Genomic DNA, 103,161 nt, shown 5'->3' with positions numbered 1-103,161 from the left:
CCCAAAGGAAGTCCATGCCATTACCTCGCTTTCCATCTCTGTCCCTTTTTTCAGCTCTTAAAATACAACATCCAGATGCAGTTTTGTATTGTAGAATGAACTGTGCTGTGGAAGGCACTGGTTTGTTCACTGAGTTTCTTCTGGATTTTGACTTTTGTTGCCTTTGGTGATGTTTTGTGGTGTTACAGTGATCACATGTGAAATTATGACTTTCGAGTGATCGTATTTAGATCCTACTAAAACTAAAAATACACCCTTGGCAGTAGACTTGGCTGTTGCTTGCAGGTTTTGGTTTTGGACTGAACTGTGGCTGGGGTGCAGGTTTGGTGCAGTCAGGCTGGGCAGAGGTTTGTTCCCTGGCTCTTACTGACAGTCCCCAAGCAAGCACAGCTCAGTGTGTTCCCAGCTCCTGCCAGAGCTGTTCAGCTTGGGTGTCACTGGTTTCTGTTACCTAATTACCCCATAAAGGGATTTAAAACTGTCTTTAAAAGCCTGATATCCTCTATTACCTAAACTTGCACAGGCTTCGGAAGTAAGCGCTGTCCTGAGGTTTGGAAGGGAAATGAGGAATTTTTAGCTAGAAAAATGCAAGTTGAGAGTAGGAGAAAAAAATTCCTAGTTTCCAGGATATAAAAGAAGTGTGAGTTCGCTTGCTAGTCCGGCAGCATTCCCTTCAGGAGGCTGGCTTAGGGTGTTATCACAGCCACTGTGTGGGAATTCCTCATTCCCCACAGTCAGAAGTGGTCTCCAGTAAGCAAACCCCTGTCCTTGGACTATGGAGTGGTGGACAGGGCTCCACAGGAGTTACTGGGTGATACTTTGCTGATGAAATAATGTTCAACAGGGTTGTTGGGGGCATTTTTCAGTGGCAGCCATCTGTTGTTGATGCTAGAAGGTTAACTTTGGTGTCTTTGTGGAGGAGGCACAGTGATGTCTGTAAAAGTAGTTGGTATCAAAAGACTTACTTGGTCCAGCACAATTTTTAATTCAAAGCTTCTGTCTGCTTGCAGCAGATTATTTTCAAGTGAACCCTTGAAATAGCCTTAAAATAGTATCTTTGTCTTCACGTGGGTCATGAGCAGCGATTGCTGGAGTTGTCCTTGTTCTGCTTTTATGGTGTTTTTAACATGAGCCTCAGAGTTTGAGTCTGTGTATATTTGACAGCCTCAGCTCTCCCCTAAATTTGGCACAGCTCTGACTGGAACCTGGTAATAACTCTGGATCTCAGTGCAGAGCCACTTTGTGGAGCTTTGATTTGACACAGCTGTGAATTATGTAGTTACTTTTACTGTGTGATAAGAGTAGATTTAATATCTCTGTTCAAATATTGCCTGTGTGCCTTTACAATTAGCGGCCCATTTTTTCCCCATTTGGAAAGTGTTTTCCTTTAGCTGCTGCCAGCTGATACGGAGGCTGTTCTGGGAGGATTTGGGTAGCTCTGTTTCTAGCACCACTTTTCTGGTGCTGATGGAAATCGAGCCCACATTTGTGCCACTTCAGCTGTGTTTGTGGAGTAATCCCGTTCTCACGTTAATCATTTAAATCTTATCCCTGAAAGTTTTTTCTGTAATGCACAAAGATTGTTTTGGTTGGTGTTTTTTGTAAACATCAGTTTAATAGATGGAGAAGGTTAATGCAGCCGAACACTGTGAAGTTATTCTCACCTCAGAAACCTGAGCACTTCTCTTACATCAGGCTGTTTGCCCTGATTTGCAGGTTATTTGAGTCGATGGTTTTCCTAAGCCCCACAGAGGCTTTTCTCCATTGGTATTTTGCTCAAGCAATAAATAAATCTGCTGACGTGTGTGTTCTGCCATGTTTGCTTATTCTTGACCTTTGCTTTTTAGCCAGGCGAGGGACAGTTTCAGTCATGACGTTGTGTAACTGGGTGTTTACGCATCGACAAGCGTGTTTGATTTGTATCCTTCAAATCTGTGCCTGTTGCAGCTGATGAGTTGTTCAGAGCAATGTAGACATGGGTAAAGGTTTCAGGGTTAGTGGTGGCGAAACCAAGGCACCTGGTGCTTCGTCATCTGAACAGATTTTGTTCCAGTGCAAGCAAATGTCATTTAAATATTCTCTCCTCCTCTTTCCTTGTTATCTTTGTGTGATGTACCTGTTGTTGCATAGCAGAGAAACTCTTGGTTGTCACAAGTGTGATTGCTATGGTAGGTGCCTGGGTTTTGGTCTGGTTCAGAGCCGTGTTTTGACTCCTGTGTGCTGTGCTCCAGGCTCAGAGCTGCCCTGAAGTCACCTTGGGATGCCCCAAGGCACCCCTGCAGCTTCCAAAGGAGTGTGGCAGGAGCCTGGAGCAGCTGTGCTCAGCAGTGCAGTCCAGTTTCTGCAGGGCACCCAGACTCCAATGTCCACAGGGGTCATGCATTCCAGCAGGAATTAGCTGCCTAAATGCTTCTAAGGATGTTGCCCTTTAGTCTTTCAGAAGGTTTTCACACTAGGTGCTGGTTCACTGTGTCGAACCGGTGCTTTCAGTGTGATTTAGAGCACAAGTCTGATGAGGAGCAGCTGGGGGGGCTCAGCCTGGAGAAAAGGGGGTTCAAGGGGGACCTTCTCTCTCTCCACAACTCCCTGACAGGAGGGGGGAGCCGAGTGGGGTTGGGCTCTGCTTGCAGGTAACAAGGGACAGGATGAGAGGAAACAGCCTCAAGTTGTGCCAGGGAAGGTTCAGGTTAGATACCAGGAAAAATTTCTTTATTGAAAGGGTGGTCAGGCACTGGCACAGGCTGCCCAGGGCAGTGGTGGAATTGCCATCCCTGGAAGTGCTCAAAAGGTTTGTGGGTGTGGCCCCTGGGGACATGGTTTAAGTGTTGAACACCATGGTAGTGGGCTGAGGGTTGGACCCGATGATCTTAGAGGTTTTTTTCAACCTTAGTGACTGATTATCCTCACTTCAGATCATGAGGAAATTTGGATGAAAGCTAGGAAATTAATTGTTTGTGGCTACACAGTGAACCCAGTGATGGCTCTCAGCTCAGCCTTCTGTTCTTGAATCTAAGCTGAAGGAACTCAGTGTGAAACATAGTGTTCTGATGGGGTTTTTTAAAACATAAGTTCTGCATGTAAGATTTAAATTGTGGCAGCCTGTGCAGGACAGTAGAGGAGGTCACCATCTTTGAATGGCAATTCCAGAGCTTTGTGCTAGGTAGTTGTTTCCCATGACAAGCCAAACAGACAGGTTCTGTGTGGACAGCAGGGATTTATTTGGCATCAAACTTCTCTAGATTCAAATCCACAAAACTTCTTCACCTCTTATTGCCTCTGCTTTGAACTCTAGCAGCTCCCAGGGGTGGCTGGAGCACTGACCCTGCACTGATATCCCTCCAGTGCCCTCTCCAAAGTGCTGCTTTTTACCAGTTGAAAACTATGTGTCAAGATCCTGTTTGAAATCTTCAATGGATCATCACACATCTCCTCCAAATCATACTGAGGATAAAGTTATTTTTACTTCTTTCAAAGACTTCGTCCACATAGTGTTTCCCTGAGGGAGGAGAGAGTCTTTGATGTTGAATCACAAGGTCTGGATTCTGTTTTCTATTTCTACACTAATTTTTACTGTGTTATGGGGTCACTTAATTGGTCCATGATACAGTTTACCAAAACTAAATTGGCTTTTATTTTTAACCCAGGGTTTTGGATTACTTTTGTTACCTATAAATTTTACAATGATTAATGTGCTGTTCTGACAGATCTTAAATGCATTTATATTTTCTGTTTATTTCAGACTGTAAGATTCAGATATGTTCCTATTTGATTGGATTTACAGTGGTTTCAGTAGCGTATTACAGTTTTTAGGTAAGTCTTTATCGTTTGGGACTTTTCCTTTCTGCCATTCTTGTATAAAATGTCTGTTCACCTCTGTTATCTTCAAACAAGGCCATTGGTTAAATAATAATATTTGGTTTGGTGTATGTTCAGTAACACTCAAACAAAAGTTTCACTTATCAATAGTGAGCATTTCCAGAGTGTGCTCTCCACTCAATCTCACATTAAGCCTTAACTTCTTGAAAGAAATTACGTTTTCCTTCACAATCGTATTATGTTGGACTTTTCTAATCATAGTACATTTAAGCTGGTGTAGTTTAGTTGGCTTTTGTGGACCTTTTCCTGATTTTTCTCTGCTGTAAAGAACTGAACTCAGTTATTTTAGTTGAGTTCTTTTGCACATGAGGATGTTACTTCAGAATCCAAATAGGAGGAACTGTCTACAAAAATTAGTGCCAGCTATTGAAGCCCTTTCTCATGTTCAGCAGTGTGTTGTTCTGTGACTGGTGTCACAGAAATCACCATGAAACTTCACTGGTATCTGCTCAAGAGCCTCAGAAAATTATTCCCTGGCCAAAAGAGTCTGCAATCCAGATCAGTCCAAGGTGAAATATTAGTTTGTGCTTAACAGGGAGGGGAAAAAAACCCACAACCAGGAGGAGAATGTGTTAGGACACTAAAAAAGGAACAGAAGTTGCAGATCTCATAGGTAAAAGGCACAGTTTCCAAGTTCAAGGGATTTTATCAAAGTGGTCAAAAAGCATTTGAGGCTAAGGAATCATGGCAGGCTGTGCCACCTGCCTTTTATCAGTTGAAAGTTTAAAGTTTTTTGCTGAATGTTGGACCCTTGGCCTGCTGTCGAAAAGCCAGCCAGTGAAATTTTAACTAAAGTTGACTAATCCTTCTTATCTCCTCTTCCTTAGCTGTGCAGTGATTGCTGCATGCTGCCCTGCTCTTCCATTCCTGGGCAAGCAAAGGCTAATTCTGGTGTAAGATACAGGAGCTTGAAGCAGGAAGGAGAATTACTTCCAATATGTCCCTCTTGTTCTAAAAGAAACACTTTCTCTTTTCATTCTCAGTTATGTTCACAGCTGAAGAAGGGTGATCAGAACACTTGGGAGGCTCCCCACAGTTCCCTGTCCTGTCAGCAGGCTGATGGAAGCACATCATTGCACACATACTTTTGGAATGCACAAAGAATACTTTTTTATTTATATGTATACATAAAAACTCCAGTCTTGGTGTAGCCAATAGGTGAAGTATTGCTGCTTGTTATTCTTGTGTTTCTGTGACAGACACTTGGGAAGTGTGAAATGTTTTGGAGAAAGCAGCAACATGTTACTGGGGAGCAAAGACTCCTTTATGTGCAGGCTGAGAGTGGCAAAAATGTTATTGTTTTACTGTATATTAATAGACTTCTGTTTAACTCACAGGGTGAGTTTCTCCTGTGATGTAAGTAAATATATGAAAATGTTTGTCACTTTTTCTTTCTCTGTAAACATTAATATTTTCTCCTCCACTCTGTAGTTCAGTAGTTAATATACATATGGACATGTGAGAAGGTGAGTTTGGGAAGTAAGAATTATTTGTATTTGAAAGAACTGTGAAGACATTCAACAGGACCTGGAGTAATAAAGATCATTGATGACATAAGATGAGGAATATGAGAGAATATCCATTTATGCAAGTTACAAAATATGTCCCTCTGGAACATGATCCCAGAGATTAGCTGAAAGGCAGAGGGAGAGGTGAACAAACAGCAGCAGTGTAAAGGTCTGGGCAGAGGCACCTGTGCCCCTGGAATGCTGTGGCATCAGCAGGGCTGGCTTAAAATCCCACCACAGAAAACACACATGAGGATGACACTTTAGATGAGACTTTTTTTTTTTTTCAATATGGAACAGAATCGACATTTTGTTTTTAAATTTAATTTATCTTAATGTTTTACTTTGAATATCAATCAGTTTGAGGCAGTGAAAACTAATTCTGGCAAAGGATGTAGTGTTGACAAGTTATTAGAGAATTGCCCTTTGATAATCTCCAACATTAAGAAAATATGGTGTTCGTGTTTTAAATGTCTTTCCACTCCTTCACAGCAACTGTTGCATTTCTGGGGTTTCAAATAGAGGGGAGAAGAAGGGGAAAAGTCATTCTTATAAAGATGACAATCAATGAAAATAGGATTTCTTATTCCTTTTATGAAAGCATTGTCACATGGCAGCAGATGTGTCAGAAGTGCCCTGGCAATGCCATTCAGGATGTAGCCACCAGTTTTCCTGGGGGTATGGGTGGAAGTTACTTTTTGTCCAAATGAACCAACACTGAAGAATTCATACATACACTAATTATAAGCATTGACATTGAAACCAATTTCTCTGTAATATTCTGATTGAAGTCTGAATTCTCTTTTTGCCTCAGACAAGTTTTTTGCTGTAATTGGAGGCAGCTGAACGAAACTCTGTGCAGGCTCAGGTCCATGCTCCAGAGCCTGCTGGTGGTGCTGGACCTGCACACTCACCTCTCACCTCCTGTGAGCAAAGTGGCCTTTTGCTGGGGCAGAGTAAGCTCCACTGGCAGTGTTTAGTCCTGTTCTGCAGTGCTTTTCCTGAGCTAATGTAACTGCATTTCCAGGAGTGACACATTCACACCAGTTTTGTGCCTCTCCCACTGCTGCCAAGCTGCACATGGTACCACGTGGCAAGTGGGAATGTAATTTGTACAGGAGGAGAGCATGGATAAAGGGCAGTGGTGATAAAGTGACACTGATAAAGTGTGTGGTGGGGCTTGACTGACCTGTATTTTGTACTGGGACTGTAACACTTTGTTCCTGGGAGCAAAATCATCTCTAGGGCTGGAAATGAACTCCCACCACTTGAACTGATTATTCACTGGGTCCTTCTTTGTTCTAGGACTGTACAAGAAATCAGGCAAACTAGTGTTTCTTGGACTGGACAATGCTGGGAAAACTACACTGCTGCACATGCTCAAAGATGACAGACTGGGGCAACACGTCCCCACGTTACACCCCAGTAAGTGAATATTGCTGGTCCCATAACTAGAAAGTGTTGGAAGGATTGCAGGAAAAGCAGGATTTGATTATATGTCATGAGACCAACAGTGTAATCGGGAGAAACAAAGTAATAGTTCAAGTAATATTAAAAAAAAACATGTAGGGTTGTTCAGTGTGTTGCATTAAATTTAAGAGGTGAGTAACAAGCAGAACAACGAAGCTGAGAGTTTATATTATAGAAACTGGGGGGAAGAGGGGCCTGCAATTTTAGGGAACAGTTTCTCTGTGTAGCTGGAAAGTTAGAGTTTGTGTCTCAAAAGTTGCTGTGTAATTGTTATCCTGGTAACCTTACAGGAGTAAAAGTTCAACACAGGTTGAAAATGTGGATTGATGAAGTCCAGTAAGGAGGTGAGAAATTGGGAATGGATGTGAAGAGGAGAAACCTTGAACAGTACTGGACACAAAATGCCATCTTTTTGGCAAACCAGATGCCAGAACCAACTGTTGTTTGTGTATTATTATGTAGGGATACATAATGTATGAATACTGTCTGCTGTTCTTAGTGTTGCAGATATTTCATGCTTTAATGGTTAATAACATTTTGGTGTTACACGAACGTGTCATTGATTTTGAGAGAATGTTTTGCTCTCATTTGCTTCTTGAATAACAAAATACTGAAAAGAACCAAGAGGAAAAAGTAAAATGTATGTGCTGGAAGGTTAGACTGTTCCAATGCACTGCACAATCTTCACAGGAACATAATTCTGTGTATTTTCAGCTTCAGAAGAGCTGACAATTGCTGGCATGACTTTCACTACCTTTGATCTGGGTGGACATGCTCAAGGTAAGGGTGTCCATTGACTCACTTAAGCTCAGTGAATTGGGTTGGAATTTGTTTCCAGTCAGAAATGCAAAGACTGACCTCCCACACTCTTCTTTGAGAGCATAAAAGACATTGGCTGGTTTTTTTGTCTGTCTCCACCACTTACCACAAATCCCAAATACAATTTTCCAAGAGCTGCAGTAGAGCAGAAACTTTTGTCTAATACTGTGAAGGGGATTATGTACTTTGAATTGCTTGTATTTACCTTTAAGCTTTATGCTTCAAGCTTACCTTTGTTGACATAATTCTTGGGGAAACAAAAAAAAGTTCTGTACATCAGCATCCAGGTGGGATAGAGGGGTGATAACAGTAAAGGAATGATATTTTTGCTCTGTCATTTCAAGTAAAACAGGGGATTGCATTCTGAACACTGGCAACATAAGCTAAGACTTAAAAAAAATCAAATAAAAAACCTCTACCTGTTGCTCCTTAATGACCAATATACATCACTCTGAATTTGGGGATAATTTCCTTTTATTTTTAATTCTCATTTTCCCTGTAGCTCGCAGAGTGTGGAAAAACTACCTGCCTGCAATTAATGGCATTGTGTTCTTGGTGGACTGTGCAGATCATGAAAGGTTGCTTGAATCAAAAGAAGAACTTGATGTAAGTTTAAAGGAGCTTTTCAAAGCATGACCTTTCACTTGTAAGAGCTCAGCTCAAATACCCAGTGTCCAACAGAGCCCTGCTGTCACCTCACATGAGGAGGAGCGATTTGACCTGTATTCTAAATTCATCACTCCTTCTTTCTCCTTTCCTTTGTAGTCACTAATGACAGATGAAACTATTGCTAATGTGCCTATCCTAATTCTTGGTAACAAGATTGACAGACCAGAAGCCATCAGTGAAGAAAGGCTACGAGAGACATTTGGTCTGTATGGCCAGACAACAGGAAAGGTATTGCTCCTTTTTTCTTTTTCTTTTTTTTTTGGCAGGTTTTTGCTTTAGTGAGATTTTTTTGTTAGGGAGTTTGTTTGCTTTATTTATGTGTTGGCTCTGGTTCCTTCTAGCTACACAAAACAAATGTTTTTTAATTTGTAAAGTACTTAGTACCTGATAACAATATATGAAATGAGTTCTGGGGTCTGCTTTTGTGTGTGTTAAATGCATCTTTACTACAACTTTTTAGCATCATATTTAATGCTACATTTTTCAGAGAAAAAAGAGAATAACTTTTAATACTTCAAGTTTCTTATGCAGTATTTTTAAACTGAGTTTTCAGAGGCTATAGTTCTGGAGAGAATTATAAGAAAAAAACTGGATAAAGTCTTTCAGTAAGTGACTTTTCTCGTGTGAAGTACAGGCTTTAATAATTTTCTACTTAAAATGTTTACCTGAAGCTTGAACCTAAATTTACACCTAAGTCTGTAGGTTGTGGGAAGGAAAAAGTTCCTACTGGTACCTGTAGCAACAAGGCAGATTTCTCATGTGGGTCTTCATGATACTTCAACTCTTCTTAATGTAAAGTTAATACAGTGCAGTGCTTGTAGGAGACACTGGGACACAGGGTACTGGGAAGGAGTTGCTCCCTTGTCCTTGGCCCTTGGAGAGACACCTCTGTGCAGCTGATGGAGTCATTCCAGCGTGGCTTCCATCCCGGCTCCCATGAGCTGACCAGCACCGCGGTTCTGCTGAGAGCCCCTGGTCTCGCAATTCCTCTTTGCTTATTCACCCTTAGGGGCCTCCCCTAAAGTTCAGTGCCAGTCAGAGTTTAGGCTGAGCAGGAACAAAATCTTTAACTTCTTTTTTTCGGGTTCTTACACCCCCACACGTAGTTGAGGAGGTCTGAACACTGTTGTGAAGCTCCAGTTGAGCAACAGCTTTATTGCACTCTGCTGATCTTGGCAAGCACCTTGCACTCCTGCTTTGGTCAGTCCTAAAATTAGTATAAAATACTCCTTTTATCTGGCTGGAAAACTATTGTAAACGCAGCAGGGAACTGTGATTGAAAACCAGAGCTCTAAAGTTCTCTGTGGACATGTTGCTGTTCCATTCTGGCTTCAGGTACTTCACCCTCTCCAGTGTGGATGAAAACATGAAAATATGCCTTCAGCACACGAAAATATGCTTTGTGTATTCCTAGTGTCCATGTTACTGAGATTAGGATGGCAGGGTTAGTTTAGAGGTTAGGAGGAAATCCTTCCCTGTGAGGGTGGGGAGGCCCTGGCACAGGTTGCCCAGAGAAGCTGTGACTGCCCCACCCCTGGAAGTGTCCAAGGCCAGGTTGGACAGGATTTGGAACAACCTGGGCTAGGGGGAGGTATCCCTGCCCATGGCAGGGGGTTGGAACAAGATGAGCTTTAAAGTCCCTTCCAACCCAACCCATTCTACGGTTTGAGATGAATTTATGTTCTAAAATTCCAGTATCCAACACAAGTTAAGTACTGGCATTCCATAGAAACAGCTGTCCATGTAAAGTAGGAGTTGTTTTATAAGGAGACCGTAACTGGGGGTATTTCTGTGTCTCTGCAGGGCAACACACCACTGAAGGACCTGAATGCCAGGCCCCTGGAGGTGTTCATGTGCAGTGTGCTAAAGAGACAAGGCTATGGGGAGGGGTTCCGCTGGATGGCCCAGTACATCAACTGATGGATGCCAGAATCCCAGCAGCACACCCTGCCCCTGGCTGAACCTTGTCTGCTCCTCCTCTGATCACTCAGTGTGCGTAACTTGAATCCATTTGACTGTTCAAGTCAGAAAAATACACCTTTTTAGCTGATTATATCATTGATGCTAAATTATAAGTGTTGAGGATTGAAAAATTATTTCACGTTTGTAAGTTGAAATACCACAACCTGTGAGCTTTCTAATCCCATGCAACCTCCTTTTGCAGCTTTTAATTTAATGAGTCTCCAGCACCATTTTTGGTCAGAGCAACTTTCCAGTACAGTATGTTTGAATGCACTTTTTAACAGCTAAAAACGATGAACATGTGAAAAAAAAAATATTTAATGCTTATGTTAAATTTTTTTATGTACTTTTTTGAAACTGGTTTTATAACTTTAGAGTATATAACCATCTTTCAAGGAATAATAAATAATTAGCTGATGGATAATTGCATGATGCCTTACAGTTTTCAATAACACACTTTCTTATGCAACGTCATGCAATAAATTTAAATCCAGTTTTTGGCAACTTTAATGGGAAATGTTTCGTTTTAATGTGTCTTAACTAGTGAGGCTGCCTGGTGATCTGAATATGTGGGATATTTTCCTGAAACACAGCAGGCCACAAAGTAGTTCCATTGTAGGTTAGAGTAAAGGTGGGGTTTTTCAGACTACCAAATTGCATTTGTTTTAAGGATTTTGCATAGTAAAGGAAAAATCTAAGGTGATGCCCTTCAAGTACAAATAATGTAAATTAGCTGTGCCAAAGTAAATCTTAAACTAATATCAAAAGTGGTCTTAATCTCCTGGTCTCTGGAATTAAACCCCTGATGTGGCATAAGAAATACAGTTTCTTTCTGAAGAAAAATTAAGAATATCACTGCACTAAATATCTTGTTTCCAATTTCATTAGTTTTGGGGTCTGCCAGCAGATTTGCCTGTGAAATTGCCAGGAAAAAAAAGTGTTGCCATTGCTGCTTGTGAAAATTTATCAGCTCACACCCAATTGACCAGTTTTAGTTTTGGTACTTTAGACTGGGACAAGAGGGATTCTTTTGTGTGGTTTTTGCCCTGACACCTGGCCAGTGGGGCAGCTGCTGGCTGCCCAGGGGACTTATTTCTGGGGTAAAATTCAGTTATCTGCAGTCCCTGTTTCCAGTCTTCTGGTTTTCCCTGGCTCCCCAAGGAAAAAGCAGGTTATCTTTGAAGAAAGGGTGTTGTCTGTCAGCATTTTGTTGGTGCTGCCTGGGAGCTGTGGTTGGTGCTTCCATGTGCTGGGGATGTTTTATTTTACTGTGAAATGAAGGTGGGGTTTCATCCCTGAAGTCACTGTTTCACCTTGATGGGTTTGGGTTTCACTCTGTAGTTTGTTTTCCCCTTGTACAAATACAAACTGCTGCAAGTTTTACTGGATCCCTTTTACCTCCTGCTGTAGGTCTTCTCCAAAATACTTTAGGCCTTATGTTTCTAATATCCATGGCAGCAAATGTATTTCTGACTGGTTTGATTTCATAAATAACTTTCTCTGGGATGGAATCTCAGATTTAAAGCCTGTAGGCTCATAGCAAATAAATGAGACTTATTCCTTGCCCAAATCTGAACTGGTATGATTGAATATTGATGATCAGTTCCCCACAGTCCTAGACTGTGCATCTGAATAAGATGAATAATTCAGAACATAGCTAATATAAATTGTAAATGAAGTTTATTGCTGCAGAATAGTGTGCAGAGCATTAAGCCCAGTTTGTGCACAGTGAAGTTCAGTGTGATGGTATCAGATGGCTTTTCCAAATGACCAGCACAAGAGAATTCTGCATGTAAACCAGTGCTCAGCTGTAGAGTAGTGTCTCTGCTGCAGAAATCCAAACTGGAGGTAAGAAGTGGCCTCTCACCAGCGTGTGGACAGTGTGTTGTGAGTCTTTACTCCCTACAGCCATTGTGTAGGGGATGTGCCTCTTGGGTTTTTTTTCTCTAACTTTTTCTGATGGTGGCTGTAATGCAGAGAACAGCTAAATCACTAGATGGTGTAAATATTAAAGGTACTACTTGCAGAGTCACATTGTAGTGTTGATGTGAGAGACTCGGGACTGTGCTGCCTGTGCTGATGGAAATGAAGCTGGAGGTGGAGATGTTCTGCTGCACTTCCACAGGCTGAGCCATTGCATGGGCACAGAGGGTCCTCTTCACCTGCTCTTCCAACCAACCATGAGCAGCAGCAGCAAAGAAAGGGATAATCCTATGAAAAATTGAAAAAGAAGGGAGGTGATAGTGCTTGAAAAGTGTGTGTTAAGAACAATTCTCACTGTTATGGAAACACTCAGATTTCCTGGTTCCTGCTGTGGGATGCTGCCTGAAATGTGGTTGCTGTAAGGGCATGAAGAAATCTGGACCTTGTGTTTATCCACCTGGGTGCTGGAATGGTTCCTGCTGTGGGAACAGCTGATCAACACTCAGTGAAGTACACAAACAATCTTGCTCTGTTCATTCAGCAGAGGAAGGATCTTCCTTCTGTAGTTTACCTTCTGTTGTGCACTTGAATGTGAATGAGTGTTGTGTGTCTTTGTGTGAAGACTTCATTAATAGACAAATAACTTGATGAGAGTTTTCCTGGTGGTTCTCATTCCTACTCCCCCCCACATCTCCCTGGCCATTTATTTCTATCTTATTCCTAAGACTGTGACCAGTCTTGCTTAAACAAAAGCAACATTCACATCTGGGTCTGACTTCTATGAATTGATTTTTTTTTTGCACTCTTGACTATGCAGATTTCAATTAAACATCACTTTAAAGAATGTGAAAAAGAAAACTCATTAATAAAGATGTTATTTATGAAGTGTCTCATTTTGTTTTTACATTACAACAGTTCCTTAAGAGAAATGAATGCAGATTTCTAAGATCCTAATAACTACTTGTGACAGTGGCCTGTATTTCACTGCAGTGACCCCAGTTGCTGGCATCTCTGGGTTAAGATTTATTTTGCTTGTATTTAGTTAAAATTGGGGTTTAGTATGTACTGTATAACTGAGAGGTGATTGCTGTATTTCAGTCTTGGTTTAATAAATTTTTCAGCAATTATTGGCATTGGAGAGGGGAAGGATCTCCAAGTTTTCTCATTTGTCCTCTTGCCAGATCAAGATAATTTCATTATTATTTCTGTGTTCGGGTCCTGTCTTTGATGTGCCAGAGGTGACCTGTGGCATTCACTGGAGTACATACAATACCAGAATGTATGGGAGCTTTATTGGATTTTGATGATTGCAACTGAACACCAAATAGAACATTTGGCACCTATTTATTTATAATAATGTCAGTTCAGAAAATGATGGAGGTGGTCTCCAACCCCAGTGAATTCACAGGTCTGCTTGAGGTCGAATTGTTCTTCTCTTGTTTGTACTGTCCAAATATTTGATTGTTACCAACCAAAGTCCAGTATTTCTATTGACTGCACCGTGCTCAGATTTAGGTCACATAAATGTTAGTTTTGGGCCGAGGAGTTACATTAAAACAGCCTCATCCAGTGGCTGTCACTGGGGTCTTGTAGCTTCCTCACACTGAGATAAAACCACTCTTTGCACCAGTATCTGTGTGGAACTGGATTCTGTTTGGAAATGTGAGTGCTCTAAATGTTTAAAAGCATAATTTATATAATAAACTGCGGAAGAGAAGCTTAAGACCAGAGTGTCTGTTGACATGTTCTCGGTGTGTTTGTTGTTGTGTTATCCCATCCCATGCTGGAAATACAAGTATGAGAAATAGAAAATAAAACGTTGCTTGGAATGTGAAGAAAAGGAGTTTTAAGCAGGGAGTTCTTGTAAAATTATCAAAACCAGGAAAAAAGTGTGCTCAGCACATGGTCTAGTAATGAGCTGGGTTCTAAGATGGGTACAGTAATAATTCAGTCTGGAGAAAATGACATTTCCTTTTCTGCAATTCTAAAATGAGGTGGAAGGATCTGATCTTACAGGCAAATGATGCTGCCTGAGAATCCAGCTGCCCTCTAGGATTGGCACTGTTGGTGGAGTGGGGATTGCCACGGAGTATTATCAAACTGATAAACTCAGCCCTGACACAACCCATGGGGAAGTGTCTTAACCTACTGTGATAGACAACTATTTTCCAATCCTAAGCATATGTTCTCCTTAGTTTACATTTTTCAAGTTATTTCTTACTTGTCTGCTTTTGAATTAGAATTAGAAATTCAGTGAGCAGGTACAGTAAAATAAAAAAAAAATACATCCCTTGTCTTCCTTATGACCCTGGTTCTTATTGCACATGTCCTGTCATGGTAAGAAATTTCCTAGTAATATTTTGGAGCCTTTGATGCCTTTCATTCCAGGATCTCAAAGCTTTCAACCTGCTGATGCTGCCTCATCATCCTTGTGGAGGCAGAGGGCACTCATCCTGTTTGCCCTGTGGCGAAGGTGATGGCTGGAGGGATCAGGTCCTGCTTGGTCCCTGCCTGGACAAGAAGAGCTCTCACAGCAGCCTCGGAGGAAGCAGTGCCTCCCTAACTTGGGCACTGTCTGCCCATGTCCCAGTGGGATGACAGAAGCCTCCCTCACCTGCAAACTACTGGAGCTCCTGCACAAACCGTGTGTAAATCAAGGGCATTTTGGGTCCCCTCTTCGGTGTTCGTGGCACCACAGCCACTCTGAGCATGAGCCATTCACTGTGTTGCTCCCAAATGTGACAAGATTTAGTAGATAACAAAAACTTGCAATTTGAGGGCTGGGTGCAAAGCTTGCTTGGATCCACTTGTAGTCCTGGGTTCTCCTTCCTAAATGTGTGATAATAAACGCTCTCCTCATTGAAGGAGAATGTAAAGGCATACTTTCAATATTGGGTCCAAATGCCTGGTTTTGGCACAGGCAAATAAGAATTTATGTTGCTTGGATAGATTTTCCCCCACAAGGGTGGTACTTCACTGTCAGAGTGGTTTGATTAACTCCCAGGAGCAGCACTAGCTGGAGCAAACCCTTGGCAGTAGCTCAGGGCAGGGATGAGCTGTTGGAGACCTGATCTTGGCCACTTGGTGATATTTGAGTGCCCGACCCCAGGGGTGGGAACAGCAGCTCTGTTGACAGGGAGTGTAGTGTGACAGGCTGCTGCTCTGGGCAGGGGCTGAGGGGGGAGCTGAGCTGAGGAGAACCTGAGCTTACCCTGGCAAGAGGCTGGGGGACAGTTCAGGTTTTGTAGCACATGGGGGTTCTGAGAAAAGGGATTTGCATTTCCATCAGAATGTGGCTCCTGAGAGGAAGGGCAGAATTTGAGTTGGAGTTTGTTCAAATCTTTGTTAAAGGGCAGCCCCAGGTCCTATGAGCATCTCTAGGAAATACCTGAGCAAGTTCCCACTGTGCAATGGAGGAAGGGAAAAATCAGTTGGGTTGACAGATGTCCCCTTGCCAGCGAGGTAAAGAGGGAAAGCAATTCAGAACAGGGCTCCTGATGCTGCTGTGCCACAGCTCGTGTGTGGGGCTGACCCCAGGGTTTGGAAACACTGGTGCTTGTGAAGGGAGGGAGAGCACCCAGATAGTGTTTCAGTCAGCCTGTGCACACTGTGGTGGTGCCAGTGTTTGTCAGGATATTTTGAAATCTATCCAGTGTCCTACAACTAAACTGGGCTTTGCTAAGTCACTGACAACTGCTGGTTCTTGGTGGACTGTTCCCCAAGGACAAAGCTGAGCTCACTGGTTTAACACACTTGACTTCTGACCAGATCATAAGCACAAGCTGCAGAACTTAAACCATACTTTAAGCTCTCTCATGCCCGTTGGCACTCAGAGATGGATTTTGAGTTCAGCCCAAGCTCTTGGTCCCAGCCCCAGTGCCCAAATGTTGTTTCCTCTCTGCATTCTTAGAGCAGGTTTTGGTTTAGGTTCAAATAAATTGAAACTGTAAAAGGAAGACTCCTTTATGTGCCACTTAACTCTTCTATTCCTTGCTCTGTGTGTTTGTAATATAGCTACAGGATGTAAGTATATGTATATACATATATACACACACACAAGAGGTTTAATATGAACCTGTGCAAAATATTGTTACTGAGATGCATTAGCATGAAGTTGCAGAGGACATTTAGTGAAATTCTCTGCTCATAGTAGGTTTTAAGGGGTAAAAAAATCAGGAGTTTGCAGTACAGAAAATTAAAAACTTTTGCTTTACTGGGAAATAATTAATTACGGGAGATGGTGTGAGAGAAATTCAGATGTGCAGCTTCAGGAGAGCAGCTGGAGCTCGGTGCTGCCTGGACAAACAGCAGTTAAGCAGAACAGGAGGCAGAGCTGGGAATGTAGTTTTCCCTTTTTTAGAGCTTCTGTTTTGTTTCTGGCGTCAGAGACACTTCTACATTGGTGTAAAGAAGTTTGGGTGTTCCTACAAAATGAGAGGTTTACTTGAGCATGTTTTTAGGGAGTGTGTCCCATCCACTTGCTCTGACTCACTGCTCTGTGACAGCTGGCTCTGAGGAGCTCCAGTGAACATCCACAAAAGAAAGTGATGATGATTTGACATTTGTGCCTGAAAATCAGTCTGTAAAGAGAACTGCTTTTTGATTTATAGTATTATTTTATTTTTTCACTCCCCCTCTAGCCCTCCTATGTGCTATTACCACTTCTGTAATAGCCTTTTGTTTCCTAACCTGTATTTTGAATTGCCTCCCAAGTTTAAAAAACAGTATGGTTCTGTTTCTCCCGGGCTGGTTTGGAGGGAGCTTTTTTCCAACACTCTGATGCTTAAAATTCTGGGGAAGAAATTTTTAAAGAGGCCTCTGTCAAAGAAGAAATTCTGCTGGTGTTTTCAGAGCTGTTGTCAGGCAGAATGCAAGAGAGAATTAGTACAAGGTTTACATGTGTTCTTTGCCGTTATTATTTTGGGAGAAACGAGGAAAGCCCAAAAAGTTACAGTCTCTGTGGTTAGTTGAAGTTAACAGAGCTGCTGCAAGTCTGACTGCAGAGAAGAATGTGTAACAGATCCTCACTCATGTGACTGTGGATGAGTCTATTTCTGTCTCAGTAAACATGAAATTATGAAATCCATGCCATGGAGATGGGGCTGGTGAAGTCCTTGGCTGACCTGGTCAACTGTCATTGGACTTGCACCTCTCTGAGAGTACAAAGTGAATTTGAACTTACTGCAGAACATTATGCTGCTGGAAGATGTGTAGTGAAAGGAAAGCAGGTTCAAGCAATATTGCAAAGAAACCATCCAGTATGTTACCAGGTAAGAGGGAAAGTGTTGAGAGTTTCTGTAATAATGTCTTACACACCTCGTGGGCATAAGAGCACTTTACAAAGACAACATCTGGGAAAAAAAAAATCACCAAGAAACACGTTTTCTTTTGTACATTCCAGATTTGAAATACATTCTTTGTAAAACTGATGTGTGGCTGAGACTTGGATCCTTTCTGCAAAATTTAAAAAAGTGTGTGTCTCAAGGCTGCAAAACAAGGAGAAAAAGATGTGAGGGAAACGGGTCATACTTTGCCTTTGCACTCCTTAGATGGCTCCAGTGATCCCCTGCACAGTGCAAGGCTGTGGTGGGGAAGGAGCTGGTCCTACCCCGAGCCCTTTGCTGGATCCTGCTTCATCAGTGCCCTTCCCTGCTGCTCCTCCAGGAGGTGTGTCCCACCTGCACTGGGACCATCCCCAGCGCCTCTACTCTGCACCAGCTCCAGCTCTGAGCATCCCAGGTGCAAAGGTCGGTGATATTGCCCACCCCAAATGCTTCATTCCTCCCCCAGTATTCAGTTCTGCCCTGCCGTGGCATCTCCTCTCCAGCATCCCCCTTCAGTGAGCTCAGTGCAGGAGGGAGGCTCAGGCAGCTCTTGGGATCCAGCCCATTGCCAGAGGGGGAGGAGTGGGCAGGTTGCACTGGGCAGGAGCTTGCTGGGACAAGCACAGCCTGCCTGTGCAGGCAGGGGAGTCCTGGCAGGTGGGAGGAAAACCAGAGCCTGTCCTGGGAACTGGGTGAAAAAGTCATGCAAGGAGGGAGGGCAAAACCAAGGGGCAAAAAAGACCAGTGGGATCCCGGATTTCATAGAATCCCAGAGTGATTTGGGTTGGAAGGGAACTTAAAACTCATCTCATTCTAACCCACCTGCAAGGGGCAGATACACCTCCACTAGCCCAGGTTGCTCCAAGCCCCATCCAACCTGACCTGGAACACAGCTTCTCTGGGCAACCTGTGCCAGGGCCTCCCCACCCTCAGGGAAGAATTTATCCCTAATATCCAATATATCCCTGCCCTCTGTCACTGGGAAGCCATTCCCCCTTGTCCTGTCCCTCCATCCCTTGTCCCAAGTCCCTCCCCAGCTCTCCTGGAGCCCCTTTAGGCACTGAAAGGAGCTCTAAGGTCTGCTGGATCCTTCTCCAGATAAACACCCCCAGCTCTCCCAGCCTGGCTCCAGAGCAGAGGGACTCCAGCCTTCAGAGCACCTTTGTGGCCTCCTCTGGACTTGCTCCAACAGATCTGTGTCCTTTTTATTTACTTAATTCCTGATTTTCTCATTTTGCAGAGGAGGCAATCGAACTCCCACCTCATTTGCAGCAAGTGCCTGAGCACAGTCCTTTCAGAAGCAGATGGTGACCTTCCATTCACACACAACATCCCCCAAGCTCCTGGAGCAGCACGTGCCTTCACCTCCCTGCTGTGTAATGCAGCCTATAGGGCATGTGTTGCAACCCTGCACCTGATCCCTTTAGCCCGTATTTCTCTATCTCCCTAGGGAATAATCTGTTCCCAGTCCTGACCTTTTAGAAAGTTTGTGGGGTTTTTATGCTAAGAGTAAAAAAATTAGGTGAAGTGGAAAGAGCAGCTTTCCCCCACAAGCCTTCTACAGCCCTGGGAAGGTCCTCAGTAGAAATCTGTGCCTGATGGGCAGGATGAGGAGCCCAGGCTGGCGTGTTACTGCTGCACAAGAGCCAGAGAAAGCCCTCAAGCCCCAAATCCAGCTCATTCCCCCAGGTCCTGGTGTGTAAGAAAAGCAGGATCAAGCCTTTCATTTTGCACCTTTTACACTCTCAAGGCCCAGTTTTGCTCATGCAAAATTTGTCCATCCCTCATACTCTGCTGGCACTGCATTCCCTGGGCAGGAATGATGTACCTCTGAGTGACAGAGGGGATTCCAGCTCCAAAAGAGCTCCTTTGACTCAGATTTCAAACAGACATAGTTAGGATCTGTGTGAGAGCTTCAGTAAAGTGGATAATTTGGATGGTGGCCTCCTTTCCCCTGTGGATCCTCATAAATGAAAGGTGTCTCAGGAACCAACAGTTGTTTTTTTCTGCCTCGTGGCAGTTTCTGGAAACTTGATATTGCCAGGTATTTGAGTTCTATCATTTGGATACTTGTCTCTCCTTCCAAGTGTTTGTATTTAAACAGCAGACAGACTGTCAGTAAGACAGGGGTCATGTGAGTGCTCTTCATGAAAGATGATTAAAAAAGCAAATGGAATGATCACTCCAGGTTCACCCTTGGAAGTAGGAACAAACCCAGGCTTAACCAGTGATGAGTCAATGCAGAAATGAAGTGCCTGTTTATTGGTAAATTAAGGTTGGCTGCCATTCCCTGCTTCGAAGCCCATGTGCCCCCTGGGGTTTGGAAAGTGGTGATGCAGACTGATGAGTCACAGTTTAGAACAATAGTTTCTTCATGCGAAATGACTCAGGATAAAAGAAAAACAGGTTTTTCAAGAAGCTGATGAAATTACAAAAAAAAAAAAAAAAAAAAGAATAAAACAATAGGACATCTTTAACCCCGTGCTGAAAGTATTATACCTTTTTCTGAAGAGTAAGGTGGTGGATGCCTGAGATCAGGGGATTAAGTTGTGCCTGTTTTCAGCTCACTTTCCACTTCCAGAGAGTGCAGGTGGATAACCAGAGCAAAAAACAGTAACAACATCTCATATAACACTGAATTGTGGTAATTTGTTGGCATTGTGCTCCCTGCCCTCTCCTCTTTGCCCAGTTTAAGGTAAAGGTTGGTGCTGTTGGGCAGAGGGCAGCCTGGCCCCCCTGAGGTCTGGCAGGATGCTCTGGGAATGGAGGTGTCCCCTGCCATGGACCAAAGAGCCTCTTCACGAGCCAAGAGCTCTGCTAGGTATGATGCTATAAAAATAACACCCATATTATAGACCTGTTATTGTCTATAACATTATCTATAGTATAGGTATCTCTGTTTCCTCTAGTGAGGGTGGAATATGCTGCCCTGTAGCTCCCATGGCCCCACAAATATCCATTTCAGGTGTTCTGTAGAGTTTTCCTGCAGAAATTATCACCTTAGCAAGCTGAATGCAAACATGCACAATTTCTTTTTTTTTTTTGAAGGATTTAATTACATCAGAATAATTAGGTAAAGGGAGGGCACGCCACAGTCTGTCAATGAAAACACCATAATCGGATTGATCCAGCTAGCCAAAAACCAGGCTTATTTCCTCTCTTGTACTACGTGTACTCACATGATGCATAGCAAATTTCCTGCACTTTTTTGGGTTTGTCTGAAGTAGGAGAAGGCTCGGGTCTTTGCCCAGGGCTGCTGGCACATCCCCACTGCCAAGGGCTTTCTCCAGAGTTCGAGTCTCCCTCCAGTCAGGCATGCTCCTGGGAGGATTCCTGCTCTCACTGCTTTCCTTCCATCCATAGGTGGCAGCAGGCTTTAAAATCTTTAACCTCTCAACATCGACGTTTCTTAAGAGCTCAGGGAATTGTGCAACGATCTCCAGAACTTTGGTGCACAGAGCCGGTGCAAGGGGAATGGATTGTTTTCCAGGAATGAACCACCCTTTGCAGCTGTTCCCTGAATTGCTCCGTGAAGTCAAAGAGTAGAAAGTCAAACCCAGGGGAAAGAAAGGGCAAATGGGCACCTCTTTGGGGCCAGCACAGCCTTGCAAAGAGCAGCATTTTTGTCAGATAAGTAACTCAGGAGGAATAATGTGGTTTACAGCTTTCCCTCACAAAAGCATGTGAGTGCAAATTTAAGCAGCTTTGCTCCAGTTTGCTTTTGGATGCCTCTGCCTGCAGTTGGGGATCTCTCCTCTCTGTGCCATGGTGGTGCCTGGCTCTGTCTGGGTCAGCTGCAGGTGGGATTACCCAGAGACCCAGCTCAGGACATGGGGACACAGGGATGGCTTGGACAGGTTGGCTGCTCGTGCTCCAGCAGCACATGGAGCATGATCTGCTCCATGGTGATGACAACACCAGCTCCACGGGGTGCTCAGGATCTCCAGGCCTTGGGATCTCCACCCTGATACCTCCACCTGCAGCAGGATCGTTCTGGCTGCCCTGGGCTCAGCTGTGAGCCAGCCCTTCTGCAGCCTCCCCATCCCAACCCACTCCTGAGGATGGAGCAGATGGAGGAAGGTCAGCACCATGGTGTTTCTACTCACATTAATTTTAGGTTGTGGGTCCCTGCTAGAACTGCTGGGCACATCCTGGGCAGTCTGGTGCCACGTGCCCAGCACACTCCAGTGACTCTCTCTTTGGTTTGCCTTTTATTTTCCTGTGTTTCATGCCAGGCTCACACAAACAGTTCAGCTGTGTTGACAAGGACCAGCCAAAAGCCACACTGGCTGCAGGAAGAGCTGAGAGGTCAGAGGGCTCCTCGGGGGGCAGGATGAGGCAGGACTTGCTTGGAGGAGGCAATGAGTCACAGCCACCTCCCAGGGTGATTAATTGGGAATTTGTTAAAGCATGGAGAAAGAAAAGCTAAGTGGCAGGTGCACCAGCCAAGAGTAAGGGAAACTCTCCATACAAGTCATTATACTTCTCCTGCAAAAATTAATCACTGCTTTAATTGAACAAGATATTCTTCTCCCCTTGCCCAGTAGCTGGTGGAGTGTTGCTGGAGCAATGGTAATGACTCACTTGGAAACCACAAAGGTGACAAGAATTCTGACAGGCAGCAGAGCAATCCTAAATAAAACCTTGCAAGCTGAACATGGTGTTGTAAGATTAAATAATAATCAAATGGTAGTTACAGTAGTGCCTGTATGCACAGGGTTGGTGCATGGCCCGGAGGGGAGGCATCATCCAAGGGGGAAGGACAAAGCCTGGGTTTGTGAATGTCCTGGGGCTATGAGGGAGCAGGATCAGTGAGCAGAGGAGCTGAGAGAGGACATGATCCCCTCCTTGTCTCCTCCAGGACAGACAGAGCCCATCCAGCTCTCTGCATGTGCAGGAGTAGACGCTGTGCTCAGCTGTGCCTCAGGGAAAGGCATCTGCCCTGCATTTCCATCCTCAGCCTCGCTGCCTGATCCTGTGAGGAAGAGTACATGCTGACTTACACTTAACTGTCCTAATAACATGATTAAAACCACATGTTTTACACAGCTGACCTGCCCGAGGCAGGGAGGTGACTCCCCGCGGGGCTGCAGTGTGGGGACCCAGGCTGCTGTGCCTGGGGCTGCTGTGCCCCCCGGGCGTTATCCCACAGCCCTGGGGAGTGAGAGCCCTCCATCTCCACAGCCCCTGCTCTGAAGTGAAGCACGACCACTTGTTTACAGCCAGGAGCTGGCTCTGCAGGCAAAATTACCCCTATTTTGACACCTCTCAGAAGCACTGAGTGACGGCTCTTGGAGAGGAGCAGCAGCTCAGCTCAGGCTGCCGTTGACAGTTCCAGATGACAGGAATATGAGGGGTAATTATGATATAATTAAGTTGAAGTGATCATCTCATGTCTGTTTAGTGTCTAACATAAAATGAGCTGGTGATCTCGGTCTCCTTTGCAGTGGCCTTTGGTTAGAAAGCAGTAATGTGGGATGGGAGGGGGTGCTGGCATTCCAGGGGGAAAAGGGGGTCGGGGAGAAGGGTTCTGCCCAGGCAGTGGAGGCCATGCAGGGAACGGGGCTTCTGCAGTGTTCTGCCTGTGTTTGGGTGGCTTTTTACCTTCCCTGCTCTGGGAAATTCCCAAAGAATGATTTCCATGTCAGACAGCTGTGAGAACAGTGGTTCTTCATCTGCTGTAGCATAAAATGCCAATTTGTGCATGACCCAGGCAGTGGCTGTGCTCGCTGGGCTCCTGCCTGGCCCGAGGGGGAAGGAGGGAGCCCTCAACTTCCATCACCCTCACTGGTCCTGAGCACCCAGCTGGAGTGCTCCCAGTACCCAGGAACACCAGCAAAAGGCAACAATATTTGCAAAAACCACTATTCAAACCACGGATGTGTAACCTCCTTTCTTGGTAGCTGCCGATATCACATTTCCCTGGAAGCAGAGTTCAGAGGATGGTCCCTGTCCAGGGTGAGCACCTGCCACAGGAGTGCAGGGACCCCCTGCACTGTGAGGAGCCCAAGGCTGAGCCTTGGTGGTGGCTGGTGCCCCACAGAATCACAGAATATTCCAAGTTGGAAGGTACCCACAGGGATCACGGAGTCCAACTCAGGAGACAAGTCAACGCCTCTCTCTCTTCCCACATGGAACTGGATTTTTCAACCTTAAATTCTGGGAATACATTTTTTCAAGATCTTGAATATCTATAGACAGAAAACTATATTTATATAGCTAGCTATCTATAGATATCTATTTATATAGATGTTCATATATAGATATTTCAAGCTATTCAATACAGACATGCCTGTAAGATACTTTTATAGGACTAAAAACCTTTTTAATTCCAGGTAAATGTGGGTGCTGGCATTGATGGCATGCTCAGCTGTAATGCCTGAGCAGTTTCTGTGCCCGCAGGTGGGAGCTGCGTAAGGAGATGCTCTTTAACCCAACAGCTTCACCACAGGTTTGCTTTTTGGTTGTGGTTGGTGCCATCAGGCCTGGCTTGGTTGCTTTCCTCTCAGCAGGAGCAGGGTAGGAAACGTTAGAACAGGTGTTGGGACATGTTTGTGTTTTAAAGGCATTTCCCATCGGGGTTCACATCTGTGTTGGGAAAGCCAGAGAGGGGAATTGCAGGTGGGTGGGGGACATTTACAGTTTAAGCATCACATGCAGTGGAACCCCCTCCTGCTCAGGCTGGGCTCTTTTATTCTGGCTGGATTATTCCCAGCCTCCATCTGTGCCTGCTGCTCCGACACCGAGTGCCTGCAATTACTTCCAGAAGAAGTTCAAACTCTGTTTGAAAACACCTATTTCCCTCATGCCTGTATCCAAAAAAGATCTCCAAATGATCTTTTTCTCTGAGCCAGGGATGCAGCAGCTCCTGGGTAGCTGAAACAGGGGGCTCTGTGTCCCCTGGGTGAATTCTGCTCCATCTCTACAGCAAATGCTGTTTTTTATTTATTTTCACCATTTCCCTGCATTAACCACCTGGGAAGTAGCTGCTGTGCAGCCAGGCAGGGTTTGTACCTGACGAGAGGCCACGAATTTCAGCATCTCCCCACCCTTCCCCTGTGCTCTGCTGGATTGTTTGCTGAAATAGTGGTTCTTGTGGAGCTCACTGAACATGCCAAAGCTGGGAGCTGTGACAGAGCTGCCCTTCTACAAGCACAGCAAGCACCACCACGGGCAGTGGGACAATTTCCTCAGCTGCTCCCAGACCATCCCAGGAGATGAAATTGCTTTGCAGGCACTCAGTGTGATCCACGTGGCAGCTCAAACCAGCCCAGTGGCACTGCGCTTCCCAAAAATGCTTTCCTGGCACTGGGATGCCTGCCTGGAGGCAGCAGTGCCCAGGCTGGAACATGCACAAGTGGGGTGTTCATCATCAGGACCTTTGCCAGTGACCTTGCTGGGGCCTCATATTCCTGCAGGAAAGAGCAATTCCCACGTGCTGCTACCACAAAACTGCTCCTCCATGCACAGCCGAGCGTCCCCCTGGGTCACCTCTGCTGTCCCTCCCAGTGGTGGCAGGTCTGGGAGAGCTGGAGTGGGCTGGGGCAAATGCCACACACAGCAGGCTGAGTGTTGCTTTTTCATGAAGGTTTTATTCATTTATGAGTTTATTTTGCCAGGTCCAGCCTGTCTCCCACCCAGCAGCTTGCTGGGTGGTGAGTCACCAGGACGGGCACATGTCATTTGGAGGAGCAGGGATGGGTCCAGTGTGTTCTGCAGTGTAATCACCTGCCTGTGGGCCTGGAGTGACACTTTGCCATCAAATTAGACTCAAGAAGTCATAAAATTATTGTGGTAACATCTTCACAGTGTTTCCATCATTAAGCACAGAGCACTGCTCACACAGAGCACAGGGGAGCTGCTGGTCCCCGTGCTGTAACAGTGCTGGGCATCCTGGCATGCCTTCGGGTCCATGTCCTCATCCCTGCCCCCATCCCTGTGGCTGCCCTCGCTGCTGGGGTGGGAAGGTGCTCAGCAGCCAGCGCAGGGGGTGCGTGCAGCAGGGAGGGGAGCAAAGCCCCTCTGCAGGGCATCAGCCCCAGCACGGGCTGCCTGGAGAGCTGCGGCAGCGAGGGCGAGATCAGCCCCGCTTTGTGTCCCTGCAGCCAGCTGGCCCAGATCGACCGCAAAAAAAACCCCCCAGCCTTGAGAAAGGCAGCATCCTCTGGAGCAGAGCCGGGGGCTGCCGAGGTGGCGGCGGGGGAAGGAAGGAAGAAGGGGCCGGGCGCTGCCGGGAAGTCAAAGGCGCTCGGCTGGGGCTCGTTTTGGAGGCTCCCCCCGGCAGCGGGTGCGATCCTGCGGCTCGGGCTGACACCGGCTGTGTGCTGCGGAGATGACTCATGTGTTTCGCTGGGAAGATGATGCTCTCGCTGCCGCCAAGTGATGCCTCTGCTTTCCTCTCCTTCCCCAGGTGAAGGTGCCAAAACCCTTCCAGTACCTAAAGGGGCTGCAAGAGGGCTGGAGAGGGACTTCTGACAAGGGCATGGAGTGAAGGGGCAAGGGGGAATGGCTTTAAGCTGAAGGAGGGTAGATTTATATTAGATATTAGACATTAGAAAGAAATTCTTCCCTGTGAGGGTGGGGAGGCCCTGGCACAGGTTGCCCAGGGAAGCTGTGGATGTCCCATCCCTGGAAGTGTTCCAGGCCAGGTTGGACAGGACTTGGAGCAACCTGGGCTAGTGGAAGGTGTCCCTGCCCACGGCAGGGGAGTTGGATGAGATACATGAGCTTTAAGGTCCCTTCTAACCCAAACCATTCTGGGATTCTATGAAAACTGTGCTGAGAGCAGATGATGGCCCTGGGGAGTAGAAAGGCAGGGATTGAGCCCTCCCTGAAACAGGCAGCACCATGGCTCCTTGTCTCAGTTAGGAGGGAGTTATTACGTTCCCTGCCTTGATAATTTGGGTCATAACTGTGCACTGAACTGTAGCAGGACTCAGCTGTGTGGGGCACTTGGGGAGGGGGGAGCAAAACCAGCATGTGGGCTGGGGGACTTGGGCCAGTGATGAGAGGAGCGGGGCTGGGCTGGGCTGGGGACAGCAGTGTTTCAGTCCCAGCTTTTCTTTAGGTTTATGTTCGATGGTGTCACAGGATGAAAAACTAATTCCTCTGTGGACAATCTGAGCCTGTCAATCCTCTTGCTCAGATTGGAGCTAAGAGCATCCTAAAAGGGGCTGCAGCACCTGTGGGAAGCCAGGCTTGGGAGCAGAGGTGTGCCTGTCAGAGGTCCCAGGCAGTCACCCAGAGTCAGCCTCTCCACAGCCTCCCCACTGCCCCCAGCTCCTGGTGTGGGTTCAAACCTCCCCTGGGTTTCATTGTTTCAGGTGTCACCCGTCCTCCTGCCGAGGGTTTAGTTCTCACTTTCAGATTGGGATGAGTCAAACTCTCAGAGCAAAATGTAAATGAAGCTGCTGCCTGTGGCTGGGGTTCCACTTGTACCAGCTCCTGAGGGAGCATCTTCGGGGGGGACAGCCCTATGGGGGGACACAGTCATGGCCCCACACGTCCCCCTGGGAAAGGCAAAGAGGCAGAAAGTGAAGAGAAGGGATGGGGATGTTTTGCCAGCAAGACCCCTGCTCCTGCTGCTTCCCTTCTGAGGGCTGTGGATGCTCATTCCATCTGGATTTAGCTGAGGGCTGAGTCTGGGAGATGTTTCATTTGCTGCTGCAAATTGACTCCTGTTTCTTTCCAGCCATTCAGCAACGAACCAATTCCCCTATTATTTACCCCATCAGAACAGCCCTTCAGGCCCACGCAGCCCCAACCAGCAAACCTTTCCCCTGGTTCCCTCATTTCCCACAAACTCCTCTCATTGATACATACAGAAACCAAAAAGGCAAAATGAGTTTGTGAATGCATGACAAGTTCACTGCTGCCAGCCCCTGGCATCTCAGCTCTCCAGCAGCCAGCAACCACCCTCAGACTGAAAAATCAGCTGAAATGTGATTTCTGTGAGGGTCCCAGCACGTTTCCTCTGGCTGTCAGGCAGTGCTGCCCTTGGCCCATTCCTCAGTGTAAGGTAATTCTGTTTGCTCAAGCAGGTGTTGTCCACTTAATTGTCAGGAGGTGGGAATCCTCAGGTAAGCCAAAGACTTTATGAAAGTATATAAAAAAGGCAGTGAGCAGTCATATTATAGGGGCATCCTGTGTTCTCCCATGAGGAAGCAGAGAGTTACACCAAGTTTCAAATCTCAGCTCATGTTTTCCAACAGGCAGCTCTGAGCCAGGGGCAGCAGTGACACCTCAGTCACTGACTCTCTTCTAATGCTTGGGATGGAAAACACTGCAGATGCCTGTCAGGTGGGCTGATGGGATGCAGAGAGGGGGCTGTGGCTGCTGGTGGTGCGGGGGAGGCACAACAACTCTCAGCACCCCCTGGCTCTGGCTGTGCCAGTGCCATGCCATGCCCACGCTGCTCCCAGCCCGTGCTCCTGCAGCTTGGCTATTTATACTCCTTCCTCCTCCTGCTGTATTTGTCTGAGCCAGTTTTAGAGCTGTTGTCTAGCACACACATAGGACTGGGGAGATGCTTGCAGGCTTCAGATCAGAGCAGTGACCTGAGTCCCCATGGCTTGGCACATGTCTGGCTCTTGCCACGCCAATAAATGTGATGCTGCCCTGTGGCTGGACTGTGCCTCAGCATCCTCGTGGCTCAGAAAGCCTAAAAAATCAGCCATGAGTCCTTTTGCTACTGGAGAAGAGCTGGTGCCAAGCAGGTGATGCTCGTGGCACAGGGCATGTGTGTCCCCAGCCTGCCTCTGGCAACACAGTGATGCTGCTTGGCCCTGTGCTGCTCCAGAGCTGCTCTCTGTGTGCTGGATTTAAAATCCTGATTGGAACCACCTCGTTCCCATGGCTCTCCAGAAGCAGCCCTTCAGGGAGCTGGCCCACCCCAGGGCTCTGTGCAGGTCTCTCTGGGTGCCCAGGACTCCTGTGTCCCCCAGCATAGCACCTGGCTAAAGCTGGTTTGGGGAATGCAGGGCACAAGAGCATCCTTGCTTGCTGTGCTTTATCCCCCAGACTTACTAAGTTTAAAGCTGGAGCTGCAAAAATTGCTGATTTCCCTCTTTTAGAAGTGCTTTATTGATCCTGCTTTCTTATTAAGGGCAGGAATTCATCCCCCGCCTGCCGCTCCCTCTGTGCAGTGTGAGTGTTATTTGTGGTATCCCATCCAACAAACACCTATTTTTAGCTGAGCATTCTTGGAAGGGGTTTTGGTACCTTGTTTTCTGGAGGGAATTTTCTCTCTTGCAGGGTGCTGCATTCCAACCTGCACGGGGAGAAGCTTGGATGGAGGCAGAGCACACGGCAGGTCCACTCCCACATGGATGGCTGGTGTCCTGCTCTAACAGCAGCAGGGTCCTGAACAAACACAGCATCTCCCTCCTGAGAATCATCTTCCCGGGAGTTATGGCTGCAGATCTGTTATTTTGTTCTTTGACCTGCCTGTCTCCCAGGAAAAACTCCCTTTCATCGATCCGACCCTCCAGAGCTCATTGCAGGGCTGCTAATGACCCAGTGTACCAGCACTATTGTAACCTCTGCATTTCCTCCTCCTGCTCAGTGTCAGCATTATGAAGCACCACTTAAAATACAAGCACAGGCAGTCAATTATTTTAATCTTTATTACATCTGAATGTACAGCAGCTACTCCTGAGGGAAAACACTGCATCTGATGTGCAGCTGAGTGAGTTTAGCTGGGAAACACCATCCCAAGGCTTAGGGAAATGCCAAAATCCCACCACTTTGGGAAACTCCATGCCACCGCTGCACACACCAGCAGAGCTCACAGACACCCCCAGGGCTCGTTTCTCAGGGCACCCACAGCCCAAACAACACCCCCAGCACCAGAGTCCTGATTTTGGAAGGGAGCTACATTCCTCTTACCTCCTGATTCCCATATAACCTGTTTGCTGTTTGCATGATTTATACCCCATGGCAGGCAAGGTCCAGGATTCATGCCCAAAGAACTCTCTTGTGGATGAGGGATGGATACAGGCAAAGCTGTTGCCCCCCTGTCCCCCCAAAACTTGGCTGGGGGCTGAGCACTTCCCCACCAGGACTCTGTGGTGGATCTGGACATCCATGTGGGGCCATCACAGGAGAAGAAAGAGCTGCCTGCAAGCAATGCCAGTCCCATCCCATCCCCAAGATAAACCCCCGTGAGAAAAGGTAGCTGGATAAATCTTCCATTAAAAAAGTGCCTGGTTAGACCCTCCACGGGTCCATTTTTAACTTGTGCAGTAAATGAACAGGGAATTGAGTTTGTCAAGTGGATTTTGGGACGGGCAAGACATCAAAGCAGAGACAGCACTTGTGAAACCCTCTGGATCAGCCAGGGTGGGCATTGGCTGCAGTGGGATTTTTCCCTTGTTTTGTGGGTTAGTCATAGGTTTGTTTATTTTTTTAGAGGTTGTTTTTTTTTTTTTCCTTATTCATCTGTTGCAATCACAGCAGACACATCATTTCTCAGCCCTACATGGAAATCCAAGGCCAAGGAACTATTTTTAGAGCACAAAATGTCTCCCCTAAATGTATTAACTTCGGAAGAGTAAATATTAAATATGCTCTCATCACATTAGAGGCGTTTATGCAGAAGTACAACACCAGCGGTTTTAATGGTTAGGGGAAATTATGTTATACCACCAGCACTTAATCAAACACAATAAAACAAGGTCTTACTGCAATTCTTTCAGGAGAAGCTGAAGGGAAATTAATTCCTTTCCACATCCGTTGCTGATGATTTACTGACACCGGGGTGTATTTGCTCCATTAGTATTTATGGTGGCACTTCCAATCCTTCTGCAAAACATATAGGGGCTAGCCTAACATTTATTTTGCAATTAAATTGAAATGATTCTTTGGCTGCTCACTCCAGATCGAGGCACTCAGCACCACCTGTGATGAGGATACTACAGGCAAACCCCAAGGGAGCAACACAGGGAAACCCTATGTGCTCCAAGTGCCTATAAATATAGATTATTACTAAGAAAGGCTTTTTCTACCTTTATTGGGGAATCATTTCTCAGGCTGAGCTGTAGGAGAAGGATGATGTGGTGCTGCTGGTGGAGCACTGGTGCCCCAGGTCTGTCCATCCCTGCCCATGATAAATCCATCCAGACTATCCCAGATATCTCTGGTCTAAGGTGCCAGAGGCAGGAATGTACCTTCCCAGGAATTTGGCAACCTCTTCCATTAACCTCAAATATTTTGAAGACAAAATCCTTGCCACTTTGTAAGGGCAAGCATCAGATCTCCAAGGTGTGTCTGGGCTGAGCATCATCCCCTCAGACACTCTGGGAGTTGGGAAGGTTGGAGTTAAGCCATGACAGGCAGGCTGGCCTCGCTCCCTGCTTTATGGAATTGAACTCTATTAATATCTCCCTGCCTAAAACAGGTGAAAAACTTATTACAGAAGACAACTCTGGAACTGGCTTTGTACAGGCAGGTTCATGCACGCTGCTGTGGGCATTGTGCCTGCACTGTGGGGTTTTGGGACCAGCCAGGAGTTTGAGTTCATCACTGGGGTGCCTGGAGAGCTGTGAGCAATAACACAGCCTAGTAATAAAATCCTTCATTTGCAATAAATTGATTCTTTGCCTTTTCCTTTAAGAGCGACATATAAGCCCACGAGAGTTTAAGGTGAATTTCCCCCTCTTCTTCCCCTCAACACCCAGAAAACCCATCTCAGATTGATGAGGTTTGTGCTGTCTTCACCAGGCACTGTGATTTCCCTGATTAATCACTTGGCTAATAAATTGCACCAAGTATGCCTATTGAACAGCTCATTTTTCTTCAGCAGCTTGGACACGTGGTCAATTTTACAGAAGAAAAATGTGCCAGGAAATGCCAAGAAGGCAGAAAAAAAGAGCCATTCTTTGATGACTCCAGCATTTGCTGAAACAGGGCTGCACCCTTGCCTGTGGCCTCCAAGCCAGCCAAGTATTCACAGGAAGATGTGGATCCCATTCAAGTTTTTAAAGCTCTGTGATGAGCCCTGTGGCTCACGCACCACAGGTGGAGGGTCGGGCCCAGCAACCACAGCCCACACCAGCAGACCCACAGAATGGTTTGGGTTGGAAGGGACCCTAGAAAGATTTATTTCCAATCCCCTTCCATGGGCAGGGATGCCACCCACTAGATCAGGTGGCTGGTTGGTATCATCAGGAGAACGAGGAGTGTCTGACAAACAGCAACACATTGCTGGAGTAATTTGGATTTCACAGCTTGCCTTTGCTCCCACGAATAGCAAATCTAGCAGCGTTTTTCCCTGCCTGCTACACCAGCTCCTGGTGCAAGAAGCTGTTCCTCTGAGCATCCCAGCTCACAGCAGAGCTTCCCCTGGGGGTTTTGCTCCAAATCTGCAAAACAAGACTTAAATCTCCGGGAGAAAGGTGGTTACCTTGAATTACAGAAACTTTTGGGCATGGGGGACTCTGTGAACATCCTCTTGCTTGGGCTTGCCCTTCCAGCTGTGACAAATGTCTCCAGCTGCATTTTCCAAGGGCTGGCTGAGGTCTGGCAATGGAAATGTAAATGGAAATGCAACAGAAGTTCAGGAATTTGCTTTTCTCAGGCAGAGTGGCTGCACCAGCAGGGCTGACCCAGCCCTGCATCCCCACAGAGCTGCATCCCTGGGATGCTCCATGGGCTCTCCTGTCCCTGGGTGAGTTTGCTCTGTGTGACTGCTCACTCCAACAACACGAGGTACACAGAAAACACTGCTTTATTGACTGCATTTGCCAACACATTGAGGAATGCAAAGGGGTTTTTCATAAGCAATGGGCCATGGTCCCAATGTGTATTAAAGCATACACTGTATCTAAACAGGATGAAAATAATGGCAGACAGAGCTATTCCAAGGCAACACAAATAGCATGCATAATACAGTCTCACACAGAACGAGTTTGATAACATTATATTGCTTTAAGGATTAACTAACATGGAAAATGTACAAAAAGGAGAAATAGGTTTTTGCATTAATGAAAAATACATTTTTTCTCTACAAAGGAATTTCTAATACAAGAAAATAAATATTGCAACATAAGCCAAAAATAATTTAAAATTGCTCTTTTCAATATATTTTCAATATTTCTCTTTTGTATTAACAAATGGCACATCACGTTCTTTGAAACAAAGAAAACAGAAGGGTTTCTCCTCCTGCGACATTCATATCGTTTCCTGTAACTGATGTGAAGTGGGTTGTTTTGGATGTGGAATGGTGCAAACTGGGGGGGATTTCTTTAAAGAACAACCAAGCCTCACGTCCTGCCCTGCAGCAGCATCCTCCTCCTGCATCCTGCATCCCTCCCAGCTCTGTTCTGCATCCCCCCTCGGGGCGGGCTCCGTGGGACAGCAGGCATCCTAACCCCATCAAAGAGGTGCAAGCAAAAAAAAAAAAAACAGGAAAGAAAAATAACTGAAAGATGGGTGTGGGGAAAATGGGAGCGTGGAATGGGAGCTGCCCTTGGGAAACTTCCACAGCCATCGGGGCTGGGGCTGGTGTGGGGGGCTGTGCTCCATCAGGGCATGATGCCTTGTGCATCCTCACCTCAACAGCTGCTGCTTCTCCAAGGAAACAGGTGCTCTTACAGTGCAAATGTCGATTCCTGCAGTTTATACATCTTAAAAGACAACATTTCTCTACTAAAATAAACCTTTTTTTTTTTTCTTCTTCTTTCTATTCATTTCAAAATACATTTACATTAACATCAAAAATATTTTCCTTGTGCATTTTCTCTCCAGAACACCAGACTCCCCTGCTCCCAGGACGCACCAGGCAGGGGATGCTCTGGGGTGGCCACAGCCCTCCCGCCACGGTCCAGCCCTCACCCAGCCCCATGGCTCACCAGAACCCCTTCCCTCCTCTCCAGTCCCACCATCCCATTCTTCTCCCTGTGCCCCACCAGCCCCCTCAGCTTTCCCCACCTAAATGCCATCTCCTTATGGCAAAACACGATGCCTGATGTTTTGGGAGTCTCTCAAACTGGTTTATTGCCCGGTGCTGGTGGTGCAGGGTTGGTTGTTCTTTAAAGTGTCCCCCTTTTTGCTTTCCTGTACTGAGAAGACAAGTAGTGCAGAAGCTGATGAATGGAGCTGTGTACAGCGAAATTTGTGGATTGCTTTTTTTTTAACCATAATTGAGTGAAGCACACGGAAGCAAGATTCATTAAAAGGCAGCATATTGATTATTGTTATGACTCTTATACTAGGATACTGGAGCTAAAGCTAGCAAGCCTGATAAGATAAACTAAGTCCTATTTACTGTATTTAACATTATCTGAACATACTGAGCCTTAATTAATGAGCAGATTTTCATTTCCAACCTCAGTGGATTATGCTAATTTATAACAAAGGTGGTTCCCGTTTTGTTGGTTTTTTGATGTGGTTTTTTTTTTTTTTGTTTTCCTTCCCCCCCACCCCCCCACTAATAACCTGTGTCACATTTTTCCCATCTGAGGAAGATTCCTCCCCAGGCACGGTCAGTCTCAGCCGGGTGAGTGTTGGGCTCAGGCAGGGCTGGGCATCCCACCCGGAGCCGCCGCCGCCGCTCGCCGCGCCCGGGATCAGCTGGGCTGTCAGCGCTGATCTGTGCTGCAAATTTTACCAATAATAAGGACTTTTGGAAGGCTGATAAAGATGATCTACTCTAAAACATCAATCGAAAAGAGTCTCAGAGTTTCAAAAAGAAAGCTCACAGTGAAATGAGCAAAAAGCATCGGAAACCAAAACGGCAGGATGCAGTCTCGGAGCAGCAGCATCCCTCGGAGCAAGCTTGGAACCTAACGCCGCAGCAGTGTGGTATGAGTGTGTCTTTAGTCCTTGGTTGCTAAATAACTTCCAATTTTTTTTTTTCATAGTGACAAGTTTCCGGTTTCTGGCTGTGCTGCTTGACTGTCAAAATATTTCTTTGGCATCCACAAAATTCTTTGACTGATTGGTTTGACAATTGCAAGGTTTTTTTTGTTTAGTGATGGGTTTAACCGGTTGCAGAAGTGTCCCAGGTTTGGGTTGGTTTTATTTGTGATTTTTTTTTTTTATTATTTTTTAACATTTTTTATTTTTAAAAAACAACAACAACAAAAGTTTCAGTGAATTCCTTTTTTTTTTTTTTTTTGTTCCCTGAGCTCACACTGGGGTCACTCCAATAAAACACGTAGCATGACTTAACTGTGACCTTTGAAGCCAAAACCGAAGTAATGGTGCAATTAAGTGCAAACATGGAAATTCGCCTGACTTATAGGTAACATGGGCTTTTAAACAACATTTAAGGCTTATTGGGGACATTTTATGCATTAAATTATTGTAATATTTATAATGTCAGCTTCTGTGAATCACCCCTCCACAACAAGTCAACAGCTTGTAACCAGGATTTAAGGAATAAAAAAAAAAAACAAACCCCAAAGGATGGAGAGGAATAAATTCACCATTTCCACTGTAGCGTTTTGTAGGAAAACACAATGGTGATGCCAAGGGTTGCCATTTCCCCTCGGTGATGGCACGTTTGGCCTCGGGGCCATTGTTTTGGTGTGCAAAGGGGATTTCAAACGTGCCAGCCCGGCATGGTGGGACCAAGGCAGCATCACAGAGAAGCACGGGCAGAAAAAATCGCTCAACTTCCCAGGTTACACCAACCCTGACTCCCCACGGTGGTTTTAAAGGATGCTTTTCTCCTCCACCCTGCCCCACATTTCCATTTTCCAGCTTGCTGCCAGCTGATCCATTCACCTGAGTAAATCCCTTCAGTTTTCCTGACCTCAATGGGGGCAGGGATGGGGGGGAAATTTTGCATCCTGGCCCCTGGACGGATCCCGACCAGATGGAAAGGTGAGGGGAAAAACAATGACCGAGGGGTTTTTTTTCCTAAAAATAGAAATGTAACATTGCTCTCTTCCACCCCAAGCGTTTTCCTCCAACAAGCTTTTTGTGCTTTAGTCATTAATTATTTTAGTATCGCTTATTTTGCTTCCTCGTCTCCGCACACACGGGCGGGAATTTCCCCTCCCACAGCTGGTCACTGCCGGACCCTCTGCTCGCTCCCTGCTCTGAGGGCAACCGTCCCGGGCAGGAGCCTGCCCCTCATTAAATAATGCCCGTTAATTGAACTGTCATCCCTGCAGAAAGCACGGGTACCGGCACCCTCCACCCTCCGGGCACCCTCGGCATCGGTCCTGCCGGGCGCCGGCTCGCGTTCCTGGGGAGTGGGGTCTGGCAGGGAGCCGGGGAGGGACCGCTGCTGTCACAGTCATCGATGTCGGTGAAGCTGAAGCTGTATCTCAGGCGTATCGAGAAGAGAAAGACAACAGTGCCGAACTTCCAACTATATACACATATTAAAAACCCCCCTCGCCGTGATACCAGGCAGAAATCGGACATGGCAGTTGGAACTGGGTTGAGGCCTCGTGGAGCCGGCGTGGCGGGAGGAGTTAGGACGCCAGGTGCTCATCCTAGATGTTCCTGCGGCCGCGTCCAGCTGGCCCCGCTGTGCCCGGCCGCCGCGGGACTCCCCGTCCGAGTCGCTCATCTCGGCGTCGGAGAAGTATCCGTCCGTGTCGGCGTCGAAGCGACGCAGGGGAGCTCCGCCGGCGCCCTCGGGCTTGGGGGGCTGCGAGCGCCGCGCCCCCCGGCTCTCCTTTGGTAATTTGAACCGCACGATGGTTTTGGGGCTACCTACGGAGTCAGGCACTTTGGCCGCGGGGCTGGGCTCGGGCTGAGCGCAGCGCGGCGTCTCCTCCTCCTCCTCCTCCTCCTCCTCCTTGCTGACGCAGCCCCGTGTCCCGGCAGGGGCGTGAGGCTCGCTGGCTTTCTGGAGAGAGCCCTTCTTGGCCGCCCTTTTGGCCTCGCCCGTCCCTTTGCGGTCGGTGGGAAGCTTCGCCGCCCCTTTCTCCGACTTGCTCGGTCTGGAATCCAGAGCGAAGGGCTTGGCGGGATCATCCAACAAGTTGCTGGCGTTGGTAGTCCAGGGCTCCGAGCCCTCCGGGTGGCCCCCGCCCACAGCGGGGGGGCTGCTCCGCGGCAGCTTTTTCTTAATGTTCGTTCTCGTTCTGCTTTTCACTTTCTTTGTGGCCTCGCTCTGCCGGAACGGGGACCTGAGGGAATGGTCCATCATGAAGCTCAGCAAGGTCTCCTCGTCCTGGAGGAGCTCCTCGGAGAGGCCGGGGGTGCTGTCCTCGTGGTGGGCGTTGTTGAGGGACCACTCGCTCATGGCCATGTTCTCCGCCGTGATCTGCACCGACTGCGCCAACCAGCTGTTGAAGAAGGTCCCGTCGATGGGGAAGGAGGTTGACAAGCCTGGAAAAAACAAGAATGGAAGATTTGCCTCAGAAGCCAGGAACATGCACATTGTCCTCCACCACCGCCGCCAACTTCACCAAAACTCCCCGGCACCGGAGAAACACTCAAAAGGTCAACTCTAACACACCACACCAGGACAGAGGAGGATTTACTCCAGCACTGATGCTGAATTTGGGGTTCACTGAGATCACAGCATGACAACCTGAATTGTCCTTCACATGCCACACTCCATGAACCTCCCTGAATCCAAATCAAGCATCTTTCTTCAGCAAAGACGTCAAGCAATGACCCATCCCAGCAAGGGGGCAAATACATTCCCGTGCAAAGGTGGCAGACAAACAATCCAAGCATACGCTGAAAAATTTGGTGACAGAGCAGGATTTGTGCCCAGGTAAGGGGTGACAGGTTCCCCAGGGAGCAGCTGCCACTAGGCCACCATGTGGGCCAGCACCAGAGCCAGGCAGCCAGTGTGGTGATGGGACTGGTGCTATATCTGCATGGGAGGCAGGTCTGAGAACAACTTGAGAGGTGAGGAGGCTGAAGAAGAGGAGCAGAGATTAAGACTGGAATGGAAAAAGCTGAAAAACTTCCTAATAATGATCTCTGAGAGCAAGAGTGAGCGTTGTGGGCTGGGCTGGGTCTAATCAGCAAAGGCACACACCTGCACAGGCACAAGCATTGTAATCCCAGAAACAGAAACCCACGGATTCAACATCAGAGCTGGTTTTATGGATGCAGGAAAAATGAGGTTTGATTTTGGATTTCCTTTGAAGCAGTCACTCTGGCAACAGAGAGGGAAAGAGCAGTGGCACGGGCAGGGTGAGTCACGTCCACAATGTCTGCTGCTTGTGGTGACAGCTTTGCATCACCTTCACCTGTGAGCAACGATGGGATGTGACCCTGCACCCCCTGCACCTTACCGTGGTCCTTTTGGAGGAGACAACACCCCACCCTGGCACCTGACCAGGGGCAGTACATGCCATGAGAACTCCCAGCCCACGTGCTGTGCTCACCATCGCTGCACAGCACAGAGGACACGGGGGAACAGCCCTACCACGGGCTGGGTAAGTCTGATTTTATCCCCCAAAAGCGAAATCACACTCCAGCAGCACATCACAGGTTTTGTAACACGTTCTCCCAATCCTGGGGCTACGGGGGTGGATTTTACACCCCCTGCCCCACCAGGGACTGCATTTCAGTCCCAGTCTCTCTCACAGGACCTGGATAATTCAGGTTGAGTTCTACAAAGGAGAGATGGAAGGTGTAACTCCACCGTGTACGTGCAGGAGGGATCAGGGGCTGGGACTCTTAAACCCTGCTCCCCAAAACAGGGAGTCTCCAGTGGCACGAGTCAGCTCCACACTCATAAAATCAGACTTACCCAGTTGTCCCAATACAGTTTCGTTGACTGATTTCCTTTTCTCTGTCTTCTCAGGACTATTTTTTCTACCATCTCTTCCTTTCCTTCTTGGGTCACTTTTCTTACCCTTTGTCCTCTTCCCAGTTTGTTCTGGCATTTTTTAGGAAAAAAAGGAAAACGCCGTGTGAGACGAGGCACCAGGGACGCTGCAGTGAACAAGTTCCCCTGGGGACACCCCACAGTGGAGACCTGGAGCAGACCTGCAAGCAACTCCAACACAAAGGGGGAACAACAGCCACTTTTTGGAGAGCTGTTAGGCTATGGTCTCTGTATTTCAAGAAAATCTGAATCCCGTAGGTTATATAAAAAAGAGGTTTGGGCCTTGGAGAGGCCACAGGAGCAGCCTCACTGAAGGCAGGGGCCCGCTGGAGACCCTGCAGCCACCAAGGTGCCCCCCTGGACCAGGGCTTTGGGGTGAGGACTCACAAAGGAGTAACCCCAAATCCTGCTTGGACATCTGCCAGGAGGCTGATCTTGATTCAATTTGACCTTTCAGCAACAGCAGCTGCTCACACTCAAACTGTGCAGGGGTGATAAAAACCCAAAATTACATAAGTACATGGAGCAGGAAAGATGACCAGGATTGCCCATGGAAAGGCAGGGAGCAAACTCTTAGCTATGCAGACATTCACCTAAAAATTAGCATTTCCTAACTGGCTTTGAAGCCCTACTGGATTTATTCCTCCTGGGTAAACAGGACAAATGCCCTATAAAAGTACAACCTGCATTGCCAAGTAAAATACTTACAACAGTTTTTACTTACTCCATTAGGCCAATGTCCCTCAGAAGTCCATGCTAAAAGTTCTATTAATTTTCAGAGGGGAAAGATATTGCCCTTAAACCAAAATGTGGGTGGCTGATGGAAGTGGATGTGAGACAGGCAGTTTTTCAGAGGCTGGCCCATAGGCTGAGCAATGATTTTAAGGAAGAAATCGGTTTATTGTGTCAGCCAGCAGCAAATCCTCAACAGACCTGGCAGAGAGGCCAAGGAGTGGATGGGTCAGAGGGAGTAACCCCAGCTCTCCCCTTGCTGTGGCAGTGGAAATGTACTGGGTGAGCTGGGGAGGGAATTTGCATTGCACCTGCCTGAGTCTGGATTAACAGAGGATTTACAGTCCTGGGGTTGCCAAGCCAGGAACCCCTCCTGACCCAAGGACTCGCAGGAAGAAAGAAAAGCAAAGGCAAAACTGGTATTTGCCGCGTTCCTGCCAAGTAACGGGAGGAAGGCAGACACATTTTTCAGTTCCCTTACAAAATCAAAATCTTAACTTTGTTTAGACAGCACAACGGGGCTGAAGAGAAACCCGAGCAGCACTTTCTGAAGAGGAACCTGTCAAAATAGTAGCCGTGTTTCAAAGCCAGACAGTGTTTACTTTTCACTCCGTGCAAGAAAAATACAGGGAGGAGAGGAGGGTTCATTTTACACGGGCAGTTCTCACTGATTTTATTAAGAATCTCCTGCTTAAATGATCATTTGACAGCGGGAAAAATAAACCCCTCCTGTTCTGAGTTTTATGTGGGAGCCAGTCCAAAAAAACCTTTGTGCCAAAACCATCTTTGGAACAACCCCAACAGATCTCGGTCGATGGCTACTGTAACAGCAGTTAAAAACTGGCCTCATCTGGCTGGAATAACTGAGACTTCTTCCTTTCTCCAAGGAACCCCAGGTATGGAGAACAGCCCTGTCAGGAGCTGTGGGGGGGGATGGAACCATCCCCTGCTTCCACACCAGTAAGTGCTTTGTAATGCTGGAAAATTCAGCAGTGAGTTATCCAAAGCTTTGGTCCCACTGGGTGCTGAGTATCTGCAGCTCTAGGTACCATCACCTGGCAAGGGAACTCCTCCCAAGCTCAGGAGACTCCATGGACTGATGATAAAAGGTGCTCAGGTCCTTGATGTCCCCCTGGTACAGGAAGGACCCAGATGCCCAAACCACCTGGAGATTCCAGGACTAAATCCCAGCAGCTGGGCCCTTTCTCTGGCAGCAGTGACTCCTGGGACCTGGGTGCCAGAGGGAGCAGTCAGTCCCTGCTCAGGCTCAACCAAAAAGTCCATCCCAGGAGAGACAAGCAGCTCATCCCAGTGGGTTCAGAGTGGAAAACAAATGGGCAAACACCAGCCAGGTGGGGCAGGAGAGAAGAGCATCTGCATCCCAGAGTCTGAAATGATCCCTGAACACCAATTCCCAGTTGGGCCGCCCTCTCAACTGGGGGTTTGTCTCTGATCACTCACCTTTGGGCAGAACAAACATCATGGGAACAGCAGCCATGCTTTTCCTCAAGTACACATAACATTTTGGGGAAAGACAATTGCACAGCACTGGCACTGGGCAGTGCAGACAATCTCAAAACACCATCAGAAGAGCCCCAACACAGCTCCCCATCATTGGTTGGCATCTACACCCCACTGGCAAGGCCCTGGTTCAGCTCTCCCGGGGAGGATTTGCCAGCTCCTACCCCATCACTGCATCAGAGACAGGGTCAGCATGCACTGGTGGTCAGACTGCCCAAGGCATTTTGGGCAACACAGGTCTCCAGGGGCATTTCCAGCTATCTAACACCTTGTCTGCAAGGGAGGTGAGCTCAAAAACCCTTCCTGGCACACTACCCTGCACCTGTCTCCTTCTGAGAGCTGCAAATGATGAACTGGGTTCACCCAGCTGAACTGAAGAGCATCCCAACGTCCCCTGAGATCCCCCTGAAGGCCAGAGAACCCAGGAGCACAGTGCATGGCACCTGCCTTCAGGATCTGACTTGTTCCTCTTGTCTTCTATCTGTATTCCTGAGTTGGATCTCCCACCTCACCACCCCAGTCAGCACATCACTGCTGGGAGCACCACCCAGCACAAACATCCTGGGTGACAGAGAATGGATGTGCAGTGCAGGGTCTCCAGTTGGTGGGAACAGCTGGGAACAGCACTTTGTGTGTGTTCAGGCTGGCTCAATGAGGACGTAGAGCAACACACAGTGTCACAGGGACCAGGATTTACAGGTCCCACAGCTCCTTGGAGAAACCCTGGGGTCCAGCCACCCCTGTCCCCATCACTGCCTGGCTTTGGCCATCCAGAGGAATTCACACGGGCCTGAGTCACAGGCACCTCAATATACACATCCCTCAGCCTCCAAAACTTCAGTGAAAGGAGACTTTTGTCAAGGAAAGCTCAGCCCAGACAGTTCCTGAAGCAACCCCAACCATGTGATGGTTTCAAACACAACTCCAAAGCCACAAACACAACAACCGTCGGAAGCGGCTGCCAAAGCGCCAGATGCTGCTGCTGGAAAAACTGTTCTGCAGCCATGGGGTCTGCTCTGCCCTGCCACCAAAGGGAAAGGAGGAGAAGGAGGAGGGAGCAGGAGCTGTGGGCTCCGGCACTGCTTGTGCAAAAGGAAAAAGAAGTAGGACAAAAGGAAATCAACTTTATTTCAGTTGCTCAATAAAAGTTGCCAGAGGCTTTGCATGCAGCAGCATGATCTCCACTAATGGGGACGTGGAGCAGAGAGCTGCAGCCCTCCAGAGCTGAAGGAGCTGGTCTCCTGGAGCAACAGACCCCCCACCAGCAGCTTAACCCTTGATTCCTGACAGAGCCAAAGGAAAATGAGAAGAGCCCAAAGCGGGGCTGCCACCAGGCCAGGGAACCAGCTGCCAGGGATCAGCCCCGTGCCCAGGATTTACCATCTCCCCCCAAACAGCTCCAGCTCCACGAAAGGCACCAAGCACTGCCTCAGCATCCCCATCCAAGCAAATGCTTGGTCCTTCTGACTGATTCCCAGGGAGAGGAGGATCAAGAGGGGTCTGTGAAAATAGGAGATCCAGCTCACTGGTCATCCAGGGTCTGGCCTTATTTTTGTATTTCAGAGTCAACACAGGAACCATGTGTTCCAAAATAACACATCAGGGGAGGGGGCAGCTCTGGCTTCCTTGGGGTGGGGGGCTTGGGCACCCAACTTTGGCTTCAGAGGATGGCAGGGACAGTGGCTGCAAACCAAGCTCTGGGAAGCAGTACTGACCTGGGTAAAGATCCTTCTCAATAAGCTTCATCTGGAGATGGAAGATCTGCTCTTGCAGTTTACAAATGGTGTGTTTCATTTTCTCCCGTCTTGTCACCATGTAACAGAGATTTCTTACCTACAGAAACACAAGAAACAGTGTCTGGTTTAGGCAGGGTCAAAACAGGTCCCCTCAAGTGGTATTGCTGCTTCTGCTGCCCAGGGAAATCCCCACTGCCTGGGATTGGGTCCTCTTCACCTCACCATCATCTGTGTTCCACCAGAACTCCTACCAGGGCCCTTTGGGTGAGCCAGGACTAGCAGTGAGGGCTCCTGATCCAAACTGTGGAATACATATGGGAAAAAGCATGTGGTGTATGATTCCCAGCCTAAACCTCTCTGTTCTGGCTCCAACAAACAAGACCTCAATGGGGGCAAGGAAGGCTGGCTGGCTTCTCCAGCACGGGCACTGGGAAGTCTCAGAAGGAAGATGCTGTAGAAGGACCATTATAACAGAGTTCTGGAGGTCCAGCTCCAAGCCCCTGAGCACTGTGCTGAGCCCACCCAGCAGCTGCATCATGCACATCCCTGTCACAGAGACCTGCACCAAAAAATGCCAAATGCTGAGAAGTACCTTGGTACCCTGAGTCAATACACCAGTTCTCACCCACAAATTGATCCTTCTGCAGGGAGGGAGAGACCCTCTTCCCACAGCCAGTGCAGGGAAGGGGCAGAGCTGGGATGGAGGTGTCCATATCAGGCTAAGGACACTGAAAGCCTTACAGAACTGTCTGATGCCCTAAAGCAGGTACCAGGGCAAAGCATAGAAAACACAGCAAAATACCCCAGTGATGCTGGCCCAGGTCAGCAGCCAGTGCAGCTCCCAACCTCAAATCTGGCCCCTCTATTTGGTTACTCACCCTTGCTCCACATCTACCTGCAAATCCCTGCTGCATTTTGTCCCAGCCCAAGGAATTTCATTTTCATTAACCACGGGGTTGGAACCAGGTGATCTTTAAGGTCCCTTCCAACCCAAACCAACCCATTCCACGATTACCTGAAGCTCTAAACACAAACAGCAAAGCACAAGATGCAACTGCTCACACGCAGCAGTGGCTAAACCTTGCTTATCACACGGGGCTGCTGATAAAAACACCCCAGCAGCATAAGATGACAGAGCTGCTGCTGATACCTGCTGGCACCTGCCTCCTGACGAGTCTCAGTGCCACGCTTTTGCCAGCCCTGAGCATGGGTGGCTGCAGAGCCAGGCTCTGGCACCACGGCTGCGGCGGGCACTGAGGCTCCGGGAGGAAGTGGAGGCGTTTGGCTGCGGGACAGAAATGCTAATGGCAGCTAACAGGATTTGACAGCATTTACTCAGCTTTCTGATGCTCTGAGAGAGCAAAGCTGCCTGTAATAAGGTAAGGAGGAGGTGGCCTGAATGGGGGCGTGGGATTCACAGCAGGAACGTGTGTGGACACGTCCACACCCATGTGTGATGCTGATGTCTTCGATTCCTCCCCCCTCTAGTCTCCAAACCCCTCTCTGCAGAGTATTGTCAGGCTTGGGGGACTGTCCCTACGTGGTAAGGAGGCTTTGTGCCTCTCACAGTGACACTGTCCATGCCTACCTGGTATCTGCCACCCACGGCTGTGAGGGCAAAAGGACGACTGCAGCTGTCCTTTAATGACACTGGTCTTACCTAAGGACAATTTGGGAATGCTTAGGGATATGGGAGAAAAAGCTGTTCTTTTTTTGTTGTTGCTGTTGAATCCCCTAGCTGTAAATACAAGGCAGTGAGCTTTGTAGTGTATTTTACTATGTTATATCTTTTTTTCATTCTGGATTGGAGAAAACATCAAACTAAAATTTCTTTATGAAGAAAACAACTGCCTCTGGCAACCTGAACCTCCAAGTGTTTGGCGGTATCTCTTCTCTATGATTTGATATTCCTGGAAGAAAACATTACTTTAGCTTTGCTTAGAGACTGCTGGTATTTACCCACACTTACACAGCTCACCACCACCCAGTGCTGCTTCCCCAAGCCAAGCTTAGATGCTGGTGTGAAAGCCTGGAAACTACAGCTTTTTGTTAAAGTTAATTTAAACACTCAGCCCTTGGGAAAAAGCTTTAAAAAAGGCAAAGAGTGTTAAAAAAAGGCCAAAAAGAAAACAAGGGGAATGTATTAGGATTCCCAGGCAATAGGTTAAATTTGCTGACACTGTGAAGTGCAGAAACGACAGGGGTTAAAAAATGGCAGATGGAAACATCATCACCCTGGATGTCCCCATGTCATCTGTTCTGCTGCTTCTGCCTCCCCAACAACTGTCCTGGATCCAGAGACCACTATCAGCCCTGAAATCACACCCAATTCCAGATTAATTGCTGAAAACATTAAAATCCAACTTGATGCCCCACGGACACCCTCTGAAAGTCCTCCCTCCATGCTGCTTGTCTCCAATCCCAATCTGATGTGAAGCAGGGTGGCTGTGACTGGCACTGCCAGGCAGGATCAGACACCTGGGATGCACTGGAAACAATTGGATTTAAACCTGTATCACCCATATGAGCACTGGACTTTGATCCAGCTGGTGTTTACTGTTCCACTCTTGGAAGTAGAACAAACAAACAGCTCTTCCACGGCCAGGCAGTGAAACCTGGCAGGGAGTTGCTAAGCAGAGGCTGAATGCCGAGAGGCACACCCCACAAAGCCTGGAGGCAACTCTGGAAAACGGGAAATCTGGTAAAACACTGAGTTTTGACACAAAGAAATCAAAGAGAAGCCGCTGTGAGCAAAGTGTGGTACCCAGGGGTGCACAGTGGTTCAGTGCAGCTGGGAAAGCCAAGCTGGGAACAAGGGGAAGCAGTGGGAGGCAGAGCAGCCTGGTTTAGATTTACAATATGGAGCAGATGAAGGGGGAAAAGTGAGTTGAACTTGTCACCCTCGGATGGGCAGCTGCAGCCTGTTGCCATAGCTTGGTGATGGAGACCCACTAACAGTGGCAGCCCCACACAGAGAGGGGAATGTGACGGGGTAAAGGCAGGAACAAAGGAGGGGCAGACTGGCAGAGTGATGGCAGTAATGACCACAGGGATGAAGGCAGACAGGACCACAGAAAAGAGATTAATAGCTTCAAATCCAATTGCTTTTACAAGGGAGAAGGCTCTTGGGCTCCAGGATGCACCTGGGAGGTGGGTGCAGGAAGGAACCAGGGCAGGCTGATCCAGAGCTGAAACCCCACCTGGACATGAATGCAGTGCCCACCCACACCACCTTCCCACCCATAGGTTAAACTCTGCCACAGACCCTCAGCAGCTTGGAGAGAGGGTTCAGCACCATTTGAGCCCTGCTGCTCCACCAGTGCCCTCACCCGAAAACCTGCTCCCTTCCCCTGTGGATGGGAGGATTCAAGGATGCCCTGCACCACGGGGACCTGCAGGTGCCTGCATGCTCTGTCTGCATCCTCTGGCATGGCTCTGCCTCTGCCAGCAGCTCCCGGAGGAGCCGACCCACTTTCGGCTGCGGCAGGGCAGGGAATGCCAGTCCCACTGGCCCTGCTCTCACTCCTGCCTTTCACACGTCTTGGATGTTTAATGGAAGTAAATAATGACATGTTCCTGTGCCTTGCTGCTGGAAAGCATCTGAGAGGCAACACAGGGTAATTTTTAGCTTTCAGTGGACATAAACTGCAGCATCATCTGCCTCCCACCCACCCAGCCCAGCCGAGGCACTCTCCCTGCACACATTTGTTCTTTTGAACCCCCAGCGGAGACCAACACTAACTTACTCCATCAGTGTCAGTGTTTTGGCAGGGGTGATGTACACACACTGAGCACTGTTATGTTTCTGAATGAAGATGGAAGGACACAACTTTTAAGGGGGTCAGACTGAGCTGGGGGGAACAGGGCTTATGCTGTCTACAGTCCCCATCACACACTACAGCAGCCCTGGTGGAGCATGTGGGGTACACGACTGAAGGAAAGGCTGTACTCACCCTCTCCAGGTCTTGCCTGAGGTGCATGAAGAGCTTTAAGCGTCGGTAGAGAACATCCTGCTCTTGCTGAGCCAAGTTGTCCACTTCATCCGTTTTTGGTGTCAGCAGCGGTTTGTTGGAATTTGCTTTCCTCTTTAGCTTCCAGTACTGGTAGACAAAATCCACCAGTGATTCACTTAAGTCGAGGTTCTCTGCCACCTCCGAAGGCTTCACGAGTTCATAGAAGTCCTCCTCCAGCTGCTGGAGCTTCTGCTTCCGCAGCGTCACCTTCTCCAAGTCCAGTTGGGCTTGGTCGGGCTCTGTCCGCGCCTCCTCGGGCAGTTTGGTGGCACCGGTGCTGTGCTCGAGGCAGAAGGACTTGAACTTCACCTCGTCGTTGTCTGCCAGGATGGTCCGCATGTCCAGGTTGTGGTCGAAGGCGCAGGTGACATGGAACGCGGTGACGCAGGCGGGCATGGAGCACTGCGGGACAGGGACAGGGCTCAGGGCCAGGCACCAGGGCAGGGGGACACCGACCAGCACAGCGGGCAGCAAGTGCTTCCCAGGAACCCAGGAGAGCCACCTGAGTGACCCCTGTCCCAGGGACGGGTGCTCCACGACACACACTCCCATGGAGAACACCGCTACTGCCCCAGCCAGGGACACCCGAGAGCCCAACACCAAAAACTCAAGCAGAACCCCAGGGTTCAAAAGGTACCACTGGGCACCTTCCCACCTTACCTTCTTTAATCCTCTGTGACAGGCCCTGCTCATCTCCCACCCACCACAACCAGGAGCTTCCGATGCTTTGTCCAACAAGACATGTCAAAAGCCAAAGAACAGCACCGGCCTACAGGATGCCCCAGGAATGTCAATTTGTTTCTCCTGATGGAGAAATGCTCATCTTTATTTCACCCTTAAGCTACTCCCCTCTCTTACCACATCTAAAGCCAATATGCCATTTTTATTGGAAGCACAGAGAACATGGTAAAGTTTATTTGTGAACATGGGACCTAAGCAGCAGCCAATGCTCCCAAATGCCTTCCTCCTCTGGAAATTATACACTCTAACTAGCTCCATTTAAAAAAGAAAGGAAAAAAAAAAAGGCAACCAGAGCAAAACATGTGGCTAGAATGTCATCAACTTGTATCAGATTAAGTTTTTAACCATTTCCCTAACTTACCTCAGGCTTAAAACACTTTGGATCCCACAGGTAACAAATCTCAGCCTGGTGTCCTACAGAGGAACCCCCACCAGTCAGAACTGAGCCCGTGTCCACCTCAGCACCTTCTCCCCCTCTACTCATTAACTGTTTTTTAATGGCTCAGAGTGTCAGGTAATTATTTCAACCATAACCCATAAGAAATCAGGCTATTCCAGCTGCTAATGACCAGTTAAACTGCAATAATGAGACATTTTAAGTGGGCTATTAACTGTAGGCACCATTTTGGAGTTAACAGAAGAATTGTTCTTGTGGAGGATGAAGATGCACTTGTGGCCTGAAGGACTAGGTGGAGGCAGGTGAAATTTCCTGGATGTCGATGACAAACCACTCAGTTTTACTGCACCTTAATTCTCAAAAAGAAAACTAAATACATTCTGGCAGTAATTGAGGAGCAGAAGTTTTACAGTTTTTAATCTCCACCCCATCCATTAGCCCTGAATCCTGCTCAGGCATCCAGGTGTGAACTTTTGACATTGCTGCTTTTAGATATTTTCCTTTGGCTTTTTTTAATCAATCTGCTGGTGTTCATGCAGCTGCCAGGGCCAAGAAAAGCACAGGTAAGCATTGTCCAAGTCCTCCACTTCCAGGGCTCTCCAGGCCCTGTTCCAAAGCCTCCAAGACCAGTGGGAAGAGCTGGATGCAGCTCTGGCTGTACCAGCACAGCTCCAGGCAGTGATGCTGAGCACTAACTCCTGCAGGCACCACACACAACTAGATTATGAACTCTCACACCCTGTTAAATATGGCCATTTGGTCCTAACTTCAGTTTGAAATTGTTCACAAAAATAGCTGATAACTTGCAAAGCTCAGCTCCCTCTGCTGTGCTGCTGGTGCCTGGCATTGTGAGGGACCCACTGGTGCTCCCCGTGCCAGCCTGGGGCACCCACCACCACAGCAGGCAGCAGGGGCCTGCCCTGCCACCCTGCCCATCCCGTGGGACAAACCCTGTCCCAGTCTCCCACATGGCTGAAGCACTGGCTCCACTCTCCAGTATTTATTTTTGGCATCAAGGGAGGGACAGAGGGAGCCCAGCCTGACTTGCAGCTTCCAGATTTACTCAGGGCAGTCAGTATATCACCTACTGGCTTTTAAAGCACACAGAGTAATGTCCCTTCCCTCCTGTTTCTGCCACCAGTGCTAAAAACAGCATTAACAACACGGTCGTGTCTTCTGCCAGGACAATGTCCTGCTAACAGGAATGGCCATCACTCCACCTTAGGAATAAAGCAAATCCAGTGACATCCGTCCTGGACCTCTCCTGTGACAGATGGCAAGCAGCACTCATCAGAAACCGTGCCCAAAATGCAAACAGAAAATAATTAGGCAGCTCAGCTGACAGGGCAACAAAGAAAGGTACCCGGTCGGCCACAGCTACTGAAGGACCTTGGATAAACTAACAATAAAAACATATTGATCCATCCCAGAACGGCGCTGGAATGAAGCCACTGGTGATGGCAGGGAGGGATCTGCCACCCAGAATAAACCAGGCTCAAAAACTGGCTTCGTTATTGATCGTGCTTCGCTATCTTACAGCACCTCCCATTCAAGGATTTCAGCATATTGCTTATCCAGGCAAATCCATCCCCAAACACAGTTCCCAGAGAGAGAGAGAGAGAGAGAGAGACAGAGAGGGTGAGAACTGCCCCAGAGATTAATGTGGGCTGTCAATTAGCCCGCAAATCACTCTAACTGGGAAGAAACAGAGGGATGATTTCAGTTGCCAAGGAAATTCAAACAGAAGTTCAGCAGCTTGCAGTGGTGCTCTGCTGCAGTTTGGGGCCGGAGGGGAAGGAAGCGGCTCCTCCAACAGACCTGCGAGGGGAGCTCGGGAAGGAAAAATTAATTACCGGTGCTGAACGGCGGCCAAGCCATCAGAGACAACACTTCTGCATCCTTACAGAACTGCCATGTGATTTTCTGTGACCACAGATGGTCTGGATGCTGGCAGAGCCTCTCAGCCGAGACGGGCACTGTCGGCCTCCCAGACACCCTCCCAGGATGTGGGGCAGGGGGTGGCAGGGGGGCACACACGCTGCTCTCCCCCTGTGTCACCCTGTGTGCTTTCAGGCACAGCCAGAGGACAGCTTTGGGAACCACCACACCAGTTACCCCAGTGGATGGGGACCAGTGGCCCAAGCAGCTCAAGGGGAGTGGGCAGCAGAGGGCAGAGAAGCAATGACAGACAAATGAGTGGTGAAGGACATTTCCAAGGGCTTTTTCTCAAAAAAACAACAATAGGTAAGCCTGAAGATGATGACAGCAGAAGACTGTGCCCTTTGGAGAAGCCTGCCAGCAACTAACAGAGCCCTGGCATTCCATTCTGCCTCAGTTACCACTTCCTGTCTCTCTGACAAGTGAGGAGGAGGGAGCTGGGTCCCAAAAAAGCATGGTCAGGACTCGGCTGCACCAGAGCCTGGCTCCTGGCACTCTCTTTTCCACCTCAGCAATGCAAACAAGAAAATTCCTGCTACATACCGAGCTCTCTGGCATCTCCTGATGTCTGACCACAAGAACCACCATGAAATAATGACTTCCCCTTAACAGCAGCTAGGGAAAGGGTGTCTCCAGGACTGCATCCCTGCACAGTGTCCAGGAGCTCTGGCTCAGTTACAGCCACACCAAATTACACTGGGCTCACAGCTCTGTACCAGGAAGCAAGGGATGAGTTACATGCAAGCAGCAAGGGCAGAGGCATCGAGAGCAGTGGGGAGCCCTTCCTCAGGCTTCCCTGGGTTTGTTTCCCTTTCAATGGACAAATTTGGATGGGGAAAAACACCTCCACACACAGAGGTGCCTGTGCAAAGATTTCTCACATTTGTCTCTGCAAATGTGGTTCAGGTGGGTGTTTTCTTAAGCTGTGGTGCTGCCTCTGAGCATCTCATGCCCTGTTGGGATGAGTCTTCCCCTCCTCCAGTCTGCCTCCCAGATTCCACCTTTGCAAAACCCAGATCCCACTGCCCACTTGGAAAACCCCCTCCTGGAAGCAACGTCCTTCCTTCCCCAGACCTGCCCACCTGCAGCACCCGATTCCTGCTCCCAAGAATAAACACCCAGTGCTTTTGCAGAAAACAACCTTCTCCTTTCAGAGCTGGGTCACAAACCCAAAATGCTGACAAAGGTAGATCACACCTGCATAAACAGGCACTAGCACAAAGTATGCTACATAAACACAAGCTTTCAAAACAGACCTCTGTACCACTGAAGAGTACAGAGCATATTTATTTATCTATGGGTGTTCATTTACCCCATAAATCCTTAAATAAAGGTACTGCCTACTTTTTTTTTTCACTTCTCCCCCTTTTCCTTGAAGCAAAACCAGCCTGCACCCGCCAGGGTGGCCTCGGCAAATGCTCCAGTGACAATTTCACAAAGACTTATAAACTGTGAACTGCTGGCACATGAGACAAGAAGGCTCCTGTTCCATCTCAGGTGACCTTTAATGCAAATCCACCCAGCCCCCGGGATCTCGTGGCTCCCGTGTCATGCTGGTGCTAAGAGGATGAAGCCTGAGAGACGCTGAATTCTTTTTGATGCTGCCAAGCCTGTTTGCCTCCTTCCCTGCCCCTCTGTTCTTTGAAAGCAGTTGCCATTCTGACACAGTATCTCCATCTGGCAGGGTGAATAAGCATCCAGAGCCATCAAAAAAGAAGTGAGTCAATGCTACAGATTTAAAGGAGTATTGTGAAATTTCGTTTCAAACTACGGGGATTGCTTTTAAATAGCTCCCTTTAAAGGATTACACCCAAGACGATGGCATAAACACAGTGGAGCCTGCAGACCTCCTATCCCTGATGTCCTTCTGCAAACAGGCAGCTGTTCTGGTCCCCCATCATCACCACTGTGTACACCAACCTCCCTGGTGCAGCTCGTGCTGCTGTACCAGAGCTGATCCCTTGGGACTGCTACACATCCCAAACTTTCTCTCCATTTTTCAAAGCTTAAAGGCTCTTCCATTTCCCCCTGCATGCCAAGGCTGCTCCAGTTCCTGCTCTGCCAATGGAAGCAACTGGCACTGTAGATGCTGATGGGCTGCAGATGCTCCAGCCCATCCCCAGGGATCACCAGGATCACCTGGCCAAGCAGGGGGAAGGAGGGGGAATCAGGGGGTTCAGCAAGGCTCCCCAGATGCTCTCACACCACATGTGCTGCATTTGGGATGGGAGCTTCTACTCTTTGCTCCCCAAGTAGAGGGATCACAGGGTGGGAAGCTCTGTCCCACTTTTGCAACAGGAAGGCCCAGAGCATCCTGCTTTCCATCTGAAAAGAGAATGTCTGCCCTCCTGCTGCAGGGAGGGCAGGCAATCAGATGTCTGCAGTAGTTTGGTAAGGTGTGGCAAAACAGAAAATGTAGAAATGCAGTACATGGTAAATACTTTATTTTCCAAGCCAGCAGGCTAGTGAGGACTCTCCAACCCTGGGGTTCCCTGGGATCCCCCCAACTGAAACCCCAAGTGTTTGCGAAATACTTGGGCTGTGTATCTCACGAGCATCTCACTTTCCTGGCAGCTTCACAAAGCTCTTTCTGCTGGAAATTCCTGATCCAAATCAAGGTCATTTGCAGTCCCAGTCATTAGTGTCACTACAGCAACATCACTGTGTTATGCAAAGAAAGTTAATCTACATTTCTAGCACTCAGTGCATTAAGTGATTGCAAACAACATCTGATGTCGTCAGGTTTACTCGGAGCAGAAATAAGCCTTTGGCCAGACTGTGTCCTCCAGCACCTCCAAAATCTCCAGTGGCTGATACAGGCACAACCCTGGAGGTCTCAGTGTCTTCAGTGCCAAGCTACATACCTGAATACATGTCCCAGTGCACTCCTTGCAGAGGCTGCAGGACAAAGCCCATCTGCTTGCTGGGATATGTGAGATCTTCGTAATGGGTTCCATTTTTTCAGGACATCCAATGCTAACCTGGCCATGAGATAGAAGACAAGTTGTAAATACCGGCTACCATCCCACATCTCCTACAAGGGGGTGTCTGTGGCGGTCTGAATGAGGGATGGATTACATTTATTAATTTTTGGGGTCAGTCGCAATTTTGAAAAAAAAAAACAAACCCAAACCCACATCTGGATGAAACAGAGGAAAAATGTATGTTGGTGTTTCCTCTGAATTAATTCCTCCCGTGGATGTTGCTGTGTATCTCAAATGGGCACATGAAATTAGCTTTACTCCGCTACACAGAGCTATGCCCCCCAGCTCTGTGCCCTTGCACCCCAGCTCTGTGCCCTCCCTCCACAGGGTGCCCCTTGGCTGCTAATTAAACACACAGTCTGATGACTGCCCCGCATCGCTCTGGCACAGCTTGACGAGCCAAACTGGGTTTGCAATTTAGACCATTAATGAATGGTCTGGGCTGAGACCTGAAACCAGGTCTGTGCCCAGCCACGTGCCACGAGGAGGCTGCAGAAGATCTTACTTCAGGAATCCATAAGGCACAGCTAACGTGGACCCATTTCGTCCCGCTCCGCGTGGGCTTCAGCGCTCCCCCTCTCTTGGGGCACAGCAGACACTTGGGCTGAACTCCCAGGGCACAGGTCCGGCACAGCCAGCTCCCGATGGGGACCTTCAGGATGCCATAGCACGCCTGGGCAGACAGCAGGGAGGAGGGTTAGTCCCAGCAGCTAGGATGAGCATCCTCCCAGACCTCCTCCATCACTCCCACCTTTCTTACCGCCGCTGCCTCCCAATAAACAGCAGACAAGGCCACAGACAGTGAGGTTAAGCTCTTCCTTCCTTACTACCTTCCCTGTTTTCACATGGATACTCGTGGCAGACCAATATGTCCTGGGCTTTAATTAAAAATTCCAGGCTGGGAGTGGGCAACCAGGCTGCTCAATCAGAGCACCCACCACCGGCAGCTCTGTGGTTTGGACATCTGCCCACTCATCTCCTGCCTGTTCCCCACCCATGACAACTCAGGGAAGTAAGAAATGCTGTGCAGAGAAATCCTCTGAGGTCACTGAGGGCTGAAAAGCCACAAGCCCATGATTGAGAAAGTTGGTCACACTGGTTACAGACCCAGAGCAGCCCAAAGAGGAAGCAAAAATAACTATGGAAAGGTAAAAAGGGGAAACCAATAGTCATGAATGTAAATTAGATGAGAGGAACCAAAAAGGGTGATAAATCTTAAGGATGACACATCTAAAGGAGGCAAATCTACAAATGGACAAATCTACAGCCAAGAGAGTGAGAACTGAAGGACTTGGGTCGCCCACGGAGCTCCCTGACCTGCTGTGGTAATGCAGGAGGCAGAGAAGCCAAAGTGTTTCATAAACATTTCTCTTCTGTACTTGGGGAAGAGCCAAATGATAAGCTAAGCTGTATCACATAATGACAAACTACTTTCCACTTTGACCATAATTCATGATTATATTAAACAGCTACTACTAAAACTAGACAGTTTTTAACCAGCAGGTCCTGATAACTCGCACTTAAAGGGTTTTCAGAGGGCAACACACACTGCCTTGGGCACTAGCACAGGGCTGTGTCTCTATTTAAAGTGAGGAGATGTAATTAATTCTAGATCTGGCTGCTCTGACATCCCTGCAGAAGGCAAGTGGGCAGGGCTGACAAGGACCCCCAGCGCTGGTGGCTTCACGTTGAGCCCAGGCATTTGTCAGCTCCACTTCTACAAGTTTACCCCCAAAAAGAACAGCTTTTCATCCTGCTGCTGCAGGGCATTGTCACCGTGAGTGACAGTGCTGCAAAAGGGGATGGGGACAGAGGGGGCACAAGGAGATGTGTGAGCGTGAGAAAAACACATCTTCGGTCTTTACAGGCCAAGAACAGACTTTAGAACATGACTTTAGGTTGCCCCAAATCATAAGTTGACTCTGATAGTGATTTCCAAGGGGAAAAAGCCACTTTATGAACAGATTATTGGGATAACAAGGAATTAAGGGAGGTAATATTATTGCTGTGAGTCTACACGGTTCAGAGAGACTTAACTGTGTGTTTCACAGCACCTCCAAATCTGGCAAATAAATCATCTCTGGAACAGAGTTTTATAAAGCACATGATTTAGAACCAGACAAGATTCAGCCTGATATGTACTACCAGGAGAGCAAACTGGCAGACTGATCTCAAAATCCAGGGGAAAGCAGGAATTATGATCAGGTGTCCATCTCTAGCAGATTCTTGGCTCCTGGTTATTTATTTCTAGTGGTTTTAGGGCAGCTGAAGGTGCAACTCTGCTCCTTAGGAGCAAATACTACAGGGCCTCTGTCCTGGACAAGGAGCAGCTCTAGAAACAAGGTGCATTACCAGCTAAACACACTTTCCCAAGTCCAGCACCAGGCAAAAGGTGGAACATGGAGCCAGAGGAATGCTGAACAGGAACAGAGCAGCTATTGCTATCACTGTCTGTCATGGGTGCAACATCACTGAGAAGGGGGTGCCAAAAAACTGGGGAGGATGCCAAGCCACAGACAAGCTTGGTGTGGTCCACAGAACAGAGGGTGGGCTCAGCCATGTGCCCACACCAGGGAATGGGAATTCAGCCATGACAGGACCATGGCAGGGTGGCTGGAAGCTGGAGGTGGATCGTTCCCATGCTGAACAGAAGTGTGACGCTGTCACTGCCAGAGCAGTGATCTGTGATTTAGCAGCAGGGGGTACAATTCCACCTCACTGGCAATTTTAGAACGACTGCATGTGCCTCCTAAAAGCCACGCTTCATAGGAATTAATTAATAGCAAGCCTCGTGGCTTGTTATGCAGATGAGATGATTACAACGATACCTTCTGGCACTGTAACCCAGCACCGTGTGGTCCTGAGCCCCTTCCCGATGGGATGCAGGATGACAAAGCCTGTGGCACCAGCACCCCTATGCCCACAGGGAAGCATGGTTTGGGATGTGGGGCAGGTTAGGTAAGAACCAGGATGCCATGTAACACCCTGCACTGTGGCTCTGGCTTAGTGGCTTAGGGTGTAAATTGGGGCAGAGATTAAATCAGGGGCAGCTTATGGGCTGGCACAGGGCTTAGGGCTGGACTCTGCTCCCTGAAAACAAGGGAAAATCCCTCTTTCAACAGCCTTGAAATCCACCCCACTGTGTCCCCTTCTGCAGCACTGGGGCTGCTGCTGAGAGCGGAGCCCACAGGGTGCCACAGCTCCCCCTGAGCCCCTGCTGTGGCACATGCCAGCCCTCAGCCTGACATTGCCACTTGGGCTGGTTAGAAAAGAACCCAACACAAAAAAAGTACCCCAACCCCAACCCTGAATCATTCCGGTATTTTGTGGGATCTGATTCACTGATGGAAACCATTCAAAACACCCACCTCCCACAACTATAGATATCTCCAGTGCTCTCCCACCTCCAGGAAGAGCTGATGGAAAACCTGCCCAAAAGATGAGCAAATGGCTCTCTTTAGAACTAAAAAAAAAAACCAAAACCCTTCACACAGAGGGTGAAGCCCAGGAGCTGCTGTCCCCCACCAGACAGCTTTGCTTCCCCTCAAAGCACGACCAGTAAAACCTCCCTGGGCCCACGTGGGACCCAGAAGACCCTCACTTGGCTGCCTCCTCCTTGACAAGGCTTCCCCAAAAGCAGGAGCCCACAGGCCCCCCCAGCAAGGGCTCGAAGCATTTGCATTCAATTCTAAAAATAAAATTATTTTCCTCCAGGCAGCAAAATAAAATGAAATCCCACGCTCATGCAGCAGGGAAGCTGGGACAGAAACCCTGCAATGTGAGACAGAGCTGGTGGAGCGGGAAGGTCCTACCACCCCCCAGACAAAGTGGAGGAGGAGGAGGCTGGGGGGTCTGTGCAATCCCACCCCTCTGGTGAGTGCAGGGCTGCAGACCTACATCCCACCAAGCCACCAGCCAGTCCTGTACACAGTGCTGGGGTGCTAAAGGTCCCACTGCAGTTCAAAAAATGGGATAAAAAAAGAAGAATACACATAGTAATGGATGAGGAGACAAAACATCACAGAGACCAGAGAATAAGGAGGAAGGAGAAATTCAGTCTCTGGTTGTGCATTTCTGTGGGCACCTACAAAAGGGTTGGGGGCAAGAAAGTAAGAAAAGCAAGTTTGCTGACTGCCAGCTATCCAAAACCCCACTGCTATGCTCGCTCCACTGCAGCCGCCTGGGAATCCAGCGGGAAAGCTTAACAGGAGTCCAGAGCAGCCCAGGGCAGGGGGACAGTGGGGGTGGGAGGAACCCAGAGGAAGGTACCAGAGCACGAGGGGCTCACCTGGTGCACGCAGACGTTGCACTTGTCACAAAACACCATCTCGTTGCCGTCCTCCCCCTCGGGCGAGCGGCACACGTCGCACACCACGTCCTCGTCGTACTCGATGCCCAAGCCCTCCTCGGTCTCGATGGCGATGTTCATGTTCTCGTAGCACATGGTCTCCAGCTCCTCCAGCACTCGCTCCAGGGTGATCTCGTCCAGCTCGGGCTTTTCTGCAAGGCAGAAGGCAGAGGATGAAGGTGAAGCCACCGATGCAGCTCCGGCGCCTTCGGGGAGCGTCTCCGATCGCGACTCCAGAGGCAAATCCACGGCGACGGGAAAAGCGACGATTCGGAAAACGGCTGCTCCTAACTCGGGATGCAGTTTATATTTCATAGACAGCAACGAAATATTGCTGCTGGCTGAGAGGAAAGAAACCCATTCAGCCAAAGCACTGCGGATAATTGGGGCTGACAGTTTAAATGTTCAAGGAAACAAGTTTTGCAAAGATGCTTTCTGCAGCGAGGGCTCAGACAAGCTCTGGCAACACAAAGTCAATGCTTTAATTCTTAAGACTGAAAACTGACCCTTTTAAAGCCAATTAAATGGAACTGTAAAACTGAAGACAAAGGTGGAAATTGATGGTAAATGAGGGGGGTTTTTTCCTGGTTGGGTTTAGCAGAATCAGAAGGTTGGACTCGGGTGCGTCTTTTATTCCCCCCACACCAGGATCTTTAATGGCAAGAGGTGGGAGAGATGCTTCACCAGAGCTTTCTCCACAGAGACAACCAGGAATACAAGGTCAATAACCAGGAGAGGCTTTTTCAGAGCAGCAGTGGGACACCCAGCTGCCTTTAGAGGGGGGATGCTGCTGCCAGGAGCTCAGCCACACTGAAATGGTGCCACACTGAATGCTGGTCCCAGAGGTGATGCTTCTCACCTGCACACAAAGATCCTGGTGCCATAAACACACTGTGAGGTCACTCCGGGTAAGGAAAAAAAGAAGGAAAAAGATCTGCCAGCAGCAAAAAAATCTCAGCAGCAGCAGGAGTGAGGACCTCTGCAAAGGGCTGGAGGCAGAGTTAAGCCCTCACCACACCCTGTCTCCTCCCACGAGCACTATCCCATCACCCAAGGTGGCAGAGAGATGAGGACAGAAGTATCAGAAGGATGCAATACAAAACAATTAAACGTTGCATTTCATTAGTGTGTATCACCCAGAACGGGGCAGACAGTGAAGGAGCACGACCACCCTCCTTGCTGCAAAGAAATGGGAGAAAACACCTCACTTATGAGCAGAGAGGGAGAAAAAAAAGGCTGGAGGAAGCACTCATAAGGAGCAGTTACTAATTAAATGTTCAGTGAAAAATCTGACTTCCTGGGTATCTCTTGAGCCACAGTGTGATGTCCTGTCCTGGACTGAGCTCTGGAGCCCTGATAAGCCCCCAGGGGTGGGGAGGGCTGGGGCTGAGGGGTTCCCAGACAGTGCTCCCAGCACCTCTGGCTGGATGGGGCTGGCAGAGGCTGCACCATTCCCCCACAGCCACCGACCTGCTAAAAAAACTCTGTCAAGGGGGAAAGCATCCCGTAGGCGAGCTCGGCAAGCAAACACACCATTGTCTGCCTTTTTAAGCTCTTCCCCAATGTTTCGCATTGGCACGGTTTCCCTTGGCTTGACAAGTCTCTGCAAACATCCAGCCTGGCATTTTACACGTCTATGTCGAGTCTGAGATACCATCTAAGACAGACAACACTGTTCCCTATCACAGCCCTTTCAAGAGCTGGAGCTGCTGTGCTGCAACACGCCAAGGAACCTGCCGGTACCTGTCTGATTCCGGAGCAGCCCCGGCGATGGGCGCGGGATCCCTGCAGAGCCCCAGGCTGGCACAGCCTGCTTGGGGCTGCTGGAGCTCAGCAATGTGAAGCATCCTGCTCTAGAACAGCGAGTTCTGAGCACCAGAGCTGGGACAGAGCCACTGTCTTGCTCTTGGCGCAGTGTTGGTTGGATGCAACAGGTCAGGAAGCACAAAATCATGGAATGGGTTCGGTTGGAAGGGACCTGAAAGTGGACCTCTTTCCAACCCTCTTTCACAGGCAGGGACACCTTCCACTAGCCCAGGGTGCTCCAAGCCTGTCAACCGTGGCTTGGACACTTCCAGGATGGGGCAGCCACAGCTTCTCTGGGCAACCTGTGCCAGGGCCTCCCCACCCTCACAGGGAGGAATTTCTTCCCAATATCTAATCTAAATCAACTCTCCTTCAACTTCAAGCCACTCCCGCCTGTCCTATCATTGCATGCATGTTACAGAGAAAGTCAGAGCATTATTTTTGCCTTAATGGAGTCCCTTCATAAACACACCACCCAAGGTGCACTTGCTTAACACTTTATGTGAGCATCAAACCAGTCCAGCAAGAATATCCTCCTCTTGGTCAGGGTTTCAACTCCCTGTCTGTGACTACGAGCCTGGGCACTGGAGTGTCAGCCCGGAGTTATTCCCTTCCTCCCAACGTTTCAGGCTGTGCTTCTCTGGAAAGCAATAAGGTGTTCCCAGTGTTTTTTCCCCACGTGCTTTCCAGAGTTGCCCTGTGCTCAGAGGAGCTGGCAGCTGCAGGCAGCACGAGGAAGCAAAGGGAGGGCGTTTTCCACAGGAATCATGACCCTGACCTGCCCACAGGGTCGGGATCACGCTGGCACTGCCACCGTTCCGCTTCGCCTCAAGTGGAAAGAACCAGCACCCCTCCCTATCTCCTGCACTTTCCAGCATCACCTGCTCAGCCCCGGGAAGGAAGTTCACGCTGATCCCAAAACTGCTGCGCCGGAGCAAGACCAGCCCCTCGGCGGGGTTTCCTTGTCAGCCCACGAGCCGTGTGGCTGCTGCACCATTAGATGGGAGAATACAGACCCGCGCGTCCCGCACGCGCAGGCGCTCTCCCGCTCCGTTTAGATGTAATTACACTGGGAATGCCTTTGCCAGGCGTCACTCCCAGTACCTCCGAGCTCATTGAATCGACAATTGCACTTGATGGGGATGAAGCGATTAATCGTTTATGAAACACTAAACAATGGGGCCTGGGGGTGAAGTGCTTTTTCCATTTGTGCTCCATTTATCTCCTCCTGCATCACACGACGTTCGTGCTGTTAAACTCCATTCACAAAACTGTCATCTTTTTGGCTGCCAAAATGCTCTCTTTGTTGACCGTGGCCAGCCAAAATGGCAAACACAAAAAACCTCTCCACCAAAACACTCCGTGCACATGCACAAGTGACACTATCACTGTCCCCAAGGAAGGAAAAGTAAAGACACAGATACTGATCTTGGCTACAGTTAATAAATCCAGTGACATCCACATTTTTGAGACCATCACCAGGACAGTGGACTCTACAGTGTAGCCACAAACTTCTCAAGAGTTTCTGTCCAGAGGAATGCAGGCAGGAGTGAGGCTTCCATCTCATGCCAACACAATCATCAGCGATTTGGAGCAACGTTCAGAACACTGACACAGGAGGAAAAGGCTCCATGTCCCATCACCCCTTCCAGGAGGCCACCTGCACCCTCTCCTCATTAACACTGAGTGTGTTAATGATGATGGGGTTTGATGTTGCCACCCAGCCTCCCCGAGACACCCTGGCATTACCCTGCAGTGGGAAGGGCTGTTATCCAGGGAGTGCTGCCTCCCATGGCATCCCAGATGGACAAAGGATGTCCCTCCCCTCTCTGCGTGGGGCAGGCTGATGGGGGCTGGCACATCCCCAGCTAAGGGAAGGATCAAAGAGGGGGACTTTGCTTCAGAAACGAAGGAGGAGAAGAGGTGCAGGTGATGATGCACTACAGGAGGTCTCCAGATCTGATTCAGGAAGGGAAAACATGAAGGAACTTTGCTCCAAGCAAGGAACTCTTCACTGTATCTCTGCGTCGGGGTCTGCCACGACCCCTGAAGCTCCACAGACACCCAGCCTTCCACTTATCCCAGGGGGCTTCCAAGGGGCCCAGCCCCAACCCCACATAACTCAGCTCCCCCAGCTGCCTGTACAGCACCTGGAACACAGAACTTAAATGCTTATCCCAAAGGGGCTGGGATGGCTGGGCTGGCACCGGAGCCACAGCGCCACGTCTGGGAGAAGCACCAGGCACATTCCTTCACACAACGCCGCTCTCCCTTATAATTGTGTCTGTAATACCGTAATTTATGTGGCATGAAGGAGCAATATTCTTCTGCTAAATGAATTCTCAGCTACTCCTTGTCGTGGTGTGAGCCAATTCACTGTGCAGGGGAGGAAAAAAATGGCTGGAGAGCCACCTTTCACAACACCGAGACCTATTTCTGACTGAACTGTGCTCCACTAATATCAATTTACTGAAACAATAAATCCTCTCCCCCTGTGGAGAATACATGGAGATGGAAGCAGCTCATGAACAAACAGCTATCAGGACTGCAGGCTGTGCCATTTGCTGATTCACAGCCTATAAACCTGGAAGTCTACATTTCAGTAGAAATATATCTATAAACAAGCAAAATTACTGCCTCTTTATAATAACAATAAAAAAAGGGAAAGCATTTGTGAGATGATGTAGGCTTGTCTCTTACTCTTTGAAAAACTGGGAGTGAAAGAATGACAGGTCCCTGATGGGAATGGGGTGTTCACACATGGCATAGGAATCACAGACTCCAGAGATCTCCTTCCAGCTCACTGTCCCTCCAGCTCGCCCCAGGCAAGACACTTCAAACCTGCCTGCTTTGGTACCTGAGGGGACACCAATCACCCCGGGCTGGGTGATCCCCAGGGCATTCCACATCCTGTCCCAAGATTCCTTCAGGGATGTCAGGGACTGACAGCCAACCACCTGAACACCACACTGGGTCATCCGGGACTCCCCCAGGCACCTCCACTTTCCCATGTGCAGGCCCACAGCGCTTGGGAGATGCAGCAATCATACATTAATCTTTCATCAATGTTATTTATAAACAGACCCTGCACGTAAAGTGTGGCCAACGCACAGAACAGCGAGCTGAGCATCCACAGTAAAACTTCCAGACATTTTGTTACAAACACAGCCTGCTAATGCACTTAAAAGATTTACAGGAACCAATTATCACCCTTTCTGCCACCCACCGACATCAATTATTGCTCAAATTTAAGATGATGACAAAATGTTTCAGGAGCCACTTTATAAGGCGCTGCCTCTCTGCGGCGATGCTCGGCTCTGACAGAGCTGTCCTAGAGCACTCCTGCTGAAAGCCTCCTCGCTCTACCCAGCAGCAAAACCTGGAGTATTGCTGGAAACTACTGCAATTACTGCCAGGAATTTATGGAAACAGCAAAACAACAGCCTGACGTGAAAACTGATTGTGCTGGAAAATGTGGAGGCAAAATGTCTGAAGGGTCTCCCACTGATCTCCAACCCTGCTATTCTGTACATCAATACATCATATACATACAATTAATACATTAACCTACACATGGTATAGATTATCTGTTTCTCTAAGGAGCTAAATAAGCCCAGCTCCCCCTTCCAGAGGTTTGCAGTTTTCATCTCTGCCAACAACTTAAGAAACTGCCACCTGAAAATTTTCCTGAATTTCCTTGCTTAAAGATAAGCTTAAAGGTCAAGGCTATTTTCACACGTGGATTATTTGTGCTTGGGTTCTTCTTTTTCCCTCCCTTCCCTTCAGCCACCCCATGCTGCAGCAGCCCAGTAAATGGTCCCATCTCACCTGTTCTCACCTGGGTACAGTGGCTCCCATTGTTTTGGGAGCACCCCTGGTCAGTGATGGAGGTGTTCGTGGGAGTGATGCTGTTCACAGCAGAGGCAGAAGCCCTACACACCCACCTTTGGCTTTCCAAGGCCCCCACCATACTTTCAGCAGCTCTCCACGGACCTGCCATAGTGTGCTCTCATCTTCATCATTCCTGACTGCCATCAATCCTGTGCCCCTTCACCCCCTGAGCCCACCAACTCTCCTGCTTACAAGGCGAGTTCTGCTCTTGACTTAAATTGGGGGATGGAGTCCTACACGAAGAGCAACAACCCAAAAGCAAAGTGTGAGAGTGGCACCTGCCTCTGGGCAGCTCAGGTGAGTCCTCCTCCCTTTGACAGCAACAGCATTAATCCAGACCAACACAGTGACATTGAGAGCAGCTTCCAGCCCTAAATCTGTTCCCAAAACACTTCTACACTGTACATCAGTACCTCTGTTAAATATCTCCTGCTTGTACAACACCACCAGGTAGTGGAGGGTTTGCTGGTTCCTCTGTCCACACAGCCCACCCTTCTGCTGCTGAAATGGTACCTGTGCCATGAGCTCACCAACCCGGGGGAGAACAAAGATTCCAGGATTCCAGGCTACACACGGATGTTTGTTGTGGGCTGCAGCACAGACACATTATAAAACAGCTCCAAACTGGCAGGATTTCTTCAAAACAACAACAATAACAATATCCAAACAAACAGACCCTGAGTTATTAATGGGCTTTCCCAAGCTCTGAGTGGCAAAGCAGGGTGAGCCTGGGTGTGGGGCCACGGCAGGGAAGGGGTGTAGGGCCACTGCTGGGAGTGGTCCCCTATGGCTGTTAAAGGAAACCCTATGGTTGTGTGACAGACCTCTGCCCCTCCTCCTGCTCCTCCTGGGGAGCACCCTCGTGGTGGGACAGCAGCCCTGGATCCCTGCAGCTGGATGCACCAGTGGATGCTGCAGCCACGGTACAGTGGGGCACTGCTCCTCAAGCTGATAAAATAATGGGAGAGCTGACAAACTTCTGACAAGGGCATGGAGAGAGGACAAGGGGCAATGGCTTCCCAGTGACACAGGGCAGGGTTAGATTGGCTGCTAGGAAGAAATTTTTCCCTGTGTGGCTGGTGAGGCCCTGGAACAGGTTGCCCAGAGAAGCTGTGGCTGCCCTGTCCCTGGAAGTGTCCAAGGTCAGGTTGGACAGGGCTTGGAGCAACCTGGGAGAGTGGAGGGTGTTAGAACTGGATGATCTTTAGGGTCCCTCCCAACCCAAACCATTCTAGGATCCTACCTCAGGGTGGCCCTGCACAGCCCGGACATGGGGAGGGACACCCGTGGGTGGGCAGCAGCTGCCTGGAGACAGGCTCTGCTTGGGGAACGCCAACTTGCTGCCTCAGGGTGGAAAAGGGGCTCCTAGAATCCCAAAGGCATGCAGTGGGATGGGAGCAGCCTCAGCCTGGGACATGCAGCACTGCCAGGGAGGCAGCATCAGTCTGCGGGAGTACGACTAACTGCAGCCTCTGCTCCAGAGAGCACATCTTCCCCAGGGGTCCTCCACTGACTTCAGCTTATTTCACATCTACTTGACCAATCTCACCTCTGCCGAGGGAGGTATCATCTCATTAGTACACAGACATATCTCAAGTATGCAGCGATGAATTCCCCCCAGAGCTTCAAAAGCAATCCATGTGACCTTTGCATGTTCCTGCCATAAAATACCAGGAACACCTCCAAGCTCCCAAGATAGAAGCTGTGGTGGGCATATGTGAGCAGAATACACCATATGGATTAAGTCAAGGGAATACTTAGAAACTTCAACTCTGCCTTCAGCAAAATTGATTCCGACAACAATTTTAGCAATTTCTTCAGGATTTTCCATGTGTTTATGAAGTGCCGATCTCTGCAAAGGGATCTTTCAGCCTTGCTCTTTGAAGTCTCTCTAGCCCTGCTCTTACAATGGCTCTGGATTTAGTGGAGATCACAAAATACAGCATAAAATGTTAATATAAAACCAAAAACTTACGGCACGGCTCCCATCTAAAAGGAAAGGCCTGTGCTGCCTGCAGTGGCATGGACATAAATCTGGCTCAGGGTTTCATTCAGCCCTCTTCAGACCCACTTTTTTTACAATCTCATATTGCAGCAGCAACAAATAAAACACTTAGGCATGCCTAAATACTGACTTCATCTCTAGCACACAGAGGTTCTTTAAACAGCACATTTCCACCAAGTACAGCAATAGCTCCTGAGGCATCTTACTGGGGGGTTTAAAACTATTTAAAGCTCTTTTATGTTTGAAAGTTTTGCTCTTCATGTAGAAGTTTTGCTTTTCACAGCAATTCCACCTAATTGGAAGAGGAATCAGCAGGCAGAACACAGAGAGATGGAGCTATCTGGAGGTTTATCTGATCCCAGTGATAAAATTCCATCCCTGGGGTGACCTAAAAAGGACTGGAAAAGGCATGTGCTACGTGGATCCACGAAAGGAGAGCTGGATGATCTCATAGGTGTTTTCCAGCTCTCCTCCCCGCAGATCCTCAAGAGCCAGTCAGAGATCAGGATCCTTCTCTGTCATTAAATATTTTGGGAATGACATATTGTGTCCCTGGACTGCCCAGTGACAACAACTCAGCCAAACACCCAGGAGGAATTTAAACTTCTGCCTATCTCTTAAGGCTGGGAGATAACTCCTGACTCCTCTGAATGGAAGGGGAGGCTGCAGTTCTCCAGTTAAGTCACGTTAATGATCTCAGAGATTAGCAAAGCGGGTTTGGAAATCTCGGCGTGTCATTAATGTCAAGGGCTTCCGGGAGAAAGCACTATTTATGGACTGCCTTTGGACCAACCCAGGCCACAGCAATCCTCTCTCTTGGGTGGTGAAGGGCACCCAGATCCCACCCTGGCTTCTCCCATATGGGAAGCAGAGGAAGCAAAGCCTCTGCTCTGGCACAGCCCAGGAGGTGAGAAGCAACAGATGTGCTGCAATAACTTTCCTCTCTGAGCACCCAAACCCCACCACTCCCATGGGCAGGAAAATGCACCCCCCAAAGAAGCCCACTGCCCCAAGACTCTGTGCTGGGCCTGGCTGCCATGGGGGGTGTGACTCTGACAAGGAGATGGAGGAAGAAGAACGGATTTTGCTCAGAATTGCAGAGGGTCAGTGGCAAAGCATGACCTGTGTCCTGACATGGATCCACGGGGATGCTGAGGTGAGAGCCCACCCAGAGCACCTGCACAGAGCAGGGCTACCAGGGGGTAGTGCTGTGATGAAGCTTAAGCTCCCTTCTTAAACCCAGCTGCCTCCCAAGGCAGTGCCACTGGAGAAGCTGCCTCTCTCTCCTGGCACACTCGGGTTGGGCCCAAAGGTGACGTGGGGACACCAGCAGCCAGCTCCCATCTGGCCTGGGGCTGAGACCTTCCAGCTATCTCAACCTTCCATCAGCACAGGAGCTCCATATCTGAAAGCCATTTAGGACACTGCACTTGAAACCTAATACTTTGAAGAAATAATAAAGTGAGCCAAATTTAACCAAACTGAGCTGGAGAAGCCAAACCTCTGCCCATGACAGAGCTGAGGCTGCTAAGGCAAGACCAACTAACAAGGGTAAAACTGACTGTGATTTGCAAGTGACGCTACAGGTTCCACAATGCTGAGATTATGGGAATTCCAATATACAGGATACCTATAACAGATAATCAGAGCAACTGTCAAAGCAGCCTCTGTAACTTTCCCAAGGTCATGGTAACAAAATTTACTTGTAAATCATGAGTACATCAGAAGAGAGACATCTTCCAAGATCAGGCAATGTGGTGGCCAACTTCTGAGCTGGTTTATGCTCCAGGCAAGCTCAGTGAAGTGCATCTTCCCTGCCTTCCTCCTGAATCTCACTGCAGCCCTCAGCCAGCTGCCTGTGAGACTGAGCACAACCCTCCTGCTCCACAGTGCACGATCCCATCTGCTAAGCACTTAGTGACATACTCTGCCCCACCCTTGAAAGACCTTTGCCACTGCAAGGAATGCTTCATGCAGGCACACTTCAGCCTTCACTGACCTCACAAGGTGAATGTTTTATTGAGGTGTTATTCTTACCTGCACAGCAGCAGCCACATCACAGCAACCCTTACCTAACAAGGACTGGAAAATCCCTCCACGGTCTGGCAGGACTACACACCCAGGGGTCTGTGCCAACAAATCTGCCCAGCAGACCATGCTAAGCACTTAGTGCCAGTGGTCAAATTCCAAGCTCAGGTACTTGCACTCAACCAAAATGCACTAAAGGATTTGAAGAATGTGCAGTGATATAACAGCAGTGGTGCAGGCAATGTTATGCTGTGGTATTTAGAGATGCCTGGGAAAGGAGGCAATCAGGACCAGTGTTTCTGAGATTTCTTCCTTAGGGCCTTCTGCCCCACATGACTAACCAAAAAGCCCAAATGTCCACTCTGGGACACCCAGGCAAGGAAAAAAAACAACTGCAATACTCACCCATCTCCTTGAGCTCCATATTAACAAGCTCCAACCAGCAGGCATCGAGCTCGTCCAGGTCATAGCGGCTCATTCCTTGCAAGTAAGTCCTTGTGGCTTCTGAAATCTCAGAGCCAGGCAGGCTGCTCGGTGACACCTGTGAAAGGGAGCTCTCCAGCTGGGGGATGATCCTGGAAGGAAAGAAGGAGAGGTTGAAAAAGAGCTACAACTCACAAAAGTTCTGTTTCTTGCCCCGGAGGGTGAGACCACGCCGTGTACAAACCCTACTCCAGGAATGAAAGCACCAAAGTCAAACCACCTGCACTGACAGTGGCCCCAGCACAGGTCCATGGCAACTTTCCTTCTACTACAGCAACAGTTTTCCCATTCACCTGTGGAAATTTAATCTTTTCATGAGAAAAATGAGCTACAATGGATATGATGGCCCAAATACTGAGAGCAACAGTGACCTCCCCAGCCATTACCTCCCCCATGAACACCTCCAGCGTGCTGTGCCACTGCAGTGTCACATCCACACCGTGCTGAGCAGCACTTTGGCAGCCTTGGCACTGGAGGACATCCCACGGTGGCCTGTGACATTTGTTCTGAGTCTAATCACAACCACAGGGGTGGGGAGAGGAGTTTATCTGCTGCAAACTCCCTGCCCAGAGAGCGACCAGGCACTGGCTGTCAGCTCTGCTGCCTTTCCTTGGCAACTCTGCAGCAATATGCCTGGTACTTGCCATGCACATGTCAACAGTGCCATGCCTAATGACATGCAAGCAGAGGGCAAGCTGGAAATGAGAAGCAGCCCGTGGTGCCAGCTGACAGATCTCGGCGAAGTTGGGAGCTGGGGCTCGCTGCAGTATTTGCACAGCTCACATTTCCTCCCACAAAATCCACCTCCTGGCACAGATACCGAGACAGAAAGATGCTGCAAAGAAACAACAACCAAATAGCAACCTGCTGCAGCACATCAACCCCTTCTAAGCAGCTTCTCCCCATGCAGAGCTGGAGGACCCAGCCCTGCTCTTGCACCAGAGCCAGCTGGGAAGGCCACTGATGCCTGCAAGACTTTTATCTGCCTTCTGTCCTGCTGTGTAAGTTAATGTCAGAGCACTGAGTGCCTCGTGCTCTGTGATGTGTCTGGGGCAAAGCCATCGTGCCCATCACATAACCAGATGAATCGTGGTACCAGATGCTCCAAGGTCTCTAAGTGCCAAGGGAAGAAACTTGTGCCCAGCTGTCCTCGGGAATGGGATCCTACTTGCCTTGCCCAAGGTCAGGAAGGAAATCTGTGGCAGGGCAGGAAAAAGAACCTGGAGTTTCTACAGACCCAGGCATGCAGTTTAATTGCTGTCTTCTGCAGTTACAAACACTGGACAAGCTTCAGGAGCCACCAGCAGAAGCAACAATTTGAAACATCAAGACATGGATTATTTTCATCTCTTTTGCTTTACTTTCCCCACCAGTAAACTGAAAATAAAGATGTGACCCAATGCCCTGAGTACATCTCCAAATTTCAGGTCAGGAAATGAAATAATCCCATAAAAGGACAGCTCTCAGTCCCCACATCTTAAAACAAGCTCACTGTAATCTAGAACAGGTCTTAGGGATTCAGTAATGTCTGTATTTAATGCAGATGGAGTAATGACACTGAAACTAAGCATGCTCCAGCCAACGCTTCAGGACTGACATCTAAGGAGCTCCCAAACCCCTAAAATCATAGAATCACGGAATGGTTTGGGTTGGAAGGGACCTTAAAGATCATCCAGTTCCTCCTCCTCCTGCCACAGGCAGGGACACCTTCCACTAGCCCAGGTTGCTCCAAGCCCTGTCCAACCTTGCCCTGAACACTTACAGGGATGGGGCAGCCACGGCTTCTCTGGGTAACCTGTGCCAGGGCCTCCCCACCCTCACAGGGAGGAATTTCTTTCTAATATATAATCTAAACCTGCCCTCTGTCAGTAGGAAGCCATTTCCCCTTGTCTAGCCTTTAGGCACTGGAAGATACTAATAAAAAAAAAGCAGAAGCTGCTGGTGTAAGGTGCATTGGTTCACAGAGGACTGAACCTCTCCTTCCCACGTCCAGCTCACCCCTGAACAGAAACAGGCCCTGGGAGGGTCAGCAGCCAGGCTGGACAACAGGGCTGTCTTACAGGAGAGACCTCAGAGCTGTTGAGAAAAAAACAACCCTCCAACTGCAATGGATGTTCTGGCTGGAAAGAGCTGCCTGAGCAGCACGAGGCTGGCCCTGTAAGCCTCCCCTAAGCCGAGTTACACAAGCTGCTCACCCAACAGGCGGCTGCAACAGGTGATGGTCTGACACCCGGCCAGCCCGGGATGCTCGGGATGGCAGCAGGAAGGAGCTGCTATTTTTACCCTGGCATAAAAGGGCAAAGATTAATGCTCTGTGTACATATCACAGGAGTATCCTGAGCAGGTCATTCACTGTACTGACAGCACTGCAATGCCCTCGGTGTGATAAGGATGCTGACGTGACTGGAGAAACCTCCTGGGGTTCTCACTGACACGGGACACACAACACCACTGAGAGCTGAGCACTGCCAGTGAGGGACACAGCACCTGCCTGAGCCTGGGCATGTCAGCTCCATGTGCAGCCTCCACCTTCTTTCTGCAGGTACCTTGTAAAGAAGGATCTTTGCTGAACCTGGTGCTCAGAGACAGGAGACAAGTGCCCCTCCCCAGTCATGCCTGCCCCATGCTCCCAAACCTCTCCAAACCTGATGTGTGTAGACTCTCAGGTCCTGGCTTTGCACAGCCCCTGATGATGCAGAGACCACAGGGAGCTCAGGGGCTCACTGATGATAACAGCACCACCAGCCCTTGACGTCCAGCTTTTCCTGACACTAATTAAATGGAGTTTGCTTTGGTTTAATGGGAACTGGCACTTACAGAGTGATGCTTTGCTTCTCACCGTGTCACTGATGATGAAGATCAAGGTAATTAAGATAAAAACATCTAACAAGCTCCACGTGCTCGCTGGCACTCTGTTAAAGGTTTGAAATGTGCCAATGCAGAGATGGCAGGTGCCTCCCCCATCTGGGAACACACGGATCAGGGAGGGATGATCAGGTGCTGCAGCACTTGGCAGCCACTTTCCATTACTAGTTATTGGTCCTACAAGGAATAAGTATTAATATGAAATGTATCTTCTTAAGAGAACCACTAAACTTTACTTTTGGAGTTTCCTCTCCCTGGGCACGACCCCACGCCCCCACACTGATCAGGCAGCATGGGCTGGATTCCCAGTTAATTCAGGCTTGGGGATGCTGGGACACATCTGTGCCATATTCTCACCATTTCAAATATCAGCAAATGGAGGAGGTCAGAAATGAACAAACTGAAATAACTGCTAAATTATTTGTCATACAGTGAGCAGCTTGTATAACCCTACGGAGACCCGCTGGAAGCCTGGTCCAGATCAACCTCCTGACTCATCCACAGCACTTAAACAAGAGGTTTTCCTGGCTTGCAAACAATTGAGCAAATCCTATGAGAGGCTGTGCCTGCTCCCATGAGCATCCCCTCCCATCCCCAGGGGAGCTGGAGGCTGCCAGAAGCTGAGGCTCACATGGGACACCCCAAGCCTCTGGGAAGACCGAGCAGGATGTGATGCCCAGAGGTGCACAGCCTCCCATCAATTCCTGGATTTGCTTTAGTGGGTAAAATCATGTTCCTAAAAAGCAGCTCACTCCTTCCTGACACAAGTTAACACACCTGCAAAGAGCTTCTTGGTGTTCAGGTATAAAGATCAATGACTGCAGTGACAGTGCCTTGGGCTAGAAAGGAAGAGATCCTGCAGTTTAATACAAGAGAGCAGTCCTTTGGAAAAGCCTGTGCCCTGCCTTACAGCAATACAGAAAACAGACCAGGCTGTGCAGCCCTCCTAAACTCCAACAGCATCAAGAAACTTAGCCCAAAAAGCTGCCAGCTTTGTGCTGCCCAGACACACTGCAGTGGACTCACAGCGAGAAAAAGGGAACAAACCATGGGGGCTGCCCTCAGCAGGGTCTCCTGCCCATCTCCTGTTGGGTCCTGAGAGATAGGCATGTCATCAGGGCTCCAATTCCATGGAGGAACAAGGTTTAATTCCTTTGGAAATACTCAAGTTTCCAAATAGTTGCTCAGTGGACAAAAAGAAACCCAGGCTGGGTGATGAGGAGTTTGCACACATGCCAGCAACCCACCCAAATTCCCTGCAGCATCAGGGTGAAGAATCATAGAGGCAAAGCCTCCACCAAGAGCCAAACCATTTGCAGGAGCTCCATCACACTGGAGGAGCATTCACTCCTTTATTTATCCAGCCAGAGACATGACATTTTAAAAAAAACCTGTATCAGTCAAAGGCTCATTTAAACGAAGGGCTGAAAATTGGGATCAGCCTGAAAAAGCACAACAAACCTGAGGCCATTAGTCTGAAAGTGGGCCTCAAGGGCACTTGAGGAAAAGGAGTAAGTGGACCCCAACACTCTTGAGGATCACATCCATCCCTGGAGAAGATTACACAGTAATAAAATATACTCAGTAAATTCCCATGGTTAATCATCTCTGTAAACTGAATGCTTCACTTGGCTGAAGGGAGAAGGTATTTTTTTCTATATGCTCTCTTTTAATATACTAGATAGAAATAATTAATCCTGCACAGTGTTTCTCATCTGAAAATACTTAATTTTATTACAGCAAAGGCTTTAGTCTGTCATCTTTTCTTTACCTCCATTCCAGTCTAAATTAGTCTTGCCCAGTGTCCATAAATAAATCAGCTTAGGAAAGTCAGTGGAAAGATAACTGTGCCAGCAACCTTCAGTGGATGCTGATACTGTTCCCACTGCCAGCTCTGCTCCCAGGGGAATTCTCCTGCAGCACACGACAACTTTAAAAGGCCAATTTAAAGGATGATTTTCACTTTCTGTTTATTAAAATAGTATCTAGCAGGCCATTTGGACCAGATGCCCCATCTTCTTATGAACTCAAGCTAACAAATTTTATAGATGGTACTGCTTCTCCATAGCAGAGCAGAATTTAAGATGTTAGGAAAAGAGCCTGGGGGTAATAAGGGTGAAGGATGGGGTTGGAGATAGTGGTGGATGGTCACAATAATGAGCTGCAACCCACACACAAGATTTTGTGACCCTCAGCGTACCCACACCCGGATTTACTGACCATGTTACACCTACTTATTGCATTTTTATGGCTTCTAGTAAAGTCTATAAAACCATGAGCCAAAAACTATACTCCCAAAGCTGGGTTCAAAGAAGAAAGGGAACGCCAAGAAGATATTAAATGGTTAGGTTTTAAATTAACTGGCCTGATGTTCAGACCTGCATGCAAGCTGGCTGGACTGGCTGGACGAGCCTAAAAGCATCTTTAGGATCCAGGTTTTGGTGCTAACAGGTACCTGTGCACTTCACCCCTCCCCTCCTTCACTGAAGATACTCCAGGAAACATCTGGAGCACCCTGGTCACCAGCACAGGGTGCTGGAGAGCTCAGAGCCCTGTGGGCATCCTGCTGTCACCCCTGGCACAAGTCACCCCTAACCAGAGTCCCTGGACCCCATAGGAGGGACCACTGGTACCCAGGGTCTGCCAACACATCCTCCTGCAGATGGAGCAGAGAAAGGGCTGGAGGTGGCTGGTCCCAGGGAGGTGACACAGAGTATGTCGACAGGCCACTGTCACCAAACCCTTCTATTTTAAAACAAACAAGAACCTGAGCAGAATCAGATGGCACTGCTGGGACCACTCTATGTGCAGAAAATAAAGGATTTGCAGCATTTCCTTACTGGCTGCTGGAGCCAAAACCCCCTCAAGATTTGGCAACAGCCTCTGCAAATCCACGAAAATTCCTACATATATTAACAGCAGCCAGGGGGTCCGGGCTGGGCCTGGGAAGAGGAACCTGTGGTGGTTGATGGCCCCGTCTGTCACCCCTCTTTGTGCCATTGTAAGCTGTCCACATGTCAGGGGCTGTAACAAGCACATTCCTTGCAAGAAAAAGCTGACGGAGGGAACATCACACCAACCCTTGCCGTGCACATCCCTGCTCCAGCAAGCAGCCCAGTGCCACCGTGCACATGGTCCCCACTGCTGCTGCTGGGCACAGCACGTGGCTGGGCTGGCACTGCCCTTGGGTATAACCTAAACCTTCTGTAAAGTGCTTGTCCCAAAAACCTGTGCAGGCAGCAAATGCCTGGTTCAGCTCTGAAGCTCCCGCTCGGCTTTTGTGGCAGTTTTGGGGAGAACAAAGCAGCTGGATTTGGCCCTGGGAGGATTCACCAAGCTCTGGCAACAGGAGCAGCCGTCCCCAAAAGGCACTCCCTGACTGCACAGAGGCCAGTGGCCACTGCTCAGCCCCGGGAAGGTCCCTTTGTGCTACCCAAGTGGCACTGAGGACGTTCAGGAAGGGGTTAATGCTGCTTGCAGCAGCGTCCTGCCCTCCGGGTACCAGCAGCCAGTGAGTGCAGCTCCAGGTGACGTAATGCCTGGGTGGCTGCGCAGGCTGCACATCCACCCCATCCCTCCTGCGCTGGGGATGCGTCAGGGACCGGGCAGGGACCACGGGCAGGGACCACGGGATGCGTCAGGGACCCAGCACGTCTCAGGGACCCTGCTGCCCTCTGCCAGGCTCAGGCACACCCACCGTCCCTTCAGCTGACGCCCCGGTCCTTCCCCGCTGAATTCCGACACTCGGCGCTACCCAGTGAATGTCAGAAATTATCATTATCAGCTTTTAAAACATCCCCAGCAATCAGGAGTGTCTGATCCATGACCAGCACCACACAGCACCACAGGGCACAGCATCGGCATGGTCCCAGCTGGGAAACTCCTCTGGGCTCTGGGACCATTCAAGGTCTCTCCCTCCGGGCTTGGAAATCCCCCTGTGACAATCCCATTTCTGTGCAGAATGTTAAGGACAGGGCAGGGTGGCCCCTCCCAAGCTGCTGGCAGTTTAGGATGTACACAGGTAGGTTCTGGAAGTTTTACAGAAATGCAGCTGAAGCTCCAAATCACAATTAGCAGGTGCAATAAAAAAAATGCTCAGTTTTCCCCCCACCCACCTAAAATCTCCTCCAGTAACAGCCTGTAACCATAGTTGGTCCTTCCAGGCCTCTGGAATAATGTAATCCTCTAAGGAGAAAGTGATTCACTCTTCTTTGATGTGATAAAAAGAGGAAAACAAGTGAACAGGAGGCACTAAACAGCCATCTTGTGAAACCCAGACAGCTTTTCCAATTCGGTTTCTGAGCTGTTTATCACCACATAAAAAGCCTGATACCCAGCAGACTAGAGAAAGACCGGAGTGTTGATGTCCCTGTCTTCCTCACGTTTATATTCCAGCCTAAATCTCACCGAGATTCAGCTCAACAAATGAATTATTTAAGTTGCAACCCTGATTCAGTGCCCGGAAAATCATTTGGATGTAGAAGGGAGCAGGGACCTGGAACAGAAGCACTCAGGTGCAGAGCAGAGTCTGCCTTCCCAAGGCAGGGGAGAGGACGGGCACCATGGCACAGCTGGGCTCATCCCCACACTTCTGTGGGAAGCAAACCACGGCTGCAGGGACACAGCAGTGGCTGGGCAGTGGTTTGCTGGTGGGCTGGTTGGAACAACAAAATGCAGATGTTTTTCTGGTTGACTAGACAAAAGCGGCGTCTGGGCTGAGAGCAAAGTACACACGTAACTTCCATGCTGTGCAAGGATCTTCCCCATATTCTTTTCCCCCCTTTCTCTCTGTGCCATTGAGTTTTAATAGCAATGCTGAAGGCAGTAGGAGGGGACTGTGCCCCGTTGCTGGGACAAAGCACAGCCTGTGCTGCTCTTCTGGCTCTGAAACCCAGCAAACCCCAGCAGCCTCCGGCCCCAGGGCAGCTGCAGAGGATGCTCAGGCAGCATCTTCTCCCCACAGGCAAGCAGAGCAGAGCCAGCCACAGCCCTAACATCCGTGGGTGCTGCCCTCCATCTCCTCCCAGAACATCACTGACCTACCTGGTGGCCCTTCAGGGACCCATGCCACACACCAACCTTCTCCAAACCCAGCCCACAGCCTGCTAGCATTCTGCTCTTTTCCATTTAAGCAACATATATCTTGGAATTGCTACTAGGGAAGCCAGGGACACTTGAGTGTGTGTTTTCTGGATATAAAAAGACAAAAAAAAAGTTGCTTCTTTATGTAACTTAAGCCAAGCTGCTAACATTAAAGCATCTGGAATTAATTATCCCAGACAGATAATGTTCGCACAATTACTTCAGTAACGCAAACAGTTCCACTTGCCTTTGTATCCACCTCCTAATGGGGACCAGAGACAGAAGATGTGAGAAATGGTGGCAGCTCTGCACCTGCCATGGGCTGAGCATGAGCCACAGCAGATCAGGAACTGGTGCCCCTGACGCTGCCAAGTGCCCCTGACGCTGCTGCTCCCAGAGCTGAGCATCTGAGAGCTCAAAATACAGACAAGGGCACAAAGAAGACAATTCCCATCCTCAGCACGGTGTCATCCCATGGGTCTCCTGACACAAACCCAGCCCAAGGAAAGTAAAGTTTTGAGGAATTTGAAAAGGCAGCATCCAGACTCTTTTAATGTGTTCTGGATGGCTGCACTGACGCTGAACCCTGAAATACATGAGAACAGTTCTGATGCCGAGTCACCCCAAGCAGCTCACAGCCCATCCCAGAAAACCAGGAGGGATCCATCTCCCTCTTGCACCATCCACGTGCAGCTACACTTGTCTGGGTGCACTTCATGGAATCCTACCATGGGTTGAGTTGGAAGGGACCTTTGAAGGTCTCCAAGTCCAAGTCTCCTTCCATGAGCACAGACACCTTCAACTAGATCAGATTTTCCAGATCTTCTTCAAGTGCACTGAAAAAACCCACCCACCAGCTCTCCTCCACCACCCCAAGGTCCTGGGAGCAGAGGGACGCTCACTGCCCAGCAATACAGGCTTCACCTAAATTCAACAGGATTATGTGCAGCAGCACCAAGAACCCAGCAGCTATTCCTGCTGCTGGGCTGTCCCGCTCCTCCCATCACTCTGAAGAACACTTAAAAATAATAGTTCAATGGGGACCCAAGGTGCACTAAATCACTAAGAGGTGATTTAATTACTCCTGCGGTTGCAAGCCCAGCAACCAGAGCTGCTGGGGTTTGCCTGGCTAGACACTAAATCCATGGTTCTGGATGGGGAGCAGAGGCGATGGAGCGGGATGGGGAGGCTCCCAAAGCTGTACCAAACTGGAGTTGGTCCCAAGAGCTGTAAACCTCGTTACAGAGCAGTAGGAAATCAAGCTCACTCATTCTATACCTTTGCTGCTGAAATACACTTGACTTTCTGTGTGCTGGATCCAGTATAAACCACAGGCATCCACTGGGAGGATTAGCAAACATTCAAAATAAAAGTCCAAGTGGCTCAGAACAAGGTAAGAACAGGCTGGATTAATACATTTCCCGCAGCAAGCTAATAAAGGTGAGGACTTGCTGAAAGGCCACACAAGAACTTGTCAAGCAGAGAGTAAACCAGAGCTGAGGACGAGTAAGAGGCAGAGTAAATCACACTTACTCCTTTGCAAAGCACTTGTGGGCACCGGGCATGAGCTCACAACCCTCCACAGCACCAGCACCACGCTCTGCATTGCCCAGACCCTCTGCACCACTGCTGTCCTGGGAGTGTTCCACCCCATCCCAAACCAGCAGCAGGACAGACCACCCTGTGCACAGCCCATCCCTCCCCACTGCCTGCAGGGACAAGGGTTTCCTGAGCAGATCTGACTGGAATCCTCCCTTTGCCAGTGGCAGAGGGAACTCACTGATGTTACATCACTGGGGTGGTTCTGCTGCCCTGGATCAGTGCCACCAGCCAGCCTGTCCTCCCCGTGGCCAGGTGTCCCTGTGGGGGTCCCCAGGAGTGGGCAGGCAGCGAGCTTTCCTCTCCCCACATTCCCCCGTCCCAGGGCTTGTGATCTAAACATTTAGGCCCAGGGAAGTCAGGATTTTCACTTCTTTTGATCAGAGCACAGCCTCAGATCTTGAAAGGGAAGCGTACATGTATTTCTGGAGCATACCAGAACCCAGGCATATTTAAGGGCAGGCAGCCACAGAATGGGGATAACCAACCCGAGAAATAGCCCTTTGTAAAATCACCAGCGTGCCATCTGCGAGCTCCAAACTCACACATTTTTCGTGATGAGCTGGAGGGAAGGGAAAAAAAAAAGGGGGGGGGGAAAGGAAAAAAAAAAGGATTATGTTAAAAAAAAAAAAACTCTGCTCCAAAAGCTACTCAAACTGCTGCAGAATCCTGCCTGCCCCTTCTGCAGCAAAGCCCAAGGGAAGCTGCTGATGAGTCAACAGCCAGCCTGCGTTGCCGACCGAGGAAAGGAAGTCCAATCTCACCACTCGAGAACAAAGTGTGCTGGTTCATGCAGTACACACTGAACACAGCCTCGGAAAGCCCTCCCCGGGCTGGGAGCAGCAAGGATCCAGCCTGGCTGCCAGCCAGGGCTCCTGCTGCACGCCAGGGAGAGGGAGAGGTGATGTCCAGACATTGCTGGGACATCTGCACCGTGCCACCCTGCTGCCAGGCCAGCCTGGCCACAGCTCCTCGGGCTACCATGCTCCACACCACAGCAGAGGCTGCTCCAGGGGGATTTTCTCCCTTGGCTGGAATTGCTCCCTCCCAGGACCACGTGTTCTGGATGCAGCACCCAGCCCTGCTGGGATGAGCAGAGGTGTCTGCTCACTGCCAGATGGGGGGCAGGGATGTGTCCCAGTCCTAACCCTCTACTGGTGCCCCAGTTAGTTCTCCCTGCCTCAGTGCACTCATCTCCAGCAGCTCCTCGCAAGCAGACCTGTGCCTCGGGGATCCTCTTCCAGTGATGCTGGTACTGCAAAACCACAGCCTGCCAACAACTACATACCCTCTGAAAGAGCTGCTGGAACTCCTGGAGATGTGAAGGAGACTGGAGTCCAGCAAAGAGCAGCACAGTTCGAAGGAGATGAACACCAATGGGCAGCCCCACACCATCATGATCCGGGAGCCCTGCACCACCTTGATGCGTGCCCAGCAGCACAGCAAGGGGCTGCCTGACCTCTGTGTGTGGCCATCAGAGGAGAAGGGCAGAGGGGACCTGAGGCAGGAGGACGGGGAGGGACACAGCCCCCGTGCGACGTGGCAGACGGCGTTTGTGCCGGTGCCGCCGCCATCGCCGAGCTGGTACTCGCCGAGGTTGTGCCTTCCTGTTGCCACAGCACTTTCTGTTTTCTGTTAAAACAGGGCCACAGCGACGATGCAAGTATAGATCTGCAATGCCAAGAATATCTGGGAAGCCTGCCAGCAAGAAGCAGCCTTCCTGCTCGTCCTCCCGCTGTGTGCAAATTCACAGGAAACAGAATCTACAGCACATACTAATGTGGCTTAATGCGAGATCCAAGAGCCACCTCGAGATCCTGCTTACATCCCTGTCAGCCTGGGGAAGGAGCCACATGCCAAAAGCATTAAATCATTAAATAAAGGAGGAAATAAAACCTGTACAGGTGCATAAAATCCCACGTAGACGATGCTGCTTTATGAAGGGGTGCTCTGCTGTGTGAGCTCAACACTCTGCCAGCATCAGCACTGGCATTGCCTCCAGTGGGAAGGGACGAGCCTGGGTCTGATCCCGGCACACCCCCTGTGCAAAAAGGGCTTCACAGCCTCCTACGAGCACTCATGGCAAACCAGCAAAGCCTACTTTCCCCTTGGGTTTATCACAATGTGACTCTGGGTAGACACAGCTCACCTGAAGCATCTCCTTCCCATTTACAACAGCAGAGGTACCCACAGCTCCGATGCTCCAAAACTGGTGATAACTCTTACCTGCACTTTATCTTGCTTAATCCTTAAACTCAAGCTCTGCTGAGATGGGCCAGCTTTGCATCCAGCACCCAACTGCACCCCACACCAGACTGGGACCTTGTACCCGGCTCTACCAATGACTTATGGTGTAAATCTCCATGCCTCACTTTGCCCAAGTGTAAAATAACTGTAGGGCTCACACAGGGGCTTGTGAGGCTCATCTCTGGTCCCAGAAAGCCAGTGGGGATCCTTCAGCGATGGGGTCTAGCACAGGTGGAACGTCCTGTCACCACTGGGGTGGAGTGTCACCACCACCCACATCCCAGGTGGGTGACCAGGAGACTCATGGGCAGAGGATGCCAGCCTGCCTGTCGGGAGGGAAACTCACCTCCACTACTCACTCCTCTGCTCCCAGCTGACTGCAAGCAGCTTTTATCACCACATTGGAGCCCTTCAAGCTTTGGGCAATTCTCAGACATGTTACCATACAAAATAAAACCCTTTTCAGTAGCAATGAGCCAGAAATAATCATGGAGAGGAAACAGCTCATCTCCTGCACTGCCTAATGACCCTGGCACACAGGTGGCCCCCAGCAGCACCCATGCCTCCCGGGACACCAAGCCAAGGGATGCTGCATCTCTTCCCCCACCGCTTTCCTCACAACTGCACCGTGATTTGTGCTAACCTAGAAAGGACCCTTGAGTTTAAGGTGGCTCTTAGTGGAGGCATTTTGAGACAGCTGCTTTCTGGGGAAAGCATTCCTTAAAATACAGCTCTTTCCTTCTGCCTCACCCCCAGCTTTTGACATTTTAGAGGCTCCAGTAAAACAAGATGTTTCAAAAATCTAATTTTCAGCTTCGGAGGCACAAAACCTCGAGGCAGGGTGCGGGCAGGGAGAGCTGGTTTCCAAGCGCCCGGGCGGGAGATGAAAAGAGCAGCAGCGGCTGCGTGAACGGCAGCACCTTTGGAGAACAAGATCCACCTCTGGAGCAGGAAGCAATTCCCACACACTCCGCAGCACAATCCGCTGGCTGGTGATGGCTCAGCCCAGGAACCAAACCCCTGGGTTTCAGGATGATGGGCTGGGTATTATTTTGCAGGCAGCGCTTGCCTGCTCGCCAGCTCCTGGGGCTCTAGTGGCTTCTCCCCCCTGCTGCCTCCCTCTAGGAATTTCACATGGAAGTGGCTGTCAGAATTGACAACATCAGGACTGGATTACCATAGGAATCCCTCTCTAAGGGCAGGGTGCTGTGTCACACCTCTGAGATGGGGGGACAGCAAAGTGCTGCCCCGACAGTGAGGAAGAGAGGTAACTGCTGGGCTCAGCATTTCCAGTCTACAGAAAACATCACTGCTGGGATTTTTTTCAGCAGGTTAAAGGAATTTGGATGGTCCATATCTCACACAGAGAGGATCTGCTGGGTTTATGTGAATTTTTTTTGTTTCGAATAGGGAAAATGGAAAGTTAGGAAGCAAAGGGGGAAAGTGATGCTGAGGCCATGGGGCAGCAGCCACAGGGTGGGAGCGAAAGCAGCAGCTCAGGGGGGACCAGAGAGGTACCTGCTCATCCATCACCTGGGATGGAGACTGGGGTAAATTAAAGCAATTAAACTAGGGAGGTAAATGGAGTTGTAAAGCTTTTTAAGGCTGCTCTCTTTAGGCAGATGAAATACAGTCATCTCTTGTGAAAAAACACTTGACATTTCTCCAACGCAGGGCAAGCTGCAAGAGGGAGTTGTCTAACCCTGGAGACAGGAGAACAGCTGCAGTCTGCACCGTCCCTGGCAGTCCAACGCTGCCCTCTCCACCTCCAGCTCTCACAGCGTGACCCAAGTGGGAAAACACTGAGGGCAGGGATGCTTTTGGAGGGAGAGCTGCTTGGCAGAAGCACACTGTCCCCACTGTGCCTTCTGGTGTGGCACAGCAGCATGTGCAGAGATGCTGTCCTGACCAAAACAAATCTGGCAATGTCACTGCCTGTCCCCCTGGGATGTGCATCATGGCCACAAAGCAGGTGCAGCTATTAATGCTGCTGTAAAATGAGCTCTTCGTTCCACTCACATCACACCAGTGAAGGCAAAATATCCCAAACAGGCTTCAGTCTGAGGAAAAAGTCCTTCAGGATTGATTGATGTCCTGCCAGCAAAGAGAGATGGTTCAAGCAGATGGGACGTGGTGCAGGACAGACAGACAGAGGAACAAGAGAGGAAAGAACGCCAAGGAAGCTAAGGCTTTGGGTAAGCAGCACAACCCCAGAGCATCCCTGGAGCAGCCTGGGATGAGCAGGGCATGGTGCAAACCTGAGGGGCTGCAGAAATCCACCTGGGATTAGCTGGGAGTGATGGAGCCAGCAATGAGTATCTCTAAAAGGTCACAGACAATGGGTCAGATCTGAAAACCATAGCATGGCTTGGGTTGGAAAGGACCTTAAAGATCATGCAGTTCCATCCTCTGCCATGGGCAGGGACACCTTCCACCAGCCCAGGTTGCTCCAAGCCCTGTCCAACCTGGTCTTGGACACTTCCAGGGATGGGGCAGCCACAGCTTCTCTGAGCAACTATGTCAGTGCCTCACCACCCTCACAGGGAAGAATTTCTTTCTAATATCCATGATACACATTATCAGACTTCAAAAATAAAACAAACTCTTTGGAGAGAAAGGCTTGAACACCAAATGGTATTGAGGAACTGAAGAAAGAGCTGGAACCACGGCAGGAGGCAATGCATCAAGGATTATGGAATCGTGCCAAGACTGAGAATAATCACATAAGCAAAATTACCCCAAGAATTGGGAAATTCTTCAGAGGAGAATCCGATGGTGGAAGTGAAACCTCACACTCAAGGTGAGTGGGTAGCACCAGGATGTCCCCTCCAGAAGCCGTGGGCATGTCCCTGTGGTGGTGGTGTGGGTGAAAGCAGGGGAAGCCTCAAGACTGACAGACACGTTCACAACTCCAGAAAACACAACCTTTGATGGGAGCTTAAAATAAATGGATCTGCTTTGTCTTGAGGAGAGGACTGAGAGGAGATACAAGAGTGGCCTGAAAAATGTGAAAGATATCAGGAAAGGGCTGGTGCCAGAGTGAGACAGAGTGGGATGGGGACATGGGAGGGATGACCCGCACCAGGAGTAACTCTAGGAATATCCATGCATGGGAACACATGCCAGTGGCAGAGCTGCCCCAGGACCCCTAAAATCAAGAGCTTAGAGACAAGTAGAAGGGCACATTTTCAGCCTGCCCTGTGCCCTGGCAGCTCCTGGCTGCCAGGTCTGGGATGCCAAACCCCACCCCACAGGCAGCCACTGCCAGGCTGGATCTAAATGGGCACTGCCAGCCTGGGCAGCACCAAGATCACTTTTCAGCTGGAAACAGCCCCGGCACGAGCCCTCAAGCTGGGGAGCAGAGCACTGGCAAAGCCAGGCTGTGGTTAGCTATCAAAGACAACTAAAAAACGATATTACACACACACAGGGTTTTTTTTTTCCCCCTCTCTTTTTTTTTTTTTTTTTTTTTTTCTGTTTGGGGTTGGTGTTGGTTTTTTTTTTTCCCAAGGATTAAATCAACTCAACAGCCCCCTTTACAACTTCCCTTTTGATGTGTTCAGACTCATTAAAGTTTCATTTCTTTCTCTGTCTTCCCCGGGGGAGGAAGGGGAGCGTACACAAAAGTTTACTTCAGGAGCAGGGTCGGCAGCTGCAGCAGCAGCTGCTGTTGCTGTGGGACAAGCGGAGCCTCCGCCGGCCTCTGCTCCCTGCCGGGATCCCTGGGCAAAACACACACCCCCTGCAGCCTCCCTGCTCCCTCGAGCAACCCCAGCAGCACCCGGGCACGGTGCTTCACCAGTGCTCCTGCAGGGTGCACACCCACTGTCACACCCCACGAAGGGAACACACGAGAGCTCCAAAGCTCCTGCAAACCCTGCGGGGAGTTTCGGGTCTGACCCCGAGAGTTCTGGGGTCCCTTCCCAACCTGCCCGGTTCACCCCAGCAGCAGCACCAGCCTTTCCCCCACAGCTTTGGCCACTGCCCTGGGACAATCCCACACACACATCGAGCGGGTGGCAGCTCCCCCACGTTTCTTTTTTGCCTGAGCAGCTGTTTAAGTGTCTATTTTAAAACCCAGTTCCCTATTTTAAAATAGCTAATGAGCCTCCGATCTCGGCTGACAGACGTCGTCTCTACAAGGTCTGGGAGATGCTTCTCAATTCGCTGGGCTCCTTTTCCCAAGCCCTGAATCTCAGCATGCCCAGCACGTTCCCAATCCACACAAACATAGTAAAGAGGGAAGTTTTTAATTTAAGGGCCAACTCCTGCTCCCCTGCCGTGAAATACCAGCAGTACAGCCACGTGTTTCTAGGCAGAGAGGCATCAGCCAGCCAGGCAGAGGCTGGAGTTCTGGGTGGTTTTCTGCTGGTACTTTTTTATCCTCTCTTTGATTTTATCACATCTTTTTTAAAATTCCCCGACCAAGAGGAAGCAGGGAGCTGGCCCGCCTGGCCACCGCCCAAAAAAAGCCAGGCACACAAGAGGGACTTTTCAGGGTGTGGTGGGAGGTCCCTGTGAATCCCTGTGCAAGCCCAGGTTCCCATGCATCACCTCTGCACACCCCCTGAGATGGTGTGCACCCCACCAAGGCAGAGGGGACCCTGCAGAGGGGACAGCGCTCGCTTACCTGACCACAGGCTCAGGGATGGCCTCGGCACTCGCCGGTACCTGGACACCCTTCTCCCACTCCTGCCTCCAAGGGTCAGCCAGGACGTAGTACTCGTCAGGGCTCAGCTGGAAGGAGTCAGGGATCTTCATGGCTGTTATCAGGTCCGTACGGAAAACCTGCACCGGAGAAAAACCCATCCTGAGTGAAGGGGTCTGGCAGGGGCTGGGGGCACGTGTGCCCTGGGGAAATGTCCTGGGGGTTTGCATCACCAGTGGTATGGCTTCAGGGTGTCATTTAGTGTCACTTCAGGGTGAGGTCTGTGCAGGAGAACACCGGCACACAGGCAGGGACTCCTCTCCAGCCAGGCAGTGCTGAGAGCCCAAGCCCTGCAGCCACAACCCTTCTGAGGTCCCACAAACCAGGCAGTCAGGAAATCCAGCCACGAGGTGTGAGCTCCCATGAGACATTAACTTGGATTAATCCTAGTTTTTAATCAAAAAACTAGGATTAAACTAAAGAAACGGGCTGCCTTCTCTTAGGGGATTGATGGTTTCAATGTAGCCACACAAATATCTGCCCAAATGCCAAGGGATGTCCTGCAACTGGGCTTCTCTGCACTTAGTCCTCCTGGGAGAAGGGAAATTATGTTCTTGACACGAATGAAGCTGTGGGAGACAAAGAGCACATCATCCCAAGCACCTTCATGTCCCCATCACATCACCTCATGACCCTGAGCATTTTTGTGTCCTCTTTATGTCACCTCATGGTCCATTGTGGTTACCTCATCACCTTGAGAACCTCCATGTCCCTGTCATGTTACCTCACTGTCCCAAGCACCTCTGTGTGCCCATCATGTCCCCTCATCGTCCTGAGCAGGGACAATCAAAAGCTAAAGGTGAAAAATAACTGGCTAAAAGGTAATCTAGGTGCTGCTCACACATCCACAGCCAAACACACCGAGATGTGTCCTGACCCAAAAAAACCCTTGTCAGATCAACACTGGACCCCTCCTTTAGGAAAATCATCCAGTCCTACAGTCAGTGAATGGGCTCATTTTCCATCTCACTGCTGGCCCTGCAGCATCTTCTCCCAATACATTAGGATGAAAAACTCATTCCAAAAATATCCCTCACGGTAAATAAGGTTTTCCTTCCAGAGGGCTGCCTGACAGCAATGACTCGAGCAATCCTGCCTCTTGCAGCATAAAAATAAATTGTAAATGAAAATGGATGATTTCTCCTCTCTACCATCTGCTATTAGCTGGAATAATAACTGCCAGTGCCAGCAATCCTGCCTGGACACCATCTCGCTCCATCCACTCCATCCCTGCTACTTCTGCATTCCTTCCACGAGGCCGGGATGGATCAGATGTTTTCTTCAGATGTTGTTTAATCTCTTCACACTCTATTCTCCAAATGAGTATTGCTGTGTCAGAACCACAAGAAATAATACAATATAGTTTCACATTTTTGATACAAAAATAACATGCTTTGGAGAGTATTGGGGAACCCAAATCGGCTGAGATGCAGGAAACTAGACATTAACTAAGACCACTGAGACCAGTATTTAGGTCAGTTTGTTTAATCCTCAGAGTCTCAGCTGCTAACCCAATTAGAATTAAATACAATATATAAACAACCTTTGCTATACTGGGACCTCTTTGAATTTTCCTGGTGCTTTCCTCCTGATGCAGCTGCTTGGAGACATTTTTGACTATGCTATATAAACCTGATTTGAATTGGTCAGACAGTCTCAGGGCATCCTTCAACAAACACAATTAACAGCCTATATACTACAGGCAGAATTAGGCTCAGTTTGGGAAAGATCATGGTCCTTTAAGTCTCTGTGTGCTACAAAAACATCGTTAGAGATACTACAGTAACCTCTTAATACACTGCCAGTGTGAGAGATTTAAAAAAAAAATTAAAATAGGCATTAATTAAACATGAGAAGGGATATGGGAGATATCACAGTCCTTCCAGCGCTGTGTCTGAGTATCCAAACAAGCACAGGAATCCTGCTGAAGCTCATTTTCTACAAGACAGGGTAGAAATACACCCTGTTCTTGCCAGCCCTGCACTGACAGGTCACAGCTTGGGCAAACACCACCTCATAACCCAGTTTTGGTGCCCAGTTCCAATGAGGACAATGCAAACCCCAGTTAGTGTCCCTTCCTTGGAGCGCTTGGCTTTGGTGGATGAGATGCTCCCCTGTGCCCTAACCACACAGGCTGAGGGCAGCATGGGGACCAGTGCCACCTCCCTGCCCTGGCCACCAGCACCACAGAACCACTGAACCACAGAATCACTCAGGTTGGAAAAGCTCTCTGAGATCATCGAGTCCAACCATTAACCCGGCACTGCCAAGGCCACCACTAACCCATGTCCCCAGGTGCCACATCCACACGTGCTTTGAATACCTCCAGGGTTGGTGATTCCACCACAGCCCTGGGCTTAACCATCCTTCCAGTGAAGAAAGTTTTCTTCACCTCCAGCCTAAACTTCCCCTGGCACCAGCACAATGGTGTCACGGAAAACACCATTCTGGAGACAGGTGCCCTGGGGATTTGTGGGCAAAGCCAGGTAGGAATGGTTTCCAGAGGTGTGGGGCACCCAACAGCTCTTCTAAACCAAAATGCTGGCCCATCACCCTCCTCCTACTGATGAAGAGGGAGATGGAGAAGCCTGCAACATGTCATGCAACCAACCCAGGGAGGAGCTGACAGCACCACTGGGGAGCCCCAGCCACCCCCAGGGCTGCCATCCACGGGTAGGAAACACAACAGCTCCATACAAACCTCATGTCACAAGCTTAACTCATTTTCCTTTGCTTACAGCTATCAGGAAACTTCTTCAGTGCTCTCAGCTCTTTGCTGGGGTCATGTCTCCAGCAGCCCAAGTGCCCTGGGGCAGCCTTCTGCTGCTCACCACTGCTCTGAACAAGGCTCAGCCTTACCAATGCTTCTCAACACCCTCAGCAGACACAAAACCCTCCAGAACCTCAGAGCCCGGGCACTGGAAAACGCAACAATGGGACCAGCCCTCAGTATAATTCCTCCCCTCTGCACGGGGCAGATCCCAGGCTCCTGTTTTCCCGCATTAAGTCTCCCCCAAATTCATCCCTTCTGGCTTCTCAGCTCGCGTCGGCACAGGCAGCTTAGTTTTAATTTCAAGCCAAATAAGCACGATTGTATCTGTCTCCCTGAAGATAAGGAGCATCGCGGGCCGGATTTGCAATCTCACTACTTCATTTATTTAGTCCTTCTTGGAAAACAGATAAGCTCGCCCCTCCGACGGCAGCACGCGCGCCCGCACTTTATCACAGCGACGCCTCTGTCTTTTCATGAAGAACTGGATATGCTCAAATTATTAACTATCAAAGCAGAACACTTTAGAAATGATAGAACAGCGCAGAAATTGTAAAGGAAAGCAGATCAGTTGTCTGGAAATCTCCCAACAGCTAATACGCTCAAATTGTAATCTAAATGTCTTTTTGTTTTGAATTGTCTGGGATTAGGGTTGGGAAAAGACTCAATTATTCTACTCAAACTCTTCTGAATTATTTATGAAAACCAAATAAAGGATAAATTGGGCACTGATGAACCGAGGACCTGGCGGTGAAGAAAAAGTTGGGTACCAGAAAACAAGCAATTTTCCCTCAATAGGAGTGTTTACTGTTTCTCCCTGGCCGTGGGAGATGAATTGTCTGCTGCCCTGCACCCTGCTCCCCCTGCCACCACCACAGCCCTGGCCAGGCTCTGTCCTCCCCTTCCAGCCTGGCAGCAGGATCCAGGTTATTGCCTATTGATCTGCCAGCAGTGGGAAAGGCCAAACCAAGATGTTCCTTTATTGCCTCTGCTTGCTCAGAAATCTCAGGCACGTTTAGGGATGCTCAGAGATGCATCACACCGATGCCCAGGGCCAGCCTCCCCTTTTGCTAGTGTCAGCTTTAGAAATGAGGAAAAAGAACATTAAATTGCAAAATCCCAAGATATTTTTGCCTTCATATTGCCAAATGAGAGGGACATGGACTCAGGGTCAGCGTAGTTGTGCAGTCTCAGACCCCAGGCAAAAAAAAAGTACATGGAGAAAACTTCCCTCTCCCTCATATCTCACAGGCCAGGCATCTGGATTACCCATCTTTGCTACTTCCCCAACTTTTCAGCCCACCAGTTCGTGGTGTTGGACTGACTGCTTCACTAGAGCCACAGTCCCAGTAGCCTGGGAAGGTGAGAAGTCACTGGGACACCAAAGCCATCACATTCCCAAATGATACATCAGTGTCACTTGTTATTTCTGTAATTTGCTGTTCTGAGGCAAAAGCTGTATTGATTTTATCTCTCAAAAAGAAAAAAACCCATAGCTAATAAAATGTAACACATCCTCTGATTTTGACAGCCTATTGCTTCACCTGGATCCAGCCTGGCACTGGAAGGATGACACTGTGGGTATGGCACAGACCTGCAAGGCAGAGGTTGGATTCAGCTCCTCCTTGAGCCCCCAGTGCTTCGTGCATCAGCTGCTCCACCTTGGCAAGGATCTGCTGCTTCTCCCACCAGACACAGCCCTGCAGCCTCTCCCTGTGCCCTGCAACAGCTGTGAGGCACCTCCAGGAGCCCTCCATGGACCAGCAGCAATTTGTCCAACACTTGGACAACCTCAGAGAAAAACACATACTCCTGGGAGGAGATGCCCAGGCACACGGTGCCTTGCCATGACAGGAAGGATGATGGCATTGGAAACTCCATCCCTCTCTTAGCAAAGGGCTCCCAGGCTGTGCCGCTTTCCAGCATCCTTCTCCTCCTCCTCTGCCTCTCCCCCATCACCATCCAGCCCCTCTCAGAGCCTCTCCACCACCTTTCCACGCAACCCTTGCATCGATTTCCAGGCTCTTTGATTCATTCACAAACCCCTCTTAGCGAAGTGGCTGACAATCTCCCCATCATTCAGTTCCCACTCCACGTTCTCTGCCAAGGGCTCAGCTTTTCCAGTGACTGTTCTGTAAGTCCAAGCCTGTCAATTATCCCCTTAGCCCCAAATACCCACCCAAAACCACCAAACTCAGACCCCATGGTAACAACGTTCCGCTCGTACGACACCGACTGCTGGGAGGAAGCCAAAAAGACGGAGCTGTTTTGGGCTTTAAATCGAAACGAAAGGAAACACTCGTCTAGCACTGGGTATAATTAGCCCTTAGAGCAGCAGCCAGCCCGGGCACTGCTGTGCTGGACCCAGCGTGGCCCATCACTCCGCCGAGGCGGCACGGCCGCGGCATCACCCGGCTCCGGGCGCCTGCTGCAAACCAGCCCAGGAGAAAACCAGCTCTGCAGGGACCAGGCAGCTCAGCAGAACACAGATGGGCTCCAGCAGGCCGTGTCCCTGCACACGAGGCTTCCCGGGCTGGCAGGAATTCTGTTACACATTCTCCCCTGCCATCTGCACCCAGCTGACCTTGGAGCTTTCAGACCTTGCTCTTCGGGGTGGAGGGACAAGCTCTGCCCCTCCTCCCAGTCCCGGGATAGGATGGTATTTTTAAAAATATGCACTGACATCTCTTTTTTTGTCTGCTAAACGGTTTTAGCAAAAAGAAACCTTTCCAAAGCACTCCACGCTGCAAGGCAGTGGCACAAAATGTAAGAGAAGCAAAGCTGGTTGTTCAAAATGAAGTCCATGAAGGAAAACACACTGAGGTCACTAAGGAGAGGGCGGATGGGAGAGGTGGGAAGGGACTGGTCACAGCCTGCATCCGAGATCTCACATTTGATCCATTCCCTCCATCACCCAAGAGACCTGCAATGCTCCCCCAGTTCCCTCACACACACAGTAGCTGTGTGGGATCTCACAGTGGTGACCATGCCACAGCAGGCACAGGCACTGGGTGCTCCAAAGGATGGGCAGCAGCAGGTCACCACATGGGGATGTGGGAGTGCTTTCTGACAGTGAAATAACAGGTTGTCTTCAGGTTTTGGCTCAATGCTCTTTTTCCTCCCTGACTGCAGCCCTGGCAGCTGTGTCCTGCTACCCTCCCTGCCACAACCACCCTCCTCCATCTGCACCAGGACCAGGGCAGTCTCCAGCTCCCTCCTCACTTCCAGTGGGCTCTGTTAGCCCTTCACTCTCTGAAGCACAAAGTTGTTTGTTGTAGCTCATGAGTCACAAGGTTTTTTGGAGAAAGAGAAAACAACGGGAACAATGGGAGCCCTGGGAATAGTTTTTGGTTGTACAAACTGTCTTCATATCAGCCTGAGACGGTACCTCCGTGCCCGGCCCCACTCCCCTCTAGACTCCCAGCCCTGCTTCCCTGCTGTTATATCACATTTTTCCAGTCCCTTCTGAAATGAGAGAAGCGTTGATACTCGGTAGCAAGGCTCTGAAATGTGGCAGTGCCTGGAGTGTGTGTGCAACCAGCAATAATATTTGCCTGTGGAGAGAAAAATCCTGAACTCCTGTGTCCATTTGGGAGCCAGCCTCCTATCTCTTCATTTAGTCTCGTTTCCTCTTGAAATGCTGGATGTTAAAGATCCAATGAACAACAGAACTTAAAATAGGAACAAGAAGCATTTTTGTCTGGCCCTTCTCAGCATTCAGAAGACAATGGTATTAATCTGTTATCCCCGTGCCAGCATGGGAAAACTGACAAAGCCACTGCAGTCAAACCTTTCAACAGAGACAGATCTTCTCATCCAGCCCAATAAAAGCTTGTCCAGTCTTGCTTGGCCATACTCACAAAAGCTCTCCTCCAAGCATGGACAACTAAATTCACATTGCACTGGGCCATTATATACCTACTGCAGGGGGAAAAAACCATGATCCAATGCATGAACAATTACTTTTTAGAAGGGAAACAACAAGGATGTTTGTTAAATGAGTTAAAACCTTGTATAGAGATATGAAAAGGCATCTTTCAAAACACGGAAGTAACATCTAAACAAGGCAAGCAGAAAATAATGTAAATTGTATAAATTTGTGGTTTCCCCTTCATCCTGAGCCCTGCCTGCAGCTGTGGTCCCCTCGCCTCTTGAAGGTCCTGAGCAAAGGAGAAGGGCCATGAGGATGTCCGGTGGGATGAGCAGCAGAGCTGAGGCTGTGCAGGGCTCTCCTCTCCAGCTGAGAAAGGGGACGGCTGGAGCACTGTCAGGCAGGTGGTTTGCACAAAAATGCAGGCTTTTGTCCCTCCACAATGTATTCCTGCAGTGCAGGTGAGCATTTTGGATCTCAAATAGCTCAGGAGCTAATGACGAACACAGCGGTTCAGGCAGTGACTCAGAGGCAGCATCCCAGGGAGTCCCCGGGCTGCTGATGGCTGGGAGCTGGCAGATAGAACCAGCTACTATCATTGCACACTTGCCTTGTTCTTATATTCTCTCCTTAGACACTGACAACTGTTCCCTGTCAGGAACAGCAGAGAGGCTTGATGACTGCAGTCAAACCAGCGAGCCTTGTGCTCACGTCCCCAGCAGCCCTACAGCCGGGGGCAGGACTGTGCTAATGTGCCACCAACACAAGCAGAAACGCACACTTCAGGCACATCTTACTCCCTGCTGCAGACTCAGAGCCATGACAGGTAGGACCTGAGCGAGCACCCCCTCCTTCCAGCTCCCAGGGCAGGGAGCACGACCGGCGTCTCCTCGCAGGGACCCAGGGATGGGTACCAGCCACCACACTCAGTCTGAATCCAAGCTCTAATGAGATTAATTAAAATCACCAGATTGGTAGACTGCTATCACTGCAGATGCAAGAAGCTGCTGGCAGCTGCCCACGTCCATCCTCTGCCTTCAGGCAGAAGCAGGGCAGCAGAGCCATGCCCACGCCCGGGGCACCATCAGGTTTAGCCCCAAAGGCTCTGCTGCCCAGGAAGGGGCACGGGAGGACGGCTGTCACCTCTGCAAGGGAGACAGCCAAGACAGAGGCCTGGTGCCTGGGACACATCAGGAAAGAGCCCGGGCAGAGCCCCGTGACAGGCACAGATAAATATAATCACCCTCCCTGGCAATGGCCCCTTCGCGGATGTTTACAAACAGCTCAGTACTTTTCCATGGTAAGAAGCTTGTTTTTCCAGATGCCTTGTATCGGGTGGTTTTTAATGTGTATAGTTAATCCCTTCTCACAGAGTCTTTCATAATAAACATCACCCCCTGACCTGACTAATAACTATGTAACACTAATGCTTTTGATTTTTTTATCTCCTGCCTGGGTTGTCAGGGCGAATGCATGTTTCTCTAGGACAGCAGCTCCCAGAGAAACGGGGACACGACTTGGAGAGGGGCAGGAGAGGCCAGTGGGTCCTGCTCCACCAGCCCATCCTCCAGCATCACCATCCCTCAGGACACGCCTGCACCCACTGCAGCTCTTGACAAATCTAAAAGCCACCTGTAAAACTGGAGTTTGAGTTATTGTTCGAAAAGATTTGTCCAGACCCAAATGTCTGGGGGTTCAACATCTGATAATACATTCATCCTGCTCTCCCTGTTACCCTCCTGTGGTTTCCATCCTCAGTGGGATGGACAAGAGAAAGGTACTTCGTCATTTCACGTGAAGTAGTTTGACAGTGGTGTGGTTCACATTTTAAATTTCTCAGTATTTGCTCCAGCAGGACATGATGCCCATCCCAGTCTGTGCCTGAAATCCTCCAGGGTTCCTACAAGGATGTGCCAAGCCCTGCAGCGTGTCACAGATGACAGGCAGTGGATCCCACACGTGGACCAGATGGGTTCACGGCTCATCACAGGAACAGCAGACGGTGGGTCACTTGTGGAAGATTTTGGAAGATGCTGTTGTAGAAGAAATCCATACTGGAATGACCTCCAAACCACCACCCTGCACTGCTGCAGATCTTGGGGCAAACCTGTGTCCAAGCTCACACACTCTGTCCCGATCCCCGGGTTCCACCTGGAGCTGATTTCCAGCAGACCTGGACACAGGAGCCACAGGGGCGATGGAGGGTAAGGGGAGCACGGCCGAGATCTGGACTGTCCATGTGCTTGTGTTCCCACCACGCTTTTGCAAAGATGGTTTGTCAGCTTGAGCATCCTGGCCACACTCCAGCTTGAGCAATCACACATCGCCTCCCAAATTCCCCTGGAGTTTCAGTTCAGATAAGCCACAGAGGTTCACTTTCTGTCCCAACTGTTGCTAAGTTGGGCACTGTTCAGCTTTTGCTCCACTTTATTTGTTCCAGAGCTACATTTCACTGAGAATCCTCCTCAGGGCATAACAGAGCATGAAGCAGAGGGATGAGCCTGGCCTTCCACAGGCACCACATCTGACGTCTCTCCGGGTGCCATGGACTAAGATCTAGTTTTCACTCCAGCTGTTGTTGAGCAGCAACTTGGATCCAGGTCTGACCATCCTTCAGCAAGTCCAGAAGCATTTTCACTTGGAGTCTTAGATTTATATCCAGTAACTTCATTAGCAGCCAGGTAAAATCCTAGATGGCTGATTAAACTAATTCATATTATAAGCAAAAGCGTGTCTGTACCACCGATGCAGTAAAGAGATGCGTCAACTCTTGGAGGAAAGTTTTACTGGGCAGCAGCAGGGTGGCACATATCACACTGTCCTGATGCATGAATCACATCCTGTCACATCTAACCAGGTCTAACCCTGGGCATCTCCACCTTAGGGACTCCTGACAGCACCTGAAGGGCTCACCCCAGGCCTTTATGGGCACATCAGGCACAGGGGTGAGCATTTTTTTCAGAGAGGGATAACGGTGCCAGAGGAGGAGGAGGTAGCCTAAATGCTTTGCTTTCCTTGGGAGGATTCACCTCACAAAAATCACCCCCTGATCTGTATCAAGACACATCTATAACCAGTGCTAATGTTCAACTTTCTAACAGCCTTGTCAGCAGCCAGTGACATCTGCACCCCTGGTTCTTGCTCTCTGGAGTGTTTCCAACTACCTCAGCTGGTCCTAACAGCTTTCCAGTCCCTCTCTTTTCCCACGGCACAAACAACTTGGACTTTTTCAGTCTCTGTCCTTCACCAACACTTAAGATGTATCAATGTAAACCTGTCAGAGCAGTAAAAAACCAAGTGCAGCTGTAATTCAGGCAGTGACCACAGGAAAACCTCAAAAATCTCTACTCAGCTTGATGCAAAAGGAGGATGTTACAGAGGTTTGTGCTCACCAGGCCACAGTATCAGGAGAGGTGAAACGGGGGGAGCTTGGGAAGGAGTTCACATTAGCCATGCCAGCTCCACCTGCCTCTAAACTTAGCTCTGTCTGACTCCAGACCCTGGTCCAGAGGGAAGGGAATGTGAGAACAATGTCCCTCTGGCTTTGCTCAGGCTGCTGCTGAAATGAAGATGACCACTGCCAAACACCGTGGTTGCTACAACAGCAGCTCATGCCTGCTGTAGTTTCCATGGCTCGTGGAAATGTATCCGAGGCACACGAAGGAAAACAGGGCACAGCACTGTCCCTTCCACCTGGGGACACATGGCTGCTCCTGCCCCAGTCCCAGACCCTGCACTCAGAGCTGGCAGGGGAACCTGGGCAGTGTCCCCAGGGTGGGCAGCACTGCCCGTCCCAGCCAGGGAAAACCCTGTGGGCAAGGTCAGACACCGACGGCCTCGGCTTAATGCCCTTGAGCCCCGTGACAGGAGGAAACCAACACAACATGATCTGCCACTCAGCTGTGCTGTCTCTCATTTCACAGCTCCCTGTGCCTCCCACTTGTTCACGGGGAGGAGCCTCCACATCACCCTCCCCTGCCATCAGTGCTGTGACCTGTGCCACTAACGAAAGGGCACCCAGGCGGGCACCCAAACCAGGGAACCTTGGCACACAGACACCCCAAAACTGTAGGACCTCCCAATCCCACCAAACTCAACCCACATTTACTTGCATCAACAGGGGTGGAGTGGGCACAAGGACCCCACACCCTTCATCAGAGATGCCCATCGGGTTTCCCCCCCTGCTCCCTCCAAGCAGAGCTGGGGTTGGCACCACTGCCAGGAGCTGTGGCTCTGCCTTCCTGGAGATGCCTTGTCCTGGCACCCACTGCCCACAGCCAGCCATGGGCACGCTGGTTGCCACACCTGGGCAAGCTCAGTGCCATGGGAAAACCCCCCCTCTGGCAAAAGCCTGAAAGCCCATATACCTCAGAGGGCTTCTTCTCCTTCTGCCGTGACCAGGGGGATTTGGTATTCGGAATTTTGGAGCATCTGGAGGTGGATGTGGTGTGACCTGCAACGAGGCAACAGAGACAGGTTACCCGGAAAAGAGTCAAAAAGTTTTTTCCACATCTTTGCCACCAGCCCCACTGCTACAGCCTCAACCAGCACTCTGGGTCAGCACTAAGAGGCAATAACACCTTGACATGGCATTATTTTTGTGCACACCCCAGGGTACCTCACCAAAACACATTAACATCACTCCTGCTACTGATGATGATGTAGATGATGAAATAGAGGCCCCTGAAATTTAAAAACACTGTTTTCAAATGCAGACATCAGAAATGAGAAACCCAGAGTCACAAGCAAGACAGGCTTCTGAGGGAATGAACCAGGGCTCATTTCTGGAATCAGGAGTCTATTGGGATTAGGAATTAAGGAGATAAAAGTTTTCTACCAAGGATGCTTAAAGACAGGTATCTGAACAGCTCATGGACTTCAGACCCCATGGACAAAACTACTGACAAAATTGGGTCAAACTCCTCTGCCCACACCACGACTAAGAATTCCCACAGCTGTGTGCAGTTCAGCATCCACTGGGAACCACACAACAGAACACATCAAGCAAAGGCACTTTACACTTTTCAGTAGTAAGAGAGTATTTGCTTTGAGATTTGGGAATACTTTCCTCAGGGAGCATTATGAGTGATCTCTGATCATCCTCACTGCAGCAATATCATCAGCACTGCTACCACCTCTGTAAGGCAAGGGTAGCTAAAGCCCAAAATGTTCTGGGACCATTACATTACTGATCTATATTTCCAACCCATATTTGTTAATAATAAATAACAAACTAATTATTGGAATTTTTGTATAAAAATTATGACAGTCCATTTTACCATTGACTTTATCCTTTTATCCTGAATAGGAGGAAACAACACTGCTCATAATCAATGACCAAACACGATGGAGCCCTGTACATGAGGAAGGGCTCTGGCCAGGAGCTGAGCTGACCCAAGGGATCAGGGTGCAGTACCACTGCAATGGGAAATGCCTGTTCCTCCACCAGCTCAGGCAACTGAGCCCAGATAAATCCCACATGCCTATTTCTGCTGGCAAGGGAAGAGGCACCACCAGCTCACCTTGCACTCTTTACTTGCAGTACACTTTCCTGTTCTTCATCAAATGAAAACCAAATGTGGGGGCATCACCTGTTCCCAAAAGACAGCTGGTATTTTCACTGCAGTGTCAAGATAGATGTCACTAAAGAGGGCTCCATATAAATTACTTTTTTATAGCATTTCAGTGCATAACAGGACAGTGCAGGCAAAGCCCACAGCAGACATCCCTATGCTGCAGCCACATGGACATGCTGCTTTACCCAGTGAGCTGCTCAAAGGAGGGCAGCAGCAGCTCCACAGCTTTTATGGAGAGACTGAGCCACTAATTTCCACCTTGCCCCCTCGTTTCAAGCTACAGTGTGATGCTACAACTATGCAAACCTGGATAACACACCACTACCACCCTTTCCTGGCAGAGAATAAAAAAAAGATGGTCACCACTCTGTTTACAATTATCCTGCAGGAGAGCATTTTGTCAACAGCTTAGATATCACCTGCAGCATAAATATCCAAGCCCAACAGAGATAAGGCCATGTTGTTTAATGCCATGATTAAAGATGCCTTACCCCTGAAAGGCAGCGAAGCCAACGAGCTGCTCCGTAAGCCTTCGAGCATCTGGGGATTAGGAGATGGGAAGTTTGAAGCACAGCTTCCAAAACAAACCCCTTTCTGAGATAGAGACGTTTCGTTTTACGAGAAGCCAGTGGTGCTGACAGAGCCTGAAACACTTTCTGTAGGCACAGCTCAGCTCCCAGGCCCCCCCAGGGCTGCAGCAGGATGGGGGTCCCTGCCAGCAGCCCAACAGCAGGTTCCTGTCGGCAGTGCTGGTGCAAACTCCTCTCACACTGACAATTTTTTTGGCTGAAGCTGTGGGAACGGCAGCCAAACCCAGCAAGATCAGCCTTTCCATAACCCCCTGTAATCTCCCCATCATCCTGTTAGGAAAAGGCCCAGAAGTTTAGTGTCTTTAGCAAAGTCCCTTTCGTTCTCGGGTATCCAGCAGCCAGATCCTGTAAAGTGTGGAGAGCAAATTCCCAGCACGGCCCAGATGAAATTACTGTGACATTTGTAAAAGACCAAGAGCAACTAGTAAGAAACTCTGGAGCCCAGACAAGGGATTAGGCTGGTGCCTCGAGGGTTCTGAACACCGAGGCACTGCGGTATGTCTGCAGTGGGTGAAACCCTGGGATAAGTGGGAGAGGAAAGTGCTCTATTTATAGCCAAAATTCAGCACATTTGCACATGTTTATTGTTGAGCACATGCTCCTGTGCCTTCCTGAACGAGGATGAAGTGAGGTAGATGTTGAAAAGCAAGCGTGGGCTTGCAAGTTTTGCTGGCTTGAGCTTTATCCCTTTTCCCACATCACTCTTCAGCCTGCAAAAAGGAACAATGTGGCTCCAATTTTACCCTGACTCCAATAAAAACTTCCCTTTCCCCCATACGACCCAAATCAAGAGCAAACTAGTCTCAGGCTGCAGCTCACAGGAAAGGACAACTCATCTACAAAGGGTGTTTGCTGCTTTGTTAGCAGATCTGCAATCAGCAGCTCTCCTCGCCCAGACTCCTCACACGAGGGAGACACTCTCATCAGTTAAGAGGAGCCACAGCCAAGTGTTTAAATAAATTGGTATCAGCTTGTTGCCGCGTTTCTGACAAACCCAGCCCTGCACACAATTCATCGTGCAGGGACTTCCCAGTAAATGCAGCTTCCTCCAATCTTTGCAAAGTAATTATTCAAGCATTTTCCCTGCTGGAGGTGAATCTTGTTCAAAGCTTTGAATTAAAGGTCTTACTGTCAGTGGTGTCTGAGTTATCACTGCTGATGGAGTACTTGCGTCGTTTTTCTTCCATCTGTAACAAAAGAAATTGAACATTATACTTAATGTACAGAAAACTCACCTCAGCACCAAATCACTGTTATCTCTAAATATCTGCACACCGTGTTAACCCAGCACCAGTCAGTCCTTACCCTCAAGACAGAAAACTACCCAGAGGCTGAAAAAAAAGGAAGAAAACAATCCTCACAGGGCTTTTGAAAACTTTAAGGTGTGAGTGTCTCTTTGCCAGCCTTCCCCACTCCCAGGAGTTACCGTGGGTACACCTGGATCACTCAGCTTTGCATGGCAAATTGTCCAGGCAGGATTTGCAACCAAATGGTTCTTCCTCTGGAAGAGCATTGCCATGGGAGGGTGCTCCACCACGGACCAGAGGATGCTCCACCACGGACCAGAGGATGCTCCACCACAGACCAGAGGATGCCCCACCACAGACCAGAGGATGCCCCACCGTGGACAGTGGTGCTGGTGGATGGGACAAAAGATGTCCTGTGAACCACAGTCCTGGGCTGCAAGGTTGAGAAATGTGAAGACAGAAGAATGGAAACTGTGCATGCTCTCGGTATGTCTGCAAGGGGAAGTACAAGCATCCCAGACCTGAAGAGAACCCCTGTGTACCACAAGCCTGGGGTTTTACCCACTGACTCATCTTCCCATTCAGCCAGTATCTCCTTCTTTTAAAGACTTCTGGGGTATCTGTCACACAGGCAACATGCACCAGCCCAGCCCAAAGCACACTTCCCACCACCCTGCACTGCTCTGCCTGCTCCAGCACAGCCGGGCAGCCCCGCAGCAGCTCCCGCGGGCTGAGCAAGTGGCTTCTGCACAGCTGCTGTGACTTCTCCATCCTCTCAGAGTCAAAATCACAGCAGCAGGTACCACCACACCGATTAGGAGACCCCGTTTCAAGCTCAGCTGGTTTGCTTTGTGACTTTGAACAAGCCACAGAAGCGCTTGAAATCAGCAGGTTCTCCTGAACTCGCCCCTCGGGAACTGAGCGCTCAGAATTGAAAGTCAAGAATCTGTATTGGTAGGTGCTTTAAAAAAAAAACACAAAACACAGAAGAAAAAAGGTATTCTAACTTTTAAATACCTCAGTTTACCAATGTGGCTAGTGACTGATGAACGTGGCCCCCAACACAGGGCTTGGGGAGCTCTGCAGGGAAAGGGATACCCATGGACCAGACAACACCCAACAGGCTGTGAGCCAAAATACATCCACAGGAAAACAATGTTAATCTCATGCACATCTTCCTAGTACTTTCTGAGATATTTTGCGAGAGTCTAAAGGCGTTGAGATGTCATACACACTACTGCTTCCACAGATGATAAGTGGGAATGATATTAGACACCAGGTTTGCGTGGTTTGGTCACAGCAGCTACAAGCAGCACACACACTGGATAGCAAGCTAGAACATGACATTCCCCCCAAACATCAGGAAATGTTCCACATAAGCACAAAAAACCCCATGCAATATCTGTATTTTACAATATATGTGCTCTGTGTTATCATAGCATTATCAGGGAAAACACTACAAAGTATCCTAAACATTTTAACTATCAGTGTTGTGGTAAGGCATTGCCCTGTCAAAACGTGACTTAAAACATTCCTTGAGAATATGGCAATATCAATAGTTTTCCCCCAGTGATTCAAGGGGAAACAGATGTTATTAGAACAGCCTGGTTCCAAGTAGCCATTAGGTTTTGCTCGGGGAAAACGAAATTGAAGACAGTTTTAACTGCAGCTTACTTACTTCTACTGGACATTCTACCTGAACCTTTTAAACTGGTTTCTACTGGTCTGAAGTGGCAAACAGGCATTTGGAGCACAGAGCAATGCTTTTATTGATTCTGGAGTTCCTAATCACAGAGATTAAATACGCCAAAGCCAACGGAGGGAAAATAACCACCTGAGCTGAAGCAAAGGAATGCTATTGATAGCCAGTGAGATTTCCCAGGTTTCCCATCTTTGCCTTTACAGCAAGACAGTATCACTGACATCACTCTCCTTCCAGGGCAGGGAAAAAGTTTACAATCAATGCTCAGCACAGGCATCAGATGCTGGGACCGGTTTTGGCTCTGATATTTATGTGAGGAGATGCACTGATCATCCCTCTAACTGAACTTGGTCCCTGCATCCTGCTTCTGTCCCACACCCACCTACAGAACACCCCTGAACGTGCTCACTACATAACAGGACGGATTGATATTCACATACAGAAGTGGTTCACATTGCAGGTGAAACAGTGGCTCTACTTCAGTAAATCATTTTGCCACTGTTTGGCAGGATCCAGGACAGCATCCTCTGAACCAAACTGCATCAAATTTCTGAGTGAAATTCTGGCTTGAGCAAAGTGGGGACATCTCTGAACAGCAGCACTGAAAGCCAACGACCCCCCGGGCAGGGGATGGCACACAAGGTACTGTGTGCCTGAAGGGAGCAAAATTTGTGACCAAGACCAGCCCATTCCAGAAAATGGTTAAATTCCAGGCCATGCTAAGAAGATGCTGTTTTCTGAGGGACTCATCAGGAGCAGCCCAACAGTAGTAAACCGAGGGCACTTAACTGAGGAATTTACTGTAGAAGAAGGGTAATTTGGCCATTTCCCCATCTGGATCACAGAGTTATAAAGTCTGATGGTGGCTGGGCTCCCACCACCCCTTTGGCACCGCGGGGGGGACCCACTGCCCACATCCTGCCCAGGGCTGGAGCTCCAGCTCCCACAAGCTCTCAGGAGCAATTCAGTTGGTGAACTACTGAGCAACTTATGTCTCCACAAAATACGGTCTCTGCTCCAAAATTAATCTTTTGTTTACATTAAAAGTTAATTTCACCTTTAAATGACCCATTCCCCGCATGGCATCATTAATAAAGTCATAAACAAATACCAAAAAAATTTGTAATACTTTGAAAAGGTCACTCTTAGGTCAAACTTGGCCCAAAATCTAGTTTTTACAGAGCCAGAAACCAAGTGAAAGGTTTCTATGTAGGCTTGCTTAAAAAATTCAAACAGAAACAGATGTGGGTTTCTTTTATAAACAAATGAACATCCCCCTGAAGTGTCTGCAACTCAAATCCACAGGCACAGCCCTGGCTAAAGCCTGGAAACCAAAAAAACAGAATTGCTTGCAAACCAACACATGTTTAGCATTGCCTTTGTTCAAGCTGAGAAAGGCAGATAAATGCTAAACCAAGGAAAATGATGGCCCTCCATCAGCCTAAACAAATGTAAATCACAGGGGCCTTGGACAAATTAGCACCAGGATTGGCGTTAAAATTGAGATGATGGTCTGAGGCTGGCTGGTCCTGCTTCACAGCAGGGGAGGGCTGGAGAGGAGCTCTTGGGAATGCAATTTTGCCCATGCAACCTGGGAGAGGTGAAACCAGCAGCACTCCTGGCACAGATACCTGTGCCCAGGTCCTGAGCTCCTGTCCCCTCTGGGCACAGTGCCCAGGGACAGGTGCCAGCTCCCATCCACACTAAACCAAAATGCCTTATCCAGCCTCCAGCCAGCACAGAACTCTTCCTCTGCGGACCCCTCCACCATCCCTGTGCTCTGGGGAACCCCCTGATGTTTCCCAGCTCCCTGTAAACTCTTCTGTACATCAAGCCCCGTGTGATTTGGAGATTTTAGTGGCACCTCAGCACCCCGTGCAAGGGCTGTTTGCAAGAATTAACCATTCGGGACTGTGGCAAGCAAAGACAGAAATTCATACACGCCTGTGCTCCCGAAATCCACGGGGAACAGGCACAGAAACCTGCGTAAGTTGCAGTAAAAAAAAAAAAAAAAGGGGGGGGGAAGTATTTGTTCATCACCTCTCCCAGCCTCCCCGCAGGCTGAGGGATGCGCCGCGCCGGTCCCCGCGCCGTCACCTCTGACGCTGTGAGCAACACCGGCTGAATGATGTGCTCTGTTTGTGAGCTGCAATGAGACTGCAGAAAAACCACTTCCCTGTTTGTTCTTCCAGCCCAGAAATAGGAACACAAACGGAACATAGTGCCCCCAGCGGCACACACACCGCTCCGGCCAGCGGACCCCGCGCCGGGGACCCCAGCGCCCGTCCCACCGCCCGCGCCCCGCGGGGGATGTGGAGCCCCGGGGCTGCTCCCAACGCACCCCCTTCAACGCTTCCCCTCTGCCTTAATTGGGGTTTTTTTCCCCCTCTCTGTCTAGGAACACCGGTTGTTAGAAAGTGTAATAAGAAGGGTGGAGGGCTGGAACGTCCCAGTCTTTACACCGTGGGAGGGTTGTCCTCTTCCCATCGCCTTTTCCCATCAGCGATTCTGGAGCCGAGTGCTGCTACAGGAGGCTCTGAGAGAGCAGCAGCGTCCCCCGAATTGGCCCAGCCCCAGTTTCACAGTGACAGAGGAACAAAGTTTTGGACCGAAGGATGCGCAGCGGCTGGGCCAACAGACCCTCAGCAAACCGTGGTGCACAGCCCTGACGTCTGGGAGGAAGCTTTTCTTAACCTCCCTGGAAACCCTGCAGAAGTGTAAAAGCAGACAGGCAGGATCCTGGTACCCAGAACACCCATTTTCCGGGCAGTGGGAGCCTGTCCCTGCCCGCCGGGGCTCGCCTGCCCCTCGCCTCCTCCACAGGTTGTTGCCAGCCCCAACTTTGCAGCAAAAACTCAGGTACCCAGGGAGGAGCGAGGCATCCCTCCTCTCCTCCACACCAACTCTGCTGGCTGTCTTGGCTCCCTGGGGCAAAATTTAATCTCATTTCAATTTAAAACAAAACAAGCCCTCGTTTACTTCCTGTGCTTTGCCTTTCTCCACATCTACAAGGGGATTTTTTTTTCTTTACCACTCACATTTATAACTCCACTTGCCTCTTCTGACTCGTTACCCTCTAATTATCTATTTTTTTTTCAGCAAGCCCAGGCAGAGCACAGGTAATCAGAAAGGTTACTGAGGGCACTGGAAACATCTCTGCCTTTGGGGGGGAGGGCGAGGGCAGGGACACCGGGCAGGGACATCGGGCACGGCTCCACGCCCCATCCTGCAGGTCTCTGAGCATCCACAGCTCAGAGGAAATCAACAGGAGCTATGGGCACTCCGATCTTTGTACGGAACACCCACAGAAAGGCAAAGACCAGATCTAAATAGTTCGGGGACCACCCACCCATCAGCTTTCAGAACTTGGGTGTCAAACACTATCAGCAGCCATCGATACTTTAAAGGAATTGCATCTCCCTGCCTACAGACCCAACATGTACCCTCCATCCTTTGCTCCAAGCCTACATTTTTGAACATCAAGCCTCAATTTTCCTAGGAAAAACAAATTTAACCTTCGATTTAACCTTTCTGCAAGCTATTTTTACTTCTATCTCAAGCTTATTTTAACCCCAGTAGCCAATAAATGCTTAAAGGTCAAACACCATTCCTAAGAGCCGGGCTCCTTACCCCCGGGGAGAAGGCTGAGATCACTGAATTTTTCTTCCCTCAAGCAAAATCTCCTCCTAAAAATGTCCCAGCCGTCGGAGGGTCCTGGCTCAAACCCTTCAGCAAACAATTCTCACTGTGGGTGCTGAGAAGGCGCTGGGAATTTTCCCTGTGAGTGCCATGCCATCCTTCCCTTCCCACTCAAAAAGCGCTCAGGATGTGCAGGTATGGCGAGAGATAAATATATAATTATTTCTTTTTTTCCCCCTCCGAGGTTGACAATTCAGCAGCCTCCCGCCTTTGCAGCGCTTCCCAACTTCCAGCTCGCTGCTCCCACCCCGGGCGCGGGGGGCTCCCAGCCCCGCACCC

The 103,161-nt window shown here is 49.2% G+C and overlaps 2 protein-coding genes across 3 annotated transcripts; one reads left to right on the top strand and one right to left on the bottom strand.

Annotated features, from left to right (window-relative positions):
• Nucleotides 1–3,733: 3,733 nt before the first annotated feature.
• Nucleotides 3,734–13,950, top strand: SAR1B (secretion associated Ras related GTPase 1B). The gene is made up of 6 exons (XM_018081074.2): nt 3,734–3,810; nt 6,690–6,809; nt 7,569–7,634; nt 8,176–8,279; nt 8,439–8,570; nt 10,146–13,950. The coding sequence occupies exons 1-6, from the start codon at nt 3,756–3,758 to the stop codon at nt 10,260–10,262; spliced, it is 594 nt and encodes a 197-aa protein (XP_017936563.1). The 5' UTR covers nt 3,734–3,755; the 3' UTR covers nt 10,263–13,950.
• Nucleotides 13,951–32,260: 18,310 nt separating this feature from the next.
• On the bottom strand, nt 32,261–97,421 carry JADE2 (jade family PHD finger 2). 2 transcript variants are annotated; one of them, XM_018081075.3, is made up of 11 exons: nt 97,364–97,421; nt 94,436–94,521; nt 83,350–83,507; nt 66,849–67,018; nt 56,654–56,865; nt 52,871–53,038; nt 52,246–52,362; nt 46,246–46,707; nt 42,272–42,389; nt 38,226–38,354; nt 32,261–36,841 (listed from the first exon to the last, which is right to left on the bottom strand). In XM_018081075.3, the coding sequence occupies exons 1-11, from the start codon at nt 97,419–97,421 to the stop codon at nt 35,871–35,873; spliced, it is 2,649 nt and encodes an 882-aa protein (XP_017936564.3). In that variant the 3' UTR covers nt 32,261–35,870. The 2 variants fall into 2 exon arrangements, with proteins under 2 accessions (XP_017936564.3, XP_017936565.3); XM_018081076.3 differs by lacking the exon at nt 38,226–38,354.
• Between the last annotated feature and the right edge of the window lie 5,740 nt (nt 97,422–103,161).

Source organism: Manacus vitellinus, unplaced genomic scaffold (genome assembly GCF_001715985.3).
Source record: "Manacus vitellinus isolate BGI_N305 unplaced genomic scaffold, ASM171598v3 scaffold_51_pilon, whole genome shotgun sequence".
Lineage (NCBI taxonomy): Eukaryota > Metazoa > Chordata > Aves > Passeriformes > Pipridae > Manacus > Manacus vitellinus.
The sequence above is the reverse complement of the archived record's forward strand: the minus strand, read 5'-3'. Positions and strand labels throughout refer to the sequence as shown.

What these genes read in the sequence shown, in the direction of transcription:
- SAR1B (XM_018081074.2), top strand. Translation starts at nt 3,756, where the DNA reads ATGTTCCTATTTGATTGGATTTACAGTGGTTTCAGTAGCGTATTACAG. An exon ending in TCTGGGTGGACATGCTCAAG is followed by an intron (nt 7,635 to 8,175) that starts GTAAGGGTGTCC and finishes TTTTCCCTGTAG; the next exon opens with CTCGCAGAGTGTGGAAAAAC. An exon ending in ATGGCCAGACAACAGGAAAG is followed by an intron (nt 8,571 to 10,145) that starts GTATTGCTCCTT and finishes GTGTCTCTGCAG; the next exon opens with GGCAACACACCACTGAAGGA.
- JADE2 (XM_018081075.3), bottom strand. Translation starts at nt 97,421, where the DNA reads ATGGAAGAAAAACGACGCAAGTACTCCATCAGCAGTGATAACTCAGAC. An exon ending in TCAGGCAAGACCTGGAGAGG is followed by an intron (nt 42,390 to 46,245) that starts GTGAGTACAGCC and finishes GTGTTTCTGTAG; the next exon opens with GTAAGAAATCTCTGTTACAT. An exon ending in AACTGTATTGGGACAACTGG is followed by an intron (nt 36,842 to 38,225) that starts GTAAGTCTGATT and finishes TGTTTTTTCCAG; the next exon opens with GCTTGTCAACCTCCTTCCCC.